The sequence below is a fragment of the Fistularia commersonii genome, chromosome 23, assembly GCF_037954325.1.
Source record: "Fistularia commersonii isolate RoL2024-O1a breed Wild chromosome 23, RoL_Fcom_v1.0, whole genome shotgun sequence".
Classification (NCBI taxonomy): Eukaryota; Metazoa; Chordata; class Actinopteri; order Syngnathiformes; family Fistulariidae; genus Fistularia; species Fistularia commersonii.
In genome coordinates, this window is record NC_141306.1 from 8,666,834 (window position 1) to 8,786,075 (window position 119,242).

General features: G+C 47.3%; 1 protein-coding gene across 2 annotated transcripts; it reads left to right on the forward strand.

Annotated features, from left to right (window-relative positions):
• The first annotated feature begins 62,268 nt into the window (after positions 1-62,268).
• Positions 62,269-118,818, forward strand: LOC147220960 (ephrin-A5b-like). 2 transcript variants are annotated; one of them, XM_086170202.1, is made up of 5 exons: positions 62,269-62,943; positions 107,039-107,331; positions 116,263-116,328; positions 116,437-116,520; positions 117,698-118,818. In XM_086170202.1, the coding sequence occupies exons 1-5, from the start codon at positions 62,819-62,821 to the stop codon at positions 117,820-117,822; spliced, it is 693 nt and encodes a 230-aa protein (XP_086026328.1). In that variant the 5' UTR covers positions 62,269-62,818; the 3' UTR covers positions 117,823-118,818. The 2 variants fall into 2 exon arrangements, with proteins under 2 accessions (XP_086026328.1, XP_086026329.1); XM_086170203.1 differs by having other exon boundaries at positions 62,461-62,943; positions 116,440-116,520.
• Positions 118,819-119,242: the final 424 nt, after the last annotated feature.

Genomic DNA, 119,242 nt, shown 5'->3' on the forward strand with positions numbered 1-119,242 from the left:
TGTGAGCGTATAAAACGTGCGCGGCGTGAAGGTCAGGGAAAGCTGATGGCCGAGGTCAAATCTTCAAGTGCGCTAGAAATTCTCCTCAAACCGGGCGGTGATATGATGTGGATCAATCCGCTGAATATTGCCTCTGAGAACCGGTCATCCATCAGCGGGCCTTATAAGCCACTGAAAACCACTGAATACTCCTTGTACTTTCATGAATACACACTCGGCGCTCTCGAGTCTTCCTTCTAAGCGCCGGACAAATAACATTTATTAAATGTTCACCCTATTCATCGGCGTCAGACGCTCTCCTCACCTGGTTTGCCTCAAATCTCTCCGGTTGCCCTGAGTTCAGCTGAAATCTGCATTCTGCCTGCTCATTTATTTGATTTCGTAAAAACATCAGCATTCATCATAACGCTGATAACAAGCTCTATATATCCTTCAAACCCGGTTTCGCAACCTTCCTCCCTTCCCGAGCGCCTCGCGGAGATCAACTCGCGGTTCCGCTCCGATTTTCTCAAACTGAACGTCAACGAAACTGATGTTCTGACCCCAACATTGACGGCTCCTCCAGCCTTCCCTTCACTCGGGTCATTCTAGATCAGGGATGGGCAATTATTCTGACTGGCGGGCCACGTTTCTTATTTAATATTTATGCAACACGTATTGTAAAATAAAATGAAAATTCAAATATAAATATTTAAATTTTTTGGCATTTTATTTCAACTTTAAAATCATTATTGATCATATATAAATGTACCGACATTATTTTGCATGTAATCATCCATACAAAATCAAGCAAAAGGAAAAAAATAAGGTTTCTCTAAATTCAATATTGATTGAAAATAATGGTTAAAAATTTATTTCAACTTTAAAATCATTTATGATCATATAAATGGACCAACATTATTTTGTATGTAATCATCCATACAAAAGGAAACAAAAGGAAAAAAATCAGATTTCTAAATTCAATAATGGCTGAAAATAATACTTATTAAAATTCTATTTCAACTTTAAGATCGTAAATGATCATTTAAATGTACCGGCATTATTTTGTATGTAATCATCCATACAAAATGAAACAAAAGGAAAAAATTCAAATTTCTAAATTCGAGATTGATTGAGAATGATACTTATGAAAATTTTATTTCAACTCTAAAATCATCAATGATCATTTAAATGTACGACATTGTTTTGTATGTAATCATCCATACAAAATGAAACAAAAGGAAAAAAAATCAAATTTCTAAATTCAATATTAATTGAAAATGATACTTATTAAAATTTTATTTCAACTTTAAAATCATCAATGATCATTTAAATGTACCGGCATTATTTTGTATGTAATCATCCATACAAAATAAAACAAAAGGAAAAAAAATCAAATTTCTAAATTCAATATTAATTGAAAATGATACTTATTAAAATTTTATTTCAACTTTAAAATCATCAATGATCATTTAAATGTACCGGCATTATTTTGTATGTAATCATCCATACAAAATAAAACAAAAGGAAAAAATTCAAATTTCTAAATCTAATATGGATTGAAAATACTTATTAAATATTAAAAGAAAATAGTTTGGCGGGCCGGATAAAAAAGCAAAACGGGCCGGATGTGGCCCACGGGCCGTAAAATGCCCTGATCTGTCCTAGATGTCAAGAATCCCACTCTGGCAGCTTATTTCTATTTCTATCCTTATTTCTATCCTAACTACACATGCTTCAACCATTCTCGTCTCTAGTTTCGTCCCCTCCCAGATAGATGACAGCAAATCCAATCTTTTTGGTCTCGCCAACAAACCCCTCCACAGCTCTTCTAGAATTCTGATCCATACCCGAAACCCCAACTTCAACAATCAACTACAAAACATTGCTGTTCACCTGTAAATGCATCCAAACGGCGTCCCCTTCATATCTGCCCAACCAGCTTTGCATCGTCACTCCCTTCTATCGGGTCTTCATCTGCCACATGTCATGTTTTTCCCTCCACCTGCCTTGGCATCAGCTCTGGAACTCACTCCGCCCTGATGTGAAAAAAATGATTCTCCCCCCGTTTTGAGTCAAAATTCAAAATCCATCCATCAAAACTCTGTAATCTTGATCCCAACTGCCGTAAATCTTTTATCTTTTTAACTTTTTCTAAAGTGACCTTGGCTTTGGAAAGGCGCCCAGATGTAAAAAATATATGATCATTTTTATTATTCTAATAAATGCGCTAATATTCACCCTGTTTTCTTTTCTCCCCCCCCAGAAAGAGCGTGGAATGTCAGGGCAGGACAGATGGAGGCCGAAATAGGAACGCAGGCAACAATTTGGGAGTTTAATTCATGCGCTTTACATCGCGGATGACAATTTGTCTGAGCTTGATTCGGGACAAAAACAGTAAATGAAAGTGAATTGCACGGAGGGAGACTGTAATCTACGGATCCGTCCGACGGTAGTTTGCTCTTCCTGATCGTCCCCTCAGGCTGGAAAATTACCTTAAATTACAGTGAGCTGACCAGCGGGGCTTGAAGTAATCGGCACATGGCGACGCTCTCGACAGTCTTTCTGATTAAATCAAACGCTAACGTAACATTGCCGCCTCTTTCGCCATGCGATTCAATGCCGGCCGCTATCGTGGCTAATGGCCCCGGCGCTCGTTAGCTTGACAAATGCGGCCATAAATATGGCGCGCGATCCTGCGTGTCACTCGTAACAGCGGCGGGGGTCGTCCGAGGATCTCCCGGGTTGAGGCAAAATGCCGGTTAACGCTTCGATAACGCTTCGATGAACCCCCCCGACGCGCATCCCGCTCGCTTCTGTTTTTTTTCGTAAACGAGCTAAAGTCGGGTTCAGGAGGTGAAAGCGGGTCCTTGGATTCTCGGCCAGCGATACGGAATTCTCCGTATTGAATAAAAAGGTCATGTTGCAGGTGAAGGGTCCGGGCCGGGGTTTTCCTTCATTGTCAAAGAATCCTGTTAGTCTTAAAGGGCATCCTCATTAAATACTTTGTTGTTCCGGCCCGCGTGAAGCTCGAGGCGCTGAAACATGTTTCCGGGTGTGAAGAAAATCTCCCCCCCGGCGGGGAAATCTAATAGAAATGTGACCTCGTGACGGATAAAACGTGACATTTCGAAAACACAACACTCCTTTTCGGAGCCGCGTCTGAACTTTAGCGTTTTCTTTGTGGGCGTCGTGGGTCGGGGGGGCCGGACGGGGCTAAAATAAAAACAAAGACGCTTTTCACGGACGGATCGATGAGGGTTCGACAGAGTCGCACAAAAAGAACTGCCCGTTGAGCTTTTACAACCGCCGAACCCCGTCGTCTCGGTGACACACTCCCAAAGTACATTCGCGCGTTCGTTCAATATCTATATCGCCCAACCTGCACTCGAGATCGCCGCTCAAACTTATCCCACGCGAATTTAAACACGATGTCGGACGTGGCCGAAAGGAAGCGCGTGATTGACGTCGGCGTCTCGACGCTGAAGCGCCGACTCGGTAAAAATGGCTGCGAACCCTCAAAACGAGACAGAAACTGATGGAGCTTAATCCGCCTCCGATCACATCCATCAACCTCTAATGGCCCTTGTTGAGTAATACCGTGTTAAATTTGTCATTAAATTACTATTATTCCGGACTAAATTCATGTTTTTTTAAACTGTTCATCTTCTCGGTGTTCCGCCGTTCAAACCGGGGAGGAAATGATGTGTCATTTTCTTTCCTAGAGAGGCATTAAACTTTCAGCGCACCGGGCTTAATAAGCGCCGGCGTAAGGCGGCGAGGAACGTGACGGCCTGCTCTTTACCGCCGCGACCGCGCCGTTACGCAGTCGTCGAACGGTTCGCAACTCCGAGTAAAACCCCGATGTCTTTATTTTACCGGCGTCGGGGGCGGAGGCTCTGATTGATAGGCTGCCACCTCTCCCCTGGCACGTTATCAATCTTACGTCAAACCAAATTGCCCTTCTCTCAGTCTCCATTGAACGGCGCGTGTCATCAGCCGCTCTATCTGGATCACATGTTTAATTGATCCGTACCCGCATCTGCACGCTCTACTCTCTTATTTATTTGTCCGCGGGAGGCGAAGGCGGCACGAGGCGCGCTGACCTTGGCTCGGTGGAAATGGGATACGGTGGAAAAATCGGCGCTCGCGTTCCAAACAGGATGATGCAGGAGTGCCGTAGCGCGTAGCTTCGGCGGGCAGAGCGATTAGCATGTTGTCAAGACAAAAAAAAATAAAAATAAATACAAAGCATTATCGCCGGAGCTGGGAGTTTCGCACGCTCATTGCAAATTCGCTCCGGAAAGAGTGACGCCTGAAGAAAATGTCTGCATTTTAATCGTGCTTTAATTTGCACCGCAGAACGTTTCCCAGTGCACGAGTTCCTGGGCGACAGATTACAACCGCGCACCGCGTGCATTAGCATGATGGACACGGCGGATGGAATTTAGATATGCGAAATTTCCGGATGGGAGAAGAAACAAAATGCTGTTCTTTGCGTTTTATTTGGGAAGGAGTTTGTGTATCGCGGGAGCACCTCTACCCACCGCTAGCACGTCAACGCTAAACGCGTTGGAGCTAGCGCACAAGTGGCTAGTCCGGAAGATAACAGCAATATCTAAGCAGCTCAAATCCAGCGGCAAAATGACCATCGGAGTCCATGTAGGAAAAATCGACCGACGCTGTAGATTCACTTTATGAGAATGCCCAACTGAAGTCCGGAAGGACAATGTAGAAACAAATCCAGCGGCTGCAAGAGCCGCTTCCATCTTGTAAAAAGGAGCCGGATGTTGGCATTTAAGCTGCTCGTCTTTTGACTCGACCTCTTTTTGATGATCCGACAGTCGAACCTTGAGGGTGTTGATCAACTATGGATTCCAAGTCAAAATCTAGTCGTTGATCTAGAAAAGGCTCGCCGCTTCCAATCGACCTCGTAGCGTTCCCCGCGACACCGAAAGATACAGCGGGAAAGCAAAGGTGCAGACCAGGGGTGCCCAAACTTTTTCGCCAAATGACCATGTGAAAATGATCTATCTCCACTAAAAATGTTGAATATATATTTATGTGCACATCTACTGAGTATACTTAACACAATAAATGTTTGAGGATCTTGCATGAACCCTTATGGCACACTGAAAGTGAGTATTTTTTTTGGTAAATACCTTATTCTGATGAGTTGAATGGAGTCAGCAGCATAGTTTAAGTTAGCTAGGAGAAAAATGACCGCCGTCCCGACAGCTGGGATTTTAGTTCCTTCGCCTTTCTCCTCCCCGGCTCACTTTTCGGACTTTTCAGCGTTGTAGTTTTTAAGATCGGTCTGAAAACGCCACTCCGCATTTCCCTTTTTCGGTATAGCAACGGCAGACCGCCAGATGAGGCGAACGCACTTTGAAAATGACATAGTCAAATAAAAGTCCACCTCCCATTCCGTACGGAAGTGATAGTTTCAGTCTTTTTACTCGATCCAGCTCCCCCACTCATTTTTATCCCATATGTTTAGAAGACATAAATTGGAGGCTAACTCGCTAGCTCGCTAGAACACGCCGTGACGCCTGTGTCAGAAAAGGTCAGATTGAACAGAACGACTGTCAGTCGAGTGACAAATTTCATAGTGAGGATGACGGGCTGACGTTGACGTTTTAATGCCGTGCGATCTACGCACACTACCTTTACGATGGACGTATCGGGCACACCTGGTGTCGACGGTAGAGGTGAGACAGAGATGAAGATGCTGAGGTCGGAGGATGGATGGGAGTCCATCGCAGGGACGGCACGTGCTGGATGTTTTCCTGGAGATAAAGCCGGACTGACATGGCTTGGACACGGACCGAGGTGGATTGATGAAGATCTGACGAGAAGGATGCTGAGGTTGGAGCTGCCAGGCAGGAGGCCTGGGAGGAAGACCAGGCAGGAGATTAATGGAGGAGAGGAGTTAGTTTGAGCGCGATAAGAGGATGCGGAGGATAGGGTTAGATGGAGGACGATGATTTGAAAGCAGAAGAAGACAGAGGAGGAGACCTGGATAAATATCAGGAACACGCTAGGCTTCTAATTAATTGTCAGAAGACGCATATGTTGAGGCGTCCCTAACATCCCGTTTTATTTACATCGGAGGAGTCGCGTCGGATTTATTCGGAGCGAACCGACACTTCGCGCCGCGCCCCGATTCCACCGCCTGGTGCACCCGACGCCACAGGTCACGGAGAATACAAACATCGTCTCCTCTAAATCATGCAGAAGCTCAGAAGTCTTGCCATGCTAGTTCACACTTCTACACCGAATGAATATTAAAAGGTGTCATGATCACGCCCTCACTCACCAGGAGTGCGTGTGTGTGTGTGTGTGTTGTTGGTCTACCATTGTTTTTCTGCACCAGAGGGAAGGGGAGTTGTGTTGCAAACACAGACGCGCAATGGGAAAAATGCCTTTACGCTTGAGGGCGGATGAATAACAACAGAAGCGCCCGTTGTAATCTCTAACCTCCCTGAATATGGATTAGCATAAATGCTCCCGCGCACCGCCGACTGACCGACGCGTGAGAATAAACCCGACTTTTTAAAAAGAGCAGCGGCCCCCTCGGGTGCCGCGACAACAAAAGTTTATACCGCTAGCGGGTTCGAACACCTAGCGGCACGTTAGCGCCCGGCAGGCTTTGGCCTTCGTTGCGTGTTTGCAAGGTTCGTGTCCCGTGTCGGGATAAACCCGCCCTCACGGATACACGCTCACGCCGGTGTAGTGACACAATGGGGTGAGGAATTAGACTGGAGGACGCTCTGCCTCTTAAACCCCCGTTTAAAGCCCATGGGAGGCAACATCTGTTTGCAAAAATGAAGTTTAATTGGAACGCAGTTTCGTGCCCGCTGGCTGCCGTCACTGAATAACATAAGGTTCCTGCCAAGAGGTTGCCAGTCACATGACGCGCTCCGGTGCCATCTATAAGCACCGACCGGCTTCCGGCAGGTTTATTTAGTTGGTTTTACTGCAGTGTTTTGTGTGTGCGTGTGTGTTCTCTCACCTGAAAAATGGTGATAATGTTATTCCCGTCGCCGTAAATGATATCCTCGCGATCCGGATTCTTCAATATCACAATAAATTGGGTGGATTACGGCCAAAATTAATCTCGGATTTATATTTGCGTGTATTTGTTAACACCCCCTCTTAGCCGAGCGGACAGGTTTTTAATATTGAATCTCTACGCCAGACGATATTTCAACCACGGCGCTGTATTTTGGAATTAAGCCTGTGAAAAGGTCATAGGTGGTGTTGACATAGCTAAGGTCACAAACCGCATGTCTGTTTTTTTTTCCTCGCAGGGAGGAAAAGCTGTTTTCGGCCAAAAAAAAAAAAAAAACGCTTCTCAGAGCGACGGGGATGATGAAACCCGACAGCTGCGTCCTGCTGTTTGATTTAATCAAGCCGCCGTGTTCACTGTTTTCTATCGATTCATGTATCTGACCCATAAAGGTTAATAAAAAGGACCGATTGAAACATAAGATCCCGACGGTGATGAAAAAAACACAAAAAGCCTCCCTCGTATCTCCACGACAAAAATTATAAATGCGCTCTGACCTTCCCGGAATCCCAGCCATCAGATACAAATAATACTTGGAAGAATTCCTGCCGCAGAGAGATGGCGGAAAGTAAAAACAAATACCGATATTGGAATTACTTTTTTCCATTTACCGTATCTACGCCGCTTACCCTCAAAAGGGGGGGGGGGGGGGGGTTTAACCCATTCCAGACGTCACGGGTGGAGACGCGGGTTTCATCCCGGACCGGTCGATCACAGAACCACAAATAGAGACATATAACCATTAACACCGTCTCTTTTCTCATATTATATATAAATATACCACCATTCAGGCTTCCATTCACTCACATTGAAACACACAACTTACTCACAAGTTCTACGGAGATGTTCATCTTCTCACTGCGCCACCGTGACGCCCTTGAAAAATAAACTTGCGATCTCTACAAATTCGCTTTTTTGGTCTTCGGTTTCTCTTCGATTTATTTTCTCCGGCCTTCGTAATGATTTCCGTCTCAGGATGAAGCAAATAAAAGGGAGTTTGTGAGCAAACGGCGTGTTTCACTTTACGCGATCAGGCATCCGCTTTGAACTCTTCGCCCTCCTCCGCCTCCTCCTCCTCTCCTTTTCTATTTTCTTTGTTGTTTTTCCGCTTTTCTGTTTACACCGCGCACATCCCCCCCCCCAACCCCCCTTTTACTTTCTCCCTGCAAATGAGGATTAATGCGACGTCCGGTGTGCCGGCGTAAACGAAAACCCGCGGCTGCATCATCTCTCCGATCAATTACAGCGAATTGAAGTTAAAACAACAACTTGCGGTGCTGAAGCTTCCGTTTAAAAGGCAGCGGCGGTAAAAATCAAGAATTTAATTAGTTATGGCAACAAAAAAAAAAAAAAAAAAAAGGTTGGATCTTTTACACCAATCAGTGTGAAAGATGCAATTAATTTAATTGGCTGTTTGTTTCACACCTTGCCTCTTATCGTCAGCAGATCGGAGGGACGGGAGGCGGCCCGGTGTCGGCGGCGGTTACCGTCGTCTGGTGTCTAATTGGAAACCGCCGACTCCTCGTCATCCGGGGTTATTAGCGGGGAGGGCGTCCCGTCTCCTCGCGTCTCTCCCGCCCGTTTCGCCGGACGCTAACTAATTAGGGACGTGTGTTACCGTGGTACCTGCAGAGGGATTCCATTGTTAACCCGGTTGGGTTTCGTCGCGGCGTGTTCTGACAGAAAACACACGGGAGAGGCTTGCTGTCGTCGTTTGTCTCGACGTTCTGATTGGAGGACGTTTCCGTTCAGGAGATTTTTATCTTTTTATTTTTTATTTTTTATTCGCCTCTCGCTGTTGATGATATTTGTAAGTAAGTCATCGGGACGTTGTTTGAAAGGAGCTCGCCGCTCGGTGTGAGGAGGCAGGCGAAGCTCATCGGTCAGACGCTTTGAAGGACGACGGTCATAAATACGATGAAATTAGAAAAATAATATGTTTATTTATTTACTATCCAAAGCGCTCATAGATCAGCTGTCACCGGGCGACATACAACCAGTCACTATCTCATTCACACATCATATAAGTCAGTGATCCCCAACCTTTTTCGTACCAGGGACCAGTTTTATGTATGTTTCCGTTTAGAGGCGCTGCGGTTCGAATAAAAAATAAAAACTCTTGTCAGTTCACAGTATCTAATCTGAATCCAAGAATTACACTTTATATCAGGCAATTTTAATGTTAAGAGCAGCGTTAAGAGCGAAGGTAAAACAGTTCAAAATAAGATTAATAATAATAATAATATTATATATGACCACTACTCATAATAATGATGGCAGTATTAATAATAATAATATGATATAAGCAGTTTGAAGGGCAAATTAAAATTATTAGTAGATGATGTCTGGCTTTTGGGCCATGAGAAATCCGGTTTTCTGGTGTTTTTCCTGCCCTGAAAAGATTTTTTTTTTTTCCTTCCCTCAGCTGGACGTTTCCCCCCGCGATGTCCAGAAAGTGCAGAGTTTGAAGCTGGAGGTCAGTTTCCTGCCGGGTTTATTGGAAAGGCGGCAGGTGTGACTTTATTATGAAGCATTGAGAGGCCAGTGTTCAGCAGACCAGGTGAGATGTGGAGAAAAAAAAAAAAAATCCTTCCAGTAGACACACATTCTGTGTCCAGGAGAAACCCCTTTCCTCTGGAGGTGTGAGTCCCCTACTTGTCAATCATTCCCCAAATGCCCCGCTCAGGTTTTCAGACAGCCAGTGCCAACAGATATATAATATTATTCTTTAATCCAATGCATTGCACTGTAAAAAAAAAAAAAAAAAAAGAAAAAATAGGTGTATTGTTTCAGCGCCGTCAAGTGTGAGCCTCATTAGCGCGGAGACATTACAGCGTAAACTCCCGAGCATCCGTGAAACGCAGCACCGCCCTGATATCTTTGCTCATTAGCTTCAGAAATATCAACATTCAGGCTCTTAATGGTCCTTTTAGTCCTTTTTCGGGAGAAGGGGATGAATTTCGTGACAATTAAAGCATGCCTTTTGGGCAGCAGGATGACTGAGCCGGGGTTCAGCCTGGACCGGTTGCCAGTCCAAATACAACCATTCACCCTCGTATCAAGACGTACCGCCAATCACGTCGTATACAGATAGACAACATTTCACTCTCTCATTCACACATCATGCAAAGACATATATGGAAATCGATTTCCATATATTTTTGAATGCCCATAAATCATTCCCCAGGACACACACATTACATTACATTACATTACATTGCATTTGGCAGACGCTTTTATCCAAAGCAACTTACAATAGAGGACATAGGGACTGCAAATACACTTGCAAATACACGATGCACAGGAAATATACAGAACAGTAAGCTTGGGTTAGTGAGGGTTTTTTTTTTTTTTTTTTTGGACAGAGACACACAAACGTACACAAACACACACACAGCCTAACTTGCTGCCAACCTGATCTAGGGCATCAGCGCAGTAAACACACACATGCACGCACACACACCGTGCCCCATTGTGTCCCTTTTTACTGCTCCTCGGCTTTATCGCGAAATCCCAGCAAGGTGGAAAAGACATGTAAGGTTTTGGAGCGCAGTGCCCTCGCCGAGGGGGCGAGGGGCGGAGGGGGTCGACCTCACGGGTCCCCGCCGCCCGTCCAGCCACACTTCATAAAGCGAAATCCACATCCTGCCGGCATCTGGGGTTCCCTGTACCCGCGTCCGTCGGCGGTTCGCGCGGCCTGTTCTTTCGTTCAGCCGCCGCGAAGCAGAAATAACCCGCGTGTCGGCCATGTTGAAATCCCCTTACGGCCTCTTTGAGGAACGGAAATCGAACACGTCGATGTCACGCGGGTGAAATTAGAGCAGGTGACCGGTTTCCTTTCCCTTTTCAAGCAGAACGTCGCGTCGGAGCGGATGAACGAGGATCTCCGTCCCGGCGGCTGAAACCGGAACATCCCATGTGCAATTCATCATCATGTCAGAAACCCCTCGCGCAACACGAGGAGGAATGTTTGTACATTGTTAGTATTCCGAGAGCGTGAACGCCAGTTCGGAGTCCTCTTGACGGTGTATTGAAAATAAAACAGGTTGTCACACACACACACACACACACACACACGCACACACTCGCACGCCGGGCCTCATCAGCCTGAGAGTTTCCGGCATGATGGAACATCAGCGGCTGGGAGTAAAGGTGTTATTATCTCGGCGTCCCGGCCGTGCTCTCAGACAGGGATGTTACTTATAATTCCACCTGCGGGTCCGCGGTGAATTTATTCCATTATGTTTCGGAAGAGCCGCCGCCGCCGCCGCCGTGGCGTTGAGGCGGACCGGGGGTTCATCCGCGACGGTGTGCGGCTTTCTTTTTTTATGAAGAGGAGATAAAGCAGAGGCCTCGGAGCCTCGCTTCTCACGGGAGTCGTTCGCAAGCGCCGGGCGTCGTGAGACGAGCGACCGCGCGAACGGTGCATTTCCAGGGAAATCCGGCACGTGCCGGTCCAGTGTTTAGATGTGTTTCATTTGTGTGTGTGTGTGTGTGTGTGTGTGTGCATTTCGCCAGTCGCATGATTCATTCCCATTCGGAGTACTGGAGATTAGGGCGAATAGAAAAGGGGGTTTCGAGGTACTTTTAGTGATTTACAGCAAATTGGGTCTCGAAAGCTCCCCTTCATTTTTTATTCCCGAGGCCTGATCCTATCCCGGGCGCCACGTCATCTCTTGAAAAGTCCTCTCTGATCACGGGCGCCGTTTCTTCGGTAGATTTCGTCTCTCCGATGACCTCGGACATTTATATCCAAAAAATGCAATTAAACCATTGAGTGCAATGAAATGAAACATCTTTTTGTAGATGTTGGCAGGGTTCCCAACTGTGATATGGCACAAATGTTTGCTAATAAATATACATGACTGATGCTTCTTCTTCTTCTTCTTCTTCTTCTTCTTCTTCTTCTTCTTCTTCTTCTTCTTCTTCTTCTTCTTCTTCTTCTTCTTCTTCTTCTTCTTCTTCTTCTTCTTCTTCTTCTCCTTTAGGCTTTTCTATTAACTTCTCTGTTACCCCTTCAGCACACCGCACCACTGTCTCGCAGCTAGCATACATGTCCTGCACCAGTCTAGCATACTTCTCTGCCACTCCAGATTTCCTCATGCAATACCAGAGTTCCTCTCTTGGCAGGTCAGTCATATGTTTTTTTCTAGCTTTTAAATAAAAGAAGAAGGGGCTCAGAGCTGATCCCTGATGGAGTCCCACCTCCATCTTGAACTTCTCTGTTACCCCTTCGGCACACCGCACCACTGTCTCACAGCTAGCATACATGTCCTGCACCAGGGTTCCTCTCTTTCTCGGTCTTAAATATACATCAGGGGTCTCAAACTCGCGGCCCACGGGCAAATTGTGGCCCATGGGATGATAGTTTGTTGCTCCCGCCTTAATATGAAACGTTTAATGTTAGTGCGGTCCACGAGTAAAGGCGGGGGCAAAAAACTATCGTCCTTTGGGCTGCAAATGGCCCGCGGCCACGAGTTTGAGACCCCTGATATACATGATTGATGCTAGTGACGTATATTATGTATATTTATTCACTCATTCATTCGTTCATTATCTACATCACGTATCCTGGAGTTGGGCTCTAGCTGTTGGAAGGCAAGGTTCGCCTTGGACCGGTTGCCATTCACTCACAGGGACACGGATTGAAACATACCGCAATTCACCCTTTCATTCCCACTTCCTATAGACATACAACCATTCACTCTCTCACTCAAATGTCTCAGATGAGCCTCCTGCATGTTTTAGGAAACCAGAGAACCTGGAGGAGACTCCACACAGTAAGGCCTTCTTGTCGGAATCCAATCAGTGACCCTCTCGCTGCGAAGCTGAAGTGCTAATCAGTCAATTTTCATATATTTATATCCAGCTTGAAAAAAAACTCGTGACGAGATTACTTCTTTTCATGAAAATGACCATTTCCGAGTGCGTTTGTTGACCAAAACACGGTCGCTTTTTGCGCCTTCCTGTGTGTGTGCATGTATGCAAGGGAGATGGAGGTAGAGCTGAAGGTAAGGTAATTTATAATAAGGTGCTTTTTCCTTTCTGCTATTCCCTCTGATGTCACACAAGGCTTCCTGCTCCACCTCCATCCCCCCCCCATCCTTCCTTTGGAAGGGGAGGCGCGGCGCTCCTGCTGGAATATCAATGACAGAACAATATGTTGCCCGGCTGAGGAGGTCTCGTGGTCTTCCTGTCCTTGAACGAGGATGAGCAGGAGAGCATTTTAATGGCATCGCAGCTCACGATTGGCCGCCGCGCGCAAACACAGGGAGAAATAACCCGGTCCTATTTGAATAACCGGCTGTGAAAGTTTAAAGATAGAAGCGAAATGCCAGATGTTTGCCGAGGGGCTCTTCCTCAAACACGACACCCGGTGAATACTGCATGCAGGCTCACAGTTTTTTTGCTATTTAATGATTACCTCCAGACACCGAGGGGAATGACGGTGACATTCAAGGGAGCAAGAAATGCAAAATGAGTTTTTTTTTTTTTCTCACACACTAAACTCGCACAATTAGCTCCACAGTGGAATTGAGTGGGCGGGGGGGGGGGGATTTTTCGATTGTGATCCCGATCACACCTGGTGTCTCGGTCATACCCGGAGCGTGTCACGGGTTAGTTTTTTTTTTTTTTTTTAACCGGATCTCACATCCGCGACATTACTGAGCAATTTAAATGTAATAAAACTGCAATAACACCTGATTAGATGTAGCCGGAAATAAATGTCAGTAAGTCACACAATGTTTAACACGCTGATGCTATGGTAACCTTTCATTAAATTATGCATGATATGGAATAACATGTAATATCACCCAACTCGGATATTGCATATAATCATAATGATGCTAATAAATTCCATCAGGCTGCAAACCTCGGTCTGCAGATGCGGTGTTGTACCTGGGTTGAAATGGCAGGCGTGAAAAGTGTGTGTGGCTGGTCAACACTGAAGTCACGTCGGTGCGTGTGTGCGTGCACGATTTGCACGGCAGCCTTTAAGACGCGTGACAGAAACCTGACTTTCCCCGCCATGAGCAAGCGTTTGGCATTGGCGGCGCGGAAACATCGCGTCGGCGCGGAAACCTCGGACAGATCCCAGCTTCATGTTGGCGCCCTTCTGCCTCGACCAGAGTTTGATAGTGCGACGGAGACAGAGACAGACAGTTACATGGTAAATGCTGAAATGATGAAATGATAATTTTAATATTCATAAAAGAATAAATGATGAAACATCTTTTGTACATCGGATCAGTTTTATCCGTGTGTTTGACGGTTGTCACTTTTTTTATCAGGAAAGGAAAATATTGTGCAATCTTGGAGGAAAGAAGGACCCGCCAAACGCATTTAAAAACAGATATAGCGTTTTTTTTGGAGAAGTTCAACCCTTTAAATTTTATATTTTGTGTTGCGACCAGTTAACATATCAATTAATATGATTCATTTTGGACGTTTTTAATGAAAAAAGTACTTGTTTGATCACCTGGGAGATGAGTTTCCTGATGGTGTTTACGGCCTCACTTGTTCATCTGGCATGTGTGGCGGTTCTGAGTGTGTGTGTGTGTGTGTGTGTGTGTGTGATCCATGTTTAATGCATCAGAGAGCCGCACATGTCTTCTCCTACTCACCACATGGCATCTGCCCTCCGCGAGGAAGTATGTTACTCATTTAATCAAGATGCTAATTTGCAACCTGCAACTTCCTGCTGCAGTTTTTCCTTTTTTATGCTTTTATAATCCAAATACATGAAAAAGACAAGTCCTCACCTTTTTTTTTTTTTTTTTGCCCTGCACTGCCGCTAACGTGAGAAATGTGAGAAAAAAGCTTGTAACCGCTTAATAACACATGAGTCGTTGAAAGTTGCGTATTAAATTTTAAATGAAGTGTTTTCGCAGCCGTACCAGCTCCCCGCTCAGTCAGTCCCACCTCATCTTTCCCGTGCAGCGGCGGCGGCAGCAGCGCGCTTGGAGGTTCCCTCCGAGTCCGACACACGATGTACATTAATAGCCGTGTTCTCAGAAGAGAAAAACCCCGCACATTCTGCAACGTTGGCGTTATTACGTGCGAGAACACCGGCGGGAGGAGTTGCAGAAACAGGGAACCGTTTTAGTCTGGATGTTCATCACTCCGGCTGCAGAGCCGCTCGACGAAAAAGCCGTAAACGGCAGGGCGGCGTCATATATGAAGGAACTCTTGGAACCCGACCACCCGGTCAGATCTCCACGCTCCCAGGACTCGGGGCTTTTTTGGGTCTCCGAAAACAGAACATTCGGTCGACTAGCTCCTCTTCCGATCTTCATCATGGGCCGATGTTGGGTGCCTGTCAATCATCCTAAACATCCATCCATCCATCTTAAACAATGTGGTCCAAACCTGATTTACATAATAATAATAATACATGGGATTTTTATAGCGCTTTTCATGACACTCAAAGACGCTTCACAAGTAAAAACAGAAAGAACAGAACAAATGGAAAGCGTCATCAAACAACCGGGTTGCGATTTTTGGCACCGTAGAAATAAAACGTCTCGTCGTTCCACCGTGTCGCCCGATGAGTCACGTGACCCGACCGCCGGCCGTTCTCATCACGGGTTTCTTTAGCAATTTTGCAGATTTCTACTCTTCCCGCCGCCGTCGTCTTCGGTCGCCGCGTTTGAGCGGATACGTCCTGTGTTGATTTTGGACGATTTCCTTCGGGATCGTCGGAAATGAGAAATATATTAAAGGTGACCGGAGCGGACGACCCCCCCGAAAAGCTTTGGGGGCGGAGGACTGCACTTTGCGTCACCTGCAGAGGGAACTGCGTAATGGAGAAAAACCGCTCGAGAGAGAAAACGCCTTAAACTTACGACTTGGAGAGGAAACGCGAATAATATATAACGGCGGAGCGGAGCATGGACAGGATCTCAGCCCCGTCTGAAATCACTCCCCCTCGGAAAACAGACACCGGACGCCAGATGGAGGCTTGACAACCTGAAAGCGATCGCCGTGCACATTTCAGTTATTCTCGGGAAACTGAAGTATGTCATCAGCCGGGAGCCGATGACAGGGTGAGCGTTTCACCCGCGCCGCGTCGCTGCGATCTCTCTGCTCACACGTGCGCACATACGCTCACGGGTCTGAAATCACAAACGTTTTAGAAATAAACTCGATGCCCTGATAACCTGGGAGGCACGGCGGGCGAAGCGGTCAGCGCTTCGGCCTCACAGCGAGAAGGCCTTTTCTTAGATTCCGACAGTGTGCGACGCACGAGGAGTTCACTTGGAAAGCAGGTCAAAAACACGGAATAAATGAGCAGCGTGCCGTTCAGGGAACTTCCATTTTACGTGAACGTGTGTGTTTGTGTGTGTGTGTCTGTGTGTGTGCACAAGCGTGTGCGTAAAGGGTTTGGGCTTCGAATGAATTCCGTGATCCGGTGGATAATTACATGTGGTTTCAGACATATTTCGGGCAATAGTTGAGAGAGAATTACACCGAAAACCAGTGCTTATATGTCATGACCTCATCGGTGTTCTGCTAACGGTCTGCTCAGGAAAACGATCCAGCACACACACACACACACACACACACACACACTATGTCGCGGGAATGTCTGCTCATGTGCCGTTCAGATGTCAGACCGTGATTTAAATCCAACGCCATGTTGGAAACAAAGCATGTGGCTATCCCGCGCCCTGATTGGCTCACTGACAGCTTCAAGCGGTGGCTTGTGCAAGAGTGGTAATTCATCGATCAACCAGATTGATCATCTTTAAGGACCCCCCCCCCCCCCAAAAAAAAAACGGCTCTGGGCTCCATCCCAGCACCCCGTCCCCATTTCCTGCGGATCCCCGTTTAATTTCTCCCAATCGCGGCCAATGATCGCGGATGCCGAGCGTTATGGACTGCGATGTTTTGACCTTCTGAAGCCGCGGGAGAGGATATTATCCAAGCTGACACCAGCGGCAAACAGCAAAACACAAACGCCGGGACCCCGGAGGCTCCCCGCCGCCATTTCCATAACAAATAAACCAAAATACTGATACGACGGGACACAGTCTAAAGCGTTTTGCCGCCCGGAGGTAGATTTTATGACCCCATTCGTGTGTTCGTGCTGGGTTCGCTCACAGATCGGGGTACCGCAAACAGGAAGTAAAAAGATGGGGTACGCGCCCCGACGCGCCGAAAAGTGAGCCGGGAGAGGCGGCATGGAGCGACTTCAAAGAATCACCGAGGAAAGGTGGGGTCGTTGCCGGCGAGGGAACACAGATGTGGTTTTAATACTTCAAGCTGCCGCAAAACTATGAGGGTCTGCGGAGCGTCAGACCTCCTCCAACCCCCAAACCTCGTCCAGCACTTCATTAAAATAAGAATAGATCTTTTTTTTTGTGTTTGCAAATCCAGGATTCAATCAGTCAGACCCTAATGACGCTCTAATGGACAATAAAATGAAAGCGTTCCGCTTTTTTTTTTTTCCCCTCCATAATTAATGTTCTGTCGACGAGGGAAGGAAAAAAAAAAAAAAAAATCGAAAAATGGCAGGAAAATTACCCCGACCATTTTATATCCACGGGAGGAACATAAAGGGTGGCGTTTATTTTTCTCGTCAACAAAAGGGGCCTCTTGAAAGCATCTCTCCGAGAGGCCGCAGAGATTCCTCTCTGGATTACATGACACCTAATGGATCCGGCTATAATTAGACTGACATTTCCAGCTAATAGTCCAAACCACCGATATTCGCTCGCGGTGGATAATTCGAATATGATCCCCTCCCCCTCACACCTGCCTCGTACGGGTCGCGCGTTACGTTTGTCGTCGTCGACGTTTATTAAACTTCAAAGGTCGCGCTGAAATGAATCCCGGCTGCTGATTCGAGGGAGGCGCCGAAAGGGGCGGCGCCGCAGGGAGCGCACGGAGCCGGCGGAAACGGAGTTTATGACGGCGGGGCCTCCGGCTGTTTTGAAGCATCTCTTTCCCCCCCGCTCGGCCTTTCCGCTCTTCCTCCTCCCTTCTGCCCGTTCAACCCGCCGTTGGGTTGAGGCGGTAGCGGAGGCGCTAATGAAAACAAACAAGTGTCTAGAAGGGTGAGGAGGTCGGCGAGGGCCTCATCCGGTGACCGCTTCCGACGATCGCGCCTCCCGACGCCGGGAATAACTACGGGAATGTGGGTTTTTTAAAAAAGAACAAATCGAATGGTTTGCTTCACCGGTGAAGCTGTAATTATGAAATGTATATGGAATAAATTGGCAGCTCTATGTCGCCCTCTGCAGACCATACCGTTCTCCTCTATGAGAGCTCCAGTGCATCGCGTATGTACGATACAACAACTAAACAAACGTTCGAATTCTGCTCTTGTTTAAGTTCCAGAATTCACCGATTATGCAAATAACTGTTGAAACGCTTGGAACAGAATGGGATTTCATGCCATTTGTTGTTTATGACCCAAGTAATACTGAGTCAAGCAGGGACTGTTTGCTGTAAAAGTGTTGAAGGTACTGTGGCTTTTTAAAGGAAGGTGCACAGAACTTGAGATTTCTGCGATTTGCACATGCACACCATCCTTTCTCTTGTGGTTGATCAAATTCTTTATAATATTAAAATAGATATTTTGTTGATTAATCTGTGTGGGTAACACTACATAGCATAGCATAGCATAGCATGGCATAGCGTAGTATAGCATAGCATAGCATTACATCACGTAACGCAACGTAACGTAATGTAATGCAACCTAAGGAAATGTAACGTAACACAACACGACATAAGGTAACACAAGGTAATGTAATGTAATGCAACGTCACATAACGCAACACGACACAACGCAACACGATGTAGCATAACATAGCATAGCATAAAATATAACATAACCTGGTAAAAAATTACAATTACCTCAGACTTTGTCTGGAAAACAACAAATAGGTTTCACGGAACACATCCGTTAATACGCTAGTCAAGATTCATGATATTATGGGATGTTCCTGCACTGGCTGTGTGTTGATGTTATTCTTTAGCAGCAGGCCTGAGAGTGATGCAGCACTTTGGCGCACCTCCTGCCCTCTTGTGTGTCGCCAGACGGCACAGGAGGCGGCCTTTCACATTTCAGACCCGCCACAGACGCAGCGTGTCCTGCCGGGCGTCTGTCGGCCGTGACTGACAGGCTGACGTGTCGGGGGTTCGGGTTTGGGGAGGCTGTGAGTCACGTCTGGGCTGGTGGCCTCTCAGCATCTGCGTTCCTCTCCAACCAGCCAGGTGGGAGACGGACAAACGGGGAGAAAGCCGATCGGCACCGAAAACGCTCCGATTATGCAAAGGGAGGTCGAATATGAACGCGTGACGTGCGGCCGACCGCCTACGACCGGCGGGATGAGCGCGATTTGCAGGCGAGTGGCGCGCAGAGACGAGTCAAAGACAAACTCGCTTGAGGAGGACACTCGAGAAAAGGGAATCAGAAGCCCTGGAGGCTTTTTGGCGTATATTGCAGGATTAGAGGAAATTCCCCTGTAAATTTGGCCGGTAAGCTGCGGTGATTGGCTAATGCTACCGGCGATCTGGCGGACGAAGGGTCGTTTACGAGCCGCCTCTTTTAACCCGTCGCACAAAATGACCTCGGTCTCGGGGAAATCTCTCTCCGTCCTGGAAAGACTCCAAGGGGATTCTCGAAGAACGCACCGTCTTTGACTGGAGTGAATACTCAACCCCGCCACGGAAACTTTTGGAACAGGGTTGGCAAAATAAATGTTGTGTAACATCGGTATAAGCCACTATACACATATGCTTTTTTACATTACATTACATTACATTACATTTGGCAGACGCTTTTATCCAAAGCGACTTACAATAGAGGACATAGGGACTGCAAATACACTGCAAATACACGATGCACAGGAAATATACAGAACAGTAAGCTATACCTCAGTGAAAAATATCAAATATATCATTCTGACTATTAGGGCTTAAAAGGTCAGAGCAAAAATCAATTAGTAAATAAGCTGTGGGCGGCACCGGAGCTCATTCCCTCACAACAAGAGGGATTCTGGCCTTTCTGCATGGAGTCTCCACGTCTCCTTCAAATTCTCCAGTTTCCTTCCACAATCCGAAAGTGTGGATAAAAGTCGTTTGACGCTACGTGACGTGGACGAATGGCGTTTGTCTCTGTAAATGAAAAAGTGAATGGTTGTGTTCTCAACATGGTGTGTGAGGGAGAGGATAAATGTTGGATGTCTCGGTGTGAATGACAATAAATAACCTTATTTCTCAATATGAGAGCATGAATTGTATGTCTCTGTATTTGCTCATGTAGCTGTTTGCTATATACTTTTATTATTGTTGTTGTCTCTGTCTTTTTAATGTCTCTATCTGTTGTCTATTTATTAACCGTGATGTTTTCTGATACCTTTCCTCTGCACACCCGAATTTCCCAGACGGGATCATTGAAATACCGTCATTTCCAGATTATTGAGCACACCTGAATATAATCTGCACCGGCTAGCTGATCGCTATCTTTGTCTTCCTCCTGCGCGCTAAAACCATGAAAGTCTTTTTCTACGGAGTCGGAATCGAACAGCCTCAGAATTTCACGGTAATTTCATTGGTCCGATGTGACCAGGCGTGATGTTTTGGTGGCATGAAGCCGCCCCCGGAAATCCATAAATTGGCCACATCACTGTTTAAGCCGCGGTGTTTAAAGTGTGTGAAAGAAGTTACGGCGTATTGTCCGGAATTTACGGTATTATGATCTTATTATACGTGGCCCCGTGACAGCCGACCAGTGAACAGGGTGAAACTGTCCCTCGCCCAATAACAGCCAGGATAAGCTCCAGAGGTTAGGATAAATATTATAAATATATATATATAAATATAAATATAAATATTCTCTTCAGCCAAAGGGAATATTCAAATCTTTGTACTTTTTAATACCTTAAAACACTTAATAGCCTTGACTTTGACACTTTATAGTTTTATTTGTATTTTTTTATTCTCCCTCCTTCCTACTATTATTCATTATTGTTATGTTTTACTTGAAACTCTGGCACAACAATTTCCTTCGGGATAAATAAAGTTATTCTTATTCTTATTCTTATTCTTATTCTTATTCTTATTCTTATTCTTATTCTTATTCTTATTCTTATTCTTATTCTTATTCTTATTCTTATTCTTATTCTTATTCTTATAAAGGGTGTGGAGAATGAATGATTGAATGAAAAAGCTGTTAATTTATGAACTTTTAATTTTAATTTTTTAAAGGGATTTTTAAGGAATTTTTAAGGGATTTTTAAGGGATTTTTTTCAGGGATTTTATAAGGGATTTTAAGGGATATTTAAGGGATATTTTTTTAAGCTTCAAATACCATGTTTTGCACGCTTTGTTTTGTAGCCCTCCTCACCCGATATTAGAATCGCTCCTCTCGCTTACTAACGCCGTTGTCACAGAATATGATCTGTACGGACAGACAGCACGGCAGATATGACAGCCCACGGTTCCAGTGTTTCTCTCACAACGCTGAAGCTTTGCATCCAGTCATGTTGAAAGCGAGCGGGTGGCGGTACGGCATGCGCGCGCACACACACACACACACACACGTAGCGCGCTCTCAGGTCTTCGGCGAGTTTAGCTCCCGTGCGCGGTGTGTCCTGGAGGCTGAGGTTGTTTCTGATACCTCACCGGCAGCCAGGAAAATCTTGGCCGCGCCGGTGTTCGTTTATAATGAGGAGACACGTGTTGGCGGGGACGGGTTGGGGGTGGCGGAGGTGGAGGTGGAGGAGGAGGAGGGGACGGGCAGTCACCTTCATCACTTGTTTACCGAGATGAGAAGTTGGCTCCGCTCAAAGTTTTGGGTGACTTCGCCCATCAGCGGCTAATCACCCAACAGCTGAATGTGGCCATGATGAGATGAGTCCTGACCCCCGCGGCCGGACCCCCCCGGCCCGGTCCGGGGTCTCAGATGCTACCGTCCCCCCCAACACACACACACACACACACACACACACACGGAGCCTCTCACCTTGTGTAACCCCGTCACATGGACGAGCTCTCCGCAGAGCTTGTTGTGCCCCAGCTGGGAGTGAAGCATCCAGACATGGCTCGCCGAAACAGGGACCAAAGCAGCACCTGCTGCCACGGATACACACACACACACACACATACAGGCACACACACACACATCCACCAGACTGCCCCCTGTCCTTCCTTTATGAAACGACCTTTATCCAATTATTTTTTTTTACCACATTCTTTCTCCCCCCCTTTTGTTTCTCAGCGTGTTCTCGAATTTCTCGCTCTTTCATTCATATTTAACATTTCCCCCCTCGTTCTTTATTTAAGGTAGCCACTAGGAAATTGAGATTTAATATATTCATAAGCCTCCCTAGCACCCTGACGCTCACGCTCACGCACAAAAAAAAAAAAACCCTCCCCTCCCAAATCCCCGATCCAGGACACCCAGGACGGGTTCGTCGTCGGGATGTTTCCATCTCGCGGCAATTAGTTTCCTGGCTGCAGTTATGGCGGAGAAGATGATTGGTTCGCGGTGATCCGGCGCTGGCGGCTGAGATAAATTACCCGGGAGCGAAACTCTCACGGTTGCAGGCAAAGTCATATCTCGTGATTGTGAATACATCGTGTTTTTTTTTTTTTTTTTTTTTAAGGAATGGCATGTGTTGAGGTGTGGCCAGAGCGTCAGGGTACATACGTAGGTTATATTGCAAATCAGGCTAAATAGCAATAAGTTGCTGAGGAAGATCATCAGGTGGCTCAGGCAGAAGGCCGCCCACATTAAGCCACATTGCAGTCCTTGTGTCCTCTATTGTAAGTCGCTTTGGATAAAAGCGTCTGCCAAATGTAATGTAATGTAATGTAATGTAAGCCGGGTTTCCGCGCCGGTAAAAGGCAGTCTTTCTTCGCCGCCGTCACCGAGTGCATAATCACGGGAGAACTTCGCGCTCCTGTCAGTCATCTTAAAGAGTGCGGGTCCAGATCCGCTCGACATGGAAAGCATCGTCAGACGGCCGGGATGTGATTTTGCGCCGTATAAATAAAACCCGACTTGGCTTGAAATATGACTCACCGATAATTACCACCTTGTAAAGCACTGGCAGTGTGTGAGGGATAATTACCTCGCAAATCAGGGCCCCTCATTTCGTTGCCATGGTTTCACAGTAAACCTCCGGTCTGCACGCAGGACAGTCCGCCCTCGGCCCCATCCCTCTCAAGTTCGCGGAAAGTCGGCGACACACGAGGCGCTCACGGCCCGACGCCAGCATGAACGCCCTCACGACGGCGGCGGCGACGACGGCGTTTGGCGCGTATCGACAAATCTCCGCCCAATTCCAATGTCTCGGAATTGGATCACCTGCTATTCGCTCACGTCCAAAATCGATTCATAATTCTGCCGCAAAGATGCTAATTACATCACGTACGCCGTGATTAAAAGAGTCCCTGAGTGGAAAGACAACTCCCCCTGAATCCGGGTGATTTATTGCGAGCAAAGTGAAGGTAATGAACGGATGGCGAGGGGGGGCGGGGGGGTGACGCCGACCGCAGCCGGGAGGTAAGTCGCGGCCAGATTGGACTTGACAGAGTGTCGCGGGCTGAACAAATGGCAGCGCGGAGCAGACACGGGTCAGGACAGGAGGAAAACCACAGGACACAAATAGCATTTTGTATTTGCGGCGTGGATTGTGAAGCGGTGGACGGAGGACGACCTCACGCGCCAGCGGGAGCCCGATGGCTGCGTGTCCGATGATGTCTCCGTTATCTTTCCTTTCAAAACATGGCGGCGCGCTGGTTGGTGCACGAAAGTCCCTTGTTTGAGAAGCTGGTTTTCGCTTTAATAAAGCTGTTCTTATTGTCTCACCTGTGCGGTCAATATGGCCGATGACCCGATTGGTTCGCTCCCGTCTTGTCAGGTCGCTACTAGCGATTGCAAGGAGTCGGCCGCTCCTCCGGCAGCGCCCGGGTTGTCATGGCAGCAGATCCGACCGAGCGCTCCCCTCGGCGTGGCTGGAACCGATGCGCGGAACAAGGGCTCCACATCTGCTGCGCCTCTTCTGTTCACCTCCAGCTCATTACCGGCTTTGAGATGTTCCGGCTGCCGTGACAGTCACAGCTCGTGGTCCGAGGAAAACGGCGGGAGCGGCCTCGCTGTGCACAGCGCCGGCACGGCGTCCTGTGAGCGCTGCGCAGGGAAATCGCAGAGCGAGAGGGGATGGAGCTACTGTGCGGCCCCGTCTGTCCTGCGGCGTGGGGGGGGGGGGGGGGGAGTGAACGCAACACTGACAAACACAAGAACAGGATGTTGAAAACAATGAGGAAAGACATCGAGAAATTACTATGACTTTCCTAGAGTTAGAAACATAAAATAATCACAGCGCACTATTGTGAGCAGATACAGGGGGATTCTAATAATATAATAATAAAGGGGCAATAATTAGCAGATATGGCAACGGGAAATATCTGGCAATAGTGGATTTCAAGAAAAACAAGCTTCTTTGAACAAAAGAGTGACAGTAAGACACAAAAAAAGTGATATTGAAATAAATTGGAGTCTTACAGCCTTGAGACTAGTCAGTTCATTCCCTTCCTTTCCAGAGCATACCTCCACCTCTCCAGAGCATACTTCCATCTCTCCAGAGCATACCATCGACTCTCCAGAGCGTACTTCCATCTCTCCAGAAAATCCAGAGTATACCTCCACCGCTCCAGAGTATACTTCCACCTCGCCAGAGTATAGTTCCACCTCGCCAGAGCATACTTCCATTTCTCCAGAAAATCCAGAGCATACTTCCATCTCTCCAGAGCATACCTCCACCTCTCCAGAGTATACCTCCACCTCTCAAGAGCATACTTCCACCTCTCCAGATGCTCGTCCACCTGCTCCCCACCCCCGATAAAAATCGCGATGTCATCTGCATACATGATAATCCATTGAGATTCCTATCTCACCTCATCTGTCAGCCTGTCCATCACCATAGCGACCAAGACCGGGCTCAGAGCTGATCCCACCTCCACCTTGAGCTGTCCCATCACCCCTACATCACACCTCACCACTGTCTCACAGCTGTCATACATGTCTTGCACCACCCGAACATACTTCTCTGTCACGCCAAACTTCCTTCTTACAACCGCAGATCCTCTTTCTGCACCCTGTCATATGCTTTTTCCAAAGATACCATGCAACTCCTCTGACCTTCTCCGAACTGCGATATTCCCAAAGCAAACACTGCACCTGCCGCATCTACTATACCAAATACCCAGCCTGTCCAAATGCCTTTAACCCCCCGCGGCCAAAATCTATTAACATGATGTAAAATGATTTGGCAAAGAAAACCTCATGCTGTCACAAGCTGGGCACGGCGGTTCAGCGTTTAGCACTTTCGCCCCACGGCAGGAAGGTTTCTGGGTCAGTTCCAAGCGTTCTTCTGCACGGAGTCAACATGTTCACCCCGGTCTGCCTGCTCTTCCAGGTTCTCCCTGTTTCGGTTCACCCACTCGCTCATTCTTAGCATGCCCTGTTTACCGAAAGAATGAATGAACAGATGAATAAATGAATGCAAAAAAGCGGGTTTATGATGTGATGAGAAATGTTCTGCAGGACAGACGTGTCGCACCTTGACTCTAGGGAGACTGTTTGTTTTCCTCCGCGCTACCCAATTCACTTCACGCCGCCGCCACCTGGGTCTTACAATCTTGACCTTTATCCGACTGCGGCGGAACACACCGGGCCGCGTCCGGCGCGCAGGTGTGACGGCGGCGCCACCGATGACAGGTTTGAAGGGTCCGGGTGTGACATGACGACTTCACGCCACACTGCCGAAATAACAGGGTCCCTGTTTAGACCCCACCTGTTAGGAGCAGTGAATTCCCCCCGCGGTTCTGCTTGTAGAAATGCAAAAGTCAAGGTTCAAAGCAGAAACACGGGATTTTAATATATCGGTATTAAAACATTTACGGTTTCGCGCGGTTCGGCTTAAACGCGTGTTCGAACAGATCCCGTTATGGGGTCAAATGTCCGACGCGTCAGTCTCACATATAAATACCGCTAATAGCATCTGTCTCATTACATGTGCGATTTCATCCGGTACATTAGGTGATAATTCACATGATGAGGTTAAAACCCATTAAATGACGCCGATGCTTTCGGAGCTCTGGGCGGTATCGCGATGTTCCCCCGTTCCATCCAAAATAACGATATGCGGCCAAACTAAACGGCCTAGATGCACCGCCTCGATTCAATAAGGCTGAAATGCAGCCGGCTGTGAGAAGCAGTTGGCACCAGACAGGCCATTGTGCCATATGTCATGCCTCCGTGGAGGGCCGGGGTTAATACAGGTTGTGCAGAGTTAATAGTGAATATGTCTTTGCTGAGGCATTACTGCCACTTAGATGCATTATAAAAGAAGCAGTCATTATTGGACATAGCGCTAATGGAACCTTAAGGGGCTGTTATTGATCAGCGAGCTGCCACTCTTCGGGATAATGTGATCAATAATTCAGTCATAGCCAGAGAGAAATCATAACAGAGCCGGTGGCACTTATTCCTTCCACTCCTCTGAGAGAAATGTGAGACGCACACCTTTTGGTACAAAACGTCTCCATCTGCAGGGGCCGCGGTAAAAGCTGCACGCTAGGTGATGGCATTAACGCAGGGTATTCACAGCAAAGAGCACTTTTCTATTAGAGGCTCTTGGACTTGGAGTGGGAGCAGCTCGCTGCTCGGGCGTGATAAAACGCTTACTGCAAATGGGATCGTCGAGAGGCGACCCAACGTCGTACGGGTGCAAGAGGGGACCGTGAAAGGACGTTCTAAGGGGAGGACGGTGATGATACGAGGAGGAGAGGGAGGCCGGAAGTACCTTGGAAGCGCCGCTCCGACGGTGGTTTAACGCGGTTTTATGAAGAACCGTAAAAGGTACACGGAAAATAATAATAAAGACGCCTCACAGCGACAAGATCCGCGGTTCAATTCCAACAGGGTGTGTTTCCGTGCGGAGTTTCCAGGTTCTCCACTTGTTTGCGCGGGGTTCTCAGGAGACGTGAATGTGTGACGGAGTGCAGGTTAAACAGTATAGATCAGGGGTGTCAAACTCAAATTCACAGAGGGCCAAAATTAAAAAAAAGAACATTGTCGAGGGCCAGACCAATTTTTTTTTATTACTTTATTTATGTTTTTATTATCTTTAAGATACAGTAAACTACTGTATTAACCATCCTAACATATTACAATTGAATTTTTGCTTAAATACTGAAACCAGAACAGGTTTAAGAAAATAATAAAACAAAAACTGAAAAAAATATCAGGCTTCTATATCTTTAACTTTATTCATTTTAATTGTAACCTAAATCTTTTCATCACAGACCATCAAGGCCAACACCTAAAAAAAAATATACCTATTGGCCGCGCGTGGATGTCGTCACAGCGTTTTGACGCTCGAATTAAAAATGTTTTAAATCGGGCGTCAAGCGTCAAGGCGTCAAACGCCACCCTTGCGCGACGCTCTGCGCCTCAGCGCGGACTTGCGCTCTATCGCTGACGTCGCACATACACAATGAATGGCTGCGCTGACGCCACCCAGCGCTTGACGCGTTCAATGTGTAGGCACCTTTAGCTGGTACGTGCGCTGTATGACGGGCCGGCGGGCCAGATGTAATACATATTTGAAATCATCTCGCGGGCCAAATATAATTGTAGTGCGGGACAAAATTGGCCCGCGGGCCTGAGTTTGACATGTCTGGTATAGATGATGAATAAATAAGAGATCTGAGATAAAGAGAAGCAGGAATGATGTCGTGGGACGGATTCACTTTGACGCTTGAGAAGACTTGACTTTGACTTTTCAGCATGTCCAGTTCCTCAGAAGGCAGAGTCAGATTTCTCTGTTAAAACTTAATATTCAGGGGGAAAAAAAATTTCTTTTATCATCATGAAGCAGGAAGTGACTTGCCCAGTATAACAAATACACACAACTCCATCGTGCTTGTTATTGTTGTTAATTCTGCATAGAAGTGCCCTATATTGACGTTTGCGCTCCGCGTCATCCTCGGCTTGTTTGTGTTTCGCCCGCCTCCTCAATCCCTCCCCTTAAAAAACATAATAGCTCTCGAGGGGGCACTTTGTTTGCGCGCTGGCGAGCAGGTGGCGGCGCCGGCGAACCGGTCAGCTGCGGGGGGAAACAAACAGGATAAGTCCGTCCCGGGGAGCGTCTGATCAAGGCTGGTTCTCACCTCATCAGCTAAAGAAGAACCTGGAACGACTGAGCGCCGGGCGTCAAGCCGCGCTCTGCTAAATAACAACGTCCTCTCGCTAATAAATCCTGCGAAACATCTGGGCTTTCTATCAAAGAAGGGAGGCGGCGATATCCGATCCGCTCCTTCAGGACACCTTTTCCGACATGTGAACGTTCGCCCGGTCGAGTCCCGATGACGGACGCGCGCATCGCGTTTCCACACGTGTGCCGGCGAAACACGCCAAAACCGTGTATCCGCCGTAGTTTTACGCCGTGTAACACACGTTTTCATGCGGCCCCGAACCCAACCTTCAAGACTCGGGTGTTTTCCCTCGTCTTGAATGCAGCGTTTGAAAAAAAAAAAAAAAAAAAGGCGGCTGACGTATTAGCTGCTGACAGGATCCATGTCGGGGCGCCGGTTTGTGCTTCCAAGTTCTGCAGATCCCTTCCCCTCGCTCGATCTGGGTTTACAAGACCCAGGGACCCTTTAACTTCCTACACGACACGCTAATGGCTTTTATGTGCTTAAATGGCGTGGACTGCGGCGTTTGGTTGCCCGGGCGCTATCTGTGCAATCTGACATGTCCGTTCCCCCGGAGGAGAGTCCGGAGCCAATTCGCTAACCCCGGTAGGATTAACTCCGCCCGCGCTCTAGAAAGCCGGCCTTTCGCTTTGGAAGCGAGTGGACTGGATCCAGCTGTCAGCGTCGCCCCGAGAGACCGGGAGGGAGGGGGGCGGAGCAGTGAATCAACCGAGGATGCATTACGGATAATGATTGATGATTCATTAATCAAGCTGTTATTCCGACGCCGCCGCTCGGCGGAGCCACGATAGCCAGAAGACCGACGGACGAAAAAGCCCGAACCCCCCGAACCTCTGCCGGATTTGTTATTCCTGGCTCCTTCTCACGCCGGCCCATCTGTCGAAATATGATTATGTAGCGTACGCGCCGCTCCCAGGACGGATCCGTGCAGAAACACATTAGTTATGATGTATGTCTTGTGACAACTGGAGTCCTATAAAAACCTTCGAATAAATACACGCCATTATTCCCGACCGAACCTATCCCTCCTTCGCCCGACACGACTGGAAAAGAGGAACGGGGTGGGGTCGGTACGTGCGCGGTTGTAGCCTTTGGTACGCTCTGGCACGGCACTTCCGCGGCGTTTGCTGCCAGCAATAACAGGCCGGCGGGTTTGGTGTGTGGCGCGAGATTATTGGCTTCCTCGCGAGGGGGATTCTGGGACGATTCAGCGGGAGGGGCAGGAGGAGCGGTCTCGAAAAAAAAGAGAGAAGCGTCCGCGCCAGATAAATCGTCATGAAGGTCGTTTCACATTTAAATGCAGTTCTGATGGAGAGTCGGGGGTTGGAGACTGGAGGACCGGCTCCTCAGATGGCGTGTCCTTGAAGGAGACGCTGAGCCTGACCCCTCGTACCCGTGGCTTTGCAAATGGCCGATCGCGTGAAGTGACATTTCTGACACAGGTGGGTGTGAACCGAGGTGTGTGTGTGTGTGTGTTTAAGTGGGATAAAGCAGGACGGACAGTGAGATTTTCAGCGGCACGTGAAGCTTCACTTCATCTCAGGGGGTTCTTGCATGGAGCTGCTCTCGTGACTGTAAAAATCTGAATTTTAATTGCATTTAAATCTAAGCGGGCCCGGTTCGTTCTTTATCTATCAGACTTAGTCAGAGACGATCCCAGCTGTCGCCGAGCAAAGGGCGAGATCCACCGTCAGCCAATCAAAAGGCCAAATACAGACATACAAACATTGATTCGCACAAACAAACATTCACTCTCCCATTCACATTTATACAGAGACATACGGCCATTCACTCTTTTATTGGTATATCATATAAAGATATATGACCATTCACCCTTTTATTCATTGGTCATATGAACACAAACAACATCGACTTAACGTGGGAATCAAACCAGGAACCTCCTTCCTGTGCGTTGCCGCTCACTACGCCATCGTACTTTCGCTAAATCAGGAAGCAGCAAGTTTGGCCGCAGGGCAGAATAACCGCTTGCGTGTCCCCGCCCCTCGAGCCGTCTGTTTAAAAGTCCAGGCGTCCGATAATGAATCGAGGCCCGAAAACAAAATATCCCCACCGTTGTCCCTCGGGGAACCCGATATTTTGATGATCGCAGTCTCTACGTCCACCGATAACTGTTGCGGGTTTGCATTGGCGGATACTTGAAACCCGGCGGGGCCTCGCAGACGGCGGAAGGCGGAGGAGGGGGAAAGGACAACAGGATGTCACAGCGCAGGGGAACACGATACACTCGTGAACCGGCCGGTGAGATTAGAGTAAATATACCAGAATAGACCATCTGGAGGAACCACAGCTATGGGGGAACGCTGGAGAAGATGGACATTAGCGTGAAGATCTGTCAAGTCATATGGTGCAGCCCCATTCTGTATTTTCCGCACTATAAGGCGCACCTAAAAGCCTTTCATTTTCTCAAAAACCGACAGTGCGCCTTATATTCCGATGCCCCTTGTATATGGATCAATAGTGGTTGATTTTCCTACCGTATTCAGGGGACATCGCCGAAGTAGCGGTGGTAAAAACGCTAAAGGGGAATTCCTGTCCTGCACCACTTGTGTGTGAATAAAGACGGCAAAATGGCACCTTTTGAGAGACACGCTTACAACTTATAGTTCAAACTTAAGGCGATCGGTCACGCAGTAGAACATGGCAGTAGAGCAGCAGCCAGATAATTCAACATTAACGAATCAATGGTGCGGTAGTGGAGGAAGCAACAAGATGACCTGCAAAGACCTGTAAAGAAGACCGAACAGAGTTTCCGAGGCAACAAAGCGAGACGGCAACAGTTGGAGGACAAACTCGAACAGTAGGTTGTTGAACAGAGAGCAGCAAGGAGAAGCGTCTCTACAGTCACTATTCCAATGAAGGCAACCGCGTAAGCTAGCGACATGAACATCAATGAATTTAGAACTGTGACAGATGGGGTTGGAAAAACATTGTTTCCAACGAAGGCGGCGCAAACATCAGGAAGAGCTACCGGTACGTACGGTACTGTATTGTGAATGCACTAACTTGTTTTGGGAGTGAACAACGTTGTCAGAACATTGCTTTGTATTCTATTGATAAAGTTTGACTGACTGACTTATCTGAGTGTTTTGTTGACATTCCCTTTAGCGCAGCTTCATCTAGTGGATGCATAACGCAAACCTGGCCACTGCAGTAGTTTCTTTTCTATGCGCCTTATAATGCGGTGCACCTTATATATAAAAACATATATTAAAATAGGCCATTCATTGAAGGCGCGCCTTATAATCCAATGCGCCTTATAGTGCGGAAAATAGTTTCTTAGCTCGTAACTCAATTTGCTCGAATATCAAATTGAATTTCCCCTTTGAAATGAATTGAAATGCTATGAATCCATCCCACGTTTTGTTTCATGTTTTAAATAAGAATTGTCCTGAATAATAAACGATGTATCAAAATGAAAACTACATCATAAAAGAGAATGTAAAGAAATAAGCTGGTTGTATTACGTGTATTTACCATGGAGAACAGATGAAGGTGCTGGCAGAGGAGGTTGGAAGAATTTTGCATTTCATGCTCTATCGCTCAGCTCCACTCACTCACAAGACACTTGATGCTACAATGTATTGCTAAATTTGTCTTGCACACTTTGCAACACTTTATTGCTCAAGTTAATTTAGCGGCGGAGAGAATGCCGCCCTCTTTTAAAAAATGATCAAACCGTCCCCAGCTGGCTTTGAATGGCTCTTCTGATCCCGCCATTTGCAGCACAAAACCCCAGTAAATTAGCGGTGCCTTTTCACGGAAGATTCTCTCGCTCTCGGTATCTCAGCAACAACAACAACTTCTCCATCTTTTCGCGGGCGAGTCGACAACACGCCAACCTGGCTCACGCCTCCCGCTGATTCTCGCTGGGCGACCTAGCGGCGAGCGGCGCGTTCAAAAGCTCATCTCGCTCCGAGCTCAGACGCAAAGATCACAATTAGCTTAGCTTGTATCTTGGAAAACTCGTAAGTCGGCGGGGGGGGGGGACTTGCAACTTCAGAAGAGTTTTGTCATTATATGTTATCGTTGCTAGAGGTCGGCGGTTCGATCCTCCTGTCCCTGTCCTGGGGAAAGACATCCAACCCCTCCACGCTCTTGCTGTCTGTCTCATCGAGCCAACGAAGATGGCTTTTTGAAACGTTTGCTCCTTTTTTGGATTTGAGAGCTTGTGACGACGCAGGACGAGGAGGAGATGCTCATTAAAACTACTCAAGTGTGTTTATGTTGTTAAAGCTCAGGGCTGTAAAGAGACCGGGCCACTGTTATTGGTTTAGTTTCACCGTCAGCACTTTGTTTTTATTATTGTAAAACCGCTCCCGCAAAGATACCCCCCCCCCTGTAGACATATGAGACCGCTTGTTTTTCTATAAGGCTACATTTTCTTTTGTTTGTTTCTTTTCTAAAATATTGAAAAAAAAAACCTCCAAGTTCCACTTGGAACTTAAAAGAATGAGGTTTCCCTGATTGAATTTGCATTTTGTAAATATTGCATTTACGCTTTTCAAGCTACAGAATTCTATGCATTCCTGCGCCAGGGTTCGGCGAGCCACGGGGGGATTAAGCGGCGGTCTGCTGGCCCGACTTCACTCCCGGGCTTCGGGCATGTGAGCAACATCGGAATGGACTTAACAAAGCTTGTCCCAAATCCCCCCGCGGGCGGGCGGGCGGCGCAGGTGGGGTACGACGGGATTATCAATAAGGAAATATGCTGACGGGCGACAAGTCGTGGGCCATTCATTATTCATACCTGTACGTTGGCGGTGCCTCCTTACGTGTAATGAACCTCCCACTATAGGCTCATTAGTGGTACTTACAATATGGCCTCATTAAAACGCACACACACAAGGGTTTTCAAGAGAGTGCACTTACCTTGAGTCGTAATGCGCTTTCGGTTCAACGTTTACAGTCGCGCCACTCAGCGCCGATATAGGAACTCTGAACCTTGACTAACTCAGGGCCGAGAAATACCAAGATGAAATTCGGAGCTAATGAATGAACTCGTGGACGAGCAACTCAAGAAAAAGACAATTTCTAGAACCGCTCAAACAAACATAGTAGCATTGGCAAAAGGTTATTTATTCATTCATTCATTATCTAGACGGCTTATCCTGCACTCAGGGTTGCAGGGGGAGCTGCAGCCTATCGCAGCTGTCATTGGGTGACCAGTCTCGCTAACTACTACCAACTAACTACCGGTGCCACCGTATCGCCCAAAACGTAAGGGTCTCCAGGCCGCGCCAGTGTTCGTAAAATAGGGAGCATACGTGGACAACTCCCCTGATCCTCCTCTCCTGACGCAGTTGGACCAGAATGTTGCCGAACGGAGGCTCTTGGTTTCTCCCGGTCTCTGAATCTGAGCTTTTGTTTGTCCCTACCTCCCTCCCTCCCGAAGGAATTCCTCAACTCATGTGCTTTTTCTGCTTTTGTTCGGGGAGTGGGTGGGCACGCCGGGTGAGATTCCCCGCTGCCCAGCTGCGATCGTTCATGTGACGCTTCCACTTCCTTTTAAGGGCCTTTTTTGCATATTCGTCAGAGAGGAGGACTTCATGGGACAATGAGACGGCGGCGTCACACTTAATCTTTTAATTCGTACCCTCATCCTCTCCGATGCCATCTTCTTTTATCCGATCAGTATCGATTCAGATGCTCTTTTCCTTTTCACGTTTAATTTAGCCATGAGAAGTGCTATTGACCCGCTTATGAATTGTTAATGCCGGGACTAAAAACGTTAAACTAATTGCATTTGTGCATCAGAACCTTGGACGGGGCTCGGTTCAGTTAAAGAACGTAATGAGTGTAAATATGGACTAATAGCACGGAGATGTACGGGGCAAAGTACTGCTAATGATTTTCTGTTCTCACCGTTCTCACTCTGATGCTCTTTAATATCCTTCTTTTTTTAAACTGAGAATTGCATTACAAGCACCGGCCTGATGGGCAACTGGAGAGGTTGCCAGTTTGCCTAATAAATGTAGGTCTAATATATACAAAAAAAAAATCAGCAACCTATAAGGGGTGCAATATGTTCATTATTTCATGTTTCATCTCCCGTTTTTTTTTTTCCTCCCAGAGCTCTTGTATATAAAAAGATGCCGCATAAGCTTCTGAAATATCGTCATAGTTTACGTATAATTGTACAAATTTGATGATTTTCCAAGTTGTAGTCGTTCAGTCTTGGAAACCCCTGTGAGTTTTAGCAAGTCACCGCTAGCCACATGCTAGCCACATGCTAGCCACATGCTAGCCGCCTTGGTAATGAAGTAATAAGCCGCCGTTTCAAAGACTAACTCTTAAAAACCAGAAAAAACAATATCAACGTTCAAAGTTTCCAACAAACTCTGTTGCCTTGTCATCTTAGTTAACGCCACGTTTGATATCTCGGACAGAATGAGCGGACGTTAAACCCATTTCGGCGCATGTTGCTGCTATAGCGGTGAGAGACAGCTAGCGTTGGCTGACTGGTGCTAAATTGTTCACGTTCAGCCACGTAGTTTGTTGGGTTAAGTCTATTGGTATGATGTAAGAAATAATCAAATAGGCATTAATTATTCAAAATTTTGTGTAATATATTGCAAACGGCAATGAGCTGGTTAGTTGTTCAACCCCTTGTCGCCTTGCAAAACCTCTGCCTTGAACCGAAACCAAACCTCGGCATTTTACGGCCCGTTTTGCATTTTTATCCAGCCCGTCAAACGATTTTTTTTTAATATTTTAACAAGTATTTTCAATCAATATTGAATTTAAAAACATATTTTTCCGAATTATTTTTTTTCCTTTAATTTTTCTTCCTAAATAACGTCGGCCGGTACATTTATATTATTATTAATGATGCTAAAAATTGAAATAAAATGGCAAAAAATGTAAATATTTAAATCGCAATTTTCATTTTGTTCACCTAGTTGGCCTGTGCATAAAAATTGAATAAGAAATGTGGCCTGCCAGCCAAAATAATTGCCCACCCCTGACCTAGACGCATGTGTAGTGCTTCCCATGTTGCACCGGACAAGCGCTATACTCACAACCGTTCAACCTCTCATTCTCGTTCACAATTTAGTGTCTCTGGCATGTTTTGGGAAGAAACCCTGAGAACCCGAGACCCCGAACCCCGCCGGTTGCTCCCGAAGTCCTGGTTACCCCATTTCATAGCCGCTGAGCCGCGATCGGTGTGTGTACGTGAATGGGTGAATGCTATCTAGTGTAATTGCAAACCATTTACCATTCTTTTGACAGCATTCCTGTTGCTTGTTTTAACCTCCACGGCTTTATGTTTCTACTGAATTTTCTTTTTTCACGATGATTTAGTTTCTCTTGAGCAGAAGTTGACCGATGGCACCCAAACGCGAACTGAGCTGCATTTGGGTGCAAAACAGAAAAGACTGACTCTGTCAGTTCCATCGGTGCAAGCGGTAGCGCTGATAGCAGCCCGTGATTCCACGCACGCACACACACACACACACACACACACACACACACACACACACACAACCTTCAGATTGGTTGGGACGCTTTCTCAACCCAGCCTTAACCTTGCTTTAAACAATGAAAATCCCCATGAATTAATTGATCAACATTTATTGGATATCATGATCCTGAATGACACCAACATGGCGACAGCGGAGTGGGGTAACTACTGCTCCGTGTTCATTTTTTTTATCGCCGCGGCGCGACAAGAAAGATGACTCTAATTCTGCACCCCTTCGTTCTCCCCCTCACGTGTTTGCTCGCTTTTCCAAACGACACGTCGCCATCAACGTAACATGACTGATCCTGCATATTCATTTGCTGTTGTGATCTCGTTAATTATCGTCATTAGCTTTCCGATGCAAACAAAGCAACTCCCTGGTAACACCGTGGTTACTGTCTCGCAGACATTAAGGTGAACAAATATTACTTGTCACAGTGTTTAATGACTTGGCGACTTGCATTTGCAAAAATCATTAGTGGTGTTATTTGCCGCTGTGCCGAGGTGTTAGCGGGCCGGCTAATATCAGCGGAGAGTATGCGCAGCCATGTTCTCCATCAGTCTTTGAGCGGTGTGTCGTCGCCCCTCGAACCCCCAGCTGAGACACACATCCACCAGTCAGCATTAATTCCCAGTGTGATGAAGTCTCACCCCGTGTGTGTGTGTGTGTGTGTGTGTGTGTTCATCAGGCTTTGCTCATTTCCCTTGGCATCTTTGTTGATGGCCGCTGACATGCGGGTGTGTGACGCTGCGGTAGAAATGATCAGCCAGATAAATGAAGTCTGATCAAACCTTTCTGTCTGCCCCGCTCTTTGTTTGTTTCAGAGAAATAAAAAATGACGTCTGAAATGAAACCAAAAGTTAGAAAACCTCATCCGTTCAACACAAATCAAATGTAATGACATCATTGGGTGCTGGATCATCATCTATCCATCCATCCATCCATCCATCCGTCCATCCATTCATTTTCTATACTGCTTATCCTGCAGGAGTCCCAGTTGTCACCCAGATAGACGGGTTTCACCGCGGACCGGTTGCCAATAAATCACATTTAGAGACAAAAAAAAACACTCAGTCATATACAGACATACAAACAGTGACATGAAACCATTCATTCTCTCACTCACACACATCAATAGAAATATAGATACACCTTCTCATTCACACATCTGGGTCTCCAATGACGCTGTGTGTATTTGGACTGCGTGGAACCCGTAAGAAACCCTGGCAGACACCGAGGGAGAACACGGAGACTCCACACGGAAAGGCACTTCCTGTCGGAATCCAACCGGGGACCTTCTGGCCGCGAGGCGGGTGACCTCTATCGATTTCTGCTCGAAGAGTGTCGTGTTCTCGGTTTTGAAAACATTCTGTGCCGTCGTGTTTCGAGATGTTGCCGTGGACGTGTGATATTCTGCGGCTTCATGGAAAAAGAGGGTCTGAGAACCCCGACTCCGCCTCCCAGACGCCAAACGGGGATTAATTCACCCTGAGAAACACTGAAAAGGTTGCACTCCGTTGTTTCTAACCTAATCGGAGTGTAAAAATAATTCTCACTCATCGGCAATATAGCGCTCATAAAGTTGTTACGATCTTCAAATCTAAAATATTACCTACCGCATAGGTGCTTTTAAATTTAGTTTCCACGGCAACGTCATCTTACGCAACTTCAAAAACCCTTCCATACCCATCGCCGTTGGCTGTTTCTCCTTTATCGTTTCATTTTCATCCGTTTTTCATTCCCTCCTCTGTTATTATCCGCGTATTGTTTGTCTCCGCTTTCGTCGTGGCTTTTTTTTTTTTTTTTTTAGCGTTTTTTTTTTTTCCTGTTTCACAAACAGACCGGCCGTTTCATTTGTCAGTTAAAGCGCCGCTGGCCAAATTTCCCGAGAGACGGCCCATAAAAAAACCTGAAAATGAACTATTGTAACTTATGGTAATTAAACCACAAGCACTAGTAATAAAAGAGCGGGGGAAAGGTGCAATAATACCACTGTGAGTTCAAGGGAAATACTACCTAGCGGTCGTGACTATTATTATCATTATTATTAGTGTCTGCTTTTCACAATGGTGGCCTGTAAAGATGTACACCGACTGCGCCGAAACGGTCTTCCCTCCCCCATTTTCCCCTTGGATGGTTTATTGGATGGAAGGATGAGGCCTCTCGCTCAAACCGCGGGGCTTGTTTGTTTTCGGAAACCCTATCTAAGTCTTCGGATGAGAAAACTTCCCCTCCGGCCGCCTGGAGTCTCCATCTTTGCAGGATGTCCAGCGAGGACATCATCTGGGAAAACCCCAAAAAGCATCCGTCGCTCTTGTGCTGGACATGCAGATGATCCTGCGCTTCTTTTCCCCAAGTCAAAGATTATTCATTCATTCATTCATTCATTCATTTGACCCCTCAACTTGCCTTCAGTGTCAGTCACTCATTCACAAGTTATTTCGACATAAATCCTTTCATTCTCGCATCATATAGAGCAGTGGTCCCCAAACTACGGCCCGCCTCCGCATTTTACCCGGCCCCTGAACAATACCAGAGATGTATTATGATTTTATAATCATAATGCAAATCATAATGAAATCTAATGTGATAAAATCGGTTTTGCAACCATACTGGTAGTGAAATGTGTCGTGTTCGTATCAGTTGGGTTTCATAGCCTGCTTGCTTTCTGGTTTTCACACTGAATTTGATACAAGAGCTGCAAACAGTTGTGTCTACAAGAAAGTTGATATTCCTTGGTCTTTTTTTCTGTGAAAAACTTGAAAAGGGTTGTTTGGTTATTATTCATTTTATAAATAGTGTTATCTATATCATTAATGATGTCATTATTTATTTTCTGTTTTTTTTTCCTGTCAAGATCCCAGAAAGGGTTAATTTTTGGTTATGTGTGGCTTTCTGGAAAACAATAAATGTTAATGTTTAGACACATTTTTTGTTACAAACTGGCCCCCCGTCAGAGAAGGGAAAAGTTATTTGGCCCTCGCGGGAAAAAGTTTGGGAACCCCTGACACAGAGACATACAACCATTCACTGTCATTCACACATCTGGACAGTTCGGGGTCTCGGGCGAACCTCCTGTTTTCGGACGGCTGCGGGAAACCATGGCAACCGGAGGAAACCCACGCAGACACTGTGAGAACCTGGAGTCTCTTAAGCGGAAGGCGCCAACTCATTTCTTAGAGGTCCACTCGAGTGAGTTCTTGTTGTCCTCCGGCCGGAGGAGAAGAAAAAGATCACGAGGCCGGGCTTGTTTACATTGTGACGCTCACAAGCTTTGGCCTGAAAGAAGGAGGTCTGGTGTAAAAGCAGCCGCTTTTGGGGTCACCGCTCCCGCTGGAGGAGCAGGATCAGGGCTAATGCTCCACTGATCCCGTCACCTCTTGAGGAACCAAGTGGACAAAGCAGATCTCGAGGGTGAGACGTTCTCGAAAAAAGGTCTCATTATTTGTTTTCGCCGCGATTCCCGTGTTTGAAGTCAGGCGTTTCAAATTCGTTCTCCGACCGATGCGTCGATAGAAACCCGATGTTGCTGTTTTAAATATATAAATATAAAGCGCATCAGACCCCACACATGTGTCTTTTTGACGTGAAATCGATGCTTGGTGCATCTGGATTAATAATTAATGGGCAGTCATTTCCGTCTCGGAGGTGTGAACCCGGCGAAGATCGAGGACGCGTCATCCTCTAAGTGCCGTGAAAATTCCCTCCCAGACGGCAAATGGCCCTCGAACTCTGCATCCGCCGGCGACGGTTCGCTCTCGCGGCCGTCTCGTCTCACCGGGAGGGCGAACGTTAAAGGAGTGATGAGATGGAAAGAAGAAATTAGAGGAGGAAATAAGCGTGTGGGGTCGCCTCCCTCTTGGGTCCTGGGCGGAGCGTCGAATCGAGCTGACAATGCCTGCGCCGGCGCTCTTCACCCCGCGGTGCCAAAAGGTCGCTACGCTCATGTGAAATTAAAAGCTTTTTCCAAGGGGGGGGGTCACTGCTAATGAGGACCCCGTCTGAGGAATGCCGGCTCCTCGTGCGCGCCCAGACCGCCGCGCACGGCAAGATCTCCCTCGGTGCGAATCCGGGCGCGGCACCCGAGGGCGGTCAGGAGGGATTGGCGGGCTGGGAGGTGCCAGGTCGTTGTTGTTCTTGTCCAACTTTTGGACAAGTTACACATCATACTCATATTATACTCACACAATAATAACAAAAAACATTACAAACACAGCAAATTCAAAATACATAAAAAATAGTATAACGCAAATGCATTAGAAAATGATAACAAAATATACATGGCTGTTTTTTTACCTATTCAAATCAGCTGTTTACTTCTGCAATACACACACGCACACCCTCACACACATATATACATACACACACATGCATACACATATGTGTTTGTGTGTGTGTATGGATGTATTTTTGACATGAGTCTTAGTCACAAACATGCAAATATATATGTAACATTACATTAGTAGTACACATATGTATTCAGTATATGTAATTACATACACACACACACACACGCACACACACACACACACCCACACACACATTTTATTTGTGCACATGTGTGCATACACAAATTAAGGACACTAAAAGAAGCACCGGCAGCAGTGACATGCAGTCAGTAGAGGCAGGTGAGGCCGGGCAAAATGAAAAAATAAATTGAATGGTTCTATTTATTCAGGGATTTGTACTATAAAGTAATTTTCCACCTAACTTCACCTTTTGTCGTTTTTTTTTCAAAATCGCTGGAAAAAAAAAATCACATATAGCGTTTAAATATGAAGAGGGGGCGTGCGGTGACGCGGCAACCAGCTCTGTGGATGTCACTATTGAAATTTTCAAACACTTTAAGCACTAATATATGAGCTAAATTTCCATACTTTAGCTGATGTGTATAATTTTTTTTTGTCAACAACCATAATGTGTTTCTCGTGCCCAGCAAACGTAAAGCGGCGGCGAAGACACACTAAGTGAGGCACGCAGTGACAGTGCCTCACGGTAGGGGGCACCGGTGACCCCAGGGAGCCTTTTTACTACTCGGCTAAAGAATAATGGCATTAGCAATAGCACGCTACTGTAAACAGTCAGCAAGTCAAGTGCAGCCATCCAGTCATTTTTTCCTCTTGCTCGGCTTTATTTCCAAAATGGAGGATTACATAGCTAAACTGAAAGAATTTTCTAAACTGGACTTTCAGTCGAAGCAGGAGATGATAAGTAAGGGAAGACCGATGCCGGCGCTAACGGATTTGCTTCAGACTAGGAGGCGGAAGACTCGGTCTTTTCGAACGGAGTGGTAAACTCGAAAAGGCTGGCTGCGTGGATGTCCAGTGAGAAAGCGACTTTTCTGCTTTTCCTGCTTTCTTTTCTCAACTTCTGACAATGTCTGGAGTCAAATGGGATATTGTGACCTGAAGAATCTGCAAAGAAGCCTAATCAAACATGAGCGGTCGGTCGCTCACATTCAAAGCGCTAAAAACATTCGGGATGTATAGATTTGGCTTTGAATGAACAGCAAAGACTCAACATTAGCATCCACGATGCTAAGCTAAAGGAAAACCACTCAGCGGCACATGGACTTCATTTATAAGAAAAGGTAAGAGATAGTAATGTTTTTTTTTTTTTTATGTGCTTTGTGCTTTAATGTGCTTTTCTATGCTACAGTTTGTATATGTAAAGAATGCTGATATGATATTTTAAACAAAACATGTTCACTGGTGCCAATAAAATGGTGAATAAGCTACTCTGTAGGGTTCATATGTTTGTAAATCTGATGAAGTCAGTGCCTCACCAGCCATGAACCTCACCGGCAGGATTAACATCCGCACGGTCATCTTCTATCTAAATCAATAACCTGATCGGGGATACGCCAATATTTTTATAGGTTGAAAGTATAGACTCACACATGCGCACGCACACACACAGGCACATGTTCTCATGAGGTTGAAGATGCAAACGCAGATTTGCAAAAGAGTGTAAATGCATCGTATCACCTGTGCACGCGCGCGTGTCCTTGCGTGTGTGTGTGTGTGTTTGTTTCAAGTTGTGACATTCCTAACTGTGTGTTCTGTCTTTGGTACAAAGTGACTGAAGCTTGCCGTATCTCTCTGTGACCCTTTGATTCAGGATTGTTATCTGTCCCGCTGGGAGTCGAGCACGAGGAGAAGCCTCTGTTCATCCCTCGGAGGTCGGCGGAGGACGGACGCGGCCCTAATTTCTCTCTTTTTTCGGGCAAAGATGATTGATAGGTTTGACACAGCTACCGCCTCCATTGGCTGTAGGCGTCCTAAATAGAAGGCGACGCCCTTTTCACATTATGTCGTGTTTGTTTATTTTACAAATTCTGTTGTCAGACTTACATCATCATCATCATCTATCGATCTATCGCCTTCATGTCTGTTTTTGGTGAAATCTAAACATTTTCAAGAGTGGAAAATCCTCAACGTGTTTTGTGAAATGATTTCCCTAAATCGGACTGATTGACCTTTTATTTTGGATGTTTGCACCGGATCAGACACGGAGGCGGAAAGGCAAAAGGTGCGAATTCTGTGCGAATTCATGCGAACACAGGGAAACGACGAATTCGCCATTTTTGCATCTGAAGCAAAAAGGCAGCTTGATTTAAAAATGAAAGTCGATCGGTCGCAGCGCCAGGAGGTCATGATCTCGGTTTATGACATTTAAAGATATTGGGATGAAACGTCACGCACTTCGCCTTGTACAATCCGAACCAATGTCCGGCAGGAAGTGACATCAGCAAGCTTCTACCGGCAGAGCTTGATGCTAACGTTTTTCCCACACCATGTTTTTCTTGCTCCAAATCCGCATCTTCTTCCGCTGGTTCTGAATTCACTCGTAAAAAAATTCACAAATATTTTCAATACTTGACCATTCAGCCTTTTCCAGTTGATTGAAATTGCTGCGGTCCATCTCGAGGGAAACAAGCGGCTCGGCGTGCTCGGTTTGCTAAGTGGCTGAAGCCGACAGCTAACCCTCTATGGTTATTTGCATCGGATCATCTAAAAAGGGAACGAGGAATTCATTTTTTGTCCGTCAGTCAGTAAAAGTACAAACCTGCCATTTCAATCCTGAACGAGTTTAAATACCGTTTTTTTTTTAGATAAAAAAAAAAACAACAAAAACATCCAAGCCTGCCTTCCAGCCCTGGGCGTCTCCCGACTCTCATCCTCCGCCGCTGCTGATACATAATGGATGGCGAGGCCGTAAAGTAAACATCGGGGGCGTGAGTTGTGTGCAGGGGAGGTCAGACCTGCTGATTAATGGCCGCTGTGATAAATCACCTCCTCTGTCAGGGACGGTCAGCGCTGGATCCTCCTCCAGCCCGAGGAGCATCTGTGGATTCAGCTGTGGCCCCCGTGACCCGAGGCCGCTGACGGAGCCTCCGGCCTCGGGGAACGACGCCGTCCTCCTCCTCCTTGTCACTCATCTCCTCCTCATCCTTCTTTTCTTGCCTCTTCTTACCTTTCAGCGTCCTCCTTCTGCTCGCCTCCCTCTTGTCCGTGGCGTTCTCCTGTTTCTTGCACCTCCAGTCCTCGCCGCTTTTTCCTCCCTCTCTCCGATTTCACGCGTTCATTCTTTCTGCCCCTTCTCCTCTTTCGCTTTGTTTTCTTCTTTTCTCCACTCGCCCATCCATCCTTATCCCGTTCCTTCTCACCTGTGACCCCCCCCCAACACACACACACACACACACACCTCCCGCCTTTCCCCTCTGAATCGCACATTGATACCTTGAGCTGGAAACACTTTGACCACGGTGACCCGCCGATGTCACTTCCTGCCAGAAGGCGCTTCGGGTTCGAAATGTATCGTCCTTTCCAACCGGTTTGAACTCCAAATGCCGTAAACCTCGATCGTGACCTTTACCCGACCTTGACTTAGGACTCCTGAGATGATCCGCGTTTGGATCCCGCATTTGATTTGCTAACGGCAAAACAGACCTCACTCCTCATGCAGCCAAGTGTTTTTTGTCTCATTTCTTTCTTTCTTTCCAACTCGAGAACTTGAGCCAAATTCATTTTAAGTCCCCGACATGAATTAGCCTCCCCTGTCGTTAAATATTAGCTCCCCTCGTTTAATAAATAGCGCTTAATATTTAACCGTAACAGTTATACGGGAAGGTCGGCGGATTTCAAAAGCTGCTCTGTTGTGACTGAATCGCCGCTCCGGGTCTTTTTTCCCCAAAAAAGCAGATCCAAGTTCAACAACGGCACCAGATAACTCAAGTGTCTGCCGAACTGTCGCTCAGCCATGGAGGCGGAGGTGATGCCAGGATCTAGAAAGCCGGGAACCCCCTAATCTGAGCTTCCACCGCGTGAGTCGAAGAAGTTTTGCTTCTTTGGTGTTCTTCTGCGTTTGTACTTCGTGTTTCCGTACACGTGAATGCGTTGGTAACCACTGAGAAGAGCCACGAGAAGTACCGGGTCCTCAAACCTTCCCGGGAACTGGGCTCTATCTTCCCTCGTTCGGACAGCGTAGGAACCCAAGACCGTGAACCTCAGTTTCTAGAACCATCTTTGCTCCTACTTTTTAAGCACCCATAGGAACTTGTATGACGTAGGTGCTCGGTGAGCCTTGTCCGTTACCAGATTCGTCCCTTGCACAAATCCTCGAGTCTCTTAACACGGAGACACATTTATAATATCCGTCAGAACTGGTTAATAAATCTGCACCGTATACTTGTTTGCTTTCTGCCTTGCCAAATGAGATTAATAAAAATGTAAGAATAATTTATGGCTCATTACAGCGCATTGCTAGAAACGTGTAAACCCACGTCTTTTTGGGTCCTTGACTTTTGACCCGATTCTTGTCGGTCTATGTTGCAAACGTTAATAACTGAAGTAACAGCTGCAGTTATTTGGCGACGGGCTGATCTGAGCGAGGACAGCGACATTTCCCCGCCTGTCTGATCCTGGGACCGCCCACGTGATCGAATCCAGAAACGGGGGAGGGCATCAAGCTTTAGGTCCCATCACAAGCCGGTACTTTTTGTCACTTCAAATTCATCACAGTCCAATCGACCCTTTGGTGTTTTCAAGCCTGAATCCAAGCAGCGAGACCCGTCTGGAGACTCCACCCGGTACTCCTAGTACTCCCAGTACTTACAGTACTCCAAACTCCAGCCTGCCGCCTCAAGACCACCACCTGGATGTGTCCCTCCTTTCAAAATGGCCAAGACTCGAGTCCGGATCTACATCAAGCTCAAAAGGTCGTTTCCTTGCATCCTCTCTTTCCCCCTTGTCACCGCAAACCCAGAGTCTGGCTCTCCTCCCCCTTCTTCACCCCTCGGGGACCCAGGCAGACGCCTCTTCCCCCGCGAGCCAGTCGTCGGCCGGCCAGCTAAGCCGATAAACCTGTTAGCCCTCGCCGCGAAAAGCCACGAGTTTACCGATGACGACGCAAAAAATGAAAACAAAAAGGGCACCGTCGCCGAGGTGTTGAAAACATTCAGCTCGCGAGCGGGGAATGGGGGATGGCGGCGATTGAGCGCGAGGCAGGGGAGGAGAAAAAGTCGTGTCTGGCGCTCATTAAAGTCTTCGGGCGAAAGCTGGCGTCAAATCTCGGCGAAGCAGACGGCGGATGACATTATGGAGAGGCGACGCTGCGTGTCATCGGTGGAAGTAATGGCCGCGATTGTTTAAATTGTCTAACGTGTGTGATAATGGTTGAAAAAATGTAACATTATAATAAGAAGAAACCATGTTATGCATTAAACATATTGAACCTAGAGAGGCTCCCCACCTGCAGATTAAGCAAGAACATGTACACACTGGAGGCGGATAAGATACTTTAAGCAGTTGGTAAACACTCGGTTACAAGTGTCAGCAATGATAAAAAAGTATCAGAAAGGTGGAAGATGCAGAGACGTACGACAAGACCGTGATGTTTGCAGATGACAATTAGATGTATGCAAATGCAAATAAATTAGATATATAGTACTCTTTTCTTCTGCATCATTTTGCCGTGTAACCCAGTGAGTGACAGGTGTCCAGCCAATCATATGATACGATGCAATTGTGCTACGCAGCCAATAAAGGGCATTGACAGTACTTGCGCACGTGCTCTGCCCATACACGCTATATAACAATAATAACAGTTAAGTGACGCTAACGCTAACATGCTAACCCCTTATCATGGCGATACGGTGATACGTCCACTCACCAAAGTAAAAGAGAAATGCGGTTATGCAGTATATGCAAATAGAAAAACAAGCGGTGAGATTTTTTCTTTTTCGAGCGAGTAAGATCTGCAAAACATGCTAAAGCAGTTAGCGAGTTTTCTGTTGGAAAAATATGGACTAAATGGAAGCTATAATCCCAGGTGTGATGCTGATGTGTGGCCACAGCGTGCACATCTAATGTTGCTCACAGTGATCCTCAGGGAGGTTGTCTGTATGCACAGACATGTGAAAAATTAGAGGGAACATTGCCTGGAACGGTTAGCTGCAACAAGGAACTTAGTGAGGAAAGAGTGATAAAAGAGTATCAGACTAGTATGAAGAATCAGAATGGAAGCGAGGGTGGAGATCCGTGTAGAACAGACCTGGGTTATTTTACACACCCGCCAAACTATTTTCTGTAAATATTTTAACAAGTATTTTCAATCAATATTGAATTTTAGAAACTCCTTATTTTTTCCCTTTTTTCAAATTTTGTATGGATGATTCCATACAAAATAATGTCAATACATTTATATGATCATAAACGCTAAAAAAAAATGCCAAAAAATTTAAATATTTAAATTGCAATTTTCATTTTGTTCAATTTACATGAGACCTAGTTGGCCCACGCATAAAAATTAAACAAGAAGTAATTGCCCACCCCTGGTGTAGAAGGATGCTGAGGTTGGAGCTGCCAGGCAGAAGGTAGATCGGAGAGGGATGGAGGGAAAACAGGAAGTTAGTTGGCGTGAGAGAAGAAGTTGAGGGGGGAGAGGGTTACATGGAGGAAGATGATTGGCTGCGGTGAACTCTGAAAGGAATGGCCTCAACTAAAAAAGAAGGAGGAAGATGAAGAGTCATTTCTTGCTCGACGCCTTCTCTTTCCGCACTCGTCATGTTCCCGCGTAGCTCTCGTCCAAGGAAAACTCTCCCACAGTCGAGGATCCGGATTTTACGGGACAGTGAAATCCCCTCGACTCACGGGCAGATTTATGCTTGGCTCCGAGTTTCCCCGGTTTCGATTGTTTTTACTCGCGGCGAAAGATGAATGAGTGATCAAAGCGGCCAACTCTTCTTTTTTTCTCTCAAATAGAGAACTCGGGATATGTCAGAGTGATTTGAAGCGGTTCGGTAAATCAGCGGCGAAGCCCAAGGACTGCGGACGAGAATTTTTTTCCACGCTGAAATGAAAGAGTGAATGAGAATGAGCTCAAATCCAAGGCCATCCTCAAAATAGGACGTGAGAGGAATAATAGTCTTCGCCGAGAGGTCGATGGAAACCGCTATTAGCCGGCGCTGCCTGTATTTCCTCAGTGCTTTAGCACTTTGCTAACACTTTATCATGACCTCTTGCGTTCATTCGTTCATTTATCTCCTATTTTGAATACCGGCGCTTCCCCTGTTGCGCGTCGCCGCGGCAGATTTGACTATTCGTTCATTCGTCGTCGATACCACTTACCCTGCAATCAGGACCGGAGCCGATTCCAAATACCGAGTCGCCAGTCGATCGCACAACCTGCTGCACGTCTTTGGACTGCAGGAGGGTGCAGATGTTTTCATAATACTCACATTTCAATTATAGAGGCTTTATAAGGTACATATGGGTGGATAATTCACATTATAAACTCAACCTCTCAAAGCACTCAGCCAGTAAACACTTTGCATCTATTTGTCCATTAACACCCTCTTTCATTTCTACATCATTAAACTGACTCAGCTGTTGTATTTTGCATTTAAATAGTTTGTCTAATCGTTCACACGGGTTTTATAAATGATCTGGTGAACCATTTACAGGTCAAACAACAAGCCGCTCATCAATGATATTGTGCTTTGTTTATACATCCTTCATTGGTCGTCCCTGACGATATCAGTCACCGGGAAGCTTATCATTGCAGAGCAGCGACAGCTACAGCCCCGACACACACACACACACACACACACACACACACACACACACATATGTTAATGTAGGTTCTATCAATGCGTGGTTTAAAAAATAGCTGTTAGCGATCATATGTGGTTCCCTTGTATTTCGTTTCGATCGATTTGATCCATTTATGAAGATGGAAATAAAATGCTTCACCTGGTCATCCATCCATCGTTCCCCTGAGTTTGGCGTGGAGGTGGCGTGGGCTTGGACAATGGAGGCTTTTAGCTTGCGCCCAAAACACCAAGTTTGGTTGGGTTGTCAATCAAACTGGCGCCGCCTTCCCTCCAGGTCAAGCAGAACCCACAACCTTTAAAAAGAATGCACACAAGCTTGGAATACCTCCACCATCACACACACTCACACACACACACACACACACACACACACACACACACACACACACACGCCATGTATTTACAGCAGCAGAGCCGGGAGATTAGTCTGATTTATTGTCATTATCATAAAAATAATGAACATATTACACTCCATTATGGCTGAAGCTGGAGGAGCTTTCCCAAATTGAAGGTCATTATCTCCATGATGAATTCATTATATATTGTCTTTGCATCTCCTTTAAATCCATATCCATTCGCACGCAATTAAAAAGACCGATAGGAATATTTTCCACGACAATCTCGTGACGAATGACCTGTGAGCTTAACATTAAGGGCAAAAAAAACCCAAAACACATGCATATCACATACAGTATATTTATATGTATAAATATAAATGGTGCATATTCATTCATTCAGAGACATACAACCATTTAGAGACACACAACTGTTCAGCCTGTCATTCACATATCATGTATAGACATGCAACTATTCATTTTAGATATAAATGCTGTACAGTAATATTTATTATCGCACGATGCCTTATCTATCTTTGCATCCTTGGTGCACGTTGTGTTTGCTGATATTCACCGCTGATTATTATATGATAAGCAAACCTGGAGGATTCGAGGGGAGGGGGGGGGGTTTCTACACGTCCGTCTTCTCACTTCCAGACGGTTCGAGGTGAGACGGGCAGACAATCGATGTCATCGTGATGGAGCGGCTGATAGCGGGAGATAGGCGACTCTCCGCCTCCACCTACTTGTTATCTCCTCTTCCAGCAAATGCAGGACTGCGGGAGGCCTCGCGTCGGCCCTGCCGCGGTGTGAGCCCACCATTTGTTTGTTTACATCAGGGGTCTCTGACTCGCCGGCCACTTGGGGCCCTCGGAACAATATTTTGTGGCCCCCTGCCTGAAATCAAATCTTTGTGTTGGTGCACCCCGGTTTTATACAGTGGGTTTCAAAAAAAAAAAAGTGCAAGGAAAAAAATGAAAAAAGTAAGAGAGCATTGTATTTTTTTTTTTTTGCTTCAAAATTTGAAAACAAAATGATTTTTCGATGAAAAAATGTCGAGTGACATTATTAAAACGAGCTTTCTCTTATTTCTATAAAAACAACAAAAACAATAGCCGAAAAAAAAAAACGGCAAAATTAAAAATATTGATTTATTAACCAGAATAGCCACCATTAGCCTTGTAAATATTATACCTCCTCTTATTCATGCTACCAATCAATTTTCTGATAAAATCTGGGGGCAAATTTTCCCACAGTGACAAGATTTTCTCTTTTGACGCAACAATACTTTTAAGGGTGTAAATGTCATCGATTCTTTTTTAATATTAATTTTTAAAGTTAATTCGTCATGTATTTTTTAGAGGAATAATTCATTACATATAACGATTTTTGTAATTTACCCGTTAACCTCCTTTACACTAAAACAAAGGAAAAAATTGGGTTTAGTGTTACTTCGTTGCGTTACAGTGGGTTTTGAAAAAAAAAAAGTGCAAGGAAAAAATGAAAAAGTAAGTTTGCATTGTATTTTTAGCGTCAAAATTTGAAAACAAAATGTCAAGTGACATTATTAAAACAAACTTTCTCTTATTTCTATAAAAACCACAAAAACAACAGCAAAAAAAAAACAAAAAAAAAAAAAATACGGCAAAATTAAAAAGATTGATTTAATAACCAGAATAGCCACCATTAGCCTTGTAAACATTACACCTCCTCTTATACATGCTACCAATCAATTTCTGATCAATTCTAGTGGCAAATTTTCCCACAGTGACAAGCGCAACAATATTTTCACATTGTAATTTCATCAGTTCTTTTTTAATAATTATTTTTAATATTAAATCGTCATGTGTTTTTTTTTTAGAGGAATGATTCATTATACATTAAGATTTTTATAATTTACCCATTTACCTCCTTTACACTAAAACAAAGGAAAAATTTGGACCAAAATGAATCTGACACCCCTGGTTTACCTCCACCAGACTGGCGTCACGGGATCACCGTTCACACTGATCCGATCACCCGGCCGGGAATGAGAGGGTTTATTAAGGAGTTATACTCTGGTGTATCCTGTGCTCAACCCGTTCCCACACCGAGCTCTGCTGTGTGTGTGTGTGTGTGTGTGAGAGCTGAAACTGGATGGATGCACAGGTGTGATAAAGCCGTTATCAGTCCTAACAGGACCAGACGGGACGAGGGAGCAGCTTGTCCCACCTGAAATCACAGTGACAGCCAACGCCTCGTCCTCGGACGACCCCGACCCCCTTCCACTCCCTTCCTCGCCCTCCCCTTTCCCATCACCGCCTCCGAAGCTCGCCAGTCGTCGCACGTTCTCCTCCGACTCGATCAGCCTCGACAGCCGGGGGGGTGAGAGATCAATATATTTTTTCTTCGGACACACGGAGGGGAGATCCTCAGGATGAAAAAAAAAAAAAAAAAAAAAAAAGGCCCGTCGTGGAAATCACGGGTATCGGCGGGAAGGTGAGAGGACGGTTTCGGCGAATCGGAGACGGCGCTAAAGAGATCGACTGATAGAAGCGGTCAGTTCCGGAAGACTCCATACCCTTTCACTTAATTACTTCAATCCAGGTTCTCCATTCAGAGCGGATAGAGCCCAAGGCTCGGGGATGTCCAACCGGAGTGTTAATTGAGGCAGAAATCCTGTTAGCGGTGAAAGTTTCAAGCTCCCTCTGGCAGGAGGACGGTTATCTCCGGGTACAAACATCCTGAGAGTCTAGTCAAAGATGTTTCAACTAAACCGGTGATACTAAGAGTCGCTGGTATATTTTAGCTCATTTTGGTCACATACGGCCTAATTTGATGTCCAGGTGGCCACACCAGTAAAATCATTACCTAGAAGTAACACTGAGCCCAATTTTTTCCTTTGTTTTAGTGTGAAGGAGGTCAACGGGTAAATTATAAAAATCTTTATATGAAATGAACTGTTCCTTGAAAATAAATTAAGAATGACAAATTAACATGAGAAATGAATATTAAAAAAGAATTGATGAAATTACACAAAGGAAAAAATCTTGTCACTGTGGGAAAATTTGCCACTAGAATTTATCAGAAAATTGATTGTTAGCATGTACAAAAGGATGTGTAATCTTTACAAGGCTAATGCTGGCTATTCTGGTTGTTAAATCAATCTTTTTAATTTGCGTTTTTTTTTTTTTTTTTGCTATTGTTTTTGTGTTTTTTATAGAAATAAGAGAAAGCTCGTTTTGACAATGTCACTAGATGTTTTTTAATCAAAAAATCATTTTGTTTTCAAATTTTGAAGCAAAAAAATACAATGCAAATTTACTTTTTCATTTTTTCCTTGCACATTTTTTCTTCAACCTACTGTATAAAACCGGGCCATACTAACACAAAGAAGTAACACTAAACCCAATTTTTTCCTTTGTTTTAGTGTAAAGGAGGTAAATGGGTAAATTATAAAAATCATGATATGTAATGAATTGCTCCTCTAAAACATACATGACGAATTAACATTAAAAATGAATATTAAAAAAGAATTGATGAAATTACACCTTGAAAATATTGTCAGAAAATATTGTCACTGTGGGAAAATTTGCCGGTAGAATGTATTAGAAAATTGATTAGAAAATTGAGAAGAAGTAACACTAAACCCATTTTTTTCCTTTGTTTTAGTGTAAAGGAGGTAAACGGGTAAATTATAAAAATCTTGATATGTAATGAATTGTTCCTCTAAAACATACATGACGAATTAACATTAAAAATGAATATTAAAAAAAGAATTGATGAAATGACACTCTAAAAATATTGTCGAGTTAAAAGAGAAAATCTTGTCCCTGTGAGAAAATGTGCCACTAGAATGTATTAGAAAATTGATCGGTAGCATGAATAAGAAGAGGTATAATGTTTACAAGGCTAATGGTGGCTATTCTGGTTATTAAATCAATCTTTTTAATTTTGCTGTTGGTCGGGTGGTCGGGTTTTCTGAGTTGTTTGACATCTGAAGCCGCCCGACCTTTTAAGGGCTTTATCGGCGAGGAAAAGGGTTTTAGATTCCACTCTGAATCGTGTTTTTTCGAAGCAGAAACCGGAGAGTCGTGATCCAGCGCGCTAGTTCCCGTTAGAACACACGCAGCAACAATCTGAATGAGATGTTGCTCCATCGCCGTCGCCGCGTTCCATGACTTCCCGGTTCTGTTCTGCCGCCTCCTGGTGATGACGGACGCAAATAAAGGAGTAGCGAACGACGTTTCCGGAGGCTGCAAGGAAATGACCCGGGCCTGTTCGCACCCACGGGGCGGCAATATCGGAGAATGGATCGGTTTGTCAAGAGGCGGGAATGTTGTCAATTTCTTCATTAACCAAATTGGAAAATACAAATCATCTTGGCAAAAAAAGCCCACGGGGGTCGGCGGGATGCTAATGACTTTGTGGAGCACAGCGGGCCCCCGTGCCCTCGACGGCAAAGTGTAGTTCAAAAATTGGCTGAAAATGACACAATTACCCCGGTAGCCGGAACGGCGGGAACTCATGGATGCTTTTGTCCCTTTGCTGAACTCGGAGAAAAAAAAACAAAAAGAAAACAAATCTCTCAGCAAACGTCCCTCAAGCCGAAAAGGAAAACTTTTCAGATATGCCTCGTTCCTTATGTCGTCAAGATGAGCGTGGGAACGCCTCCCCTCTCCCCCCCGGCGGCGGCGCATTCGAAATTCATCTCTTGGCGACGTGTCGTTCCCCTTTTCGTAAACAATGTTTCTCAAATTGAACGAAATATCGGCGCTTAGGGCTGCTGCTCATGCGAAACAACACGACCTGGAAGTAAACACGGTCTTATTTACTGTATGCAATAAGTTTCGGTTGTACGTCTCAAGCCAACGATTGCCCGTCTCTCTTGTTTTAACCGCTTTTTTATTTTCATTGTTTTGTTTTTCGGGATCTGTGTCTTGTGCATGTGTATATACTTATTTGGTGTCCTTAAGTGTTGAAAAAGACACCTAAAATAAAAATGTTTTCTTTCTTTCATTCTTTCTTTCTATCTATCTTTATCATCGCCTTCTTAGAATAATTAACTTTTTTTTAACAATATTTTTAACAATTTTCCAGTTTTTCAGAAAGCCGAAAATTGATGAATAAGGACTTGATTAAGGCAAAAAAAAAAGTCAAAAATGACTTTGGATATTATTTAAGAAGATGACAATATGATGTGAATGTAAGAGTTAATGCTTGTATGTCTATATGACGTGGGATAAGCGTTATAGATTGTGAAGGAATGTGTACATTTCCAAAAAGCACTCTGTATATGTAAATCAGGAGTGTTTTCATCTACAAATGTACAAAATGCTAAAAGTGTTGTGCTCTTTGTTCCATGGGTGAAATGAGGACAGTTAATGCTATTATTTGTGTTGCTAATGTTGCAATTTCCTTTTTGGACTATTACTTTATTTATGAGTTATTGCAAATTGTGAATATGTCTTCATCGCTCTTTTTCACCGCTGATTTTTTTTTTCTACCATTATTTGGCTAATTTTGCCGCGACCAAAAATAATATTTATGGATAATAATTTATGAATGATGGAAAAAGGCATATGCACAGAAAGTCCCCAGTTGGAATCAAACAGGAACCTTGAGCATCTGTGCTGGCCCTCGATTTTATATCTCTTAATATTTTATGTACAACTTGTGGTATTCGTTTGAGTGTGTGTGTGTGTGTGTGCGTGTGTGTGTGTGTGTGCGTGTGTGTGCGTGTGTTTGTGTGTGTGTGTGTGAATGTCTTTAGGCTTGTTTGCATGTATGATCACACATAGTTGAACACAAACGCACACAAATTATACACACATACAGAAACCCACACACATACACACACACACACACACACACACACACACCTTTCAGTAGTGACAGAAGTATGAAGATGCCAGATGTGTCTCCAGGGTGCGATTCCGAGGACGAGGCTCTAAATCAAGGATGAAAGCAAGGTGTGTTTCAATAATGGGAGCTGTGACACACACACACACACACACACACACACACACACACACACACATCCACACACACTCTTTCTTCACATCATCTATGTGTCATTGCAAGTCGTCACTTCAGAACTTTCAGGAGAAGCTTTGTCACCGTCGGCTCCTCTGACCTTTCCCAGCAGGAGACAGGCTAGTATTTATAGAAACTGATCAAAAAATCAATATGCGGGACGACAACAAGGCTCCCTGTTCGATTCCGACTGCGGCCAATGACTTTGCACGTTCTTTCTCCGTCTTGCCTGGGTTCTCTCTGGGTTCTTCCAAAAAAACAGTCAACAAGCTGAAGACCGATTGTCCGTTGCCGCGAACGACGGGTTTCACTATTTGGCCCTGATGATTGACAGCTGACCCTAAGGTTGACATCTTGAGATTGACAGTTGACCCATTGAGGTTATAACGCATCTGCAGGTATAGTTTGAGTTTAATGTCACACACTAGTGTGTGTGTGTAGTTGTGACCAAACTCTGTTGCGTTTGGTAAAAAATTGACACAAAATAATGTTCAGCTTCCTCCAGTTGAATATTCACCTCCCGAATGAGAGCTGCCTTTTATTTCCGCCGCAGTTTGAGGTCGGAAACGGCTTCGGGTTGCGTCCGTCGTCCGAATATCTCCGCCGGACTGAGGGGGAATTTCAATTAAAAGAATTCGCCGCCGTTCCGTCTCACACGGCGTCCTGTCAGGACTCTCCGAGAGGGAAACAGTTTGGCGCGCGGATGTTTTCCGGGCTCCGGCGGCCTGCGATCCATCATTACCGGCCCGGTGTGGCGCTTCCCCACCCCCCCCGTCCCTCCCGCCACTCGGCAGGCCGCCGGCTAATTAGCAGGAGCAGAGTTTGGAGAAATAATAACATCCACAAGATATGCGCGTCCACCGTGGGCCGCGAGATCGAAGCGGACGAGGGGAATTTGACGGGTCGGGCGGACATATCGGTATGAAACGTTCCCCCCGCCACGTCAGACGAGGAGAAGCGATGAAATCCGGCGAGCTCCAACGCAAGAGTTGATATCACATGTGAGGATTTTTCACGACAAGAATCTGAAATCCGAAATATTCAAAAAGAACAAACTCAATAAACACAAACACTAATTACACTGTTAATAACGGTGGAAGTGAGGAAATTGTGATAACTACCTGTTAAATCCTTAATCGCATTGAAAAGTATGTCCGAATTTGAGGTGAATCAACTTAAAGTAACCGGATAGTTTGTGTGTGTGTGTGTGTGTGTGTGAGTGTGTCTGTCTGTGTGTGTTTTGTTTTAATTACAAGTCTTTTCCTCTGCAAGTCACCATCATTTGAAAGCTCAGCTATAAACTGTCCACTGAAGACTGGAAAAGGGTTTTAATAACAAACGGAGCCTTACTGGAGGGTAGGGCTTGTCCCTCACACACACACACACACACACACACACACACACACACACACACACACACACACCAGCTCCCCTGCAGGACTAAGGGTCAAGAGCTTGACCCTCCAACAGCTACATGAGGTTTGGATCAATTCTAACCCAGTGGTGTTTCAATGGATTCACAGATCCTGCGGTAAAAACAAGTGGCGAACACACACACACACACACACATACACACACACACACACATGTTGCCACCCTCCGATCAAAGGCTGATGGATCGCGCCGCCGTTTTAATTTGAAGTGGCACAAAGTGTGTGAGTTCATCCGAGGCTGCGGTGCCCAGCAACCCCCCCCCCGATCCTCTGATCCTCCTCCAAAGCGTCCTGGGAGGAGTAAGAACCCCGAATGTGAATCTCCAGATCTCCAGCTTGATTCCACTCCTCAGATCTAATCTGACTCCCCCCCCCCCACCCACCCACCGCTTCTGAAACGGGCTAATTCCAGCCTGGCTAAACCGCGTCGTGGGATCAGAAAGAGCGGCTCGACTGAACGCCCCGATCAGGGCCGATCAATGAGCAGCTGGGCCTTCATTTCCAGGATGACTAACTCCCCGAGGCATGTTTGGCTTCCACCCCCCCCCCTCCTCCCTCCCCCGCCCCGCACAGCCTGTGCAGACTCAGATTTGACAGTCTACCGGGGGAGGCCGAGCAGACGGTTTTTAAAAGCAGAAAAAAAAAGGGGGGGGGGCTTTGTTTGACACAGGTTTTTGAAGGTGTCATAATAAAGGCCATAAAACAGAGACCCCCCTCCTCCTCCTCCTCCTCCTCCTCCTCAAACCCGCCGTCTCCTGCCAGCTCTGCAGCATCCAGAGGACTGAAATAAGTAAAATGGATCCTAATAGCTATTGTAGTTTTAGTCAGGGAAAACACCTGGCTGACGGTGAAACGTCCGTTTAATAAGCAATAGCTGTTGTTATTGGCTACAAGCCTGCGATACAACTACATGTTCTCGCCCAATACCTAGTAAAAAAAAAATAAAGAAATCACCTTCTCTGTCCATGCATTATACCTGGACTCAATATGTTCTGTATATTTCCTGTGCATCGTGTATTTGCAAGTGTATTTGCAGTCCCTATGTCCTCTATTGTAAGTCGCTTTGGATAAAAGCGTCTGCCAAATGCAATGTAATGTAATGTAATGTCATGCAATATCAAACACCAAATGTGAACTTCCGTCCCTAAATCTCTTTACCAAACATCTTGACCTGGCTGCTGGATGAACAACATTGTCATCACAACACTGCATGTATCTCAAGTTTGTCAAATTTCTCTTTATCTCATGTTTTTAACATCAACCTGCTGAAGGGACTGAAGATGGAAATTAGCCTTTGGCTATAATCTTGCATATTTACATGTACATGTTCATTAATATGTTTTGTTCCTCTTTTCAAATAAACTCAAACTCAAAAAAACAGAATTCTTTGCACCCCAAATCACACCCACAAAATTTCCAGCACCCCCAAAATCACGTGGAAAACAAGCATCAACATAAAACCCAACATCCGCGACTCGCTTCGATATCTTCGTTCTCGTTCGCACGTCATAATAAACATGCTACCGTTCACACACCACATGCAGTGGAGACACACGGCTGTTCACGTGTCGGGTGCAAACGTGCAACCATTCACTCACTCATTCATAAATCATACAGATACACAATCCTTCATTTTATATATCTATAAATATATATACATATTCCATCCACCGTGTCATATCAAGGCAAGCAACCATTCACTTTCTCATCCACAAGTCATGCAGATATTCATTCATTTTAGATATAAATGTAAATATTGTATATTATTATTTATATCGCATGATGCCTTATCTATCTTCGCATCTTTAGTGATCACATACGATTTTTTTGATGAACCCGTCGAGCACCGAGACTCCACACTCCAGAATCTTCTCGCTGCAAAGCGGAAGCGCTAACCACTGCGCCGCCACACGTGGCTACCTTAGCGCGCACAAATCACTAATTCAATGCTCGAGGTAAAGTAAGCCTTTAATCGAGGACGGATTAAAATCCGAGTGCGCATTTTGCCTTTTTACTCGCCGTAAATCAAATGCAAGTTGTTGACTCCGGCGGAGGGCTGGCCTCCGTCCGACCTCTGTTTGTCTCTTGTTTTGGAAGGGAGAAGTGATTCACCTCCTCTGTGACAGCTTCATATAAATAAAGCTCAAAATTAGCCCCACACACACACACACTCGCATAGCACACATTCCAGCGTTATATCAGCCCTGCGGTTCGATGCCTCTAAGGCTCCCCGGGTCACAGGCATCGCTTACGACGAGCTGCAGCACATCACTGCGAAAACATGGATGGAGACGCGTTTATTCCCTGTGCGTGCGTGTGCGTGTGTGTGTGTGTGTGTGTGTGTGTGTGTGTGTGTGTGTGTGGCCGCGCACCCTCTCGCTCTCTCGCTCTCTCCCTGGCTTTCTTTGGAAGTGTGACTGTGTGTATTTGTGTTTGCCCGGGGTCATGTATACAAAGAGAGTAGAGCCAGGTGTCCTGCACAGACACACACCAGTGCAGGGCGGGCTGAAGTAAGTAACCCCCCCCTCCCTACCCACCCTTGGTGTCTCTTGGGGGGGTCTCTGTCTGTCGTCCTGCATCGCCGCCCTCGTCTCTCACTCCTGCTTCACCTCCGTCTGTGTATTTTCATTATCGAATCTTTTATTGGAGGATATTCATCTTGGGTCTCGCGCGCAAAAAACCAGCTGGAAGAGCTCCTGCTGCAGTTTCAGACAGGAGGGGGTTGAAAAGCAGGGGTCGGGTGGTTGGAGGAGGAGGAGGGGGGGGGGGGTTGAAGTGATCTCCTTAATGAGAGATAAACATTTACTTTTCCACGAGGTGCTGGGAAAAGCATTGCAAGCAATCTGAGAACAAGGAGGTTGAGGGGTTGGGGGAGGAGAGGACCGGGGAATGCAGATGTTGAAAGGTAAAAGAGACACTTGGGGGGGGGGGGGTCTCACACACACACACACATACACACATACACACACACACACACAAACTGCACCGTTTCTCAGGATGGAAAATTGGAACCTTTCGATTAACTCCACGTGAGACAAATATTCCGATCGATATCATTTATGAGGACGGAAAAAACTGTACCCATTCTAAAACAGATTAACATGGAATAATATGAGATGAGATGAGAATGAGAAAAACTTTATTTATCCCAAAGGAAATTGTTGATAAATTCAATTAACTAAATTGTTACTAAAGCCATATGATGAACCCTAACCCTTGTATATGATGAATCCATCATATACTAATATGATGCGTTTACTGTTTTTTATCAAAACGCACGTAGTTGTGGGTTTGTTTATTAGTTTCGGTTTGCTTTGCATGTGGGGAAAAATAAGTTTAGGAAGGAAATTAGGGAATTGAGCAACTTATGAGAGAACGGGCTCCCTTTTTTCGCCCTCTGACTTCCACGACGCGGAAAAACAATGTAGAAAAATCCCAGCCGTCCCTGAACGCACCGCGGCCTCACCTGGTGGCCGGCCCGTCCGTTCTGAACAGCTCTTCTGACGGTATCTTGATTGAATCACCCGAAATCCGCAGCGGCAGATGAGCGGCCACTCAATCAGCGGCGTTTGACAAGGCGACCCGACGACCTGCGCGCGCCCGCCGCCTCCCGGCTCATCGTCAATAACAAGCCTTCACTGTTTACACCCAACGCGGGACCGCGGCGTCCAAAACACACAGCCGGCTGCGCTCATTGTTTACTTTCCGTTGTGTTTACCGGACGGACGGACGGCGCTCTGTTTCCCATGTAGGGCGTGATCGCGCGCTGAGCCTGTGTCGTCGCACACACACACACACACACACACACACACACACACACACACACACACACACACACAAACACACACAAACAGACACACTAAAGAAAAACATCAGACTGCAGAGATCACTCCCCTGGCCCGGTCACCGCGGTCACCCCGATTTACTCCCCACTGTGGCTGTGGATCGACACCGCGTTCTTGTGTCGTTCTTGCGTGTGCGTGTGTGTGAGTCCATGAGAAACGCCCGGGACGCATGGTGTGTGTCGCTGACGGGGCCCGCTGACCCTAATTTATAACGACTCCATTGTCTTGGGGAATACAGACGTGTATCAACCATAAATGAAGTAGGGCAGGCACTTAGCTGGAGAGATGAGGTGATTATGGCTCATGGATTAGTCTGCACGGACACACACACACACACACACATATTCACACACACACACACGTACGCACGAACACAGTGACCTCAACATAACACCGAAACACAGTATGAAGTGGATTTATTCATGCTCTTCAGATTCACGGTAATCTGTAATCCTGCATATTACCAAAGAAGAGCATTACAGACAGAAAACAATAGGCTGCGTCATAATAACAGAGAAATACCACATCAGTGAATTACTGAAAACACTTAAAACAAGAAATGAATTCTCTATAAATAAATAATTCCTTTTGATCAAATGCTTAATATGCATATTGCCTGTATTTTATAAATCAGCTGCATATCAGTTATCGGATGTACCGATCAATGTTTTATAGACGCCGATCAATTATCAATCCATTGCGACCATGTTTACAACGGGTTAAACTGAAATAATAATAATAATAATAATAATAATAATCTCTGAATTGAATAATTTAAATACAGCAATCATTTGGAATAATAATTCTATTTTTTTTTTAATAAAAAAAATAACAATTTGCCCATTAGCGTTATATTCCTCCTTTTTATGTATTATTTATGCATGTGTTAATTGATTTATTCAATATATATACATTTATGTAGAATTTATACATTTACTACATTTAAAACATATGTGTGTTTGGTCTGGTAAAGTCTGGTAAAGTGTCCTATCGCCAGGACGGCAGAGCCTCGGTTTGATGGTAATCTGCAGACCCTTCACCCCCCAAACCCCAATCCCCCAATCCTGTTTCCACTTCATTGCTCAGGGTCTCGCACCAGAATGCCCCCACCTCCACACACACACACACACATATACACACACACACATACCGCGTGCAGACATTTTCCTCAGCCCATCCGTTTAAGGCCTGCTTCAAAAATAAAAACGTGGGATGGGTGGGAAGTGACGGTGGGTTGGGGGTGAAGAACAGGGTGGAAGGAGGGGGACGGGGGGAGGCGAAGGGCATCTGGTGAGTCGGGGGCCAAGGTGGAGGACTGTCGAGCTTCTCAGGAAAGTTTACAATCCATAGTCAAGCCAGCCATATGAGTGGAATAACACACACACACACACACACACACACATATATATATATATATATATATGGTTAAAGTGTTTCTGCGCTGGCTCACTCCAACACACCCCCTGAGTGATGTTTATTCTCCCTCCATCTCCATCCTTCCCTCCTTCCCTCCTTCCATCCTTCTTTCCTACCATCCTTCCCTTCTTCCCTCCTTCCTTCCTTCCATCCTTCCCTCCTTCCACCCTTCCATCCTTCCCGCCTTCCATCCTTCCATCCTTCTATCTTTCCATCCTTCCCTCCTTCTATCCTTCCATCCTTCCATCCTTCCCTCCTTCCATCCTTCCCTCCTTCCATCTTCCCGCCTTCCATCCTTCCATCCTTCCATCCTTCCCGCCTTCCATCCTTCCCTCCTTCCATCCTTCCCCCCTTCCATCTTCCCGCCTTCCATCCTTCCATCCTTCCATCCTTCCCTCCTTTCCTCCTTCTATCCTTCCATCCTTCCCTCCTTCCATCCTTCCCTTCTTCCATCCTTCCCTCCTTTCCTCCTTCCAGCGACTCACAGCAACCCTTTTTGGGTGTTGCAGTTCCCGCGACGGCCACCAGGGGGCGCAGCGAGCGGCGGAGCTCCGGGCGCCTCCGACGGTCAAGCGGGACCGAAGAGGAGGAGGAGGTGGAGGAGAAAAACAATCTGCTTCTGCGCAGATGGAGAAATAGTTTATTGCGTGATAGAAGTGCGTGTGCGCAAACACACACGCATATGCACAAAAGAGTGCGTTTGTGTGTGTGTGTGTGGGGGGGGCGGGAAAAGACGCGCGAAGTGAGCCTCCAAAGTTTGGCCTGGGAATTAAGGGGAGGGGGAGGATTTGTATGCGTGTGTGTGTGTGTGAGTGTGTGAGTGTGTGTGTGTGTGTGTGTGTTTACGATGCATTGTTGTGTGTGTGCGAGGAGTAAGAAAACCCCCCCTCCCACACACACACACACACACACACACACATACGTTTCGCACTGTGAGAAACTCCCGCTACTCTCTCCTACTTCCAGTTGAACTCCGACACACATGAAATCAAATAAAAACTAAATTACACAGAAATTTATTATAAAATTTTCTATTTGATGAATGGAATATTCCATTATATCCTAACTTATGAATTAACTCATACATTAATAGAATAAGTATAAATAATATGGGGAAAAAATATGGGATTTTTTTTTTTTTTTTAAATTTAAGAATTATAATAAAAAATAAAGTAGGAATTAAAATGAGAACGGGGGAAGCGGGGAGTTTGGAGCGGCACAAAGAGAGAGAGAGAGAGAGAGAGAGAGAGAGAGAGAGAGAGGGGGGGGGGGTGGAGGGTGGAAGGGGGCCGGTCCAGGAGAGCATGGCCGCGGTGCAGCAGCCTCGGCGCACATCGGCTCCGGCTCCACCGCGTGTACGCGCGTCTCCGCCGGAGCTTTAGCGAAGAAACCCGCCGTTGCGTGGATCCGCAAAAAAAAAAAAAACCCTCCACGGCGGTCCGATCCCGCTCGCCGCCTCCCACCCCACTCCGATGTGACGCGGTTTTGAGTGGCGTCGAGCGATCCAAGAACCCGGAGGAGGTTTTTTTTTTTTCTTTTCTTCCTTCCTCCCACTCGTGTCGTGGAACATTTTCTTTTTTTTTTCTTCTCCGTTTGCATCGAAAGCGGCGGAGGGGCTCCGTGGAGGCGCGCTGTGGATATCCCCCCCCCCTCCCCAGCCCCTTCTCCGTGGATTCGCCTCCCCGTGCCGCCGGGGGTTTATTCCACACCGGACACACGTTTTCTTCCTGAGTGGGAGTGGGGGGGAGGGAGGTCGGGGTGGGGGGGTCACCTCCAAAACTTGCGCGCAGTTTCTTCTCCTCTTCTTCATCATCCGTGGACGATTCGGAGGAGGAAGAGGAGTGGGGCTGAAACACTTCGACCCACTCCGAAGTTCCACAGCAGACATGCCGCAGGTGGACGTTATCCTCTTCATCGTGCTCATCGTGGGGATGTGCGTGTCCGGCCAGGACCCCGCGGCCAAGGTGGTGTCCGACCGCTACGCCGTCTACTGGAACCGGACCAACCCCAAGTAAGAGCGAGGAGCTCGCCTCCTGCACACACACACACACACACACACAGTCACACACAGCGGACCCACGCAGGATCCCTCGGACCGTTGTTCCGTGGGTTCCCCCCTCCCTTCATATGCGTTCAAACGTACCTTAAAAGAAAAACTCAAACGAGCACATTTGTTTATTTGTTTTGAGTTTCCTGCAAGAACACGCCCACGCACGATTTAAACATTTCCACATCTCGGGTGGGGGGGGGGGGTCACCTTTCCACGGTGGACTTGACAGCTGATTGCGTAAATGCACGCAGGTGCGAAATGCGTGATAATCACGCGTTTCGTGGTCCGTTTGTGCAGGAGTGTGTGTGTGTGTGTGCGTGTAAAAGAGATGATTTGTCATCGATCGGATACGCTATCTGATCGATATCGGTGCCGAAATATCGATCCGCGTTATGTGTTGAATTTGTTGTTATTTTTTTTCCCTTTTTATTTTTTATTTTTTTTCCAGAGCTCATCCGGGTACTTTGGCTGCAAACTTTAAAAAAAGTCTGCAGCCTCTGGATCCGCTTAAGTTGCTTGTGAACCTTTATCATCTGAGATCATCACACCACCGAGATCACCCTCCGGTGTGTGTGTGTGTGTGTGTGTGTGTGACTCAGTGACTCAGTGACTCCCCATCACGACGAGTGTGTGTCACTTTTCTGGCAGCCGGACAAGAAAACATTTGCTTTGCTTCAGTTTCAGCTTGTGCCAGGGGTGCAGAGTGGGATGGTGTGTGTGTGTGTGTGTGAGAGAGAGAGAGAGAGAAAGAGAGCATCCACTACAAGTATGAGAAACCGGTGTTCCAAACACACACCGCAGTAACCCTGCTCGTGTGTGTGTGTGTGTGTGTTTTGGAGGGCGACCCCGAGGCGAAGCATGTGCAGACGCCGCACTGACAGGATGTGAGTGATAGAAATGCAAATTCGGTCGGCAACTTGAAAGGCGGCCGGTGGACTTCCTGCCCCGGCAGACGTGTGTGTGTGTGTGTGTGTGTGTGTGTGTGTGTGTGTGTGTGTGTGTGTGTGTGTGTGTGTGTGTGTGTGTGTGTGTGGTGGTGGGGGGGAGATCTGGGTCTGATAACCGCTCCTCCGCCCCCCCCCTCCGGGGCCCCGGGGCCCACGGACGACACTTCCCGGCTCCCTTTATCTCGGTCGCCGCCGCCCCCCTGGATGATCATCCGGGGCGGCGGCGTGACGCCCTGGTGTTGAGAGAAACCCGCACATGGCGAGCGCGGTGGCACGCCGGCAGCAACCAGGCGAGCGGCGGGGTTAAGCGTGCGCGGAGGGGACCGTCGTCAGGGTCAAAACCGGGGCAGGGCTCGCCGGCCCTCGGGGGCCCGGACGCGGCCCCCCGCTTGGGCTTTGTCCCTGCAGAATGGGGTACCAAATAAATGAGTAACCCCAAATGACCGTCCCCCCCCCTTTTTCTCATCCCGTCTCAACCCGACCAGGGCCGTAAAACGCCAGCGCGCAACTCCGGGGCCCCGAACAGACCAGACCAGACCCGTATTCCGTAAAAAAACGCATCTGTTTGGCGTAACCGCGCTCAGCGGTGGAGGTTCCTCGCCGAGGAACTCGACTTCCAGATGAGCCCCGGTGTCCGTACCCCCTTTTTCCCCGCCGAATATTCCACCCGACTGGATTGCGAGGTGGGGTGGGGGGGCGAGGGGAAAAAAAAAAAAAAAAAAACATGGCGTCCAGAGCGGCGGTCCACACTCAGCCATTCATGAAATCCCCTCCAGGAGCTCTGGAATTGAAATGGGTAGCGAGTCGTGAAAAATGGAAATGTGATGACATTTTTCGCGTGTGTGCGAGCTCGTGTGTGTGCTCCTATTGTTTCGAACGGTTGCGAGGAGCCTTTTTTTTTTTTACATTTTTTTCTTATGTTGTCGTAATTTAGATAAAGGTGCATCCGTGTTCGCCGCGGTTTCGTGGGAGGGAATCGTCTTCCTGATGCCTGTGACTGATAAGTTCAGGGGAGGAGGAAGAGGAGGAGGGGGAGGAGGGGGATTTTGGAGCCTTAGGAAGGTTCAGCCGCACTCGGAGTTTGAAAAGCCTCCTCAGTGACAGCGAAGCTGTGCTCTTATAAGCTACTCAATGAAATTAAATGAAATTCCAGTTTCGGGGAGCCTCGCTGGAAGGAACGCGGTTCCCTAACGTGCCGAAGAGACTCCCCGAATCTCGTCCCCGCCTCTCGGATGAATCAGCTCTTGTTTTTTTTTTTTTTTTTTTTTTTACGACAGCGACTGGAATCTCAGATAACCTCAATCGGAACCCGTCTAATTCGGTAAAAATACGTCCCGAATCCCAACCTGTCCAGAAACTAGGAAAGTGTAAAGTACGAAAAAGAGGCGCGCATAAACACATCGCGGACGAAGGGTGCAGTTTGAATCTGAATCAAACGAATCATTTAATGAATCAATTCCAATAAATGCGACAGAAAAATATTGAAAACAAAAACGGATGTGAATTAATCAAACGTGCACACATTGGCCGTGCCGTGCAATTAATAGCATATGAATTCATTCCGGCGGTCCAGCCTACAGCGTGCACGTAGGTGATAAAAGGGCGCGGAAGTAGGTCGCATTCTCCGTCGTCTTTTCTTGCGTTTTTAGCCGCACCGGATTCCGTTGCCGCAGCAGAGGGTTTTACGGCGCGCACGCACACACACACACATGCACACACACACACACACACACACAGCGCCATCCTCTTTTGAATAGTTGCATTGCGCTCGGATTTGGTTATAGTTCTTGCAACGAGCTTTCGAGCCACCTTGGGACCTGAGCAGTCCACGTCCGTAGGTCAAGGTTTCCCATTCCTTACACACACACACACACACGCAGATATATATGTGTATACATGCGTGTGGGTGTGTGTGTGTGTTCTGCAGGTGCAGTAGTAGAGAACATCCTGCAGCTACAATCAGCCTTTCTTTGTGTTCATGCTCCGCTGTGTCTCCTATCGAGCATCTGTAGCTCCTGAAGTTTCTTCTGTGTGTATATAAATATATTTATACGTTGCCCAGAGGTAGACGTTGAAGAGGAAGAGCCTCTTTGTGCATTCGTCAACCGGCGGTCCTCGACGACGTCCGCCGACTCCTAGCTCGACGGTAAAGGCCGGACTTTGGCTGCCAGCAAATGGACCGATACTGTGCAACCATTGGCTAGAACTCGTGTCAATCAAATATTTGTCTATTTTGACTGCGCTTTCTTGACCACAGCTTGTTTAGCAGAATCGCACTTGCAGCGTTTTTTTTTGTTTTTTTTTAAAATGCCACATGTCACAAGTTAATCAAGACAAACCCAATTTGGCGTAAACCAGTTTCACTGTTAACGCATCGTCAATCATTTGTTAGTACTTTTCGATGCAATTTCACTTGAAGAATTGCGCAAAGTTGCAAATAAGTGCTAATTCAGCGATGCCGAGGTTCTCCCACCCTTGAGCCGCTCGTTTCCGATTTCACCCGGCTAGCTGAGCCGCTAACGCTAAAACGTCACACCGGGAGGAAGCGGCTCAAGGACGTCGAAGTTCCAGTCAAATCGCCGAACCGAATCCCCCGGGGGGGTGAAAAACACGGGGGGGGGTCGTGGTGGAAAACGCTCGTGTAAAAGAAACGAGCCACAGATGTTCCCCGTCAGCTCGGCCGTCTGTTTCGGGAAGCCGCTGACGGAATAAAGTGTGTGGGTCGGGGTATTTACTGCTTCTCTGACAAGGCGCTATTAGCCAATTCCCCGCTCACCAGCTATTTAGCTGCTTCATTAAGACCCCCTGGTCCATATGGCGGCCACGCCGGCGCTGATGTGGCCCGAGGTGTTTATTTGTTGCTGATAGGTGAGATCAGAGGAGAAACCTGGGCCGGGTCCCCCCCCCCCCCCCCCCCATCTTAATCTCTCGGGCTGTTCGTGTCCCGGACGCCATGGAAACCGATACCAGAGGCGACCCATCGGGTGGGACTAACGGACCGACAGCTGGGGAAAGAGGTATCCCGGTTTTTATCGGCGAGAGCGCCGTCACTCCCTCCTCCCTCCCTTTTCCCCTCCGCCGATCTCCTAGTAATATCCATCCGCCGCAAAAGCTAGGTCGGATGACCCGAAAGAACCCCGCCGCTCAAACGTGTTACATTTTCCCCTCCAGGTTTTTTTTTTTTTTTTTTTTTTTTTGAACCCGCCTCAAAGCGGCGCCCGCCCCCCCCTCCGCTGTTTGCCGCCGTCTTTTTAATCTACACTTAAAGAAACAATGCAGCACTTTCCAAGCTGGTGATGTGGTGATAGCCTCCCCCTCCTTCTGGCATTGTGACTGGCCCGTTTGCATTGTGTCCAGTGTTTACTCCCCCCGGGGGGGGGGCGGTTGAAGGGGGGGGGTTGCCTCCCGCTGCTCGGTTCCACTCGGATTAAGAAACGGACACAAAAAACAAAAAAAAAAAGGCAACCACGTTCAAATATTGACTGGGCGTCAGGGGCCTAAGCTTCTCCCGGCGTCTCCTGAAAGGCCGCCATTGTTGGCGTATAGCTGCCCGGAGAGGCTTCACGTGTTCAGAACTGGTTTTAATAAACAGGAAATATCTCCGCACATGCGCCGGCGTCAAGTTCGAGCGGGAAAAGTTGATTTTCCCGCACCTGAAGGCACCGGTGAGGGTGAAGATCTGCTTTACCGGCTCTCCCCTGTTGGGTGCGGTTTCCGCGACGACGCCCCGTGAGAATGAAACTGCGGGTCAGTTAACCCCCTCGCGCTTCGCCAGGAAGAGGAACGTCGTTCCCGTCGCCCTCCGCAACCCGGCCCTCGCTTTACAGCCCGCTAACAAGCCGACGACCGATTGGCTGCGGCGACACACATTTTTTTTCACTTTTGAACTCACAATTCCGCCAAAGCGCTCGGCGTAAAACAGAGCGGCGCGGAAAGAAAAGCATCAAGGATTCAAACGGGTTCAGATCCGACTCCCGCCTCGCACAAGGTGTGTGTCACCTGCGGAAGATCCCATCATACACACTTCCCGCCTCCTGCCGGCTCCTCTCAGGTCTCTGCTCAACAAGGTGGAGCGGATTTGTTTTTTTTTTTTGTTTTGTTTTTTTCTTTTGCAACCTGAAAAGAGTGTCTAGATAGCATGAGAGGTGGAGCGGAGTGGGGTGGGTGGGGGGGACAGGCAGTGGATTAGCCGAGTTTGGGGAGTGTCCTCTCCGTTCTGATCTCTGGTCTCACTCGGCCGAACAGATCCACCTCTGGATGTGAGCGCGCCGTTGAATGCGAGCGGCGAAACGGTGTGTCTCCTCCCTCCTTCGACCCCCCCCCCCCCCCTCGCCGCCGCCGCCACCCCCGTGTCTTTGCAGGCACCGGTGAGGGTATTAGCAAAGAGGCTCTAAGGGGCTTAAGAGGTCAGCCCTCCTTTTGTGCAGACACACAAAACACTTCCTGTGGGACCCTTCACCCCTCTGTGTTCTCCCCTCAGAAAGCCAGGCCCGCCTGACCATTCACATTAATCAGCCTTACCTCCTAATGACTGCGGTGAAGGCCCCCCCCCCCCCCCCCCCCCCCCCAGCAAAAGAAACCGCTTCCAAAAAGGCCTTAAAGAGGAGCTAAGCTGCTAAAAGTGTTTTTTTTTTTTTTTTTGCAGGGGGCATCAAAGAGACCTTTGGCTTTTTTAAAAAAAAAAAAAAAAAAAAAAGATTGAGGAAACGTTTTCCGTGATGGAAAGTTTGGGTTCGAGACGCTGCGGCTGACATGCCTGCCGCGGAGTCACCGATGTACCGGATGGAAAGAAACATCCAGAACCAGGATGAGCCTGATTGACCCGGTGTGTTCGCACATACGAGGAATTCGGCCGCTGTTGACGGTCACGCCTCGTTACATCACAACATTACACACAAATGCAGACTGCGGTGTGTGTCGCGGTCAGCAACGTGGTGCAAAGATGAAGTCATTTGATGAAATAAGATGAAAAATAAAGTGACAAGCCATCACAGGTGTTATTACTAGTGTATTACAGGTGTTATTACTAGTGTATTACAGGTGTTATTACTAGTGTATTACATGGTATTTAAGGCGCTATGGGGAATTATGTGTTTAGCGAAGCGACGGCTCCTGTGTCTGCTAGCGCTGTTGTGCAGTGATCTGCAAGGAGGGGGTGCGAGCAGCGATGTTCACCGCCCGGTTCTTGACTGTGGATGGGATAGACGGCAGTTTGGCTCCTGAAACCTAAACTTGATTCTTTTTCTTAAACGTTAGCGTGAGCACAGCCAAACCTCCCAGTTGATGACTCTGGACTCGATCCGCGTTTTCTTTTTTATTTATTTATCTCTTTTCCCGAGGCCTGAAAGTGAAAAAAGTACCTAACCGAGGGGAGGGGAGGGCACTTCCTGTTTGTAATGGCGGCTCGATTTTCAAGCTTTTGTGTATCTTGGAAGAAATCTGGCAAATCTGGCACGCGAGCACTTTTCCAGGCCGCTTTTTGGGACCCGCGTGACTCCATGGCGGCAAGTCCACACACACACACACACACACACACCGCCGCCGCAGCCGCCGGGGTCGGATAGCCGGCCCCGACCGCCGAAGACAAACACAAATCCGCCCGGCGAAGCCAAGGCTGTCCCGGCGGGGAGATAAGGGCGTTCGGCGTCTCTCGCCCCGGCCTCTCATGTGGTCGTTCCGTGAGGAAACGCGAGTTATCGGCTCGCCGTCTGGAGGGGCGGCGTTGGCGGCGGCGGATGGGGGGTGGGGGGGACCCGTGAAATATTAAAATGGCTGTTTGTGATCTCGCGACGGAGACAAACCTTCACACGCAACCGGGAAAAATCCAGGTCAGGGCCGAGGCGAGGGGTCGGCGCGGTGTCAGCCCCCCCCCCCCCCCCTTTTTTTTTTTTTAATATACTTAAATAATTTCCGCATCGACGCCGGGCGACGACCGAGTCGGACGCTAATTTGAATTTCAGGCGCCCGTAGATCCGCGCTCCCTCCGCAGGCCGATCCCGCTCTTTTGCTCCGCCGAGCAGGCTGGGGGGGGGGGGCGGAGGGATGTGGGGTGGGGGGGCTCCCAGGCAGCCATTTTCCCAAACCCGACTCCATTTTGTTTCAAGGAAAAAAAAAAAAAAAAAAAAAAAAAGTAGGTTACGAATCCTGGGAAATCACTTGAGCGCTTCCTGATCTGACGCTCGAGCAAAGCGGCTAGGAAAAAAAAAAAAAGAAAAAAAAAAACGACCATGTGATTAATTGACTCCTGGTTTCTCTGATACAGGAAGAGAAAGAGGAGCGGCGTCTCCTGTTTTTTTTTTTTTTTTTTTTTTTTTTTTTTCTCTTTTGACGCTGATCCTTCCATTTGAAGCGTTTTGTCGTTCTTCCTTTTGTCTTCTCGGCCTTTTTGATTCCCTGTGAGAGCGAGATGGGAGAGCGCTCTCTGTGGCGGGCGGCCTTTTTTTTTTTTTTTTTTTCCCCTCTTCTTTCTTCTTCTACGCTATCAACTTGAAAAGAAGAAGGGTGGGAAAAAAATAAAACAAGAAAAAGACAAACAAATCCGATCCGATTCTGCAGGATCACAACCGCCGTTAGCGCTCGTAACCGATTCACTCGGACTTCCAGACTCATCGCAGATGAAGGCGGAACTTTTGGGGAAACAAACAAACGGGAAAAAAAAAGAAGAAAAGCGGATATTTGAGTGACAGCTGGGGAGGGTCGCGCCGGTTTATTTTGGGATGTAAGGTGTTAATCATACACGGGGATCGTGAATGAGGGCGTCCTCCGGGGTAATGTCGGCTAATTAATCAAAGAAACGCCAAATGCGAACGATCTGCTTATTCATGTGTAATAGAGTGTTTATTACACAGTGTGTGTGTGTCGCCGCCGAGGCGCGCGCATCCTTTTGTGAGCGGCCGCGTCGTATCACTGGACGGGCGCAGCGGCACGTCGGCGGCGCGCCGATGATCCCCCCTTTTATGTCTCGGCTCCATCAGGCCCGAGTTATTTTAGTGCATAATTGATGGAGGAGTTAGAATAGCAGAAGTAATGCGATGAGAGGGTGCAGCCAGGCGGAGCGGGGGATCGCGTGCGTGGAGCTGCAAACATTGCAGGGGACGAGAGGAGGGCATCTGGCCGAGCGGGTCCCGGTCGACGCAGAGCGCGCGCGGCTCGGCCAATGGCTGCGCCCCTCCGCTTCGACGGCCAATCAGAGGCGGCGGCGGCGCGAGTACTACCTCCCCGTGAATCGGCCGCTCTCGGGCCGCATTCCGCTCCCCATCCTCCCTCCCCGTCTTGGTTTTTTTTTTTTTTTTTTTTTTTTTTCGCAACTTCAGGTCGAACCCGATCCAGATTATTCGCATTTTACTGGAAATTCCCCTCTGAGCTGCGGCTGGAAGGAGGAGGAGGAGGAGAAAGAGGAGGAGGGTGTCGTTGGGAAAAAGCTTTATTTTGGAGGATGCGGCGGTGGCGGGCGGCGGCGGCGGGCGGCGGCGGCCCTCGCGGCTCCGGCTGGATATCACACCGGCGGCGGCGGCAGGCTCCACAAAGACAAACTAGTGGCTCGACAAGGCCGACATTGTCTGTCGAACAAAAGGAACAAGGTCACAGACAAACAAGCAGGCCTGGAACCGGCGGAGGAGAGCGCTCTCACCCCCTGCCTGGAGTTTATAATCCCACCTTAAGAACCATATACATCTATAAAACCCTTATAGCACATGAACTACAAAACATAAAGGCGTATAATTACGAAAACGTACATTTTCAGTTTGAATCCATCGGTTTTCTCAGATTCAGAAGTCGGAGGGAAAACGCCAAATAGTTCCATCCGTTTGTTTTTTCTTTTTAAGGGGAGCTTATTTATCCGCTGCCTATGTGCATCAATTACCTTTTATATTTAGTTCTTTTTTTTTTTTGTGTACTGAGGCTCCGAGTGGAAAATCCCAATCGGACGCAGCAAATAAGGATTTATTATAACTTTGCGGCAAGAGCAGAGTCGGGGGGCGAGGGGCCGCGGGGGGTCGGGGGTCGGGGGGGGGGGGGGGTCTTGAAAAGACCCAGCGGCCGGAATAATGGGGCGGCGGGCGGGTCCGTGCAGCCGGGAGCCGGCGGACGCCCCGGCTGTCCGGAGGAGCACTTAGAGGTCACCGGACCGGGACTCTGCCTATTAAGATCATAAAAGCGGCTCATAAAGATGCTTTATTTGTTTCCTGAGTGTTCGGGCTGCTTGGGTTTCCATCTCCAGGCTTTATGGCCTCCGCGCTCAGATTTCTGTCTCCGGACCGAGGCGAGCGCTCAGCCGGGGAGCAGGAACGGCCCGCTCGCCCCTGCCTCCCGCATAACAAAAATAATTTATCATTTTTCTTGTTCTTTTCATTTTATATTTATTATCAGAATTATAATTTCTATTTTTTATTTCCATTTATTATCCGTTACCACTATTGCTATAGTATTATCATTACTATCTATTGCTATTGCTATAGTATTAGCATTACTATTATTTCTATGCGTCTATGGACCATTTATTATTATTGTTATTACTTTTATTATTGACGTTGTACACGCCGATCATCATAGTCATCATTTTTAGTATTACTATTTCTTATTGGTTATAATACATTTATTATAATTTTTCTTGTCATCTTATCTTGGTTTATTATTTCATTTTTACTTTTATTATTATTATTTCAGTTCTTTGAGTCGACGGACCATTTATCATTATTATTCATAATAATATATTCATCATCATCATCATTATTGTTGTTGTTACCATTCTTTATTGTGTCCGGATAATATATTATTATTATTATTATCATCATAATTATTGTTATTATTTTCGTCATTGTAGTCGTCTTTGCAATCGTTATTTCCTTTCATTCTGACCATTTATTTTTATTATTATTATTATTATCATTAGTATAATGATTATTTCTTTGTGTATACGGACTATATTTTAATCTGTAATTCTAATATTTTTGAACGTTCATGACCGAATGTGCAGGCGTGTGAATGCGGTGGTTTACGTAAAACAAAAATAATTTCCAGCGCACAAACAAAAATATGTAAAATACGCTATTTCAAATAAATCACATAGAGGTGTTAATATCACTGCATTGTGCAAACATAAATATTGTATTTTTACAGTATATATTTTATTCATAGACATCGACTGTTGTTTTTTCCCATTTCACCTGAGGAGCGGTGAAAGTGTGTGTTTGCCGAGGCGGCTACGGGGATGGTTTTGTTTTAATTTGTTTTAATTTGGAATAGAAATCAGGCGATTCTTTGTCAGCGGTGCGACCGCTAAATCGAAATTAATTTTTTAGCGGGCGGGCGTTTTTACGAACATCCTTGTTTAAAATCGGCGAGATATCGGTATTATTTTAAAATGTGAATTCTTTATAGCTTCGCTTTTCTAATATTCAAATGGGTCAAATCTGACTTTTTAAAACATGATAAAATGAATGTTGGATACCTTCCTCACAATTTGAAATGATTTTTTTTGGGGGGTGCGTTTTATTCCTATTCTAATACGCTACATCTTATCTTTCTGCATTTTTTTGTTTGCATTTATAAATCACCTGTTATTAATGTGTTTTCAAGTTGCGTGACTGGCGTTTCACCTAAATCGAGAGGGGAAGAACCGGCGAGGCCGGTATTTCAGGGCCGACGCGACCATGATGGCGGCGGGTTCCGCTCCTGTCACTTCCCCTCAGTTTCGCGTATCCGAACGCTCCGGAATGGAGGGAATTGATCTACGAGGAAAAGAAGAAGAAGAAGGAGGAGGAGGAGGAGGGGGAAAAAAAAAAAAAACAAAAAAAAACAAGAGGTTGTCAAAGTGCGATGGCCGCCCCTCTGGGTCACATGGTCCTTCCAGAAGTGGCCGCTACAGTCTAGACACGCGATGCGCGGGGGGGCTGAGACGTCACAGGCGCTTCCCCTCCGCCCAGCCACTCCCGTACGGAGGCAGGCCTCCTCCTAACTTTGCCCAGCAACCCAGCAGCGCAGTGGGAGCGATGGTTGAAGCAGGGAACCGCGGAGTAGCGTCGGCTCCCTGGTCCACACGACCTTTTTCTGTCTGTTTTTTTTTTTTTTTTTTTTATTAAATTTTTTCCCAAAGATTTGCACGACTTTTCCCGCGTCCCGAGTTTTCTAATTTCATCCGGATGCTTTTATTGATTTTTATTGAATTTACTTCTCTCCTATAACTTTCCAGCGTCATGATCGGGAAGCCCGAAACATCCGAAAAAACAACCCCTAGAAATCCCACGGTTTACCGTCAAATTTAAAAAAAAAAATGCAAATGAACCCTGCCGTGCGTACGGGAAGCGTCTTCTCACGGAGTCACCAATCGGGATGAAGTCGTAACCCCGAGGCGGCCAATCAGTCGCGACGCAGCTGCGCTTTCATTGGCCTGTTTGCACAAATAACCAAAAAAGTGTGCCAGATACACCGTCAGAAATAACTCGGCGTCTCTGCCGCCTTCGGGGTTGGGGGATGCGAGGGGAGACGCCATGTTGGTTTTCGTGCCGCAGCGGCGACGACGCGCTCAGACGTCAACCGCTATTTCAATCAGTCTTGAGCTGTATGGTTTCTGTACATCCTGAGCACACACACACACACATAAACGTGCACACACATACACACATGCGCACCACAGGAGTGCAGAGATTCTCTTCCCTTTGAAGTCTCAGGCTTGTTCTTTATCGACACACACCCCCACACACACACATACACGCGTGCACGCGCGCGCACACACACTCCCCCGTTCGCTGGTTTCTAAATCCAGGAAGTGAAAAGAAACAATAGGCGAGTGTGACGATAATTGATTTGATGTTTCAGACATCCCGGCCGTCTCATCCTTCGTGCACGGGAAACCTGACGGCATAGCTAGCGCACGTTTTCACTCTCGTTTAACATTTCCCTTAAGATCCGTAACATCTGGAAGGAGAACCGCCCGATGATTGTAATTACACCTTTACTACTGTGTTAATACAACCAATCCTGATTAACGCCTTCGCACTTTTGTTGAAGAATGAGCTCGGCGGGTCCTGGCAACGGGTGAAACCCCCGCACGTTTGCAATGCTTGTGCAAATTCTTCAGGGTAAATTTAAAAAAAAAAAAAAAAAAAAATTGGTTATTTTAATTTTATTATATTCTCATCGAATATCCAAGCAGGAGTTTTTTTTTTATTGTTTTGATGTTTTTTGATATTTTTTTGATGTCAAAAAAAAAATTGGTTATTTTAAATTTATTATATTATCATCGAATATCCAAGCAGGAGTTTTTTTTTTTTTTTTTTGATGTTTTGATGTTTTTTGACATTTTTGTGATGTCAAAAAAAAAAAATGGTTATTTTAATTTTATTATATTATCATCAAATATCCAAGCAGGAGGTTTTTTTTTTTTTTTTTTTTTTTAATTTCGAAACAAAAGAAAAACAAACTGACTTACGCGCCGGCTCGCGTGACTGAGACGCTCCTCATTCCTCTTTTACAGATTCTTTCTTGTTCTAAGTGCACCATTTTTCCCACAAAAAGAACAGAGGGTTTCTTACCTCCCTCTCTATGTAAAGAGGTTGACCCCACCCCCTCTGACCCCCCCCATCCTCCCGCCCTGCAGCCTGCAAACCGCGGCAGGCCGGAGCAGCTCAGTCCTGTCGCGTCCAAAGAGCGTAAAGCGCGACGAGAGCGCTCTTTGTCCGAAACCGTGTCGGCCGTTTTAACTCCCACTGACCGACCAAGCGGGAGTCAGACGTAGGAACGAAAAATGATCAGCATTCGCTCTATTTTTAAATCCAATTAAGAGCATTTTTAAATAAACACCTAATAAAAAAAATTAAATTTTTCCAGTTGCTGCAATCTGCAGTGTCATTTAAACCACAATTCTTCCAAAAGTAGTTAAGAAAATAGAAATGATATTGGAGTTGTAGCACAGTAATTGAATCTTGGAGTGTCTCGCTTTGTGAAGTTTTGTGTACAAGACAATGTGTCGGATTCTTGTCAGGTGATTCAGGGCTTTTTCTAGCCATCGAAGAACTCGAGCGAGTATTTAGTGGACCAGAAAGCTTCCTTGACAACTTGTAAATGAGGAGAAATACGGCGTGAAGGTCTGGAGGAGAGACGAGGCGATGCCGCCGGTGTCTTCTCTCCATCTGCTTTGTGACCGCATCATAATTAAATGTTAATTTTAAGTCATTTAATTCATTTTATTCCTAAACGAAACACTTTTTCCATTTTTGACCCGAAACCTGAGGGTCGGCTCATGTCTTTTATTTTGAAAGGGAACGCTTTTGTGCCTGACTTCCTGTTTCGCCCGTCCACCTCCGCTCGCTTTTCACGGCGAGACGATTCAAAACAGCAAATGGCGATGGCACCGTCGGAAGGAAGAACAAACTACAGTACGGCGGTACGGTCGCCACGGTGATCGGAAACACGGCCGCTGATATATGAAGCCGCCGTGAACTTATTTCTCTTGACATGACCAGAGCGATAAATGGCGTGGAAGCGTAAAAATGTCCGCCTGGCACGCCCCCCCCCCCCCTTCCCCGCCTCCTCCTTTGTCCCGCCGTAGAATGGCTTCGACGCGTCTCGGTCAAACGTGATACGGAGGGGGGGGCGGAGGGGATCATTATTCACCGCCGTTCTCACGGGGGGAGAGTGAAAAATCACTCCTTTGTGCCTCCGAAGAAAGCGGCTTCCTCTGACCTCATGGCTGCGTAGTGTAATGTCAAAGGTCGTGGGGATGGCGTGGGGATGGCGTGGAGGGGGCCGAGGGTCCGCATGGCGGACGTGTACCTTCCCATCAGGGCGCTGATGGACCGAAACAGGTGATCCGGGGAAGCAGTTCCGTCGAACACCGCACACACACTCACACACACTCGCTATCAATGAGGGTCGACACGCCGCTGATAATAAACAGGTTTATGACAAGCTAACATGGAAGGTGCGGCTTCCTGACAGGAAGCGGGCATCAAACCCCGAAGTTAGAAATACGATGATGGCTACGAGGCAAAAATCCATTGGAGTGTGCAAATGTGATGTTTGCCAGGTGTGTGTGTGTGATTTAGCTTGGATTAGCGCACCCTGCTAACGTGTTATATCTCGCCGGAAACCCTTTACATTCAAGAGCGGCGGCGACTCAAACGAAGCAGGGGGGTTCATTTCGGACCCCCTCCCCTCATTTATCGTCTTTCCCGTTCATGGGAAACGACCGCGGTCCTTCTGGAGGAGGTCCTGTTCACGGATTAAGTGGCCGCTGTTCCCCGGCCGGTAGCCAAGCCTGCATCCTCCCCTGGCGTATTCAAGCGATCCCATCTGCGCGCGGGGCTAACAGGCGTAGCTCAGCTTTAGGCCCTGGTGCTTCGCCACCAACTTCCTGCTCCTCTTCATCCCCCCCAAACACCACCACCTCACCATTCATGTCAGCGGGCCCTGGATTCTTGTCGGGCTTTTTCTTTAAGTGTGTTCGTTTTGGACGGCGATGAAAGGCGCCGGGCGAACACGGGGTCTTAAATCACTTAATGAGGGGAGACAGGCAACGCTTTTGTCCGGCGTGTTCTGGAGCTGCGTCCAGCCAAAGGCCTCTAACGGGCTCTGACACCTCGCTCTGCACAGACCGGTGTGTGTGCATGTGTGTGTGTGTGTGTGTGTGTGTGTGTGTGTGTGTTTTGGGGCACGGCCAGCCTCCCATCACACCGCCCAGCTCTGGCATCTGTGCTCTCCCTGCCCGTCATCTTTGGGTTTTCTGACCTTCGCCACGATTTTTCTTGGGCCCTGGCGTGTCCAGTGTCTCTGGTTAAGGCCGTGTGTGTGTGTGTGTGGTGAGGGTTAAGTGGACGGCAGGGAGACGCCGCATGAGGCATGTGTGCTGAGAGTGGGGTCAGCGACCGCTAGGGTCGTCTAAACATGGATGTGTGAGAGCTCATCCATCCAAACATCGACATTTACAAACAGAATCTGAATCCTTCTTAATATCTGAATATTTCACAGACGTTTCCACCAGATGTTTCCACCACACAGAGGCTGTTTCAGTTTATTCAGCTTTAAAAAAAAAAAAAGTCCCTTTATGTCAAACGCCCAGATTTCTTACGCCTGACTGACGGACGGAGAGGAAAATGTTTAATTCCCCCCCCCCTTTTTTTTTTTCCTTTTAATCGCATTTTAAAATGAATAAATAAACAGACAACAATTAAATAAATAATAGATATGAATAATTAAACAATAAATAAACACTGAATTAATAATTACACAATTCATTTAAAAATCTATAAATTAATAGCAAATAAATCAATGAATATATTTAAAGAAAAACAAAGATAAAGTCTGTCATAAAAATCAATGGTTGATTTAAAAAAAATGGAAAAAAAAAGAAAAAACTTTGCTTTATGGAACTATGATGTAATATTGATTGGCTCGTAGGCTTAGGACAGTTTGAATACTGCAGTTCTAAGATATTTAAAAAAAAAAAAGAAAGAAATATTCACATATTAAGAAGTAGGTCAAACGTGCATGAGGAACCTGCTGTACGTCATTCTGAGGCAGGTTTGTAAACCGTCTCCCATTTGAAATGAATGAATGAATGACTGAATGAATGAATAAATATGTGTCTTTCAGACTGAGCTGCTTTGACCGCATCCAAAGTGACACACATCAATGGCCCTCGGAAACCGTGGCCATGATCAATAAGCATTCGATGGGCATGGGGTGACTGTGTGTGTGTGTGTGTGTGTGTGTGTGTGCGTGTGTACAGGCAGGGGGCTGGATTGAATTTTATTATTCACGGTGGAGTGGTCATCGGTATTGCTGTGTCCGGAATGAAATGCGTTCACTTTCCGGCCCGTAAATGATTTATCTGCCAGCGTTGCCGTTTATTTCGGAAATCGTATAAACCCCAGCACCACCACCACCGCCGCCACCCCTCGCCCGGTCTGACCTCTGCTCTGCGAAAGTATCCAAACTTTACCCGTTAAGAGTATAAAATGCCGATCTCTGAACCGCCTGCACGACGACCCACATACGATGTCAACCGGCTGCGTCCTCAGATGATCCCTGCCTTCTGGAAGGATATGGGCCGTCCATTTTTTACTTTTCTGTGCTGAATAAATAAAATAAAGTTTCTTAAAAATGTTGCAAATTTGGCAATTTCATCCAACTATGACTGCGATTATGTTAATATAAAGAAAAAAAAAAGCCACGTCAACCTGTCCAGCATGTTTTCCCAAATCTATGTAATAACACGGTAATTACTGTGGATGTTTTATTCCTGAGTCTTGCAGGTTAAAATTTGTTTAATTCCACAAAACATCCCTCCACCCCATCCCACGTCAATTAAAAAGCTAAGCTTTGGACATAGTACCACATTTTTGCGGCCCCAGTGTCGGCGTGCAGATTTGTCGAGAAGAAGTTGGTGTTATAATCACCTAATAGACGACATGTCGGTGGGTTTGGGTTGCATGGGTGTTAAAAAAAAAAAAAAAAAAAAAATATATATATATATATATATATATATATATATATATATATATATTTTAAATTCACATAATGTAATTTATTATATATATATATGTATATATACATATATATATATATTTAAATTACATTATGTGTATTTTTTTTACAAATAAATATAACAAAAAATACATACAGGGTAATTTATATATATATATAAATTACATTATATGTATTTTCTAAAAATATATATATTATTTTTAAAAATACATATAAAAAAATACAATGTTATATAATGTAATATAATGTTATTTGTTTTATATATATATATATATATATATATATATATATATATATAAAATTAATATGTATTTTTTTAAAGATAAATACAAATACAAAATACATCTACATACAAATTCACACACACACACACACATATATATATATATATATATATATATATATATATATATATATTTATAAAATAAATTAATATGTATTTCTAAAAAATAAATTTAATGAGCTTTCCCCTGCAGCATCAGGATATTTAGATAATGTCCTTAAAATTGGCATGAACAGCTGAAACGGCAAAAAAATGTCAAATTGTACCATCCGGTAATTTTTTTTTTTTTTTGTGATAATTTGATCCCATTTATTTCCGTGAAGTGATATTTCACAGGATGGAGTTCCTGCCCCCCCCCCCCTTCCTTTCCTCCCCTGCAACACCAACACTTTAAATGTTCTTTCAAGCGTCTGGATCAGATTGTCCCCGATAAGGATCGTGGGAGGGGGGGGGGGGAGGCACCCCCCCCTCCCACTCCCACACATGACGTCACCGGCCAGGAAATTCCCGCCCCCTCTGCCCTCTGACTCCCCCAAAAATCCACCTCCCCGCCTCCTCAGGTCCATCCAGGACCCGCTCCCCAAAACCCACTCATTTAATTTCCACTCCCCGTTCTTAACCCCTTCACTCCTCCCTGCCATGTTTGCTCCTCCACCTTCCCTCCCTCCCCCCTCCTTTCATTCATTGTCTCTCCCTCTCTCCCTTTGCCACCACCTCTCACACACACACACACACACACACATTGGTGCCACAGGATACATGTTAAGGAGGTTTCTCCTCCGTATTGAAAATGAGTTTCATGAAGTCCTCTGGGTGCCGAGACTCCAAACTGGCTTTGGATGATCCATTAACATATCAGCTGCGAGCAGTCGCCGCGGCGGAGCAGCGCTGCGTGTTTGCGCGCGATAGCGACTCGACGCCGCTCCCTTTTAACAAGCCAAGATTTATACGACACTCTCGATTTAGCTTCGCCGCCGCCGCCGCCTCCTCTTGGCCGTCGGACCTTGGTGTTTTTTTTTTTTTTTTTTGTTGTTGTTTTTTTTTTTTTTTCAAGGCCGGTTTCCCTTTTCAGAGTCCTCCAAAAGGAGGAGAATGCCGTGGAGTTCCCATGGTAAATCACATTCGCATTTACATACCGGGGCCTCGTTGGGAATGCGGCCGACACCGTCGGACTCGGGGGGGCTCAAAGCCCCAACCCACCCCCCCCGAGTCCAACTGCATCAAAAAACCATTGGGGTCAGCACCGATATGTTTTGTGGAAGGCTGTAAAATAGAAGTGTTGGAAAAAGAATTCTACAGGATTTTGGGTCGATGCGTCCTTTTTCATGAATCACTGTTTGCTGATGAGACTCAGCTTCGCTCACAGCAACTGTGTGTGTGTGTGAGTGTGTTTCACACCAAAAACTGCAAAGATCCAAAATCCCACGAGGTCGCGTTTATCTTCGATTTTTTTTTTTTGGGTTGCAGTTATAAACTAGTAATTACACATCAGCTGCGTCTAAACAGTGTAATAACCATGTTACGACACAAGCTTTTAAAAATACACAGTATTCATGATCTTAAAGCAGGAACAAGATAGTCCAGCGGTCTCGTTTTTCCCGTCTGATGGCGCAGGTGTGACCGCGGCGGACCGAGAGCCCGGTTCGCTTCGCCTTCCAGCGCTCGGCTCGTACCCGGTCCACCCAAGTGGAGCAAATAGACATTTCCGAGGAAACGGAAATACAGAGAGAGAAGAATCTTTTTCGGGATAAAATATGGATCTGGGGGTTTTGAGCGGGCCGGACCACAAACAGACCCCCGTCCCCGCCTGAAAGACCCGGCCTTGAGAAGGAACCATGAGAAACCTCGGACATGAAAGCTGTCGTCTGCGCACCAAGGAAATTCTGCTGACACCCGGTCACAAAAAGAGAGGAGCGGGAGGAGGGAAAAAAAAAGGAGGTTGAGCCCACAGCGATCTCGGCGGGTTATCCTGAGGCAGCGTGACCTTTGTGACATTGATAGGATTTTTACACAAAAGGAGGGTGTTTCACTGGCGGGGCGACAGCACACACACACACACACACACACACACAGAGGACCTCTCCCCCGCTCTCTTTCACTTCTTTGGGGCAGCAGAGGAAGCAGCGGAGGTGATGGATGTCACCCCCCTCCCCCCCTTCCTCCCAAAACCCCCACCGCCGCTACACGGAACCAGCCTTAATGGGCCTTTGAGAGACTGGAAATTGATGGGGGGGTCGTCTGGGGCGGGGTCACCCCACAAACGAAACCCAAGCTCTTCACTTTGTTTTTTTCCAGGCGCGGCGCCCCTTATCAACGCCAAGTATTTCACTCCAGTATTTCTTCTCGGGGGAGAATCTGCTTTTCCTTAACTCGCCGATCTGGGCTGGAAAGGCGGTCGCTCCTCTCCCCCCCCCCCCACCTCTCGCGCTTATTTCCTTTATTTCTCAATCGCTTTATTGACCTATTATTGATCGACAGGAAGTTCCCGTTCGACTCTCCCGAAGAGTTCTTCGGATTGCGGGGGGGGGGGGGGGACAATCGCGCGATGAAGAACGAACTGTTAATCGTGGCTCCAAGCAGCCGGCGGGGGCGAGGCTGCTAAAGCGGCTTAAGCTAAGCTAACATGCACTTACACTTTTAATTAAGCCTCACATCTTGGAATAAAGAAAGTAGCAATGAGTGCATCCTATACTGTGTGTGTGTGTGTGTGTGCAAAGTCATGATGTCATATCCTGTAACACCCTCCCATCCCACATATGTGGTCAAACTAAACCTCTTTTCTTGCTTTTTCCTGCGTTTAATCCTCATGACTAAGAAATCCATGATAAGACCGAGGTGATTTTTTTTTGGGGGGGGGCGTGGGGGGTCCCCTCTTATCTTGTGTGACAGATCCGCTGAGTCACCGTTCATGTCCAGCCATGCAACAGGAAAAAAACACAAACAAAAAAAATGTCGTATTTCACGTCTGCCGCCATGACAACCGAGAAGCTTTTTTTTTTTTTTTTTTTTTTGTCTGCCCCCCCATTATCTATCATTCTTATATGAGTCACACCTTTGGATAACAACAGCAGCTGATCTGATTACCTGAATATGTGTGTGTGTGTGTGTGTGTGTGTGTGTGTGTGTGTGTGTGTTAAAAGATCACTGTATAAGACCACACTGTTCACGCTGAGCTGTTTCTAACCTGCTGACTCGATGACGCCTCAGCTCGCCGCTGACGGCACGGGGAAGGAGGCGGGAAGTAATCAGATTACTTTGGTTGCCCCGGCAAAGTTGCTTTGATGAAAAGCGCCCCTCTCTCCCCCCCCCATCTCACCTCCCGGCTTCGTATTTCAAGCACAGGGACTCTTATTGATCCCAGCAGCGAAAGTCAACTTCTCCTCAACTTGGAACAATCCTTTTTTCTAAAAATAAAGACAAGAGAATCGTCAGAAGGAACGACACGTGAAACCAGAAAAGGACGTCTGAAGTGTCCGCCGAGCTCGGGTTGTGTTTTCTGTGCGGTTCAAGAAATCCATGGAAGTTCAAGCGCAGGGTTAATAACCCGGTGATCGGTGAAGTTTCTCTATCTTCCCATCTCCGTTGGACGTCCCTCTGTATGTCTAAGATTTTAAAACCTTCCTTTAGCAGGGAGCTTAGTTAGCATTCGGCTAGCTCTGCTTCTTCACGTCCCTTCATCAATGCATGAGTGTAACCTCATATCTTCTCCAGAGTCCTACCGCTGCCTCTCGCCAGGCGTCCACCATTTCGAATTAGGAAGATTTTGTTGTATCATCAGTTATTTCCACTGTCAGCGATACATTTGTATGAACGGATCATTTCGGTTTCTGCTCGAGGCAGAAGGCCGCCTCCATTGCGCCGAGGTATCCTAGCAACTGTCTCCATCCGTCGATCATCTCAAAGATCTACATGGAAAGTCTGTGATATGGCGGCGTGGAAATAAAATCTGGCTTTCACTCCGGCGCCTCCCGTGACCCGCACAGCCAGCGGGCTTTGTGCGATGAACTCTTGTTTCCCAAAAACAGAAAGGAGCAGCGCCCAAGATCAGACCAGATGTGTATTTTTAGCGGTTCTGCGCCTCCTCCGCGGTCAGCGTTCTTGACCCCGCCGGACCACAAAGGGCTTCAGACGTCGCCCGAGCGATGGCCGTCCTCCTCCTCCTCCTCCTCCTCCCCGTGTCTCGCCGCCATTGTCTGGATGTCATCCCGCCAACAAAACGGCTGTTCACATAAGGGCCTGGAACAAAACGCAGCATCCTCCATTCACCCCGTCACACACTGGAGGCTGCCACCTTTAAAAAAAAAAAAAAAAAAAAAAAGAAAAAAAATCTAGTTTTCTTTTAATATCAGAGGGAGAGCGCCCGTCTCCCCCCTGCAAATCAAAGGGTATCACAGCAAACATGGCAGAGATCTCGACCTCAGTTGTGTGTGTGTGTGTGTGTGTGCGCGCACGTGTGTGTGTGTGTGTGCGTGCGTGAGACGGTGTGGTGTGCCCATGGAGGACCCCATTGTGGCGCTGCCAGTGTGGCTAATTAGTGTGTGCACAGCGACGTCAGCCGCCCTGTGATCTCCCCTTGTCCGATTGTTTGTGGGGCGCCATTGTGAGCCGAGTGGGAACGCGGAGGGAGACGAGAGTGTGTGTGTGCGTGTGTGTGTGTGTGTGTGTGTATAGCCTCTCCTTTATGAGCACGTGTGTTATCAGAGACAAGCATCAGCGTTCCTGTCTGGTTAGTAGCAGGTCTCATCTTCGTTTAACTCGTGACCTCGGCGTCTCAGATGCCGTCTGATTTACGGGACGGCGGCGGCGGCGGCGGGCCAGGTTGCTTTCTGCCCTCCAGTGAATTAATTTTACGTCCCTATCGACACTTTTCGGGGCTAGAATCCCCCCCCGCATCTGGCGGGTGGATCGGTCGCTTAAACATTTTGTTTTCGCGATAAAACCTCCCTATTTTAAGATGCTACGGTTTCTATGACAATGAAGTGAATCAGAGGAGAACAGGAACAGTGGATGTAGGACATTCTAAGAACGCAGTAATTATAATTTAAATGAAACACCTTTGGACTTCAGACAAACTCTACACATGTTCCCTATATTTCATTGTATTTTTATTAAAAAAAAAAAAAAAATGCTAAGAATAATAATGAAAAAATCTGGATGTCGAAAGAAAAAAAAGGGGGGAAACTCAATCCGGATCCTGTCATCGTACTAAACCCATTAAGTAAAAAAAAAAAGATAAAATAAAAATAAAAAAGTGGGACGAGATTTCGATTCACAAATCAAAATGCCGAGAGTGGAAACAGATGCGACGGTGCGGGGGCCGTCCCGGCCAGCGAAACCCTGCGCTCCTGTGTAAAATAGAAAATCTAAGCGATTGCAAGGCATCTATAACTGTGTTATTAACCGTGGGAGAAGGTTTTCTATAGGTGATTTATCACAGGCATCAGGGGTAACGGAGTTCAATGGAGTTCACGGTGAGAAATCTGAAGTCTTTTCATACAAGTTCAAAGTGTAAAAGAGAGGAAAAGATTGATTTTGATATTCCGCCGCCGTTCTCTTGACGACAAGGGATAATAGCGGCAGAAGTATTCCTCTTTCTAGGGAATATCCTTCACCGGGGTCCCGATCCAACAAAGAACGGGCCAGTTCAAACCACGGGAGATTAACTTTGACCGCGTCAAATGTTTTCGTCGTTCCCCCCCCCCGGCCCTGTTTGTGCAGATGAAAGGGCCGAGTGAATGGGCTTTGTAAGGGATGAGGGATAAGGCCATTGTCTGGGTTCAGGGTTTTGTAAAAAGAAATGGCCGAGGATTTTTTCTGTTTACCTCGTCTGTGTTTTTCCTCCACGCGACCGCGGCCACGGGCACCCAAGTAAAAGATCTGTTACATACGTTTGCTTTTCTTTATGTACTCTGAGATAAGAAGAAGAGGCAGGGTCTAATTAGAGCATAAAGCTGAGAGGTGATAGCAGTCCTTGTGTGTGTGTGTGTGTGTGTGTGTGTGTGTGTGTCAATTCACAACCGGAACGGAGCCTGACCTTATCAGGGCGTCTCCAATGTTTCCTCCATTTGGCCCCGCCATTCAGCTCTTCAGGTTGTCAATATTCATCCAATAAATCCGTCACTGTTACACACACACACACACACACACACACACACACATTGACCCGCCCAGACAGATGATAACAGCCAAATACTTCTACAACCCCCCCTCCCGGGACCAATAAAGGATTTAATCCAATCCTGCCTTAGAAGTGCTGGGACGTATCCTGGTCCAAGGGGACCATCAGAACTACAACCTGGCACAGGGGATTGTGGGAATTGTAGTTTTTGGGACTAAAATCTATGACGTGTGTATACAGTGTATACAGTGACAATACCAATGGCAAACTGGACTATGCATATATGGTATATGATAAGAGATAAGATAATACTTTATTGATCCCTCTATTGGAAATTTGGGTGTCCCAGCAGCCGAGGGCAGAGGACAGGGACATAAATATGTATGTAATTTTGATATCGTCGCCTTCTTAAAAAGAAGTCAACAAAGTTATACTTTCAAAATTTTCAAAAAACACAAAAAATGTTAATATAGGGGGAAAAAAAATCATTGTCAAAATTTGACTTAGGCATTTATTTAAGGTGACTATATTTATATAAATATACATATATATGTATATACACACACATACACATTCATACAAACTGTCAAGCCTAAAATTATTCATACCCTATTTCTATATCAATATGTGTGTATGTGTGTTTTGCTTGACTGTACCTATATATATTTATATATCCTTAGATATACATATATAGTTTTTTACTCACACACGCACATATATAAAAGTATATATAGTTATAGTTGTCTGGATTTCTGTTCGTTTTGAGCTCATTTGAAAACATGTTGAGTTCCCAATGAAAACTATGAAAGTATGATTGGGGCGTTGAGGACGTTCCACTTGGATCGGGTTCTCTGTCTTCAAAGTAACTGATCCATCTCTAAGTGGATTTCAGAGCATTATTTTCTTAATAAGGAGGACCGAGTCCTGCTTTTCATTGAATTATGGGATATCGCTTCGCAGTGTGTTTTCAGCAGATCGCATGTCCCGCGTTCTGGTAGCGGCTATTATACATTTAGGAAGCATCTCGGTCACCCCAGATCGGTTTTTCGTAATGACATTTTCAATCCGTCCCGGTTTAATGACGGTGGGAGGGACTTGAACGTCGCCGTGGCGACCACGCGATCAGCACGCTGACGGGGTTCGACGAACAGTTCGTATCCGATATACGAACAACGCCGACTTGATTAGAAGCCGCATTTTCTCTTTCGGTCAATGTCGCCGAACGACCTGTATTGGTAACGCGTATGTTATTAGCGTGTTATTGAAATGAATCACGCTCCTAGCTCCTGTTGGGGTTATCGTGCATAAATCCACGGCTAATTCCTTCAGTATGGGTCTTCACGTTGCCACATGGGAGAGTTTAGCGCGAACCCTCCTCTCTGTTCCCCTCCCGGCTTTGCCGCGTGTCACGGTGTCGGCGCCCATCTGTTTCCAAGTTTCTTTGCGACCGCCGCGCTCGTGATCCTTCTTTGCCGACATGGTTGTCCACCTCCCTCCGGCCCTTCCTGTTTCTGCTAAAGACCCTGCGAGAGTCTTATAAATAGGCCCCTCTTCTTGCTCTTCAGCTGCCCCCATCCCCCGTGCACGCTTTTTTGGTCGTGGCCGAGTCCATAACAGGTGGGACGGTTCGCCGCGCCGTGATCAGCCTGAGATTTACGGCGAAGCCGTAGCTTCGCGCTGCGCTTGTTCCATTTAGCTAATGGGGCGGCTACGATGATAGCGGGCCTCATAGGTGGGGAAGAGCATGCTTTCGGGACGTCCGTCACATTTGCTGTCGGTCTTCTAACCCATTTCCTCCGGCGGGGGAAAAAAAAAAAAAAGAAAAGAAACGCCAACATCTGGTTTTTATTTACGATGGAAATGATGTTAATGAACGCTTGGCTCCCAGGGTCGACCGACTCCGCGCCTCCGATCGGCAGCGGCGGCGGGAATCCGACACCCACCGCGGGCTCGTCCTCTCGGCGAGTTAAATAAAAATGGGGTGTCCTGGATGGCGTGTATCCCAGGTGTGTGAGAGGAAAAATGTGTGTGTGGATGTGGGAAACTTCTCGGCGCCACGTTTCCACCCGGCCAAAAGAGTCACGTTATTTGGATACTCTGTGCGTATAACACAAACGGTGGACTAATAAGACAAATACTAAATCTCCTTGTGAGTGTTAAATAAATTATGTAGGATCAGCCATTAGGCAGGGGTCCGTGCTGAGAGCCGGCGAACATCTGTGGCGAATCCCTCTGTCGCTCGCGCCGGTGTTAGCACGTTAGCGTCCAGCTAACGCCCTCACACACAACAGATTAGCCACGCCACGCCGTGCGGTGCCAAGGCGGGGCACGTCCGAACTGTGCTTTTTGTGGAAATAGAAAACACACAACCCTGCCAGATCAGTCGTCTGCTAATCGCAAACTCTCAAACACACACACACACACACACACACACACACACACACACACACCAGATGGACAAGGGGCCATGTTGTATCGGGGGAAGCGCATGAGTGGAGAAAGGGAAGTGGAATAAAACCCCCCCGGGACACACACTCTCTCTCTCGCTCTCTCTCTCTCTCTCTCTCTCCGTGTCAAGTCAACTTAAAACTTAATATCAGCCCCGGATGAACATTTGAGACAAAATCCCCGCCAGGAATCAGCCGCGACCTCGCTCAGCCAGAATCAAAGATGGCGGAGAGAAGCGTCGTAGCTTCGGTAAGCAGACGGGATATTTGCGTCGTGTCAGACTTCTAATTCTAATCTGGAATTTTTAAATATATATATATATATATGTATTACACACACATGTATGTGTATATATATTATTTATATTATTTTATATTATATATTATATTTATTGTATATTTATTGTTTGTGAGTGTATATATATTATATATATATATATATTTATATATTTACTTTATTCACCAGTCAGATTAGCTGTGAGTACATGGGAGGGGGTGATACGTCTTCTTATTTACTTTATATGCAGAAGGTTGTTAAATGACAGTGTTCACGAAATGCGCGGCATTGTCTTGGGCTGCAAAAATTTGCTTTTAAAACCTAAACAGGAATTTAGAAAGTTCCAGAAATTGTTTTAATTATTAAAAGCTTTGACCAAAAAGCCGTTTCCAGATATTTAATTCCCATCGGAAATAAACGCCTCATTTTCCACAGGATGCGTGAAATAGCTTTTATTTTATTCCCGCTGTGCAGGAGACACCACTATGTGTGTGTGTGTGTGTGTGTGTGTGTGTGTGTTTAATTTCCAAATAACATCCAAAGTAACGGCCCATTTAGATTTATGGGAGCGTTCAGTTCCGCGTCGTGCAGCAGGTATGATAAATAATGAATAATTATTCATCACAGGACTTTCCCATAAAATCACCCATATATGGGAACCTGTTTTTTGTTTGTGTGTTTATTTCTTTAGCAGGGAGCATGTTGTTGGTTAAGAGTGAGTGTTTTATTCAAGATTTGCAAAAAAAAAAAAAAAACAACAAGTCTCGTTTTCATTTGGGAAACTCAGATGTTTCATCATCTCCTCCTTATCGATCCCGGGAATTTCCACCCCTTTCAGTTATTTAGTGTGTGTGTGTTCAGACCGAGCCAGGCAATGTGTTTCAGAACTTTCTCAGTGTGTGTGTTTGGGCAAGGGATTATGGGGGATGAGAAACCTCCATCCCTGCACCCTGCATCACTCTCTCCTGGTATGCTCTTGGCCTATCTCCTCTTCTCTTTTGTCCTGCCCCCCCCCGCCACATTTACCCGGCGCTCTTATCCAAAGTGCTTTGCCGTACCAGGCGCGTGCACGTTTTTTTTTTTTTTCTGTCGGGAATGGAGTTCAGGAATGTGGATCCCCCTTACCCCTCGACCAACCCCTCCACCCCCCGGTGCCATGCTCTGCCAGTCCAGCTATGTTGGACCACACACTTCTCTACCTCCTGTTAGCAGTCATTCTGTAAATTGCTGGAATAACGTCCTCGCTCTCAGTCGCGGTTAATGTCCTCGCTGTGTGTGTGTGTTTATGTGTGTGTGTGTGTGTGGCCGCAACGCTCTGGAAACTTTTGGAAACGTCCTGTTTCCTGATACAATGGCTTTCTGCACCCCCGTGCAGATGGTACTGGCCGCAGGTCAAATGAGCGCATCTCGATGGAAAACTGCAACTAACATGGCTGAAAAGAAAAAAAAAAAAAAAAGAACTGAAAAAAAAATATAAATAAAATCAAGGAATTAGCTGGAACTGGGTTCGTAGTGTTGGAAATGTCCTCCGTGGTGCGTTCAAGACCCTGCGAATCCCAGGGTCCACACGGACCGCTTTTCCAAAATGCTCCGCAGCAAAATTTGATGGGACTTGGCAAATACCGTGATTGATTTTGGTCTCGGGGGTTAGAAGGGTCACAAGTTACCGTGTCAACTGGCAAACCGACATGATGGGCTTCCGCCACCCCCAAACCTCCCAACGCCGCCGCCGCCGCCCCTGTCGCCTCCCGTGACTCACCTCGAGCCGTCAGGGGGAACAGATGAGAAACAAATGGGTTTTGTCTGGGACACATGAGGGAGGGAGATACGCTTATCGGGGCTTTGGTGGATGGACGGAGAGATGTGTGTGTGTGTGTGTGTGTGTGTGTGTGGTAGGGGGGCTCCACCCGCTTCTGTCCACTTCCCCCTCTACCTACCTTTTATCTGAGGAATGTGAGAAAAGGCCATAAGGATGGATGGATGGAGGGAGAGGAGCCCGGTTGTGTGTGTGTGTGTGTGTGTGTGTGTGTGTGTGTGTGTGTTTCGGCACTGACACGCAGGCCTTCCAGATCGACACCTTCCTTCAACCCACCCTGATTAGAACCCTCCGAAGGGTCTCCCACCCGGTCCGCCTCCGCGCTCGCCCCCCTTCAGGACAGAGCTTAGCCGCCGCACCAACAAAGTAAGAGGAGGGAAAAAAAAAAAAGAAAAAGAAAAAAAAACCCGCCTGGCATTTTTGGGTGATTTGCTTTGCAGAACAGAAAGTGGCGGCGGCACCTTGTGGCTTAAATTAACGCTGGTTCAGCAGGTTTGAGGCACCGTGGAGAATCTAGAAACCCCCCCTGTAATATTTAATGGAGATCTACCCCTCGGGGGAAATGTGCCTTATTTTTTTTTATTTTTATTATTTAGACAGAATAGAAACAAGCCGTGTATGTTTTCACTTTTCACCCCGAAGAGACGGCGTAACACAAGGGGCCTTTCTCTCCGTCCCGTAAGAACGGTCACTCGCATCGGCAGTCTCAACCGCAAACAACTTCCTGTTTCGATGTGTTTTTCTCCCATAACTGGGAGCCATAACTGTGTAGTAGTCTTTTCTAGCTGTTTGTATGTGTGTGTGTGTGTGAGACGTAAGCTTTACACTTCCTCAACTTTTTAATAAACTTTTTAAAGCTTTACCTCGTGCCGGTGAGAAATTCCCTCATAATTCCCATTGGTTTCCCGTGTATTCATGCATTTGGGGTCGTGGGGGTGCTGGAGCATTCCCAGCTGTCATTGGTCAAGTTCGCCGGCCAATCACAGGGCCAGATATAGAAACGCACAACCATTCACTCTTTCACACTGACATAGAGACATCCATCTGTTTACGCGTCACGTTCTGTAGATAGAAAGCGGTGCCGCCAAGATGGCTCGGGCTCCTTGCGGCCTCCCCTCCGCTGCGTCCTGGTTCCCCCAGGTGAGGGATGATGTCCGCTCTCCTCTCTCCAGGTGCCCTTTTCCTTTTCCGCCGTCCACTTAAGCGCTCATCGGCCTTATTATCGTCCACTCGCGCGGCGCTCGCTGTCAACGCCGGCCGTCCTCCGTCACCGCCACAGAATCTGCGACATGTCAGCCGCCGGCCCGGCCTCGCTGACCGCCGGGCCACCCCGACGCTCTCAGCCAATTTAGCGAGGATTCATGGCCGGGCCTGGAGGCGCTGCCTCTTACTGAGTGACCCAACACAGCGCCTGTGTGTGTGTGCTTGTGTGTGTGTGTGTGTGTGTGTCAAAGACAAAAGAATAGTGTTAAATGTCGGCCATGATGACAGGATTCAGCTGAAAGAAGGCTTGTGAGTTGCAAGCTCTCACTGTATGTGCGTGCCTTTGTGTGTGTGTGTGTGTGTGTGTGTGAGAACTTCGCTGCTGTGATAATGAGAAGCAGAGCAGTCCCGGAGGTGTGTGTGTGTATGTGTGTGCGTGTGCGCGCTTGATCTCTCATCTCCGGTGTCAGATCATCGCCGCAAGGAAGGGGGGGGGGGAGCAAGGAAGGTGAATATTTATTCCAAACAGGCTAAAAAAAAAAATCCTTTTTTTTGAAAAAAACGTGACCCCTTATCACGTGACGTGGCGCCGCGGAGAAAAAAACAAAACAAACAAAAAAAAAAAAAACGCGGGAAAAGTCGCATGACAAGCGAGACTTTGTAATCACCGGGAAACATTAAACAGGCAATTTGTCTGGACGCCAGCGCCGCCGGGACGTTCTCCAAACAGTTTGCGCAGGAACACATGGCGGAACGTAAACCAGGGGGCTCGGCGGCGGCGAGCGGGGCGGGCGCTGTCGGGCCGTCGCTCGGAAAAAACATCCAATATCCGCCATTTGTGAAAAACGCCGTACTCTACAGAAACTCCCATCAACAATCGCTCGCGAGTTTTTCAGCGCTTTCTAACATCTGAATTCGAATCGCGCGTTAACGTGAACCGGCAGTCAGATATCGCCGGCGATTACGAAACGCCTCGTGCTCCTTGGCGGAGAACATGTGACGGAGGGTTTTCACAGTTTGGAACGACCGCTTCGGAGTAAAATAAACCCGTTGTCCCCGATGTGTGACGGCTTCTTTAGCCAAAAAAGTGATTTTTTTGCTGGAAGACGGCAAGAAGGTCCCCGGTCGGAGGCAGCGAGTTCTTCCTGTTTCCACGCCGGGTTCCTGGATGAACGCTGGCATATCTGGAGATATGGCGCCGTGATCTGTGATTGACAGGCGACCGGTCAAGGTTGAACCCGCCCCCTCGCCCAATGACAGCTGTGGTCGCCTCCGACACCCCCCCCACACACACACACACACACACACCCTGCAGGATAAGCGGTTTAGATAATGAATAGATGGATGGACGTATTTAGATTCTTCAAAGGGAATATCTGAGGATCCAAAGTTCAGGGAACTATTTTAACAGCGAGTCGGTTCGCCGAATAACTCTAAATGATACAAATGAAAGCTTTGCTGTTTTGTCATTTAAAAACAAGACAAATTAAAAGCCTATTAGTGAGTCATCAGCTCTGCTTTTACCTCAATTTGCAGCGAAAGTGTTTTCGTGTTTAACCGTAATCCTTTCGCGTAAAATCCCCGGAGCTGAATAAAGGGACTCGTCAAAAACACCGACGCCACGGAGGACAGGAAACGTCTCCGTGCCCGCTTCGCCTTAAGGTCACCGAAGTCATTTAAATCCCTGTATCTGCTGCCGAGCTGAAAGGAGCAACGCGAATTTCACAAAATGCTGGACGTCATCTCCGTCTGCCGGGTCTCGAACAAGAACCAGGAGAGGCGGCCGGGACGTTTGTTCCTCTGTCACTTATACATCCCCCCCAAGTGTGTGTGTGTGTGTGTGTGTGTGTGTCCAATATCTCAATTAATTTCCAAATTGCCTCCAACACCCTTTTTCTGCTTTAGAAAATAGTCAAGTCTTGGGGGGGTAAAAAAAAAGCGGATTTGATTTGGCGCTGAATTGAGTGTTATTAAGGCGTTATGAGCCTCATCAGTTGTGTAATTACCCCTGGGGAAGGAGAAGAAGTGTGGATGCACCTGTCTGAGTGCCGCCGGGCTCGGCGACGCTCCGTCGAGCCCGAGCGTTTCACGCTTTACACGAAACATTAATGTTGTCGCTTTATACACATGCGTAAGGACGAGAAAGTCTCAACAATTCCACCAGTTTAGTCCGACTTTATCGTCTCTTGTGGTATTTTAAATATTTTTTGTATTTAAAAATTTCTATTACATATTTTTATCCTCCCTCCTGTCATTCTGTTCTCTAAATATTTAAATATTAGCATTTACATTTTTTTTTTTTTTTTTTTTCCTGCTCCTCTCTAGGTCTCTTCTATTTAGATTTATATTCATATTGATTGATCGATAAACAAATTTCCCCTGTGGGATAATCATATAGTAAACTTGCATCCTTGCTAATAGAAATAGAAATAGACGCCTCGTTACCGGATCATCTGTGACCCGAGCTTTTCAACAATCCGGAAAATCACCTGCTTTTAAAGCGACAATAACCTGTTTGGACTTCAGATTTCACTAATTCATTGCTAAATATTCAATATTAAAAGGTCGATCGGTGGCAGAACAGTTTGAATCGCCCTCTTACGCTTGAGTGACGCCTCGCCCCGACCAAATATTCACATATAGCATTCAAAATCAAATAAACTTACGTCATATGATCCTCTTACACACCAGCAGGCGCCTCATAAGCCTGTAATTACGTAGTATTTAAGTAATGTATGACACGACGCGGCGGAACCGCTCGTTCCTCTCTTCACGTGTCGCTCTTAATCCACGCGAACCGTCCGCGCCGCACCGGGTTCCTCCGAAATGCGCGTCGGACACAATGCGGAAGATTACGGCTAATATTTTCCCGTCGGGTTCGGTTAAAGCGGTCCTTTTGACGGAGGGGGCCGGGAGGCCGCCGGAGCCGTCACTCCCCGACCGAGGCCTAATCTGCGGGATTATGATGAATCGGCTCTTTAGCCGCTGTGAGAAAAGGTGACCTCATCAATCTGTCTGCCCGCCTGCGTGGGCCAGACAGGTCCAAACTTGCGGAGCGAGCAGGGAACACACACACACACACACACACTGTTTGTCAAACGCGTTTCCTCCGGATTCACTCAAACACACACACACACATATAACACCGGCCACCTGTGTGTGTGTGGAGAGGAGGGGGTGTTTAAATCCAAGCTTGGCTTTCTTTGCTTTACCTGACTGATGGCGTTCAGGACGTCCAGCCGCCCCCGGGGGCTTTTGTCCGGGCGGATTAACCGCCGTGGCGGCGGCGCTTGGGTTACGCCGGAGGTCGGCATCGGCTAGCGCCTAATGACAGAGGGAGAGGCTCACACCGCGACCCGCAGGTGTTAAACCGTGACCTCGTCCCAGACCGAGATGACCCGGCTCGGCGGCCTGACAGGGTGAACGTGTGACGGGACGTCTTCAACCTCGGCGACGGGCCCCCTTTCACATTTTACCGCTCGGGTTGAAACGAAACGCTTCCGTGCGGCTCTTGAATCGCCGGCGATAAGAAATCCGAGACTCTCGGGGGCGTCGGGGATGTTGTTACGCCTCTGTTTGTTAATTTAAAATAACCTTTTCTTAAGGTTCAACTCACAACTCCTGTTATTTCCTATTTATGATCCTATGATATTACTTGGGAAATTAGTTAACAGAATTAAGAAATATTTTCTTCTGCTGTAATGAAGCAATAGGTTAATATAGATCAATTGAAAATAAATATTTAGTTGAAATAAAGGGATTAAATGAAGATCATGAAAAGCCTCGATCCGTTAAAGGGATATGATTCTGAATATTAAATTTTGGGTTCGAGTGTTTTTTTTTTTTTTTAATCAAGCGGCGGCACGGAATCACCTCACACAGTTGGTCTGAATTTCTGTGTGTGTGTGTGTGTGTGTGTGTGTGTGTGTCAGCCATGGAGCTAGTCACTGCTCAGAAGGTAAACACTATCTGAGAGGTGTCGAGCACTCCGAGTGTTTTTCTGTGTGTGTCAACATGGCGGGTGCTGAGTGTGGTGTGTATTGTGTGTCCATCTGTGTGTGTGTGTGTGTGTGTCATTTAGCATGATCTTAAACTCTGGAACCTTTTACCTCACCGTCAACTTTTAGAGGGCCATTAATTGTAAGTCGCGGATAAATCGACCTACTCTGCACCTCCCTCTGCCCCCCCAGACCACCGGGGTTTTAGTTTACTGCCAGAGACACACAAACCAAGCCTGGGATCACGCCTCCTCTCTCGGGAAAGTTGGGGGTTACGTGATTTGAGCGCGGCCCCGTAGCCTTTATTACATGCGTGCTAAGTGCTAAAATTACACGGCGGGAAAACGACGCCGCCGCGAATCAATGGAGTTCCTGTCTCCGGCGGTGGCGTAAATTCCAGCTGTCAGGCGACAGTAGTTAATGCGTTTGCCACAAACGTCCGGGGCTTGTTTTCAGAAGCGTCCGGACGTCATTCAATAACAACTGCGTGTATTTTCAAACACAGAAGGTGCTTGTCAGTAAATAACAACATAGAGATAAACCACTATAAGCGCTCGCCGCCGCCCCCGATGTAATTGTTCCGGCGGGACCGGAGGATTTCCTTCAAAGGATTGACATCGCTCATGCGATTCTGCTCCAACGCTTTTGTGTTTATTATTTTTGCATGCTTTTGCAAAAATGTGCCAAAATCGAGCTTTGATTAGACCATTATAAGCCGGCGGTAGGTCTAAGATAAGACGTCTCCGCTGCATGGAGTCGGAATCGAACCGAGGACCTTCCTGCTGTGAAGCGGAAGCGCTAACCGCTAAAAGTGAGGAAACGAGGCCACCGATGGTGTTTTTTTTTTTTTTTTGGGGGGGGGCGGAAACGAGCTGTTAATTTCTCCCGGACGCTCCGGGGGGTTCAGTCTGAGCCAACCGGGAAAGCGAGCTGACAAGTTGAACGTTGATGTCGACGGCGTCGGAAGCTAATCGGCGCGTTATAATGGAAACGGTCGCGAAGAGGGAGCGCCACGGATCCAGCCCGTGGCCGCTAGGATAAGCGCCCGCCCCAGACGCTACCGCGCCCCGATGCATTCAAACGCGGAGGAGGAAGGATGTTCATTAAGGGCCGGAGATCCTGGAGTCGTAAATAATATTGACCGCGCGGCGATCGCTAGCAGCTGCTAGCCGGCACCTCCAGTCGGCCCATTAGAAGACGCCAGCGGTCGTATCTTTTTTTACGGCCTTCATAATGGTTATGGATGGAAATGATGGTGCGGCTGATGACACGGCTCTTTCCACGAGGTAATAATGACGGTCCCACGCCATTTACTACCGGGGAGAGAGCGCCGGTAATGGCGGTCGGGGGCGGAGGGGCGGGTAGTTGTAAAAGGAGCGTAGACGAAGGTTAACGGCCGTCCTCTTCCTCTCGCCGGTGCCCCTGAGGTCGAAAGGGTGGGGAGGGCCGTCACGCAGCAGGCGGGGGGCGAGTATATTTAGTCTTTTCCCGGCCGGCTTCTGTCGAACGTGTTTTTTTTAGCACAGCTGGAGCTCTTCCTCGCCCTCCTGCCGGTTCGGGGCCATCAAGGCGTGAGGACCCGGTATTATTACACCGTCGTTACAACGTAAGGGTCGGTATATTTCTAAAACGAGTGCCGCCTCAGGGACGAATAAATATAGAATCGGGCGAGCGGGCCGTTAGGTTTTCCGAAATGTTCCGTGTAAACGCATCGCGCCGATTCGACACGCACCTCATTTTTAACGCGATATGACCGTTTAATAAACAAAAAAAAAAGAATTGGCGTGAAAATGTTGTACAGTAAACACGCTCAGTCGACTAAACCCAAATGGAAAAAAGTGTTTACAAAGCTGTTTTCCATTGGTGTGTATGATGGGATGGAGACTGGGAGTGGTCCTCGATGCTGTATGTTTTGGCCAGCAGCTATCGCTAGGTTTCTATGGAAACTAAAATAACACAACACAGTCGGGAGGCTTGTTTTTCTTAAAAAAAAAAAAATCGGATTTATGCAATAAGAGAAGCTTTTTTTTTTTTTTTTTGTCTGAGGTGGAAGAGGTTACAGCGGAATCCTCATCCTCGGACAGAATCACGTCGTCTGCAAAAATGCGGCGAGCCGAACCCGAGGCTACCGGGTTTTTAGCGCGTACGAGCATCTGAAGCCGCGGCGAGTCGGAAGGCAGCTGGGCGATGTTTCCTTTGGCCCATCCGCAGCCAGATCGCCGCCGCCGCCAAATAATACGAGCCCTGTCTGCGATATCCCACAATTTGAACAGATGGCCGCGCGTGTTATTTTGTCCTTAATATTATTTATCCAGGGAGGATCGTGTTTTGGCGACGGCGTTCCCATCCCAACGCGTCCTGAGCGGCGACGCCCGCTAACACGGGCGTTCATTTTTCAATTCTTTCCCGTCTCCCGCAGGTCGATGCGCATCCGGGTTTCACAATTGAGGATCGCAGATTTTATTTATTTTATTTTGTATTTCTCTACATCACGGGTGAATAAAACAAGGAATTTTTGGATGTCTTTATATGAAATATAATGGGTGGATGAACTGTTATTTATAACAGCAGCAGCAGCTCTCAACGTAATTTGTAACTTTGACTCTTATTATTTTAGTATTTTCATATTTCAAGTATTTTGATTTATAATACTTGAGGTATTTTTCTGCATCTGTTCCAAGTCATTTTTTTTAACCGCTAAAGTTCATCTATCTCCAGATTGATAATAAATGAATGAGCAAATGTCTCTGTGTCTCTATAGTGAGTGAACAGTTGTATATTTCTATATAAAGTTTGTATGAGTGAGTGAATACTGTTGGATAAGTCGTATCTAGAATGAATATATGAATAATTTATCAAAGGGCTTTCACGTCTTAAAGTTTCTCCTCTTTTTAGACACTCAAGGTCAAACGTCGGATGCGTCCGACCCTGCAAACTCATCAGGAATCGATGCGAGGGTCCGTCGAAAACAATCGGGGGCTGTTCGCCGCGATCTGTGACGCCGCGAGAATCGCTAAAAATCCTCTCCCCGAATTCCTGGGGGTCGTTTCGGGTAAAAGAGCCGGTGAACGACGTCAAACACTTTCCGAAGTGTCGGATTCGTTTGCGGGTGTTTGTTCTTTGTCGCCGAGTCTCTGCAGAGAGGAGAACCAGCGGGCCTTCAGGGGTGGGGCCACCCTCCTGAACCGCTAGCCCTCCGTGTATATATATGTGTGTGTGTGTGTGTGTGTGTGTGTGTGCACTGTACTTATCTGTAGATTTTGGGTTACCTCTCAGGCCCCGTTTATACAGCGTAGCAATGGGAGCCCGTTTTATATTCATTGAAATCTGCCTGCTGGAAACCCGACCCCCCCCTTCCACATTACCGACGGCGTACCTGCCCGCCGCCGAGTACGTGGACGTGGAGCCGGCGGCGACGGCAGCCTCCCACAGCGGGCGCGGATATGAAATACGGCCTCTCGGCGGGGTGGGGCGTGTGAATCCCGGCCCGGGACGGGGGGGAAAGGATGAATCGGAGCTCGGCTCAAGGCGGAATGTGAGAATCGCAGGCCCGACTGATTGACGGGACTTGGGCGGACGGTGTGTGTGGGCGGGGGGTCCGGGGGGGTCCGAGGGGCGGCAGATTGAACGGACCAGGTGGCAAAGCTCCTCTCCGGCATGCCGGGGGGGCAGTCGGAGGGCACTTCTATGTTTAGCCCCCCTTACATGAGGAGGTGCTTCCCCCCGAGTGTGTTCCTCGGCCCGGCCCCCTCGCTCACCTCGTTCAATACACTGGAAAAGTTCACGTGCCTCACACACACACACACACACACACAACCTCTGGCCTTTAAAATGCACGGCAAGTGATCATCCTCTAGTTTACGTGTCGTTTGTGAAACCAGGCTGAATGCCCGCGCCAGGCAGAAACTAGTTTTGTTGGTATAAAATGTATATATGGATTTATCCTGAGATGTGTGTGATAACAATTTATAAATTGGCATCATGAAACTTACCAAAGTTGTTGCTTTTTTTGGAGACTTCAGTGCATGTCTTAAGTGTGTGTGTGTGTGTGTGTGTGTGTGTGTGTGTGTGTGTGTGTGTGTGTGTGTGTGTGTGTGTGTGTGTGCAGGAGGGTGCCCCCCTCCCCTTTATAGGTTATTCTAATTCTAAATCTCCGTTGTTTTTTTTTTTTGTTCGGTTGAAGTAAACACAGTCGCTGGAAACACTGCGGCTCGGTTGTCACGGCGACAACAATAAGCGCAACTTTAAACGTCCTCAGCGAGTTCTGTTCTTTTAAGAGCCGCCTCGATGTTCACTTATTACTGTAATAAAATAAAAGTGCAGGGGGGGTTGGGGTGGTGGTGGGAGGAGCTCCATGTTGCTCCTACTTGCCGGCTCCCGTGTTTTCTGGAGTCTTTTCCCAAAGAAATGCTCCCTAAATCACCCCCCGGGTGGGGAAGGGACGGAGGATGCGGGGTTTGGGGGGGAGGAGGAGGAGGAGGAGGAGGAGGAGGAGGAGGAGGAGGAGGAGGAGGAGGAGGAGGGCGAGGGCGCTCCCGCACAGATGGACAAACATTCCCCTCCCTATTTTTCTTCCTTTTTCCTGGAAAAAAAAAAAAAAAAAAAAAACGTTTCAGTCGTCGGAGACGTTGAGACTTTTATGCGATATCGAGCCCCCGCAAATAAACCCGGAGTGTGTCGGAAGGCCACGCACGAACACACACACACACACACACACACACACACACACAGACCTCATGGCTCTCACAGCCGGCCTATGGGAGGCCTAAATCAGCGAGGTGCTCTTTTCCCACCCTCCTTGCTTCGCGGACCTTCACATTTTCTCACATGGCCACGACTTCTCCTCTCACATTTATCTCGCTGTTCAATCTGACACTCTTTCCTCTCCCTCTCCCTCTAATGGCACCTTAAACGCCGCCCTCGCACCCACGCCGCCGCCACTCCCCACCCCGCCCCCCCTTCCTTAAGACCTTGAACGTAGCAATTTTCTCGGAGGGACCCCCAGTTTTTTAGCATTTTTATCCTCCATGCCGTATTACTCAACACTTTGATGTGTGTGAGAGCTGAGCGGTGGATAAGTGGCGGTGTTAGAGTGCACGTCTTGCATGTGTGTGTGTGTGTGTGTGTGTGTGAGGGAGGTTCGCACCCCTGTCAGGGGCGGGTGATTGAGTCCAGCCATCGCGGGCTCCTCGCCACCTCCCCCCACGCCGTCGATCCCCGGGGTCCAGTAAAGTGATAGGGAAAAGGGGGGGCGGGTGGTGTTTTTGAGGCCGGAGGGGAGAAGGAGGGTCAGGGGTCCGGGTCTCCTGCCCTGCAAAGAAGGGGATCGCCGGCCAAATCCAGATTTTCTTCTGCCTCTCATTTTTGGATCCGTCGGTCTCGTTTCGTAATCCCGGATCGATCCATAATCGATTAAAGATGCCGTTTGACATGAGTGAGTTTCAGTGCGGGGGTGTTAATGGCTGAAACCCAACAGCTTTTTTAAACTTCACCTTCCATCCGTCAGCGGTCGTGGAGAAGGATGGCGCCGGGGTCGCCGCGTCACCTGGCGGGGCGACTCCGTCTCTATGGGCTGAATAATGGGCTGTCGCTGACCTCTGACCCCCCCGACCGAGCGCAGGCTGTCCGATCGATAACGGCGCGGCTGGCGGCCGGGACGAGTCGGGACGCGGGGGACGATTGCCCCTCGGAGACGGGGTCGCCGAGTGTGTTCCACGTGCGCACACCCGTTACGTGCGCTGTTCGGGTTCGCCCAGATGACAATTATGCGGGCGGAATCTGTTGTCGCAGGAAACTGCTGTCATGACAACCAGCGTGGCTGTCTTTGGCAGCGATGGCGTTTTATGGCCTGCTGTGAGGCCTGCAAAGAGTCCTGCTGTGTCATTCTCCCCGTCAAGTGTGTGTGTGTGTTTGTGTGTGTGTGTGTGTGTGTGTGTGTGTGTGTGTGTGTGTGTGTCTTCACTGACACCGACCCCATGCTTCTGTTGATTTCCTGACCCACTCATTTATTACACTCATGTAATAACATGTAATAACACCTCAGGCTGTTTTAGCACCCTGAGAAGATAATGCGCTGGTAAAATCTTTACATTTTAGTTGACTACCATTACTACTGCTAGTAACCAGTATCACTATCAGTAACCTATATTTGGTTTATCTGAGAATGCTAACCCGGCAATAAAGGGAGAGCACGATTTAAATGAGCCTCCTTTTGATTTTATTTGATTTTTTTTTATTTGTACCAGCAGTGTATTATTTGGTGTGAAGCCCATCACTCACCTTCGCTGGCTTCGCTCAAACACACACACACACACACACACACACACACACACACACACACAAAAAGAGTGAGCTATCTTTACTTTACAGGCCCCATTTTTCCCATCTTCCGCTGGACATAACCTCCCTCCGGCAAATGCGACGTATGTTTAAATACACCGTGCTCGCGCTTGTGTGTGTGTGTGTGTGTGTGTGTGTGTGTGTGTGTGTGTATACTTAATGAACTAAGTAATAATGGCTTTAACTTTCCTGGGGCAAAGCTGTGAGTGATTGGACAGGAGGAAGAGGTTTGTATGTGTGTGTGTGCGTGTGTGTGTGTGTGTGTGTGTGTGTGTTGGGGGGAAGTGCGGTGATGGAGACCTCCCAAAGCCGGGGTCAAATGGATGCATTGACCCCCCCCCCATCTGGTCACATGACCCCCTGTGGGCGGAGCCTGATGAAACTTGGAATTTGGAATCGGAGTAAAGAAATAAAAACCTTGATAGTCGGAGATACCGATTAATCACCCGACGTCACGGTTTGTTTTTATTTCTCCCGTCTCCGGCCTCCTGTTTGGGAGCGGGAGCCCCCCCACCTCCGCCCGCCGGCTCAAGCGAGAGCCTCAAACACAACAGATGGGGATAAAGAAAGCAAACAGGCAGGGGAGCTCACTGAAAGGAGGGATTATCCCTCGATATGTGCTTTCCTAACAGCTCCGGTTACAGATTCATCGATAAGCCTCCGAAACTCACCACCGGTCAGTCGGCCAATCGGGGATCATTAATCCCCAAGACAAATGGATTTGGGTGCTTTTGTTTGCTAACGGCTCATTAGAACCCTTTAATAAGTGAAGCTAAACCGTAGAACTTTTTTTTTTTTTTCCCTTTTAACAAAAAACCCCCGAACCGCCAATCCGCTTCCCCCGTCCCCGCTGCTCCGAGCAACAGGGGGGAAAACCGTGTGGAAATTGGCCTCGGTCGGCGCCGCGAAGGGTTAATGACTCATAAAATAGCCTCTAACAACAAAACAATTTAGAAGAATCCGGCGAATGCGGTTGGATTCCCCCGCAGCGTCTCCGTCGAATGCATATTTTTACTTCCGGCGGCGGGGATACGGATCAGGACTATAACAGCTGGTAAATATGTATTATAATGGTCGTTTCTAGCTGAAATCCTGACGCAGGAGTCGATGTCTCACAGCAAGAAGGTCCCCGGTTGGATTCCAACAGGTGGACTTTATGTGTGGCGTTTCCTCCAGGTTCTCCGGGTTCCTCCTGCAGTCCAAAAACATGCAGGAGGTTCATGGGAGACCCTAAATTTTTCCAGATGTATGAACGCTTGAATGTCTCCATATGACATGTAAGTCAGAGCGAATGTGTCAAGATGATGCTCCAATGAGAGGTTATATGTTAGTTACAGGGATAATGTTTTTCTACATCGCCTTCTTAAAATACAGTATACCCTTGGGGGTTACGTTCTGGATAGGCAAAATCCGTGAAGTAGAAACCTTTTTTTTTTTTTTTACAATTATTATACAATTAGATACTCTATTACACATTGCTGCTGTCGTCCTTATGTTTTTTTCTTCCTTCTTTATGGAACAAACAGAAGATTCAATAATTCCGTAATGCCGACCTACAGCCGCATAGCTTTTACCTTCCCTTAGCATGTCCAGAAGTTTAACTTTATCTGCGACAGATAGCATCTTCCGCTGCCTTTTGGGCCCTGCCCGTCAACATTTTTGGAGAAAATGTTTTAGAGAAACTTGAAATTGCGAGAGAATTTGCACGTTTTACGTACGTGTACATATTAAACTGCAATGCTATTGACGCACAGGTAGAGAAGAAGCGGAGGGACTTTTTAGCCAATCAGAATGCAGAACACAATGCAAGATGAAAATCCGTGAAGTAGCGAAACCGTGAAAACTGCGTTATAGCGAGGGATCACTTTCGTTTTTTAAGAAACCCCCCAAAAAGTGAGCTATACGTTGAATAAGGAGTTGATATCAGAAAAAGGCAAACAATGACTTGGCCAGTTGTTTTAGGAAGTTGTCCATGAATGCGTGCATGTCTCAATATGCGGCCCTGTGATTGGTTGAGCGGCTTCTCGCCCAATGACGGCCGGGATAGGCTCCGCCCCCCCGTCCCTGCAACCCCGAGTGTAGGATAAAGGGTTCTAGAGACTTAATGAAATAATGTTTATATCACGTTTTAAATGCCAATCCTGTAACAAAGTGCCTCCTCCCACCCCGGATGCACATTTTTTTGTTTCGTTTTTCAAAAATCGGAAAACGTCAGGTTGTAGTGGGAAAAGTTCACGGGGATGCAGGTTGAGGTGGCGTCCGACTCCAACACACACCAGATCCCGCCACAGGAGACAGCCGTCGGAGTCCCGTTTCCAGCTGCTCGCCAAACACAAACAGAGACCGCCAAATGCTTTACAGCTGCTTCTCCTAAGCCATTTGAAACTGGTCTATTTTACAAGCTCTCCGCACAAGAGTTCAAGTCGGGTTCAGGCGCGGGAATCGATAGGCCAGTCGGGTCGGAGCAACTCACGCTCTCCGGCATTACCAGGGGTGTGTGTGTGTGTGTGTGTGTGTGTGTGTGAGGAAGGAGTGTCTGCCACAGACAGTAAAGGCCTCTTTAGGTTATTATCATACGTCAAGGTTGTGACTGAACGTCTGTTTGACAAGTTGTAATGAGAAGGGACTCCTCCAGGCCTGGGTGGGGGCGGCGGGGGCCGGTGGGGGCCGGTGGGGGCCGGCGGGGGCCGGTGGGGGCCGGCATACGCCTTCGCTGCCTCCGCCGATGTAGAACAGATCAAAGTGGAGGAAAAACTCCGTCCGCGGTCGTAGCTTTTAAGCTCTCGCAAGTCACGCGCAAGACTCCGTCTCAGGAACCCATCGCTATTTCATATCTGACACTCAAAAACGTCCTGGCGTCGCCCATCTGGCCAACATCTGGAGCGCGTCCTGCGGTGGATCGGAGCGAACCGTGATCGAAACAAAACAGAAATGGCTCTTTGCGAAACCTTCGGCGCACGTTCTGTTCCTGTTGACTGACCTAATCGGCGCTTTTGCTAGTGTTTGTAGTTTCCTGTTTTCGCCCCTGCCGGGAAGATTGTTTGCTTTGGGGTTTTATTTACAAGGGTTTCGAAATCTCCATCTTCTCCCCCGACGCTGCAGAGGCTGCGCGATAAATTCCACGGCGACTTCCTCCGAACGGAACGATAATCACGTGGATTATGAAATACGATCGGATTGATCTGCTACGCGGCTTTTGGAAACGCCACGACATTCAGCGCAGATTGTCCGACGTGATCCACAATGTCTCCGTCACGTCGGGCCGTATCAGAACCACCGCCGAGGTCACCGTCCGCTAGGCTACCTCATCCCTTGCTGCTGAGAAACGCAACCCTAGACGGTAGCGTTGGAAAAACGCGTTTCCATCCGTTCTGCTCGGGAATGAATACCTGCCATATCACGCCGCGCCTTCACCCGTTTCCCGTGTCTGCTGGGTTTACGGTAAACACGAGGGCGGACGATCTCGCGGCTATTTCACGACAAGACCTCGTTTTTCCCCAGATTTCCGAGATTCCACGAGGCGCTCCTCCATCAAACTGTCATACCGGGCTAATGGAAATCTCATTCTGCGGAGGGGACCCTCCTAAAGCTGCCGAAGGCGGACGCTAACCAGGGGATTAGCCCCGTAACGCTAAGAGACTTTAATTTCAGCGCGGGCATAAGTCATCGCCGCCGAGCTCCGACATTGATATATGGCTTTGGACTGTCTAACGTGCGTCGTGTGTGTGTGTGTGTGGGGGGGTTCCTGCCGGGCGGCGGGGGACCCGCGGAGGGATCCTGCGGAGTCTCACAAGAGGCTCGGGTTGAACGAGGCTGACACCATGAGGTCCCGTAAACAAAGCCAGAGGAGACGTAGCCGGGACGTGTGGTTCGCATTCTCCGAACTGCCTACATATGGTAACGCTCTCCCCAACGCAGCCTTGGATGGACAGCTCAAGTATCGGATCGTCGGGGAGGAAGACGCGGAATACCTCCCGAAGGCGCAGCCGCTGCTGACGTGCCGTTGAGCCGGGGGATGAATGTTTAATGCGAGCGTGCTGCCGCCGCGGCCCCGGAGAGCGCAGTCAGCATGTTGTCGCCATCCATTAAAAGGTCAAGAGTGAGGATCTCGTACGAGCCTCCCCGGGAAGAATGTTCACGAATAGTGGATTATTCATGCTTGTGCTATTTGCTGACACGCACAAACTCCCCCCGCCCCCCCCCCCCCCTCTGGTGTGTTTGCAAAGATGAAATCATATTAGAATTATCGCTCGCGCGCATCTTTGCTGCTTCTGTTCAACAAGACGTTTGTTTTTGTCTTTGACCTTTAGCCCCAAGGGTGACATTTCCACGCCTTTCGTCGTCCATCATCGACACTTTAGCCCCTTTGGCACTTTCGCAGTTCCTTGAACCTTTTCAGGAAGTAGTCGGTTTCTCCACGCATGCCAAACCGCCTCCCGCCATTTTGAAAAACTGCTGTCATGGTCACCGGTCAGCTGTTTCCTTGCGACAAAATGGACAGAAGCGGCGCGAGAAATGGACCGACGAAGAGGTCCGCGCTCTTGATCCACAGGGGGGTTTTCAGGGCTCGTCGCGGAACATGAAAAAATAAGTGCAGCGTCGGCTAACGGCGGGGTTCCTCTCACAGCGAAGCGGCACAGGGAGAAAATAAAAACACTTCCGATCGTCCGCGGTTATTATTCCCGCCATGCAGAGCAAGAACAGGGACGGGAATGCAAAGCTAACGGGTTCCCCTGGAGGAGGCGACTTCCTGGAGGCAAATTAACGCCGCGCTATCTGAAAGTAGCTAAAGTTGCCGTTTAACACAAACCTCATCTCAAACGTCAATCAAATGTCCGCTTAACAATAATCCCCGACATCTTTATCGTCTTAAGCCGTCGTCCCTGTTGTATGAAGAGCGCTAATGACAAAGGGCAACTCAAATCTGACCGCTTCACATAATGTTTGTTTTCACTTCTGACACATGTGGTACTTTCTGCTGAAAGTACCTCTATACTTGTGCAGGATATGATATGAATATTTGAATGTACCACAAAAACCCATCACAATCTGCTTCTGATTACGGGTTAACCCTCACCACCACCACCACCACCACCGCCCTTCGCTTTTATCAACATCCCTCCTCTGTTCTCCGCTCTCCAGGTTCTACCGGGGCGACTATCACATTGACGTCTGCATAAACGATTACCTGGACGTCTACTGCCCTCACTACATCAGCCCGGTGACGGACGACCGGCCGGAGCGCTACGTCCTCTACATGGTGAACTACGACGGCTACAGCTCCTGCGACCACACGGCCAAAGGCTTCAAGCGCTGGGAGTGCAACAGGCCCCTGTCGCCCAACGGCCCGTTGAAATTCTCCGAAAAATTCCAGCTCTTCACCCCCTTCTCCTTAGGCTTCGAGTTCCGTCCTGGCAGAGAGTATTATTATATCTGTGAGTATCCTTCTCAGAAATTACCCGAAGGAATGCTTTTTATTTTCCCTTTTTTTTTTTTTCCACGGCGTCTGAGGCTGCTGAAAATCTGTCACGTCATGAAACATTTTTCAGCCGCCGTCTTCCTCCGGCCTCCGAGAGAGGAGAAAGAAAAAGGGGCGGCGGGCAGGGAGGGGGGGGGGCTCTTTCCAGCTCTTGTTGTTAGAAGGTTTCATCGGGAAAGCCTCGGAAAAGAGCGCGGTTAAAAACGAACCGAGGAGGTTTCAATGAGCGCGTGAGGAAGCAGGAAGTCCCGCTTTCGCGAGGGGGGACCGCGTGCCCTCGCGGCGCCGGGAGAAAAGGGGCTAAACCAGATACCGTGGCCCCCTTTGGTGGATCGGAGGCATTAAGCGGACGTGTCTGGCCCGGAGCTATGCACAGTATCCATTAGTTAAAAAGCGTATTTGTGTTACATTTTCCATCCTTAGTACCAGGTGCGCCGGAACGCCGTGCGAAAACACGATTTATGAGGGGAAACACACACGCCTACACTTTTAACTCACACACCTTGAACCCGATTTTCCGTGATTAAAGTTTCATAGCCCGAAAACAAAACTACAGTATGATACAGGATATTGCAGGAGCTGCGATGTAACTGAATAATGTATACCGGGCGAGATGTACATCTTTACGTGTTTCGGGTGGTGTGGAAGGAGAGCTTTTCACACGTTGTAAACCGCCTGATTTCAACTGGAATAGCGACAGCGTGACTGATGCTAGCAAATGGAGGTCACGACGGAACGCGCCCGGCATTCGTGGAACTGCCGGAAAATGTATTACAACATTACCGTGCCACAGGTGGCGGAGGCATCTTTTTAGAACTCCAAAATCCACACTAGTCCAAAATTATGATTATTAATGTAACACCATAATCCTTTAAAAAGTGGACTTTTGGTGAATTAATGGGGTTTATTTTTAAACCATGCGTGTTATATATCTTCCTGCGCTGAGAGATAATTCCTCTAAATCTGGCCTAAAATCTCAAGCGGGTCTTTTTTTAATCCCTCTATCAGCTAGTTTTTCGAAGCTACCGCTAGCCCGCAGGCAAGGCGAGGTTCCAGGTTACACCCAGTATTCTGGTTACGGCTAGCTCTCTGCATACTGCTAGTTTAGGGTTGGAGGTGTCGTTCCTTGGTTACCGCTACCTCTCAGGCTCATGCTAGGTTTCTGGTTTCAGCTAGCGTCAAGATCCTGCTGGCTTAAGGGTTAGAACTAGCTCTTAGGCTACACCTGTTTTTTAAGCTTACGGCTAGCTCTCCACCCACTGCTACTTTTCAAGGTTAGCGGTGGCTCTTAGGCTACATTCCAGGTCACAGCCAGCTCTCTGACTACAGCTAGTGTTTAGGGTTGGAGGTGCCGTTCCTTGGTTACAGCTACCTCTCAGGCTTATGCTAGGTTTCTGGTTTCAGTTAGCTTCAAGATCCTGCTGGTTTCAGGGTTAGAGCTAGCGCTCGGGCTAAACCTGTTTTTCAGTTCACAGCTAGATCTCCACACACTGCAACTTTTCAAGGCTAGAGGTGGCTCTTAGGCTACATTCCAGGGCTTCAGCTAGCTCTCCGACTACAGCTAATTTTGTGGTTAGAGCAAGCTTCAGGGTACTGCTGGTTTCAAGGTGAGAGCTAGCCTTCCAGTTGCTGCTAGCTTTGCTGTTAATAGCTAGCTCTCAAGCAACTGACTTTTCTGGGATACAGGTTACTGTTAGCTCTCAGACGAGTTTCATGTTTACAGACTTTTTGTATGTTGTAAGCGCTTTTTCCATTTTCATGTCCTTAGTAAGTACATTTTAGGTGAAGCTCAGTGATTTAAACTTCTGTAGACAGAGCAGAAAGTTACACCCACATCCATAGTGTATATTTGTCATTCTCTGGGATCAGTACACGAAGCTGGTAATTTGATTTTGATAAATTATTTAAACTTGATGTAACTGTCAGCTTTAACTGGAGCTATAACTGTATGCTGCTGCTGTGACATTTTAAAAGAAAAATGGTGCCAACACACACACACACACACACACACACACACACAAACAAGTTCTCTGATATTAGATATCTCCATATTCTGTCCTTCCATCTGCTGATCTGTTCGGGTTCAGAAGAAAACACTTCCACTATTGTACTTGAACCTTGTCTGGAGCGTGTTTTGCTGGCTGCGTCCTCTGAGCGCGGGGGCGCCGGGTTAGATCTGCCGTTTCGCCACGGCAGAGAGCCGACGATAAAGACGCACTTTGATGCCTACAAATTACCCGGCACCATTTGTCCAGTCGGCTCCATTTGGCGTGAAAATGTGTGAGAGCGATGTTCCCCGAGACTCAGATGATGATCGATACGCCGAGGAGCCGGGGGGGGGGGGGTCGCGCCGGGCGCGCATATGGCTCCGAGCGCTTCCAGGCCATATGGACAGTCTCCGGCTGACCAAGATTCATGATTCATCCATCAGATCCTCGTACGGCAAAGACGGCCCTGCTCCTCCCGAGAGCGGGGAAGCTGAGTTCCAGTTGAAATAACAAAAGACAAAAGGTACCTCAAGGAAAATACCAGGGAATCACCGTCAGAGCCTTTCACATGATACTGCTGTTGCGGGCGCATTGCTTAGAGGTGAGTCGTCAGAGAGGCGTTTGCATCCTGGGAAATGAATTCTCAGCTTTCCTTAGAATAATAATACACCCCTTCCCCCCTCAACACCAGGACTCATCTGCTAAATCCAGCGGCGGGAGTTGTTTTAATGTCTCCGCCGTCCATTCGGTTCGTGTCGTTCGTCTTTTTCCGGTTGGAAATTTAGTTCGTTATCCTTATTTGTTTATTTTGAAACTTTTCGTCGGGGTTTTGACAAACGACTCGGAATACCCGGGCGCCCGGGCTCAATCTGTTGCCGTTGAGCGGAGGCCAATCCGACGCGCTGAGCCGAAGCGAAAATCGCGACTATTTATCACGGCGGATGAGGGCGGGACGCGTTTCCCCGAGTCGAAGTCACGCAGCGAAGCCGTTCTGTGCGGAGCCGGGGCCCCGAAAGGTCACCGGCTTTTGAATTATTGTCGGCAAACAAATCACACCCCGGTCATATTAGCAACCGCGTTATGGTGATTTCTGGTGCGGCCCGGGCCTCTCCTCGGTCAGGAACATCTGGCTGCTCGGTAGCTGCGCGCTTTGTTTGCGGGAAAAGAAATAAAATTATCTCCTAAAAGAGATGAGATCATTATCTCGGCGAGCGGGTTTTCTTTGCAGTATTAAATATATACAAAGTACCTTGTGTTACAGACCACAGGACTTCTACTGGTGCCGGCGAATATTGAATCTGGATGATTTCCAGACATCCGCCATTCCGGCTCACAGCGAGCGGGTCCCTGGTTGGATTCCGACAGGGGGGCCTCTCTGTGTGGAGGCTCGGCGTCCTCTGTGGGTTTCCTCCGGGTTCTCCAGTTTCCTCCCGCAGTCCAAAAACACGCAGGATGTTCAGTGGAGACCCGAAATCGCCCAGATGTCTGAACGAGAGAGTGAAAAGCCGTTTGTCTCCATCCGATGTGTGAACGAGGGAGTGAACGGTGTCTCTCGGTGACGTCCGAATGAGACGTCGGACGGTTGTTTGTCTTTATATATGGCTCTCTGTGGCCCCTGCCTCTCGCTCGGTGACAGCTGTGATGGGCTCCAGAAGCCCCGTGATCCTGAGCGCAGGAAAAACAGTATAGATAATAAATGAATGAATGAATTTCCAGTCCGTTTGCTTTCACCTTCACCCATTCTCCCGCTGAACCGCTTCTGGAGTTGTTTTCCCCATCCGTTCCGCTCCTCGCCCGTCATGTGTTCATCACGTCGGCGATAATTCGGTAAACATCTCGCCCGGGATCTCCGTACGCAGTTCCCATGGTTACGGCATGGATCGGAGACTAACGGCGGTCGTTTCGGGTCGACCCCGTATCTCGGAGCAAGGAGCGATTAGATAAAGTTTTCTTTCCGCCGCAAAAGCTCGACTTCCGTCGTCGTCGTCGGATCCGGCGCTAACGTCATACCCGCTCGTGCTAATTGCGTGGCCGTCGGCGGCGTTTTCTCAGCTGCCGGTGTCAGGGTCAGCGCCAAGGCTAACAATAGCCGGAAGCTAAAACCGGCTCGGGGCGCTCGAACGCGGCCCGAGAATCCGGAACCCGGCGCGTAATCGACGTGCTGAAGGTCGGCTTTGTGTCGGATTGTCTCGGCGAAGACAGATGCTCCTTTGTCCTCCACCGCCGTGACTGTCATTAGCCCCAGGGAGGGGCACGGGGGGGGTAAGCAAAATAGATGACACCTGCAAGCCTGTCTGTCCGCGCACAGACGGACAACCGCAGCGCAGGATTAACTTTTTGGCCGGTCCTCGGGGGTCAAAGGTCAGCGGGATGACTGCGGAGTCTGCTCCGCCAGCTTCTGGTGGCCTCAGAGGGCGGCGTGTTTTTCTTCCAGAGCTGCTGTAAGAGGAGGGGAAGCCTGATCTTAATCTCAGGGGATAGAAATCCAATTTTCAGAGGAGACAGCGGAGAGTCTGGCTCTCCCCCCGTGAGAAAGAGGCGACTGTCTTTCCTGCAAAGCCCACGCCGGAACGCCGAAAGACAGCGGCGGATCGCCGTCGGCGATGACACGAGCGCATCGCCACGCCTTCAGACTCCCGCGACAGAGACAAAGAGCTTTGTTCGCCGGCGCGACCCGAACGCCGCACAAAGACAAACACTCGTTCCGGGGTGTTTATATCGTCTCGTTTCGCGGGGCGTCGCGGCCTCAACGTTTGGAAGCCGGTGAGCCGACTCAGCGGCAAGTGTCAAGTTGCAGGCGGCGCTGAGGTGCAGCGGCGGGGAAGCGCAGCCGCGTCGCCGGAGGACAGAAAAGCCAGACTGTGACCTCACAGGCGGACACCGAGCGAGGGGGAGAGGAATAGAGAGAGAGACGGTGCTGGAGACGCTTGAAAACAAGTACGAGTACTTGGTAGCTAAATACTTTTCGGACTCCAATGTAAATGAATGAAAACGCCGTTGTGCCGTAAAGGAGTGATAGTACACGTTCGGGTCAAGTACCGCCGATATCTGACACTCAAAAGTCCAACATGTGCTCCCTTCACTTCCTGCGGGGGGAAAACAAGAACGTCTGTGTTTTCCCCGTCCGTCCACCCGTTGAGGTTTTTCTAATTTTTAAAGTGGTTTGGCCCTTTTTTTTTTTTTTTTTTTTTTTTTTTAAAGCATTTTTAAAAAAATAACTGCAGCTACTGCACAACGCTGCGGTTGTTTTTTAGGACCGGCTGTTTCCTTTCTGTTTTTTTTTTTTTTCTTGCCCCGTCATATTTTCCACATGCATCTTGTGTTCGGCAGTCTGGGGAAAAACAATTTAAATGGTAAAATAATGAAGATATCGTGTTTGCGCTGGCAGCTTCCAACCCGCCGTATCAAGACGCCGCACGTGTCTGAAACATGTCCGTTGGCCCGGTGGCACCGGTGCCGCACATTAACACTAATGCACTTGGGTCACAGTGAAATAATACACAAAAGAAGTACTTGTAGTCTTAAAATCTGGTTTAAAATAACTGTAAATAGCTCAACGGCAAATACGGCAAATGCTATAATTTGGTATTTGCTGTATAATAATGTCTTATACACAAGCGGTGTATTGAGTACTGTGAGTTAGTGCTCATATTATGTACCAAAACAGCAAAAGCAGGCACCGTAATTTCCGGACTATTGAGCGAAACCTCAATAGTAGCCGCACCGGCTAGCCGATCGCTATCTCGGGCTTCCTCCTGCGCACTAAAACCGTCAAAGTCGTCTCAGAATGGACTCAGAATTTCTCGGTCATTTCATCGGTCCGATGTGACGAGGATAAATGTTTTAGCGGCGTGAAGCTCGTTAGCCCCCCCCCCCCCCCCCCCCCCCCCCCAAAAAAGTCCATATATTAGCCGCAGCGTTGTTTACGTGAAAAAAGTCGCGGCTCATCGTCTGGAAATGACGGTACTTCAAATGTGGTCAAACGTCGCTTCTGTTAGAATTCCGACACGTGCTTAAATTCGCTTTCTGATCGACAAGTTGTGTGCAGACACACCACCATTCATTCATCATATCCAGACGTACAACTATGCATTCTCCAACTCGACCCAATGTATGTTTTTAGGCTGGAAAACCCGCGCAGAAACAGAGAGAACATGGACGCTCCGCACAAAAAAGGGTCCTTTGTCAAAATCGAACCCGGCGAAAGCGTTTCATACTTTTTTAAGAAAGTCATTTTCCTCCCCGCCCGCCTAAAGGGGCATCTCTTGGATACGCATGATCGTGAGTAATGGATGTCCAGTAACCAGAGAAACAGACTTGGATTATAGAGACGATGAACCCTGTCTGTTCAGTGTGAGCTAAGTTACTGGATACCCTATGAAGCGACTTGACTGACAGTCACTTCTCTGTTTTATTTCCTTCCTCCGTCGCCCGGCTCTCAGTATTCCTCTCACGGCGAAGTTCCAGAGATGATTTTTATCTCCTCTCAGCTGCGCCGCATCTGATAAAGCGCCCTGTGAAATAAGCAGTCGGTGGAAACACTGACACGGTTTTCCTTTTTTATCGGGGCTTGGAGGCGGAGGCGGGGGGGGGGCGGAGTCGGGGTGAAAAGGACACACAAGTGCACGCCGCAGTCACATGAACACAAAGACACTTGTGTGGTCACGTTACTCATGGGTTCCGGGTTGAATGCCGGGGCTGGGAAAAAAAAAAAAAAAAAAAACGCGCAGGAGCGCGACCAGACGTGACGGCGTGTGGATGTCACAGTAGGAGCAGCCATTAGCGCCTCCGGAGCCCCGCTGGAAACCCAATTAGATTTGTAAGCCCCAATAAACAATCCCCAGCAATAACGACATGGAGAGGAGAAAAGAAAAAAAAAAAAAAAAAAAAATCCCTCGTCTTTTGTCTTTTGCAATCAGGGAACGGAGAAAATGAGATTGTGAAGGTGAGACAGGAGGAGGAAATTAGATCTGGAATCGTGCCGGTGACATTGAGTCGTCTGGTTTGACGGGACGCGGAGCGGCGAGGCTTTTACGCCGGGATGAGTGTGACGGGCAGGAGGAGAGGGGAGGCTCCTTTTTGCTTTCTTTTTTTTTTTGTTTAACTTTTCGAGAGATCCTCGAAGCCTAAAAGCCGTCCAGCGAAGTTAGAGAACTCCGTTCAGCTTCACTTCGGTTGCAGGGACGCGAGGAGTATCTGGTGTAACAGTATATGTAACCAAATGTAATGTAAAATAAATGTCACTACTCCTTAATGGTAAATAACTCTGAATTTATTACTCGTTACACATGCATTCCCATCTTTCTTGAAACTACTTTCCAAATGCATCAACTTTTACATTTAGGGATCATTTGTATTACAATTCCACTTGTTTACAATCGCATTGATGTGGCTACGCTGCGATCTAACGCCGGGATGCCCTCACTTTGCGGGGAACATGATCAGCATTAATTGCGGGAAATGTAGTTTATGATCAATGCACGTGTTTGACTTATTCATTCTAAGACATTCTCGCGGGCCTCATAAAATGACGTGGCGGGCCAACATTTGGCCCACGGACCGTGAGTTTGACCTACGCTAATCAAACTGCACAGACAAATGCTAACATCCTAAACGGCGTTCTAGAGACCGTAAAAAGTTCCTTCAACTGCAACAAAGCAGCGTTTTAACTTATGTACATACACTCGTCGGAGGAGAGATGGCGGTTTACAAGAAGGGTTCGCATTTCATCCGGAGGATGGCGGTTCGATTGCCGGCTTCTTCGCGCGCCAAAGCGTCCGTGGGCGAGACCCCGATCTCCCGGTTGCGTGGCCTGTTCGCCGGCAGTGTGCAAGTGTGTGTGTGAACGGGCGAAAGCGATCTCGTACCATCGATGACGAAGACGCTCGAAGCAAACAGCTGCCCTGCCTCGGTATGTTAGACACAGTGGGTTACAATTGTAATGTATCCTTCTCAAGGGAGCAGCAGCGGGGTGTGGGAAGGACCTCCGCACGTCTTGTTTGATTTCAAAACCCTGTTTTCTTGAGAATTTTAACACCGAAAGTGTTTCCAAGCGTCTCACCCGCACAGACGTTCCGGCGTCTAGCATGTACAGGACCGTCTCAGAAAATTAGAATATCGCGATAAAGTTCTTTATCTTCTGTAATGCGATTAAAAAAACAAAAATGACTTTTTCATGATATTCTAATATTTTGAGATAGGATTTTTGAGTTTTCTCAAGATGTAAGCCATAATCAGCAATATTTAAAATAATAAAGGCTTGCAATATTTCAGTTTATTTGTAATGAATTTGTCATTGCATCACAGAAGATAAAGAACTTTATCACAATATTCTAATTACATTACATTTGGCAGACGCTTTTATCCAAAGCGACTTACAATAGAGGACATAGGGACTGCAAATAACACTTACAAGATGCACAGGAAATATACAGAACAGTAAGCTTGGGTTAGTCAGTTGTTTTTTTTTTCTAATTTTCTGAGACAGTCCTGTATATCGGCCCGCGCCGAACACAGCTTCCCGCCCGATGCCTGCTGGGATCGGCCGGGACGGGAGCTTCGCCTCAGACCGTTTACCTGTCAATCACGGGGGCCACTGGATTGTTAACCGCCGCCCAGCCGTCAGTCACACGTGTTCACCCATGTCTAATGTAAACCTACACCCTGGATATAAAGCCGTGGAAGGTACGCGTACCCTTTAACCATCTGGATCCGAAGGTGGAGGTTCACGCTTTCGGCACTTTTAAATGGTTTCGCCCGGTAACCGCGTTGAAATGTCAGCCCCGAGTCCAAAACCGGTGTGGATATTTCAGTGAAATAAAAGCGAAAGGTTCGATTTCGGGGGAGAAAAAAAAAAAAAAGGTGGCGCTAACAGGGTTTCTTCTTCTCCGTCCCCGCAGCCACGCTCACCGACACCAAGGGGAGGAGGACCTGCCTTCGACTCAAGATCTTCGTGCGGCCCCAGAGTGAGTATCAAAAACCGCGCCGCGTCGTCGTCGGCGACCCGTTTGATATCGGAAGGCGTGATGCTTCCGATACCGACCAAAATAACCGCCCGGGGTTCTCTCGTCCAGCAGACAACTGTGTGAGGAACACCGGCGGCGTGCAGGAGGGGGTCGACTTTGACGAGAACAGTCACAACTCTCTAGAACCAAGAGGTGGGTGGGGGTACACACACGTGTGTGTGTGTGTGTTTCTTATCTTTGACCCTCTCCTGGAACAGAACAGTGTGATCACCCTGTGAAATCTAATTCAAGTATAAACAAGAAATTCCTCCAGTCGGAAGGTTGGGGGTCGGGTCGTCAGATCCTCCTGAGGAAATGTTTCAGAGTCTCTAGATGACCTGAGAAAGAGAGAAGGAATGCTTGTACGTCTCAGTTTGTCTATCAGTTACTGCACAACTTCGTATTTCCACTTTGCTCATTATTTATTCCTGTATATTGATGAATATAGAGAGACATTTTATTGATGTAATTTACTTTTTACGTCAATTTTTAGCGTGTCTTGTCCTTGTATTTCTTGCTGCTGCTGCAAAACAATTTCCCAAGCCTGGGATTGTTAAAGTACATCTCATCTTTAGATCATGTGTGAATGAAAGGGTGAATAATGGAACGTCTGTATTGGGTGTGTAAATGAGAGAGTGAATGCTTGTATGTTTCAATCGGGTGCGTGGTCATGTGTCCTATATGTGGCCCTGTGATTGGTCCAAGGTGAACCCCGCCCCCCAACCAGCCCCAATTGGGATAGGCTCTAGCAGTGTAAATGAATAAATGTAGCTTTAGTAAAAAATGACATTAGCATTCTGTATACAGTTTGGATCAACACTTTTTGATAAGTCTTAATTGTAATATCTGATTACTGCGCTGATGCTTGAGCTTCCCCTAGATCAGGTTAGGCACCAAGTTAGGCTGTGCAGTGTGTGTGTGTGTGTGTGTGTGTGTGTGTGTACGTTTGTGTGCGTCTTTGTCCAAAAAAAAAAAAAAAAAAAAAAAAAAACTAACCCCAGCTTACTGTTCTGTGTATTTCCTGTGCATCTTGTATTTGCAAGTGTTATTTGCACTGCTTATGTCCTCTATTGTAAGTCGCTTTGGACAAAAGCGTCTGCCAAATGTAATGTAATGTAATGTAATGATTCATCGCCAAGTCGTCATTTTAGGGTTAAAGGTCACTTGTAGTCCCTTCGGTTTTAAGTACTTTAAGTGAAGTATCAGCAGTACTCAGGGGAGTATTGGGAGATCCAGGATTGTGATTTTGGTTTTCAGTTCTGGTTTTGTGTATTCATATCACCTGAAAACTCCGCTCGCCGGTATTGATTGTCTCGTCTTCCTCCCCCAGACGACATAAGCCACGAGTCCCCGGAGCCTTCCCGGAGGGGCGTGAACTCTGCCTCCTGGCGTCAGACCTCATCCGTCCTGCTCGCCTCCGCCCTCGTACTCCTGGTCGCCGTTTTGACGTCATAGCGGACGCCCCCGCGAGATCCGCTCGGAGCGGGCTATCCCGATTGGACCGTAGTCTGGCCCGTCACCTGCAACTCCCAGCCACCCTCCCCTGAAGGAGCACTTTTTATGAAAAATTTAGAAAAAAAAAAAAAAAAAAAGCTAAAGTAGGAGGAAACAAAGTGAGAAACACTGACCGTCTCTCTCGGTTGGGGGGGGGGGGCTGACTCTGAAGCCTTTGTTGTTTTTGTTTTTGACTGAAAACGAGTGTGATGGTCGGGGGCTTAGCCCCGCCCCCCAGCGGTTTAAGAGGTTTCCTATTGGCTCCCCCTACGTCTCACAATATGCAGATGACATGCTCGTTTTTCGTCGCAGAGCAGATCAGAGTTTCGAACACACAAACTTCACAATCTCTAACTTTTTTTTTTTTTTTACACACATTCGAACATTTTCTTTCTCTTTTGGGGGGGTGGGAGGGGTCCCTTTTGTGGGCGATCAGGAATATCACGTAAAACACAGGTCCGAGGGTTTATGTTTTTTTTTTTTTTCCAACGGTATGGGAGCGATGCTCAGGACAGAGGGGGGGATTAAGTTTGCCAGAGGAGTGAAAGAAAGAGAGAAAAAGAGAGAGAGGCACTCCTCCTCCAGTGTTTGGGTCAATTTAATGATTGTCTTTCAGTGAAACACATGAATCAGTTGTAGCAGCAAACACGGGTGTACAGTGACATGTTGGGATGGCGTGTAGAAGTCCGGCGTTTCGTCCGTGCAACATGTTCGTTTTTATTTTTCCTATTTATTGTGAAGTCCTCGTGCATTTTTTTTTTTTTTTTTCAATTTTACTTTCAGTACCTGTTAGTCTGTACGGTTGGTAGAAGGGCAATAATATTAATAATGATTGAGAAAATAGAAAAAAAAAGACACTCACGGAGATAAGAGTCCACACGCATCATATGGTACAATCATGGTTTAATTTTTAACAAAAGCCCAGGAAAAAAAAGACGTAAAAAAAAAAAAAAGAAAGTCTGATGTGACATCAGGGTGTAGAAATAGAATATTTGTATTTCAGATTTGTCATTAATGGACGTCACAGTTGTAGTTTTCCTCTTAACACTATATCCTCTTTTTGTGAATCACTGTCATAACACAGCCGCTGTACATAGTTTCCTACCAAGTTCAGGGACGAGTCCATGCCGAACATTTCGATTTCGTTTTGCTTTCTATCCCCGGCGAGGTTAAATCCTCGGATGAAGTCGCGGCACAAACTCTCTGAGGTTCAAAAGCATCCGGTTGGCGGTTATAGAGCGGTTATTACGGTGCGTTCGGGAGAAGCTGGCGTTCTCGTTCGTGCTGTTCCTGCGATGAAACAAGGGCAAAGAGCCTTGCTCTCTCGGACCCGGTTGTCCAGCGAGAAACGACAAATCCGCTTTGTACCCTGCTGGGGTCG

Excerpts from the sequence above, each read along its gene's own strand:
- LOC147220960 (XM_086170202.1), top strand. The coding sequence starts at position 62,819 with ATGCCGCAGGTGGACGTTATCCTCTTCATCGTGCTCATCGTGGGGATG. Across the intron at positions 107,332-116,262 it reads CAGAGAGTATTATTATATCT|CCACGCTCACCGACACCAAG; the intron begins GTGAGTATCCTT and ends CCGTCCCCGCAG. Across the intron at positions 116,329-116,436 it reads GATCTTCGTGCGGCCCCAGA|CAGACAACTGTGTGAGGAAC; the intron begins GTGAGTATCAAA and ends TCTCTCGTCCAG.